This window comes from Xyrauchen texanus, chromosome 25 (assembly GCF_025860055.1).
Source record: "Xyrauchen texanus isolate HMW12.3.18 chromosome 25, RBS_HiC_50CHRs, whole genome shotgun sequence".
NCBI lineage: Eukaryota > Metazoa > Chordata > Actinopteri > Cypriniformes > Catostomidae > Xyrauchen > Xyrauchen texanus.
In genome coordinates, this window is record NC_068300.1 from 26427434 (window position 1) to 26547406 (window position 119973).

Here is a 119973-nt window from a genome sequence, read left to right on the forward strand (position 1 = left end):
AATGATGAGAGAATTTTTATTTTAGGGTGAACTATTCCTTTAACATAAAGTGCTCAAATTCGTTGGACAACTGGTCTCTACTGTAAAGTGATGTCACTGATATATGCTCCGCCCTGCCTTCTGCACACATCTAACTAATCAATAATGAAATTAGTTGTCGATTATGTTCATTATTGTCGATCAGTTGTTGCAGCCCTAGAGACAAGGAAGTTGGACTCTTTTAACAGCCACCTAGAGCACCCTAGCAACCATCTAACAATAGTAATTCCCTGTCAACCTCCAACAACACATCCAGCCACACACACACACGCACGCACGCACACACACACAAACACACACCACATGTTGGTGCAGCTATCATTATGAGGACTCTCCACAGACATAATGATTTTACGATCTGTAGATTCTATCCCCGACCCCTAAACCTAACCCTCACAGAAACCTTTCTGCATGTTTACATTTTCAATAAAACATAGTTTAGTATGTTTTTTAAGCAATTTGAATTATGGGGACACTAGATATGTCCTCATAAACCACATTTATAGCATAATACCCTTGTAATTAGTTTGTAACTTTTAAAAAAGTCCCCGTAAACCACATATACACCCCCCACACACACACAAACACACATTTGGTGTGACAAATTATCGAACTCAAGCTGTGTGTTATTACAATGATTCTAGAGGATCAATGAGCCAATGATCAAAAAAAGCATAAACATTCCTTCACTTCAATTTTAAGAAACATGATTCCGTATAAGATTCTCAGAATAGTTCACCAAAGGAATTTAATTTTCCCACCAATCTCATCAAACCTCTTAGAGATGGAGCTGAAATAAGACAAAAGATCTCCAGTATTGACAGTAGCCTGTCATTGTTAGAGTTTGAGGGTATTTCACTAATTCTCATGTTAATGTCATCCTTGAATAGAGGTGAAGGTAAACAGATTTGGCTTGCTGTCCATAATGGAGTTTAGTTTAGCAATAAAATAAACATTCACAATTACACTCCTCCTGAAATTTGTTTAGAAACTCTGTTTGTTTTCTCAAAACAATTCAGACACTATAGAAAGTGGCATACAGTTTTAAAAGCAAAATCCTCTTTACAGAAATTTCTCTGGTTTTGTGTCATGATTCATATTTTTACATTGAGGTTATATCCATTTGCACAAAGGACATCAAACAGTCAGACTGAAAAGCATGCTGACATGTCACACATTTGGTTGAAGAAGAAAGAATGCACTGTGATACAGTCCTAAGTTTGATGGTTCAAGAGGCATGAAATAAATTGGGTCTGAGGAGTAGAGGTGTCAAAGAGAAGTCCCCAAATCTGTTTATGCCTGCGAGCTTAGCTTAAAGCCACAGAACAGTATTGGAGGATTGAAAATTACTGGAGTGTAAAATGGATTTATAGGAGGAAAGTTTGATATATTGGCCAAAGAAAGATAAAAGAGAAGATACATGGATATTGAAATGGTGCATGCATCATAGGCTACTTCTGTTTACATGCGTTAATGTCACTTGGTTTACATTTTAGGTAATATTTATAAGAATTAAAGTTCTGATGGAAATAGGGAAGAATGAACTTGTCACCATTTATTTTACATTTTTCATCAATTTAAATTCATCAATCGTCATAAAAGATGCATGGATAATAATTTTAAAAGAATTAGCTAAATGCTATTTGAAATAGATATTGTTCTGAATTTTTTAGAATGTCAACAACTCAGATACCTGTTTTCAGAAGCCGCCACATCATGTGAGCAGAAATGCAGTGACTGATCTTTAGTGGGAGGAATGTCAGGTTTGCAGCTGGCCAGGAAGGGAATCAGTAGGCATTCTGAGTGGGAGCTGTCCATAATAGTGCAGGTTTCCAGCATTGTGACATCTGTAAGATTAAACATTTCGAATTGCAGCAATTTCATTACACAAAACCATGACTTAAAGATCTGATTAACAAACTCAGAAAAAAGTATTCAACCCCATTACAGGCTACCCTAAGTGGATAAGCTGTACTGTAAGAGAAATTCTACTGTGAAAAAGACTAAGAAGAACCTAATATCTCTCACACATTCCTTTTCTTAGGCACTATTTATTGCCAACACAACAACACCTTAATATAAGAGAAAGATAATTTTTTTTAAATGTGTTACACTCATTAAAGCTTAACCTTGCTGAATTTACTAAGACAATATCCTTAGAAGACCGGAGTTATTTTGTTTGCACCTTAGTTGATCATTTACAAGCCTATAATCTAAATGCAGAGTTTCACATTAAGATTTTTCCATAACTGTTATAAAAAAAAACATTATCATGGCTTAAGATAGGCCTACTGAGACAGTGGTTATGAAAGACCAAAATTGATTTACACTTTACAGTTTAAAGGTGCACTCAGTAATTTTCTTTAAGTATGTCAAAGTGGCTTACACTGACACTTAGTGGCCTGGATGCTGCATCATTCAAACGCAGTGGTTTTCAGTTACAAATGCCATTGTAGATATTCACTATTCACAGTAAACCAGGATTAATTTAATCCATGAATGAATGTGTCCAATAACAGGGCAGTTACTGAGATTAAGCGGGTAATATTCAGCTGTAATGCTAGAAACTTGGCATTCGTTTTTGGTAGCCTGACTGCGGAAATCTCCCTGTATTTACTAGAGGGATACACTTGGCTAATGTGGCAAGAAATACCTACTGTAGCAGAGTCTACATAGTCAAGTGTACAGGTTACCTTGTAAATCATTCTAAAGGTGTCCAACAGAGGATGCTGCACACGTTAAACTATGTGTTTGTCTTCCTCGAATTACCCACACATGTTTTGCCATTGAAAACAGGAATCTTAAATTCCTATAATCAGATTGAAGTTACTGACTTTATTTTAATTACATAACTTGGTTTACACATACGTTTCTCGAGGAATAACATTCTACTATGATAAATTAATTAAAACATTTGGTGCATCTGTTTGCATTTCTACTAAAGTTTGAAGGGCAAGGTTTCGATGGAGAACATAATACCTTTTCACAGCTCTAAGGTCTACTGGCAATTTATCAAGAGATACATTAGGTACAGTACACTCAAACCCACACATAATTTCTGTTCCTGTGTTTTATATTGTGTTCAGTCCGTTTTTGGGATCCTTTTTAATTCAAAGATAATAACAATGGAAATTTAAATTATATATTTACCACTGAACTAGCAATATCCCCCCAGTTATCATTTCAGAAATCAGTACATTTTGTAAATGTTGCGCTGGGTGGAATAGCAGTCATCTTGAACTTATACTGACACCTAGTGGCGTGGATGCAGCACCACATAAAAGGAAAAGTCATTTGTTGATTTTTTTGCTTACCAATTATATGTGTACACTCACTTAGCACTTTATTAGAAACACTATGGTCCTTATAATGTTACCTGACATGGTCTTCTGCTGTTGTAGTCTATCCTCAAGTTTCGACATGTTATGCATTCTGAGATGTATTCTGCTCATTACACTTGTACAGAGTGGTAATCTGAGTTACCATAGCCTTTCTGTCAGCTCGAACCAGACTGGCCATTCTCTGTTGACCTCTCTCATCAAAAAGGCATTTTCGTTTGCAGAACTGCTGCTCGCTGGATGTTTTTTGTTTTAGGCACTGTCCGAGTAAATTGTAGAGACGGTTGTGTGTGTGAAAATCCCAGCAAATCAACAGTTACAAGAATACTCAAACCAGCTCGTCTGACACCAACAATCATGTCACGTTTGAAATAAAACATTTTCCCCATTCTGATTGTTCATGTGAACATTAACTGCAGCTCCTGATCCATATCTGAATGATTTTATTTGTTGCACTGCTGCCACATGATTGGCTGATTAGATAATCACATGAATAAGTAGCTGCAAAGGTGTTCCTAATAAAGTGCTCAGTGAGTGTGTGTGTATATACAGTATATATATATACACACACACACACACACTCACTGAGCACTTTATTAGGAACATCTTTATTAGGAACACCTTCATATATATACTGTGCAAAAGTATTAGGCACTTGTTAAAAAGGTTGCATAGTGAGGATGTCTTCATAAATAATGCCATGAATAGTTTTAATTTCTCACTTAGTGTCATACAAAGTCCAGTAAACATAAAAAAGCTAAATCAATATTTGGTGTGACCTCCTTTGCCTTGAAAACAGCACCAATTCTCCTAGGTACACCTGGACACTGGAGAATTCAGCACAGTTCTTCTATCTATTTAGGATGTCTCAATTGCTTCTGTCTCTTCATGTAATCTCAGACTGACACGATGTTCAGTGGGGGTGTTGTGGGGGCCATGCCATCTGTTGCAGGGCTCCCTGTTCTTCTATTCTAATCTTCAAAAGTAATGCTTGGGAGTCTAACATTTATATTTCTTATTGACACATTAAAGCTGAAGATGTAAATAACCATTTTAAGACAAATGCTTTTGTGAAACATCTTATGTGCCTGAGACATTTGCACATTAATATATATGCAGGAATCTTTCAATACAGAAACTCAAGACCACAGACATTAGACTTATTGTGTGATAAAATCTTATCTTAACATATATATATATATATATATATATATATATATATATATATATATATATATATATATATATATATATATATATATATATATATATATATATATGTTTTTTCTTTTCCTGATTTTATCACACAATAAGTCTAATGTCTGTGGTCTTGAGTTTCTGTCTTAAACAGTTCCTAAACAATTTGTACTTGACAACCAAGTGACTACGGGTTTGCCAAGGTCTGGGGCTGATTTACAAACTGAGCAGTGATAGAGGAATATAAAAATTGTATTTACTGAGATCACAAACACAATCTACAATCATCGTGTGCTGAGTGAATATATTGAATGCTAGTTTGCTCTAGGGGGGATTTGTGATGCTCTGGATTAAAAAAAAGTTTCTGATAAATGCCAGCTCGCCACCAACCATCTGAATGTTATATTCAGATACAAATGCCCAGCATAGTTTCCAGCGACTGCTAAATCAAGGCAGGTTTTAGATGAGCGATCACATATAGCTTAAAGCTAGGAGCTCTCTCATATTGCAAGAAATCTTACGTGCGAGTAGAGAGATAGAATGAGGGACTAAGAGAGAGAGACAGCGAGAAAGAGAGAGGTGGAGAGAGTTGAAATGGCAGAGTGGAGAGCGAGAGAGAGAGAGAGAGAGATAGAGAGAATGAGGGAAGGGGGGGAGAGAGAGAGAGGACCGCCCTTCATTTGTGTTTAAATGTGAAGCGGAAAATTATCTCCGTGGCTCAAGGGAGCGAAGAGGCGATTCTACTGATAGATGAGCGGGTTTGCTGTGCTTTAAATAATAGTTTGAGCTTTCTTTCTCTTTCTTTCGGTCTATCTTTGTCCTATAGTGTCTCTGACTACAGCTTCAGGCTTCAAACTGGGAGGACAAAAGAAAAAGCTTTGACAGTTTCTTCAAGAGAACAATACAAGGACACAGGGATATCTGGAAACCTCACTATGGATAGCTTGTGGACAAAGTGTTGAGTTCTCCCACAGTTGTCCCTGAAAGATACAGGTACAGTAGAAGAACCTTTGTTTCAATTATGAATGTCTTTTGTCATCTTTGTCAAGTATCAGAACGTCAAGTATAAATGTAGTGGAAGCAAAAGTAACTTGGAAACTAAATGCCTGACTCTTTTCACAAGTTCTTTTTGAACATTTTCATAGTCTTCAAGTTCATTCACTTTCAGCACACACTGTGTGGATTTTTGAAGAAAGTGCATAGTCATAACTCTAATTTATGAATATGAATAGGCTGTTGGGGACACAAGGTTGGAGGCAGACTGTCAGCAAGCTGATTGGGGAAGAACTGAGAAAAAATAACTGATTTGCATGTTTATCTCTAAATGTGGCCTAATTGACAGACTAAGAGTTTTAAAGCAAGTCAGTCTAAATTAGCATTTGGAGCTGTGAGATAATTCCTCTGGCAAATTCTCTCTCACTTACTTTCTCTCACATAAACTGTAATATTTCACTTATTTTCAGATTTAATTAGAAATCACAGGTCTGAATGCATCTCACACCATGCACAGCACTCAAAAAGCTCTGAACTTATACTGATGTGGTAAGTGGATGCTAAAGGAAGTTATAGAAAGACTGATATGCTGTTTAGATATGTTTGACTGAGGATGAGCTAGAAGAGATGAAAGTGAAAAAGAGTTAAATAAATGAACAAAACTGTTACTGATAGCTCTCTCTCACTATCTTTAGAGGAGCATTGGGATGTCGTGGCTGGTGTGGGTGTGGGCCAGTGTGACAGTCCTGCTAATGTGCGAGGCCACATTTTATGACACCATACAGCAGCACCTGGCCCCGCCCGGAACAAACATACAGATCCTCGGTGAGTAACGTTCCGTTTGTCCATCTTCAGCCTCATCTTCCACTCTGACACCAACTTGCTTTCTTTCAGTTTGATCGCTTTAGGCTTATCTTCACCAGAAGGTACAGTATGTATCTATTAGGGTGGGTTTGCAACAATAAAGATTAAGTTTTATAAAATCAAGGTTTATCTACTAATTATTAAACTTATATTTGAAAAAGGTACTTTTATGCCATTATTTTACTCCAAAATGTAAGTTAATCCTTTATTTTTAGTTTGACATTAAACCTATTGTAAATATAGTTGCTCTATCACTATAAACTCAATTCAGTTTTACTTAAAATTTTAGTTAGGGATCACCTTTAATCTTGCAGGTGTAAGTTTCCAAAATAGATGGACTGAGAACAGAACAGTTTGGTCATTTACGAATAAGGTTGTACGAGGTGATAAGACAACTTTAAAACACATGTGGTAAGTTTGTAGAAATGTAATCTTTGTATCCATGCTGGTTTCATAATTATTTTGAAAAAGCATTTATTGCATTTTCTACCAAAAACATTTTATGACTTTAAAAATGTCAAGTGGTGTAAACCATCAATTAAAAGGTATTAAAATACTTTCCTTTCACCTTGAATACATGTGAGTGTGCTCAACTGAATAACTGATTTTAAAAAGTTTTCAGACATTTTTCAAGGTAATTATTATTATAATTATTTTTTTTATATCATTCTGAATATCAAAACCTTTTCTTAGGGTTACTTCATTTGACCTGAACAAAATGTGTCTTTATATAACATGATCGAAATATCAGATGTTTTTAAAACTTCACACACAGTCAATAGAGTTTAAATGGGTCCCCACTGTTTTATGTTTTTAATTTTTTTAATTGTATTGTTTTATACAACAGAATGGATACCTGCATGTTGGTTGCACCACATCACTTTGAATTTGGTGACAAATGTTTTCCCAATATTAATAATATTTTAATACTCTGAAAAAAAAAACAAAATATTCAGTGCTTATTTGATTTTAGAAAAAAATAATAGAAAAGATTATTCCAAACTACTTTAATATTTTAATTAAAAAAATATTTGAATTAGCTGTTACTTTTATTTCATGTTTTTCATATTATTTTATTTTTTTTTTCACCAGATGTTTGCACCACTTTTTTTTTACATTAACCCCAAGAAATAAATATCAAAGTGACTTTAATAGCATTTTTAATGTTTTTATTTTTTGAAGATCCAGACATCCAAAAAATAGTGCTTCTTGTCATTGTTATTTGAGCAAAACATAATTGTCAAGGAAATTAAGAGACTTAGTGATAGTGATTCAACAGAGAATATGCAATGAGATTAGATAAAAATAGATAAATATGAATAATATATATGTTCAGATAATTAAAATGCATTACATTCTTGTGGCAGAAGAGTTAATCATTGATAAGACAATACTAAAAGTGGCTTTAAAATACAATGTATTGTTTACTACCATATTATTGATCATAAGTCAATCATTGGCATACGGTTCACAGCCATCCATTTCACAAGTGAATTTGTCAATCAGTTGGAGATTTATGAGGGCTTGTTTAAGGACCCGTCAATTTCAACAAACGTCAGACATGCTTGTGTAGCGTCTCGGGTATGTTGTGTCATAAACACACATTTTTTAGGTCACTGTGTCAAGTTAAATATAGTTTAATACTTAGAACACATCTTGAGATTCCTTAGTTCGAATTTGCGCTTCATCAAGTGTTTGAACGCAAGAACGTAACGCATGTTTGTGTTCTTCTGTCTGCTAATGTGTTGTTTTGTTCACTGTTGCCAAACAGCTGAAATTTCATTACTGCCCTCTGGAGTAAACAGGTGGTACTACAAGCTTGCATTTCTCAGTATCTTCCATATTACAATCCAGGGGCATTGCGATTAATTGCGTTACATTTTTTAACGCATTATTTTTAATACAATTAATCGCACTGAATTCACTGAAATCTACAGCCCTAATATATATATATATATATATATATATATATATATATATATATATATATATATATATATACACACACTCACCTAAAGGATTATTAGGAACACCTGTTCAATTTCTCATTAATGCAATTATCTAATCAACCAATCACATGGCAGTTGCTTCAATGCATTTAGGGGTGTGGTCCTGGTCAAGACAATCTCCTGAACTCCAAACTGAATGTCAGAATGGGAAAGAAAGGTGATTTAAGCAATTTTGAGCGTGGCATGATTGTTGGTGCCAGACGGGCCGGTTTGAGTATTTCACAATCTGCTCAGTTACTGGGATTTTCACGCACAACCATTTCTACAGTTTACAAAGAATGGTGTGAAAAGGGAAAAACATCCAGTATGCGGCAGTCCTGCAGGCAAAAATGCCTTGTTGATGCTAGAGGTCAGAGGAGAATGGGCTGACTGATTCAAGATGATAGAAGAGCAACTTTGCCTGAAATAACCACTCATTACAACCGAGGTATGCAGCAAAGCATTTGTGAAGCCACAACACGCACAACCTTGAGGCGGATGGGCTACAACAGCAGAAGACCCCACCGGGTACCACTCATCTCCACTACAAATAGGAAAAAGAGGCTACAATTTGCAAGAGCTCACCAAAATTGGACAGTTGAAGACTGGAAAAATGTTGCCTGGTCTGATGAGTCTCGATTTCTGTTGAGACATTCAGATGGTAGAGTCAGAATTTGGCGTAAACAGAATGAGAACATGGATCCATCATGCCTTGTTACCACTGTGCAGGCTGGTGGTGGTGGTGTAATGGTGTGGGGGATGTTTTCTTGGCACACTTTCGGCCCATTAGTGCCAATTGGGCATCATTTAAATGCCATGGCCTACCTGAGCATTGTTTCTGACCATGTCCATCCCTTTATGGCCACCATGTACCCATCCTCTGATGGCTACTTCCAGCAGGATAATGCACCATGTCACAAAGCTCGAATCATTTCAAATTGGTTTCTTGAACATGACAATGAGTTCACTGTACTAAAATGGCCCCCACAGTCACCAGATCTCAACCCATTAGAGCATCTTTGGGATGTGGTGGAACGGGAGCTTCGTGCCCTGGATGTGCATCCCACAAATCTCCATCAACTGCAAGATGCTATCCTATCAATATGGGCCAACATTTCTAAAGAATGCTTTCAGCACCTTGTTGAATCAATGCCACGTAGAATTAAGGCAGTTCTGAAGGCGAAAGGGGTCAAACACAGTATTAGTATGGTGTTCCTAATAATCCTTTAGGTGAGTGTGTATATATATATATATATATATATATATATATATATATATATATATATATATATATATATTAGGGCTGTAGTGAGTGACTGGCCTATTATGCCCATGATGTAGCCAGTATTACATTTTTTTTAATCCTTCTTTACCTGTCCTTTTGGTAAATCCTTCACAACAAGCAATTAACATTATGTTTAGGTGAATTATTTAATCACTTATTTGCTAAGAAGTTTATTTTTAAGTGGTACAACACAACAGATTTACACAACTAATTTAATTCTTAATAATGCAACCCAGTTTTAGGGGTTGTTTTTTGGGTAGCCTGCTATAGACAAATGCAGGTTGAATTGCCTGAGAGTTTGGCTGTTTGGTCTGACCAACATCAGGCTGGTACAAATGTGGGGGTGTGAGAGAAGTTTTGTAAATTAGCAAATAGTGGCAAATATACAGTACCTGCACTGTTTACCCAATAATAGATTATTCAGCTTGCCAAGCAGTTAACCAATTTAGAGTGATAAGTACAAATTAAGTTTGTACTTAATAAAACATTTTTGTTAGTGTTCATAGAGAACAGTAAGAAGAAATGATAGAGTGGGAGAAGTTGTGTCACATGACCGAAACTCTGCCCATCAAAATCACAAAGTGACTCTTGCAATGGGAACATTTTGGAATCACAAAATTGAAAGGGTCCACTTCCCTTAAGCAGATCGAGTAAAGAAGAGGTCAGACACATTATCAGGATATAGATTTGTTATGAGAGATGCCATCCTGTTTATCTCATTTCTGTAAGATCTGGGATAGTTTTAAGGATTGCCTCATTTGTAGCATAGCACAAATGCTTGTAACATCACACCTTCAAATGAGAGAGCTAAAAGCAATTGGAGACCGTACCACTTACCTTAACTAATCTTGCTAGAGGCACTTTACCGGGATTGGATCCTGAATTGGAATTGATTTTATTTGACAGACTAGAGAACAATTATAGAGGTACATGCAATTACTGATACAAAGCAGAATGTCTTTCATTTCTCCAAGGTCTATGGAATTTCGGCTCCATACTAATTGATAACAAGTGCTTTTTACAGTAGGTCTATCTGATATGATTTCAAAGTCATCTAAAAAGAGCAATGCTGGTAATGCTAGAAATTATTAAACAATTGAGCTCTAACTGAAAGTCATACCAGAGCACAAGGGTATTTCTTAACAATCACATGTTCTTCTTAAATGGAGGGCTATAATGTATTATGACTAGCGTACTGAGTGCTCGGTGGATTCCACTATCCCTAAATCTGAATATTAAAGCAGATAAACAAACTGCACAGACTAAGCTGTAATGTGCTTTGTGATGTTGTATACATTTTCTCATTTGGGTGCTGGAGATAATGAATGGACTGGATAATATTCTCTGTCATACAGAGGAAGGAACTTAAAATATGCTTAAAAATTATATCTTCACAAGCCGTTGTGAAGCAACCAACAGCAATAGCTATCTCCTCCAGGATGCATTTGCATGTTGGGAAAACCTTGAGCTCAGCAACTGTTTTTTTCAACTGTCAATCATGTAAGAAAAAAACTCAAGTGTTCATTTAAAGGTCAGCCACACCGACAACATCTGATCTAGTATCAAACAATGTGTGATTATGTGGAAATCTTTCAGTGTTATGACAATATTGTTTGTATCCTTAATGCTTTTAAAGTCCTTAGTCAGGGTGAGATTGTAGCTTTAGAGAGGGTAGGAGTGTGTTTATGTACGTGTTAAGTTACAATTTGTTTAAGTGTCGAGTGCTTTGAGGCTGGTGGATTTTTCCTGAGTATGAGGTTTGACAGGTCATGAATTGTGGGGAACCAGTGCTTTCAATGAAATCATCAATGTGACTTGTGAACAAGATCACTACAGGAAACAGAGATTACAAAATGTAGAAAACAGTATTGTTCTGAAACTACTGAAATGAATTACATCTAATAAAGAAACATGCCCAGTTTTTCCTCCCTTTTGAAAGTTTACAGTTTGTATTTGAATTTAAAGCGAGCTCATGGTTTTATAAGAACATATGTTTACTTTTCACTGTATTGACTTCAAATGCGTTGTTGACATTTAACATGCCCATGAACTAATCTTGTTTCAAGATTTTAGGTTAAAGGGCAAAAGTGTATTTTTAGTGCTGTGACTGGTCACCATTTCTTGTAAGTTTTTGATATTTAAAAAAAATATTTTTGTTGTCACTAGTAACTTTTTTTAATGGACCTGCATGTAACATGTTTTTTTTAATAACAAATTTTCAAATATGTAATAAATAATTTATTTTTTGTGTATGTAATATGTAATAAATATTTTTTATATATGAATATATGTTAAAAGTAGTTTTGAACATTTGGAAGTTTGATGGTTATACAGACATTACAGTCATATAGCTAGCAAGATAGATAGTCAGACAGACAGGCTGTCACATAGATATTCAGATAAACCATCAGATAGACAGACAAACAGACAGACAGATAGATAGATACAGTTTAAGTTAGAAGTTTACATACTTAGTTTAAAACTCATTTTTTAACCACTCCAAAGATTTCATATTAGCAATCTATAGTTTTGGCAAGTCTTTTAGGACATCTACTTTGTGCATGACACGAGAAAAAACAATTGTTTACAAACTGATTGTTTCACATTTAACTGACTCTATCACAATTCCAGTGGGTCAGAAGTTTATATACACGTTAACTGTTCCTTTAAGCAGCTTGGAAAATTCTAGAAAATGATGTCAAGGCTTTAACCAGTTAACCAATTAGTTTCTGATAGGCTAATTGAAGACAATTGGAGGTATACCTGTGGTTGTATTTTAAGGCCTACCTTCAAACACAGTGCCTCTTTGCTTGATATCATGGGAAAATCAAAAGACCTCATAAAACAAATTGTGGACCTCCACAAGTCATCCTTGGGAGCAATTTCCAAACTCCTGAAGGTACCACGTTCATCTGTACAAACAATAGCACGCAAGTCTAAACACCATGGGACCATACAGCCATCATACTGCTCAGGAAGGAGACGCATTCTGTCTCCTAGTGATGAACGTAGTTTAGTGCGAAAAGTGCAAATCAATCCCAGAACAACAGCGTAGGACCTTGTGAAGATGCTGGAGGAAACAGGTTGACAAATATCTACAGTATATCCACAGTAAAACGAGTACTATATTGACATAACCTGAAAGGTTGCTCAGCAAGGAAGAAGCCACTGCTCCAAAACCACCATAAAAGTGCACATATGGACAAAAATCTTACTTTTCTGAGAAATGTCCTCTGGTGTGATGAAACAAATATTTGACTGTTTGGCCATAATGACCATTGTTATGTTTGGAGGAAAAAGGGAGAGGCTTGCAAGCCGAAGAACACCGTCCCAAACGTGAAGCATGGGGGTGGCAGCATCATGTTGTGGGGGTGCTTTGCTGCAGGAGGGACTGGTACATTTCACAAAATAGATGCCATCAAGAGGAAGGATAATTATGTGGATATACCAAAGCAAAAGCTTTGAGACATCAGCCAGGAAGTTAAAGCTTGGTCACAAATGGGTCTTCCAAATGGAAAATGACCCCAAGCATACCTCCAAAGATGTGGAAAATGGCTTAAGTCAACAAAGTCAAGGTATTGAGCCATCTCAAAGCCCTGACCTCAATCCGATAGAAAATTTGTGGGCAGATCTGAAAAAGGAATGGGCCAAAATTCCAGCAACTTATTGTGAGAAGCTTGTGGAAGGCTAATTAAAACGTTTGACCCATGTTAAACAATTTAAAGGCAATACTACCAAATACTAACAAAGTGTATGTGAACTTCTGACCCACTGGGAATGTGATGAAAGAAATAAAAGCTGGAATAAATCATTCTCTCTACTATTATTGTAAAATTTTACATTCTTAAAATAAAGTTGTGATCCCAAATGACCTAAAACAGGGAATGTTTTCTATAATTAAATGTCAGGAATTGTGAAAAAACATATTTGGCTCAGGTGTATATAAACTTCTGACTTCAATTGTAGAGAGAGAAAGAGAGAGAGAGGGAAAAGTAAAGCAGAGGTCTTTTGTGGGTTTGTTTACGTTTGAATTTCTGACAGTTGAAGTTTGAATTAACAAGCATTCCAATGGCCCATTTGAACATTCCATCAATGTGAGTCTATGGAATTCCTATTTTTTAACATCTGCTGTGCTAAATCTGTAAGGCCATGTTCACACAGCAGCAGAATATGGTTGTCAGTCCTGTTTTGAGTGTTTAAAGTTGCTGTAAACAATTTATTCATGGAAATAAATACAATTCTACTCCCTGAAAGATATCACTGAAATAAGTGTAATGAGATATCTCACCAGTCTCTGTGACAGCTCTAGACTTTGTAAACAGCAAACAAAAATGTGTCCGGTGGCCACGGTCTCTGATGCTTTCTGCCTGTCAAACATTTTGCACGTACTCATAGTGTTGTTAGTGTTGTCGTTGCAGCAAATTATTTTGGCTTATTGCTTATTTCATTACTGTTGTGTTTCACAACCTTGTGTCGGTCTCAACAGTGTTGCTGTGGTGTTTTGGAAAGAGGGGGTGTGGCTAAATCAACGGCTCAGTCTCATGGAAGTGAGAATAGCTAAAATAGATTACAGTATCTTTAATACGGTTACGATTACAAACAAGTTGGTTATAACTTGTGTGACGAGTGACAACCACATTTTATAACTGAACTGTCACCCACACATTTTCAGGAATCACAACTGCACTCTCGGCAAATCTGTGCTGTGTGAATGGAACCATACTGCACAACTAGTTGTCTGTCATGCCATATAATGTGTGAACCAGGTTTTATGGGGTTTTGTTAACTCACCAGAGATGGAAATATGAGCTGAGTGGCATCCGAAGATCCAGCCGCTCTTTCACCGAAGCTGCACGCCATTCCAAGCCACACAACAAATGTTGCTCTCTGCACACGGTTAAAAACATTCAAAGCCAATGTTGGTTAATTATGATCTGATGAATGAACTCGCACCTCATTTGGACTTGTTTATTTAATAACGCAGCATCAGTTGTGATAAAACATGCTGGTGTTATGGATGTTGCCATCTTTAATATTTCTAATTAGAAAAGATATAGCACACTATTCCAGAACAGGCTGAAGGTCTGTGCCAAGTTTGGTAGATATAGTTTATATGCACTAGGAGGAGCTACAGTCAGAAATTTCAAAGAAATGTAAGACAAATCCTAAACAATGTTTACCCTAAACAGTATGTTGGCTTTGTCGAACCAACAGAATTACAGAAGAACTGATTTTTTATAAATGTTTTCTCCCCTTTTCTCCCCAATTTGGAATGCCCAATTCCCAATGTGCTCCAAGTCCTTGTGGTGGTGTAGTGACTCGCCTCAATCCGGGTGGCGAAGGATGAATCTCAGTTGCTTCCGCGTCTGAGACCGTCAACCCGTGCATCTTATCACATGGCTTGTTGAGCACATTACCGCAGAGACATAATGCGTATGGAGGCTTCACGCTATTCTCCGTGGCATCCATGCACAACTCACCATGCGCCCCACCGAGAACTAAGCACATAATAGCGACAATGAGGTGGTTAACCCATGTGACTCTACCCTCCCTAGCAACCGGGCCAATTTGGTTGCTTTGGAGAACAGGCTGGAGTCACTCAGCACGCCCTGAATTTGAACTCATGACTCCAGGGGTGGTAGTCAGTGCAGAAGGGGTGGTAGTCAGTATACTCCATCATATTTTGATGGAGTATACTGTAACATGTCATGACGCATGACATGCCAACATATGCAAAAAGTTTTTAATGTCAACTACACATGTTTTTGTAGTATGGACTTAAAAGGCACATGGAATGGAATGCTGTCTTTTAAAAGTTGAATAGAGATGTGTAAACGGCTGTCTAAAAAAAATTACATTCAATGTTTTTCTAAAATACACAGGAATCTGGATTTATAATAATGTAGCTACATGTATGGAAACTCATAACTTGTCCAAATTCTCACCATCTCCCAGTAACAACAAGAAATGCATAATTCTCTATAGCGAATGAGATTGCATCTGTTTTGGTTTTACTATGTGATGTGATGTGTGTATATTGTACACTGTGGGCTCAGGGTCCTGGTTTTGCTGGCTAAGACCAGATTTGATGATTATCCATCCATCCATCCATCGTCAACCGCTTATCCTGTGTACAGGGTCGCGGGGGGCTGGAGCCTATCCCAGCTAACATTGGGCGAAAGGCGGGGGACACCCTGGACAGGTCGCCAGTCCATCGCAGGGCCACACATAGACAGACATACACTCACACTCACCTCCACATCCACACCTATGGCGATTTGATGATTATATGTATTTTAAAAGTAGAAGTGGGTGAGAGGTGAGAAATAGAGAGTAAAATACAGAAACAGACAAAGAGACAGACAGACAGTGAGACAGACTGATAGAGGAATATGTACCTCTTCTCTCACAGATGTGCTGCAGGCTGTTCTTGCTTTCTGGCTCAGACAGACAGATGAGGGTGGGTGATTCATGAGACCAGGTCTTTATTCAGAGCTGACAGCTGCAACAGCACTGAGCAAATTGTGTTTGTCATGCATGCATAGCTGCCATGTTGTACTGTTATAAGACTGAACTCTCCAGATGTAGAAAATAACCCACATTTACCAAACCATGACCTGAACAAACCCATAACAAACTTGTTCTTAAGGTGTTCACAGCCAAGTCGAAGTGATTGTTCTCCCCAAAATAGAAATTATGTCATCTTTTACTCACCCTACTTCCAAACCCATATGCCTGTCTTTTAAAGGAGATGTCAGGCAGAATGATAGAATCAGTAGGCTTCACTTTCATTGCATCATTTTTCCATTCAATAAAAGTGAATTGTGACCAAGGTTAACATTCTACATAACATTTCATTTTGGGTTCCATGAAAGATATTGAAAGATTATTTCTTCTGTGGAATATGAGAGGTTAATTTTTTAAACTTAAACACACACACACACACACACACACACACACACACACACACACACACACACACACACACACACACACACACACACACGTTGTGTTTCCATGTTTTATGGGGACTTTCCATAGACATAATGGTTTTTATACTGTACAAACTTTATATTCTATCCCCTAAACCTAACCCTACCCCTAAACCTAACCCTCACAGAAAACTTTCTGCATTTTTATCTTTTCAAAAAACATAATTTAGTATGATTTATAAGCTGTTTTCCTCATGGGGACCGACAAAATGTCCCCACAAGGTCAAAAATTTGGGGTTTTACTATCCTTATGGGGACATTTGGTCCCCACAAAGTGATAAATACACGCTCACACACACACACACACACACACACAAAATCAACAACCATAAAACCATAGTAAAAGTAATTGATACGACTCATGCACTATACATTGTGTGATGAACCGAACCAAATTTTACTTTCACTTTCAATTCAAATCAGTAATAAAGTGCTTAAATCAGATGTGGCAGCTACGTCATCTCATGACCAAAATATATATTTTTTGTGTCTTCTTTCCATGTTGACAGTCTGAAGTCACTATTCTTGGCTTATTAACAATGTGAAGACCTAAAAATACAACTTTTGCATTCCACAAAAGAACATATGGGTTTGGAGCGATGGTTAGGGTGAGAAAATAATTGGGTGACATTTTTTTTTAAAGGGAAAGTAGAAATTAAACTTCTCTCATAATTTACTCACCCTCATGCCATCCCAGATGCGATGGACTTTCTTTCTTCTGCAGAACACAAACGAAGATTTAGAAGACTTTAGAAGACTATTTCAGGTCTGTAGGTCCATACAATGTAAATGAATGGTAACCAAACATTTCAAGCTCCAAAAAGTACATAAAGGCAGCATAAAAGTAATCCATATGACTCCAGTGGTTAAATCTATGACTACCCAAGCAATGTAATAGGTATGGTTGAAAATAAAAGATCAATATTGAAGTCCTTTTTACCTTAAACCTCCACTTTCACATTCTTTCATATTCTTAAAATGAAAAAGGAGATTTATAGCAAAACAATTTTATCTGTTTCTCAGAGTGATTGCATCACTTCAGAAAACATATATTAAATCACTGGATTCGTATGGACTACATTTATGCTGCCTTTTTGTGCTTTTTGGAGCTTCAAAATGTTGATCACCATTCCCTAGCATTGTATGGACCTACAGAGCTGAGATATACTTCTAAAAACCTTCATTTACATTCAGCCGAACACAGAAAATCTGCCAGTTTCTGCCAGTCATATAAGTGCATCTTTTGTAGTATATACACTACAGTAACCATGCAAACAAACACACATGCAGTCTCTTGGGCCCCTGGGAAACTTTCATGTAGTCTCAGAACAAGTAGGCTATTATAAAACCAACCACATAGGAATCGACCTGGGTTGGATCAAAGATTTAAAGTGCAAGCATTTAAAGTGTTAATAGTAGACTGGCAGCTAACTGTATTATGTTGAAAATAACAGTGGGCTAATCCAATAACTGTGGTCCTGCTGCCTCTTTACTCTAGCAGCAACATGACCATGACTTATGATTCTCTCGCTGTGGTTTTAGAGGGCAGATATCATATCAATCAGTTCGGGTTTCTGGGAAATATGGATTGTCTGTCAGGTTCACTTTTACTTGTTAGCTCCTTGATCAATGCGGCTCTTCCTGGACATGGATCTGTGAACAAGTATGGCATTCACCTGTATGTATCAAGATACACCAAGACATGGTCTTATAAGGTGTCAGTACCTCACGACACATCTCCATTCATCAGTGTTAGCGGAGGCTTGAAGCAGCAGTGAGATAATGTTTTTTTTTATTTCTGCAGAGTCCTTTATCAGGTTGGTGTCCTTGAGGAGACTGCAGTTCTCGTTTACAAGCCTTACTTTCACACAGTAATGGTTGGATGACTTTTCTCATACAAGTCTAGCTGTCTATGTAATTCATCCAGTCTGTGAATGTAACCTCTTGCATTCTTCAAGATTCTAGAATATGTTTATTCCCCAGACTTTATTGTGAAAAGCGTCTCCTGTCAGTACTGATTAAATAGCAATTATAAACTCTTTTTATATTAATATTAAATAGCTTTTTAGTGCAGCTAGTTAGTGCTGGTTGAATGAGCAAATGATGTTCAGCATTACTGACTATTGAGGCAGCACCCGATCATAGGAATGCATGACATTCAGCTTAGTTCATACAACTGCTTTTATCAGGTTAATTTTGCTGGTAAAATGTATGCAAATAGCTTGGAAGGAAGAAAGAAGAGAGAAAATTAACGTTATTTATCTTTGCTTATATTGAAACTTTTGGATCACGCAGTTTTTAAAATTTATTGTAAATTAAATACTGCAAAACAGATTTCTCGGTAAAAAAAAAGGTTGTAGTGCTTTGATGTCACGAAGGAAGACTCATCAGCACATATTAAAACACTTTTATGATTGTAGCTGTTTTGTTAACAGCTTAATTCACTCATTGTGGGAGCCTGAGTTTAATTTCCTTGCAAGATCTGGCAACACTTGCCAATATTTCCCAGCATCTGCAGGCTCTCACACGGACATGCTCGGATCTCTTTGAATTAAAGGACCATCTTGTTTCTACGCTCCCATTAGAGTTCATTTAGAGCAGGGGTGGGCAACTATTTTGGTAAAGGGGCCACATCGGGCTTTAAGTAGTGCATGGGGGGCCACATTGTATTTCTTTTGAGATACAATGTTCTGCATTGATTTGGTTTTTGTATCTTTTAAGCCCAGAAATAGTAATTTTCTGAAGTGTATCTGTGACTAAAGGGACTATCCTGCAATTGCCTAAAGTATAGTATTGGTCTACAAAGGTAGATGCTTTTCTGTCAGGCATTAAAAACTAAATTAAGTCTGAGCTTATAAATGTATTTTACCATCTCTTCTTCCCTGTTAATTTATTATTCAATTTAACAATCTCTACATCAGGAGTCTGTTTTAATAAAAAAAAAAAATACATTTATAGAACTTTTAATGTTTGGGCAAAGCGGGCGAGTTTACTTATTTTTCTCTAAAACATTACCCATGCTAAAAGTGGCATGATGCGGGTCTCCTCAATGGTTTGAATTTCAGCACACAACAGAATAACACCGGCTGCATGACTATGATAAATGATTACTGCAAGAGTTAGATTAACATACAGGTGCGAAGCGACTTCAACATTTCTCAATTGCTTCTTCTAAATATTCGTCTCTGGCTTGCTTTCGCTTGCATGTCAATGACGCTGAGATCTACTTTTATATTTAATTTAATCACTGAGAAGATTTACCTGCAAAGTAGCAAATAAACCTCCCAAGCAGCCTCAAGAATGGACACAGTGTAGCCGTATAACACTTTTCCTTGAGCAGAATATTGCACTACAGATCGCTAAGTTTGGTCAAAGGGGAAAGCGAGAAAAATAAAAATGCTTTTACGATAAATGAGCCGCGGGCCACATTAATCCACGCGGAGGAACTTATCTGGCCCGCGGGCCGTATGTTGCCCATGTCTGCTCTAGAGAAAACCTCTAGGAGGGCTCAATAAAGCTCAATAACAGGGACGACACTGGATGCTGGTTCTCCATCTGCAGCTCCAGGCTGCAGAACAGCCCAAAGACTTCCTTACAAAGTACATGTGACATAATCAGGGCTTGACTGCTGAATGGCATCCTGCTTGTCCTTCTTTGAATTAAATATAAACAGTGGCATAGGAGAGAAGAGAGTTGTCTAAGTATGTATCTACATTAAAACAAACATGGAATGCATTTTTCATTTGCTGCAAAACAAAGGTTATCTTCCTGCATGTCCTCCAACACACACTGACAGTTTAATAACCTTATATAATGCAGCTCCTGAAGGCACATTATTTTAGCAGAGACGTTCTGTCCATCTCTCCCGCTCCCATCCAATCTTCCTGACAGTGCCAGCTCGCCTGTAGGAACAATGGGAGAGTCGTACAGACTTAGCCCCTGGGCTTTCCTCCATCTGCTCTCTGTCACACTTTCTTTCATACCCACTCTCTCTCTCTCGCTCACTCTCTCTCTCTCTCTCTCTCTCTCTCTCTCTCTCTCTCACTTTCTCTCTTTCTGTGCTTCAGACAGTATAACCCTATTAAAATCATGGTACGGTTTAGGTTATGGCTAAGGGGTTACACTTTATGGGTAGGTTTGAGTTGGGGTTATCTTAAAAAATCATAATAACATTTGTTGGTTCATTTATTTTCTCCACATGATCACATGGAAGGTCGAAATGTTGTTTCTAAATGTTCCAATACTCTGCCATCAGCACTATTGATGCGACCCTTACAAAAATTGAGGGTTCATGGCAAATTGCCACAAACTTGCCCCTATTTGCCTCTCATTATTTTCACATCCAATTGAGCATGTGATTGGTTGCAAATATTTTCCAGAAGTTTGCAGCTCTTCACTGGTAGTGGTGAACCTGCAGCAAACCTTTGGCAACAATGGACAATTTGCCGCAAGTTTGGCATGAACTCTCAATTTTTGTAAGGGCAGATACAGACAAGTGGCTTCTGCCATCAGACATTTTTGCATCAGTTAAAACATGTTTACCTTCTCCTCTCCTGAGATCTCGTCCAGCATTAAAACCTGGAAGTGACTGTGTTCGCACAAACCATGATGAGCATGATTTGGAGGTTCCATTGTCCTTCTAAAATAAAATTTTTACTCCACTGATGGTTAGGTTAAGGGTTGGGGTTTGGGGGTAGAATTAATATAATATGCATTCCTCTTCACTGTATTACATTCTTTACAGATAAAATATAAAAAAATTTACAACTCATTTTTGGCGACCCTCTACAGGCATTTCACCTGGAATCAGGAGCTCAGACGTGCCCTTGTATTCAAAATCACTTCCCGCTTTGGCTACTGGGGGCAGTACCTCGAATTTCAGTAAACACAGACTGATTTTTATGTTAAAGGGGTCATGAAATGGAGAACCAAATTTTCCTTGATTTATAAGACATATAAGTGGTAATGGGGCGTAAAGTCAAGAGAGCAGGCTGACTGTGTGGCTAACTATTCCTGAACTCCAAAGGGGACCCATCTAGACTATTTTGAATATTTTTTTATATAAACATGAACTACACAGATTCTTTGACCGCTTCCATGCGTCTCACTGCTTTTAAAAGACGCAGTGTTGAGGAGAAGTAATTCTCTTTCATTCAGCTGCTCTGCTCCTTCATGGATGCATTTTTTCATCCATAGGCACTATTTTTAATTGTTTTTGTATGTAAACATAAACTAGATGGACGTCTTTTGATCGCTTCGATGTGTTTTTAGCAATGTGTACCTCAGTGTGCCTATAGTTTTTGTGTGCGTCATTTCAACGTGCTTTGGACTACATGTCTGCGTTGTTTTCGGCTCATATCAGCATGGATTACTTGTGAACAGACATAATATGATTCAAGCTTTGCAAAGGAACTGATATTGAAGGACGGGGCAGTTAAAAACACTTGTACCCAATCAAAAACGTAAGTAAACTGTTTCATTCATGAATATTTTAAATTTCATGACTGTTTGATAGTATATGGTGCTGAGTGTTAACAGTTATGCTTGAAATGAACAGTTTTATTCAGATGCAATGTGTTGGATGTGTGATACATGTAAACCCTGCTGTTTTGCTTTATAATGTTGAGGGGCTTGTTCATTCTCTTCCAATTGATTTTTAAATATGTCTGAATCTGAGGGGCTGCATGATGTTAGCCAATCATAAAAGTGGGCGTTTACGCTCAAGTTTTAAGGAGGCGCTTAGGCCAAAACTGAGTGTTTCAGACAGAGGGCCAATGAGGTTGGAAAATGATAATTTATTACTAAATGGTGACTGTTTTGGTGCAAAAAAACTTTTAGAACATTATCAGTGGACCTCAGGGAAGATAATAAAATTATATTTAAAAAAAATAGCACTTCATGACCCCTTTAAGAAAAGTAAACCTACTGTTTCTTAATTTAGAGTGTCAGTTTGGTAAAAGGTGCTCGAGCCAAGTTCTTACGATTTTGCTGTCTAATACTATTATAACAACTCGTTATCTGTGCTAATTACACATTTCACTTACATTTTTTTTATTATTAAACCATCAAATATATAAATGACACTTCAAACAATTCTTCCCTATACCTATAGCATTTCTACTTTACATGTGTATGTTTTCTCTTACCTGACTTTATCAAGCATCTCTTTAGCATTTAATTCTGGTTGACTGTGTCTAATGCTCTCCAGCTATCGCATGATGCAATAAGCGTGGAACTTAAGGTGACGTATCGCTGATGTTGCCGTGGCTACAGTATACTGATGATATGGTGTTGCGTTCTGTGTTTGATGATTTGTGGTTTCATGGGGGATTTGTTGTGGTAATCAAAGCTTTCAGAGCAAGAATAAAACACTTATCTTGCCTGTCCATTAATCTCCTCTAATTGATTTCATTTCTCGCAAAAGGCAGAAGTTTAATAGGCTTGTTTGTGCCATCAGTTTTGAAACAAACAATTTTCAGTGTGCAAGTGAGAATATTGCAGATGAGTTCAGGCAGATGCTTGGAAATTCAGCAGGGAGGAAGAGAAACTGAGCTGATGATGTATAGCCAAAAAGCACCCTTATTGTTTTTTATTTTAGTTGTATATGTATTCTTTCTTTGAAACAAATGTTGACAGTTCCAGAATTAGAACAAATGTAGACAGAGCAGCAGCGTGAGTGTGGAGGACAGTGTTGTACTCTCTTACTTATACTTAACTCTCACAATGGAAATTCACTGCATAATTTGTGTGTAAGGAAAAACCCATCTGTGAATAATATTTTACGAATAGCTAATGAGTCCATAGTGGTCAGAATATGTGGAGAAAATATTGGTGTTACTGCTTTGTGTAACTGGAAAGATTTGTAAAATAGTGTTGTCGCATGAACTAGAAACATATATAAACAAAAAAGAATAGAAAAAAAATCTCGTAAAGGTATTGGGTGTTGCTGCTCTGCATATGTTTGCTAGGGAGGTGCTGTTGGCCAGTGCCCATGAGGATGCCACACTTCTTGTCGAGTGTGCTCAAACCTGCAAGGGGAGCGGGCACGGCCTGGGTGTGATAGGCCAATGCGATGGCATCAACAACCCAGTGGGAAAGCCTCTGTTTGGAGACAGCGTTCCCTTCCCGCTGTCCACCAAACCAGACAAAGAGCTGCTCAGAACATCTAAAGCTCTGCGTGCGGCCCACATAGATCCGCAAATCACGTACCAGACACAGCAACGACAAGGCTGGGTCTGCCTCCTCCCTGTAGTGCTTGTAGGTTCACTACTTGGTCCCTGAAGGGGGTCGTAGGAACCTTGGGCACATAGTATGTTTCGGTCTTAGGATGACATGGGTGTCTGCCGGTCAGAACTCCAGGCAGGTGTCGCTGACAGAGAACGCTTTCAGGTCCCCAAACCTCTTAATGGAAGCGAGCGAGATCAGGAGGGCCGTCTTCAAGGAAAAGGCTTTGAGCTCGACTGATTCTAGCAGCTCGAAAGTGTTCTCTGAAGGCCTGCAAGGACCACAGAAAGATCCCATGAGGGGAACAGGCATGGCCTGGGAGGTTTCAACCTCCGGGCGCCTCATAGGAAACTGATAATCAGATTGTGCATCTTTAGGGACTTACCGTCCACTGCGTTGTGGTGAGCCGATATGGCGGCTACATAAACCTTCAAGGTGGAGGGGGACAGCCTCTCCTGCAGAAATGAGAGCACTGACCCGACTGCGCACTTCTGCGGTCTTCAGATCGGGAAGAACACCAATTCACGAACCAGCTCCATTTTAGGCTTGGTTGATCATATATATGACAGCAGGTGGGTCACTTAGATCTTCCGCATCCCATCCAGGGGCCAGACGTGGAGGTTCCAGAGGTCTGGGCGCGGATGCCAGAGGGTGCCCTGTCCCTGAGAAAGGAGGTCCTTCCTCAGGGGAATTCGCCAGGGAGGGGCAATACGTGAGGAGCATGAGATCCGAGAACCAAGTCCGTGTAGGACAGTAGGGGGCCACCAGAGTGACTTGTTCCTCGTCCTCCCTGACCTTGCACAGCACCCGTGCAAGTAGGCTCACTGGGGGAAATGCGTACTTTCACAGCCCCCAGGGCCAGCTGTGATCCAGCGCATCTGTCATGAGGGGAGCCTCGATATGCAAGGGGACAGGGACATGCCGAAGGGGAGGACCTTGTACTGATATGCCTGGCCATCGAGTACGAACCGTAGGAAGGGTCGTGTCGAAGTAAAATAGAGACGTGGAAGTACGCATCCTTCAGGTCTACCGCTGCGAACTAATCTTGATGCCGGATACAAGTTAGAATGTGTCTTTGTGTGAGCATTTTGAACAGGAGTTTGTGCAAGGCCCGTTTGAAATCTCACAAGTCCAAGATCGGTCATAATCCGCCGGCTTTCATGGGTACGATGAAGTAATGGCTGTAGAAACCCTTCTTCGTCTTGGCTGGAGGGACAGGCTCTATCGCGTCTTTGAGTAAAAGGGTCGCGATCTCTGTTGGCGTCTTTGGCGTGTACAGAGGTAAAGCGGACACCACCGAAAGGGGGTGGGGGCCTGGCGAACTGAATCATGTAGCCGAGTCGGATGGTCCTGGCCAACCAGCGCGATGGGTTGGGAAGTGAGAGCCACGCGTCCAAGCTCCGTGCGAGGGGCATTAAGGGGACAATCATTTTTGACATACCTGGCAAGGTTTTGCAGCGGGACGGGGAAGGTAGTGTGGCATCGGGAGGCGTCCCGAGACTCTGGTGCTGAGAGAAGACTCGAAGAACGTACCTTGCTCCACACACCTGGTAGGGGGCGGGTTAGTGACTGAGGAGGAGGTCCCTTGTAGGCATCCTCTGGACTCTTCAGAACCGGGCGGCTGGGGGGCAGTAGTCATGGGTCCGGAGGCAAGAGGTCCACGTCCGGGGTGCCGGGAGTGCTGAAGCGTGGCACCGGGTTGCCGTGAAAATGGCATTTGCAGGCCAGGTGACCCAGGGAAAGAGGAAATTGCTCTATTATTGAAAATGTGGGTACCGAAAGGGGGTGCGGCAAAGACAATACCTTGAAATAAAGATTCTCCTCCCGGCCTTCCACCAGACTGGTCTGTCTACCAGCTCCAGAGCAAACGTATCGATCCCTGGGTCGTCCGTCTCAGGAATGCTTGGGAGCATTTCGGATCCTCGAGGACGTTCGGGAGACGGGGGGCGTGCGCTTCCTGCAGGGCGCTTGACGCTTGTTCTGAGAGCTGGGCCCAAGATGGGGCGGAGCTTCCTGTCATCTGAAAGCCTCGGGAAGAAGCCCTAGGTGAGCAGACGGAGCACGGCCTGCCTGATGATGTGGGAAATGGCCTCCATCTGCTTCTTTACCGCTGAGAACTGCTGGGCGAAGTCTTCCGCTTTGTCGCCGAATAGGCCAAACTGACTGGGGCTTGAGGAAGCGTACTTTGTCCACATTCTGCATCTCTACCTGGTTCAGCCAGAGATGATCCTGGACCACGAGGGTGGCCATCGCCTGCCTGAGTGTCCGTGCTGTGACCTTTGTGGCCCTGAGGGCGAGGTTGGTCCCTGGTCCCTGAGGTCCCTGCTTAGTAGGTCCTTGCGGTGGCGCGTCCTCCCCTCCCTTGCAACCGGGCAAGTTTGGTTGCTTAGGAGACCTGGCTCACTCGGCACACCCTGGATTAAAACTCATGACTCCACGTGTGGTAGTCAGCATCTTTACTCGCTGAGCTACCCAGATCCCCTGGTTAATGTACATTTTTAAATACACAATTGTTTATATAAGTTCATATTAGTTCAACTAGTGTTAATGTACTGTATGATCTACTTTTAGTATTAAGCTTTAATATAAAAAATATATTTGTTTATGTAGAAAATAACATTAACCAGGATATAAATGAGAATAAAGGCAGTAAAAGTAAGTTTATGTTAATTATTGCATTACATATATTAACATATATATTTTGTAAAGTGTTACCAATTCTCCTGACAGTTACCAATACTCACCTTCTCATAATTTACTAAAAGAAACTAGTAGGTTACTCATCTTCTGACACTCTTTAATTACTAAAGTTTTACAATTTGAAAGAACTTCAAGAATAGGTAAGCTTTTCCACATCCTCCATAGCCTACCCAGTACTTACCAGTTAAGAATTTAGGTTTGTGGCCCTGAGTCAAAATTCTCTTTTGGTGTTGATGAATAATTCAGAAGGTGTATCATGAATGTGTTTGTGTGTAATTGTTTAAACAGCAGGAGTAATTGAAAGCGTACAGGCGGTGGTTGTGAAAAATGGATTTTGGTCACCTACAGCTTAATTGATTACACTACACTTTGTCCTCTCATGTTGCTTACAGCCACAAAGACACAACAAGAGGATCCCGATGCAGTAATAAACATGCCATCTCTCTTTATCTCTCTTTCACTCTCTTTCAGTCCCCCATCCCTCTTTCTACCTGAAGCAGTAAAGGTGGGTAGGCAAGTTAATTGTTTTGCATGTGAAAGTTGCAGTCATCAGCCATGCAGAGAAGTAATCATTCAAAAGCGTGTCGTGCAGCCAGGAAATGAAAATCACATTCAGAGAAAGAAAAATCTCTCACAATGAATTTTAAGCTGTTCTAACAAAGCTTGTAGCTCAACGTAGCTCAACATTTCTAGTAGTGTGGTTGTATCAGCAGGGTGGTAGCTAATGGGGTAAAAGGTGGAAAAGATTGCACCTTTTGTGAAGGCGATGCAGTAGGATTGATATAAACTATTTTTTTATAATTATATATCAAGCATAGCATCAGTTCAGGCAGATCACGTTACTCAAGCTGCAGTCAGATGATCAAGATGTCTACCAATACAATTCAGATGCTTATCAGAGCAGTCCCATTTAAGTCCTCTATTTATTCATTGTATTAAGCGCCTTTCCAAAACAGCCTAGTCCACCCCCAGCTCCACATCTTATATGGAAGCTTTGCCTTTTAGTTTGTCCTCTAAATCTGTCTTGTTATTCTGTGCTCTAAGACTACAATGGTTCGCCAGTTGTAATTCCTATATTCAATGTGCTATTGTGCCTTGTTCTTGATTTACCAACAATTAAGTGTTCATTAAATCTATTATGCAGTGAAGGATTGTACAGTACAATTTTTCACTGTCAGAATGTTTAAAAATTTTTGAGAGTTGCCCAGAAGACAATTATACCCCCAACACCAATGTGATGAGGAGGAGGGCCGTAATTGAGCACGGCCGGCGCTGAATCAGCTGATCAGTGGGAGATATGTTGGCTTTAAGTTTACCATTAAAGTTTATGTTTACTGTTAAGCCAGTTCCTGCCTCCTCCTTGCCCATCCTTGAACATTTACATGCAGTGAAAATGCAAGTGCTTGCTGTTGCCATCCACCAGGGGAGCAGCTACGGCTGTCTGCCTGGGGATGGAGGGGTCGCTGCCGGCCTCGAGAGCCAGAGGAACCGCGGCCATCTACCGAGAAGGGGAGGAGTGGTTCCGTCCGCCAGGGGCCAGAGGACTCGCTTAGGAGTTAGTCAGACCGGTAGCGTGCCGAGAAGTGTGACGAGGCCAAGATGGAGCATGGCCGGCGCTGAATCAGCTGATCAGTGAGAGAGCGAGATAAAGGTGTGGCCAGAGATGCTGGTTCAGGAGAGAGAGAGATATGCATGTGGCCACGCTCTACGTTTGTTTATGTTGGTTTTAAGTTTACCATTAAAGTTTATGTTTACTGTTCAACCGGTTCCCGCCTCCTCCCTGCCCGTCCTTTATACTATTACAACCAACAATTGCTTCAATTGTCTATAAGTGAATAAATTATTCATTCAAGTATTCAAGTGAAGTATTCATTTGACAGAAGTGGTCCTGACTGAATTATAATTATTATATTGTAATATTGGTGGGGTCGAGTGTAATTAAAATTCTGATCGCCCACACAAAAGCACTACCACATATCATGTCAGAACTTCCACCAGTCCAAGTTCCTGTCCAAAATATATTTTAGAAAAAAGTGGCCCATAGCTACAACCATGTATTTTCAGTTAAAATATGTATATTCTTCAAATATTTTCCAAATGTTACATTGTGGTTGTAGAATCTGTTCAGTTTTCTTAACCTGATTAGTTGTTAGAACATCACCTGTTATGTGGGATTATTCCATATTTATGTGTAAGTTATTGCATGAGTATGATTCGCATGTTTGGATGAATAAATGGGAAAAATGCCAGTTAAAATCCCACATAGACACTTTGCAGAGAGTGCTAGCTTCATGCTACTGAGCTGGCCACTTACTCTTTGTCTGTGGTGCTTTAGCATATCTACAACTGTCTTTGTGTCAGACATAATAAGGCCTATAAACAAGATGTAAATCCAAGGTACTTTTATAGTTCAAGTAAAACTGGCTAAGACAAATCCTAAACAATTCAAATGTGCCATGCTGGTTTGTCCCTGGGATACTGGTGTGCTGGTGTTCCAACAAGACTTTATTGATTATCCGGAATTGGTCCAGCAGCTAAATTAGCACAAAACCAGCATAAACCAGCCTAGACCAGCATGAAAAGATTTAGTTTTTCAGCTGGAACTTCTCTACGCTCATTTATGTACATTCTTACAGTGAGCAAAAAAAAGCAGTTACAGAGGTGTTTAAAGCTGCAGGGCTGTTCCACTGTCCTTCTTCAGAGCTGTAGCATGGAGGACATCACTCTTAAGCGGACATCTGAACACACTAAGGGCACTTCAGCTGAGCATAGAGTGCCTGAGAGAGTGCCTCAGTAGTTGCAGGTTTTGGGTCAATTCTCCTGACGTTGAGCCATTCTAAACTCATTTACATGTGGAATGACTCACTTCACCAAGGACAGGACTTTTCTGTTGTCTGGATGGCAGTCTCAAGAATTCAATGTGAGGTAATTAATTTTAAAATATACAGTGGGAGTGGGCAGAACATTAGCGTGCTATTTGCTTGTGACAGCTGTGGAATGACAAAACAGTTTGCAGAGGGTGCAGTTTACATTTTTAGGGGTGAATTCACAAACAGTTCTGCCAGCTTTAAAGTGCTTAATGTGCTGAAATATGTATTTCAACTAAGTCTTGTTCTTTCAGCTCAAACACACCTCCTTTCTAAGTAAATTAGGGTCATTATACAGTAGATTACGCTTTTTTAACAAAACTTAGCTATATTTGGCTAGCTTTATGCCACACTATTATTTACTATTATATAACTTTGAAGCTCCAATAAGTACATAGAGGCGGCATAAAATTAATTTATACAATTTTCATAAGCAATATGTTAGCTGTGGGTGAGAAAGAGATCAATATCTCTAACTTAATAATATAAAGTCCTTTTTTACAATTAATTCTCTTCCCTGCCCGGTAGGTGGTGATATGCACAAATAATTTAATCACCAGAAACACAAGAAGAAGAATGTGAAAGTGAAAGTGGAGATTTATTAGTAAAAAAGGATTTAAGTATGGATCTGTGTCTCATCCACACTTTTCAGATCCCTTCAGAAGACATAGACTCAACCAGTGTCATTTGAATTCCTTTAATGCTGCCTTTCTGTGCTTTCTGAGCTTCAATGTTTTGTTCACCATTCACTTGCATTCTGTGAATCAACAGAGCTGAGATATTCTTTTAAAAATCTTTGTGTTCAGCAGAAGAAGAATTTCAATTTTCAATTTTGGGAAGATTATTCTTTAAGGAGATGTTAGATATAATGCAAGCCTTAATCATAATTTACTTTAACTGCAAGTTTTTTCCCCTTCCATATTTTGAACAGGAACGGTGACTGAGACTGACAGTTCCTAACATTCTGTCTGACATCTTTTGAGTTCCACAGAATACAGAAAGTTTCAAAGTGTTGGATGAACATGAAGGCAGGGAAAGTATTATATAATATTAAAGGCTGAAATATCACTTTAAGGATGCTTCTTAGATTTGGAAGAAGCTGTCAATTAGAAAAGAAGTTTGGAATCTAGAAATAATTATGGTGAAAAACGTGAACAATGTCACACAGTCCCAAATTATATATAATGTTTAATTATACACTGAAGCAAAATCATTTGTTATTCATGCCTTCTGTCCTTATTTCACAGCTTTTTACATCCTGCGTAAAATTTGTTCAGTGTAGCTCCAGCTCTGTCAGAGTCAAAGAATCTAGATAAGTAGTTCTGTACACTAAGTGTAAATTGCACCTTTTCTCTGTGTTTGGAAGCTTGTTTTCCATAAGACAAAGGTGCCCGCATCTGTCAAACGCTGTTCACGCGCCAACCTTGCACAAGCAGAAATGCTCACGATCGCGATAGGCAGGGCAAAACATTTGCACATCCCATAAATGTTTACAATGATTTATACAGTAGGCACTGATATGTAGCAGTGCTGAAAAAAAAAATTAACTTAGAAACTGAGGTCATAAGAGCACTCAATTACAAATTCACGTTGATAATAAACGATTATCACCATGACACAGACAAACCCACATTATTACAATCTCTAAAACATTATGTTGCAATTCTAATATATTTTTAATATTTTTAAATATATCCTTATCTCTGTGTGAAATTAAGTCATTGTGTGGAGCTAAAACATGTTTGTTTTGCACGCTTGCTGCTGTAGTGTTGAATGCAACTTGAGTGACAGCTGATAAGTTACGTGGTCCTAAAAGTCCCATTCAAAAATCTCAATACATTAATTTAATAATTGTTAATAAATGCTTAAAGTCAGTAATGTAATGACAGGAATGCTACCCATTGTAATGAAGTATAATCTGAAATTTTATTGAGAAAGAGTGAAAAGTACCGGCCATAAAATATTTTTATTTTAATTTTTTTTATACAAAAAAGTTACTTAAGTAAATGTAATGGAGTAAATGTAGCATGTTACACCTCTACTCACTCCTATTACAAGACTTGCCAAATAAACAAATAAATTGACATGAAACATTGATTTGCATTGAAATTATGCAATTATGTGAAAATAATTAAATCACTAGACAGCTTAAAATCACTAAACATAAGAGTTCTTTTGATGTTTATTTTGTGATTAATGAATGTCTGACTGCTCACTGTGCATCTTAAAACAAGACTATTGCCTAATAAATAAATAAATAAATGCACATGAAACATTGATTTGGGTTGAAATAAATAATTTTATTTGCTTACTTGTAGAGATCTCACAGTGATCCAAAAAGCAGGAAAGATGGCTCACAATACCCAGATGAGTGGTATGATACCTGGATATGTGGTTGTTATTGAGAAATAAGACTGCTAAATGGTGCCATTCACAAATCAAAATGAAGTATTCCAGAGAACCGTGTAATAACTAGTGATAATGGCAGCAATTATTCATCATAAAAAGAGCATTATAATCGGACAAACAACCTGACGCACACATACTTTTGGCTAATAAATGTTCCAGCAAGATACTGTATGTTCCAGCAAAGTAATTCAATTCAGCACTAATAATTTTGGAGCTGTTTGCATCGTTACCTGATTTGCAAAATTCCTTTAATGAATCGGGTGCTAAACCAATGTGTGCAAATACTGTAAGTGCCGCTATAAGCAGGGGTAATTAATTATTAATGAATTCCCTCCATGTTAAAAAAAATTGCCAAAGTGATGGAAGAAACCAGAAGAAATCATAAGAAATCACCAGAAAAAGCATGTCAGTTCCACGACAAATGTCCATTATGCTAAGGAAAAGATATAATGGGAATTAAGCAGAGTCATGAAATAGCTGCATTTGAATTAAGATGTCAATTCAATTGTCTTCCCCCCAGGCAATGTGAATATTTGTAATGAGATTTTAACAGACCCATTGTGATTCAGTTAGGTTTTGCATGCCATGCAAGGGAAATGTACCTACTATTTTCTCAGTGTTTCTCAGATGCAAGATTATTAGCTTGTTAATAGCCTAATACATGTTGATGGTTTATGGCCAAAATCTCCTGCCCACAGGCACATTACATTTTTGTATAAGAAAATAGTTTTCATCTGTTTTTTTCCTCCTTTTTCCTTATTCATGCCAAAAGTTGATGTATGACTCTGTAAAGCATCTCTTCAGAATCAGAATCAGCTTTATTGCAAAGTTTGCTTACACATACAAGGAATTTGTCTCTGTGACAGGTTCTTCCAGTGCACAGCAATACGAAAATAATACAAAAACAGCAGCAAGACATAGAAAATAATAACAAATTATACAAAATAATTATACAAATATGTACATACAGGTACACACACAGACATACACATACATAGATACACACATACACATATACATGCAAATATGTGTATAAATACATATTATATAAATACAAATATGCTATCTGTTATGTACAGTGTACAGTGCAAATTATAATTGTTTTCCTGAGGAATGAAATGGCAGAAATGGCAGAAGTGGTAGATGTGTTGGATAAATATAAAAAATGTGTATTGCACATAATTGTTGCTCAATGGGGAAATTTTATCTGTTCATGAGATGGATAACCTGAGGGAAAAAACTGTTCCTGTACCTGACGGTTCTGGTGCTCAGAGCTCTGAAGCGTCGGCCAGAAGGCAACAGTTCAAAAAGGTAGTCGGCTGGGTGAGTGGGGTCTAGACTGACTTTTCCTGCCTTTTTCCTCGCTCTGGAAGTCTACAGTTCTTGAATGTTCTCTCTGGAACGACAGTTGCCAAAGTCACAGGGACCGCCTCAGTGCATCATTTCAGGAGGTTTAGATAGTATACCTCTATCTGTACACCTTCCCTCATAATTGAAATCTCCTACACATTGCATGACCTCAAAAGACACTTGCCAAGTCATTTAGAGCTCAACGCTGGGAGTAATACAATAATATGAGTGCCCCAGTCATACAGTCGGCTTTGACGTCCCAAGCTTCCCGCAGGATGTTGAGCACACCATGCGGTCAATGGCCATGCTGCAGCTCGAATGGGGAAAACCCTGTAGAGGCTTGCAGGACCTTTCGAACTTCAAATAACAGTGGATCAAGCCACTTGTCCCAATTCCTACGAATTTACAAATCATATTTTGAAGGGTTTTATTAAATTGTTCCACCAACCTGTCTGTCTGTGGGTGGTAAACATTGGTGCAAATCGATTTAATATCCAGCAATTCTTGTAGTTCATGTAGGGTCCATGAACGTAGTGCCCTGATCAGCAAGGATTTCTTTCGGAATCCCCACTATTCTGAAGAGTGCCTCCGCAACACTATTTACAGAGATGTTGTGCAGAGGCACTTCTTCTGGATAACGCATAGTCCACTCGACTATGCCCCTGCCACCACAGACTCATTAAAGCTGAATGTCAAGGGATTTTAAGACAAAATATGTGCTAAACTATGCCATTTTCATAAAAAATAATTTCAGTTTTTTGGTTCTTATTTTATGTTCGGTTATTTCCAAATCAAGTCCACTGGGAAACTCCAGTTGAAATCCAAAACCACATGAAAGCCACAACAAAAAAAAAGAAAGAAAGAAAAAATAAATTATTATTATATGCATTTTGACTGAGTCTGCAGTCTTTCTGTGATATATCTTCTGGGATACATTGCAAAATTAATTACCATTGTTTCATATATATTTAATTATCCTATTATTTCCAAAAATGCAACTTGAGCCTGAAATAAATTCCAAAGGGAGGGTAACTTCATAAATTAGCAAGATAATGAGGAACCCAATCTGGAGTTTCATACATGATTAGCGGCACAATTCTCTGTGTGTGTATTAGCACCCACACCCCTCATACACAACTTAGCTTACCTTCATCAAGTTCTGAGTCCATTATTGCATCCCGAGTTCATTTTTCTCATTATGATTGGATATAGGGATTAGACAGAGGTTGTTTGAGGTGTGAATGGCATAAGGATGAAATGGATAGACAGTGTGTTAGATGTCGATAACCTTGGACAATTCAAACCTGTCGCATTTAAATAGCTCGAGTGGGATGCTTTGATCAATGTGGCAGTATAGCAAAAAGATTGCTGTGTCCATAAAGACAGGTATTCAACAGAGATCAGTGGCTGTGTATTTTTAGAAGAAGAGCTGATAATATTGTGTGCTTGAATTCACCTAGTACAACAAACCAAGAGAGACTTAATTTGGTTCTACCGGTTCAGCTCTCATCTCTTGGTTATTCATGCATGTGGGCAGACAATCTCGTTTTGTAATTGTGTTGATCTGAAACACTTCTTCACAACTTTAACAGGAAAATTACCCAGGCCACAGAGCTCTCTCTTTAAGTCTACAGTATTATGCTGATGCTCAGGCATTGGTGATTACAGCTGAGCACCTAAAGGCCATATATGAACACGAGACAGGGCTGAATTCTCCAGCATATGCCTCTTCTGAAGATGAAATTAGCTCTGTTCATACTCTGCATGGAGACTGGAGGACCATAGAGAGGAACAGATTAGGAAGAGGAGAGGGAATCACTCACATACACATTTCTGAATGCTATACTTCACATGGCTAAACAAATGTGGACCACCTTTAAATACAAGTTTAGTTATTCCAGCTAAAGGTGCACAAAATCAAGCATACCGTCAAGTAAACATAATGGTCTTGTCGCTCAACTGTTAGAGCATGGTGTGACGAACAAGGTAACAGGTTTGATTCCCTGTGAACACACATACTGATAAAATATGGACTTTAAATGCACTGCAAGCTGCTTTAGATAAAGGGTCATGTAGACATTTACTGTAGAATGGGGTGTGCAACAGAGTTCATTGACCTACAACTTACAAAGAGTGGTCCAGAAATGGTTTACTGTGTCTGGTCAGCCCTAGTCTCAGCCTCAGACGGCACGCCAACAGTCCGTACAATAACCGTCTGATGCACATAACTGGAAAACGCTTTCTTGATCAAGTCAGCACAAATCATATTGGCTGGTTTGATGGAACCTCCACGTCTAGAAGCACACAGGATTTTTTTCAGTCTGCCTGAGAACACTAGACAATGAGTACTTTTGAGGACAAAGTAATCACCAGATTTGTCCAAGTTTGCCAGGTTAGTGACATTAAATCTTTTAAATATATTCAGAGTTTGTTTGAGGCACGTAGCAGAAAGTGAAGCGGATATCCTCGAGCATATTCTACTTTGTTTACTTAGTTATGTCTGTGTAATACACTAGCTGCAAATTTGCCACTCATTACTTAAACATGCACTTGAACTTGCCGCAAATGTTTGCAGTGCTTCATTGATAGTGGTGACCCTGCAGCAAACATTTGGCAACAATAGACAATTTGCCACAAATTTCCCGAAAAGCATATTGGCATGTGAAAATGAACAGTGGAGAAATTGCAGCAAATTTGAGGCCAATTTGCCATGAACTCACGTTTTTCTAAGGGTTTACCAATTTCAGCCTTTTATTATGCTATGATATATCTCAGAAAACCCCACCCCTAAAAGGCAAGTAATTAAAGATTGAATAAAGATTAAAGATTGATCGGTTTACATGTCAGTTAAAGGACTTTTCCTGTCTAAGTGGGTGGTTCTTATCCAATTGAAGTTGCTATAGCCCCCAGACCTTTGCTGTTTTAGACAAAGGTCTGGCTACGCAAGACTAGGTCAGCCCAGACATAAACTTCACAGAATGCCTTGAGGTAAATTGGAATGCCAACTTCGAGTCAGGCTCCATCACGCAACATCAGTGCCTGACCTCACGTATACTCTTGTGTCTGAATGGGAGAAAATCCCTACATCCAAATTAATCTAGTGGAAAGCCTTCCAAGAAGATAGGAAGCTATTGAAGCAGCATAGGGACTATAATTCCCAAGGTTCCCAAATTTTTTTGGTCCAATTAATTTCCATGACTTTTCCAGTTGAAAGTTTAGATACATAAGACATGGATACATGTCTTTAATAAGGGAATGTACTACAATTGCATGAAGCATATTGAATGATGTAATCAAATAAAAATTATGAAAAAATATAAACTGTTTATTTAAAGTTGTTGATTATAACCATTGAAACAATATATAAAAAAATTTTTGAAAAATATTCAGAGATGCAAATAAAGTAGTTTGAGAGTATAGGGGGACCAAATAGATTGAGTCATAGAAGTTTTGCAACAATTTGTTTGCCGCAATTCTATGATTGGTGAATTGTTTCTCATCAATATCATGGTATGGCAGGGTGGAGGGCGGGGCCGGGTCATGATTCTTCCTCCTCCTCCATTCCAGGTTGCGGCGCCAGTGTAAAGGGATTGTGGGAAATGAGGAGGCGAGAACCGGATTGATAATATAAATGATAATTTAATAATAAACTGAACCAAAAAGACACAAACACACAAAGGTGTTGGACAGCTGTCCGTAACTCTCTCCCTGACACACTGCCGTCTCCGGTCGGCCTTATCTCTCTCAGGCTTAATCAGCCTTATTAGGGGCCTGGTGTCATGACCCAGCCCCACCCTTTTTCCTGGCACACATAGGTTCTTCACCAGGAATGTCACTATGAAACTATTATTTTTAAAAAGTTTTTCTCTATTAATGCCTATGGTTTGGAGTTTCATCAAGCTCATATGGGTTTGTTGTTGCGTTGCACAGCCCAAGCACTTTTTGCCAAGTAGAGTACTTTAGTGTAACTTTCTTACTCTTCGATTGTAGTTAAAATCTCTTCCAAAAACTGTATGTGTTTCAGACTGGATTGATGTGAAAACACTAGTGTTGGTGGAGGGGAGTTGCATGTGCTGGTATTCTGGTGTATTTAGTGCACAAATAGAGCACCCACATTATATTTTGGAGGCTGGCTTCTCTTAAGGTCCTTTAGTAGAGTCAGAATATGATTTCATGCCCCAGATCAAATCCACTGTCTGAAGCCACAGCGTCCTCTGAATGTGACAGCTCTCTGACGGCCTTTGAGGAAACGTATACTGATATGGATAGATTCTCTCCCCCACCCCCATCCTTTCTTCTCCTCTCCTTCTCCTCACTCTCTCTTCTTCAATCCGCTCACTCTTTACTCCCCTTTCATGCCATTCTTATTCATCTAAAAACAACATCAGCGCTCCCCTTTTGTAGTTGCTCGGTATTTTAATAAAACATCTGCGGTTTTATACAGGCTTCCCTTGGCAGGCTGTTTTTCACTCTGTGCTTGGATAGTGGTGCTCGGAGGCATGTGTAGTTTTATAAACCACCAGCTTTCATTTGTCTTCTGTGACTCGTGCTCTCAGTCCCGCTACTGATATTTGCGTCACCCATGTGTAAAATACACTTGTTGTAAAAATGGTAATACGCTATTTGAAAGGGCATCGTTTCGGAAAAATGAATCTATGACAGAGATAATAAATGGAATACAACCATTTCATTGCCCAATCAAAAGTTGCATAATTTTACCAGTGATATATAACCATGTCCGGTGGCTACTGGGATGAGTGAAAAAATAAACAGTATATCAAATATTCATGCATGAGTTACTTACAGAGACTCTATGCAGCTCAGGTGAGAAAATGCATTAGATACTATTCAGTCAAGATAAGTGGTCAAATGTTTTATTCTGAAGTAGTAGGGGTCAGAGAACATTCTTGCTCTGCCTCAGCGCTGCACTACATTCAGGGCAAAGGTGAAGGGAGGACAGCAGATGCCTGAGCAGAATACATCTCACATTTGTTTTTTGAAGAACAAATATTAGATCAAAGTACAAACTTTCAGTATGTTTTCTTTACTATTTTTATTTAGTTTGAGACACACAAGTTCTCACACTGCATTACTTCTTAAAGAGTATTTTTATCTTGTTTCAAGGATGTATAACATACAAGACAAGACAAAAACGACTTATTTCTTCACGTGTTCTAATCATTCTAAAAATTATATGCAAAATACACTTGTTCCCTTTCAAGTTGGCCACTTCGGTGCTGCATCATAGCTGACACTACAGTCAAAAACAGATTTTTGCAGGTTGTTCAATTTACATCATTAAACTGAATTAAAGTTTAATGATGTAAAAAACTTTAATTCTAGAACATTTAGTCACACCTTGATTTCATTACATTTTATTCAATTAAATTATTCAAATTTAAGATTATTTAATCCATTTGAGTTGGGACTATAGATACATAAATTATTTTGTAGCATTGATGAAACTGGGCAGGGGATTTCCAATTCCCAGTATGCGTTGCATAGGACTGGATGAGTGAATAAATGTTGAAATGAAGTGTTATTTTATGCCTTTTTGAGAAAAATGAGAATAGTAAATTTGTTCATGTTTAATGTTCAATTATATTTGTATTTAAAAAGAGTGTATGTTAGGCTGGGGTTTTGTGGGTTACCTTTGTGGTGAAGGAGATTGGTGCTTGTGCTTATGTTGAGGATGGACTTTCATTTTTAAGTGGTTTGATTTGAGTGCTGCTTAGCTCTACAAGCAGTTGCAATTAAATTGAAAGTGCAACAGTTTCAATGTCCTTACACTTGCTTGCAATCCATAAGACTCCAGTGGTTAAATTAATGTCTTCTAAAGTGATACGATCATTTTGGGTGTGAAAAAGGTCAATAATTTAGTCCTTTTCACTATAATTGTCACTCTCCGATGCCTATTCACAATGGCACTCGGTTCCATCCACCTCTCGTGTGACGTAAGCGTACTGGCATGTTCAATTGAAAGCAAAACCAATGAAGCTTGTGAACAGCATTTTACTTGTAAATAAACCGAGCTAAATTAACCACTGGAGTCATATGGATTGCTTTTACTATGATTGTCGGTGCTTTTTGGAGCTTTAAATTTCTAATCACCATCCACTTGTATCATATGGACCTACTGAACTGAAATATTCTTCTAAAAATCTTCATTTGTGTTCAGCAGAAGAAAGAATACACATCTGGGATGACATGAGGTTGAGTAAATGATGAGAACATTTTCATTTTACTATTTTCACTCCTCCCAGGAGTGACGATCTCTGAAGCCCTTTAAAATCATGCCAATTTATTAGCAGATGTTGCTGTACATTCCGCTCCCAATGCGAAGGAAGCAAAGAGCCATTTCATCAGAATTTTTCTCTTCAGGGTCATGATTGAATCTCTTGTGCTCTGGATGCCTGAATCTTCACTACACTGTTGAAACTGCACACCTGAACAGCAGGTGGATTTTTTTCCACCTCCTTGTTTGTGCTCCGATGAACATCGCATCCTTTATCACGTCTGTGTTTGAAATGCTATAGCACTGTGATCGTGTTGACTGTAAAGCACATAAAAGTTTTTTTTTGCTTAACATTTACTTTTTCAAAATTACATTTTGCTTATATTGTCCATCTTGTGAGTGTTATATCCCTCTGTCTGATGGACACTAATGCTGCTTTATATGCCCGGCCAAGCTCTGAGACTGATTGTGTTCACTTGTGAATAAAAATATCTTACTGAGGTAATGTGGCTCTGTGGTGCAGCCAACACTCTCACGCACTTCCTTGGGACAGCACCCTGCGAAGCTCAGTGTCCTTGCAGAATGCACCGGTGTTATGCTCAGAGGTACAATGTCACCCTGCAAAGGATGCAATAGAGAGAATGCCAGCATGCAAAGCACAAGATGGGTTCTTCAGCCATTATGTTCTGATTGCCAAGATGGACAGTGGTCTGTGGCCCATACTGGACTTGAGATGCTTGAACCTGAAACCTGTGAAGTCTCTGTTCAAGATGGTTACTGTTGATCGATTTGAAAGATGCATATTTTCATGTGCACAAGCCATTCTTGAGATTCGCCTTTGAGGGGACTAAATACCAGTTAAAATTTCTGCCTGTCGGCTTGGATCTAGCTTCCTGCCATTTCATGAAATGTGGCGCATGCTCCGCTGAGGCTGACCGTGGTGACTACCTCGACAACTGGTTTCTTTTGGCACAGTCAGAAGATGCAAGCGTATGAGCACAGGGATGTGTTGCTTGCACATTTGTTATGTTTGGGTGTGTTGAGGAGTTTCAAACAGGGTCAGCTACTGATGGAGCGTTTCATTCCCTCCCTTCAGGGAACCAACAGTACAGTCCTAACCAGATCGTTTTCAACATACATTCTCCAACAATTTATTAAGCATTAATATCTTATACTGCTTTGCTAATTGAGTGAATTTGTCATGTTTTGAGGATGTTTAGATTTTTATTTTTTTCAGGAAAACAAGACAAAAAAAAAACAACTTTCTTTAAGCATAAACAAGAGGAAAAATGCCACAAAACAAAATACCCTTCAAGTTTTGATTAATATTTAACATACACTCTGAAAACAAGCCTTAAAACAAGCCTTTTTCAAAATGGCATTTTGCAAATGTATAAAACAAATTAAAACAATAAGTTTGTCCATACAATGCAAGGAAATGAGTGCCATCGGTCTCCTGGCTGTTTGATTGTCCAAAAGGCATATTTAGGCAGCTAAAAGTAATCCACAGGACTCCAGTCAATAAATGAATGTCTTCTGAAGCAAATTACTAAGATTGTTTGTAAAATAAATCGATAATTAAAACTTTATTCACTTTAAAAAATTTATTACTGCCAGCAGTCGAATTACGAAGCTTTCGCATAACATATGCGCGATGGTGTGTTCACAAGAGAAGTCGGAAGCGTGCACTTTGAATCCACAGTGTTCCTGAGCAACCACTGGGTGGTGCAATTATGATTCTAATGGCCTGTTTTGTATTTCTGGTCTTGAGACGCTAAGTAAAAACTGCCAAAATGAGCGCCACAACCAGTTAAGTGTTGCTTAGTGTAAAATGTATTTCAGGCTCAACTTATGCAGTTGTTGGCAGTCACAACTCAGAATAATTAATGATATCAACGTAACTAACCTCGGACTATCTCTTCATGTCATCTACACACTCAGGTGAGGCACTGTCTATTAAAAAAACGGTCATCTGTACTTTGTGAAATATCGGCATTTTCTTTGACCATTTTTTACATATGTAATTCTTTAAACATTAGATTACCCACCAATAATATACGCTGATTCGAATGAGAACATAGGGGACCGGAAATTAAAAACAGTCGAATTGTCCAACACTTACGTGTTCAGGAAAAATGTGGATACAACAGAGGAACGAGCTGCACACGTGAGGTAGGTAATTTCAAACAGCAATACAGCGCTGGGCAGAAGCGACAATTATTATCTATTTGTTTCTTATACCAAACTATCGGTTTGCTTCAGAAGAAATTAATTGATCGACTGGAGTCATGTTGATTACTTTTATTCTGCCTAAATATTTCCTTGCATTGCATGGACAAACTGAGCTGAAAGCTGTTTATAAAAATGTTCACTTCGGTTCTGCTGAAGAAGGAAAGTCACACATCTGGGTTGGCTTAAAGGTAAGTAAATCATTAGAGGATTTTAATTTTAGGGTGAACTAATCCTTTAATATTGTCACGGTTTCGTGTCACCCGCACCATGTTTCGTGTCACTTGCACTGTGTTTCGCGTCATCTGCACCATGTTTCGCATCGTCTGCACCATGTTTCGTGTTCTCCGCCCCGTGTTTTCTGTTTCACCCGTCACTAGTCACTTTCCATGTCACGCTCCCTTGTTGTCCGCCCGTGTTTTCTGTTTTACCGTTCACGCTCCCTGTCATGTCTTCCGTGTTGTCCGCCCGTGTTTCACTGTCTCTGTGAAAACTACACTTCCCCTCTTCCCGTCGTTTCCGGCCCTGTCTGCGTGTTATTGTCCGCACCTGTCTGTCATTTTGTCATTACCGTGTCTCTTTATTTAAACCCCGCTGTTTTCCCTTCCTGTTGTCGTGCGTTGACGTTCCATGTTTTCGCTTATGTCTGTTGTGACTCGCTCTCTCCGTTCGTGTTCCCTGCCAGTCTGTCTGTTCCTTCGTGGTTACCCTCCTGTCGTTTCGGGTTTACCCTACCCTCCGTGGATGTGCGCTGCCCAGTCACTCCTGCACCCCTCCTGTGTTTAATCCGGTATTTTAGTTGGTGTTTTTTCCCATCGTGGACCTTTTACTTTGTTCCTGTGTTTTGTTTCCTTTATTCTAATTCAATAAAACCGCACTTGGATCCCAACCACTCGTCTGCCTCCTCCTGTTCCACAAGTCATTACAAATATCTTAAACACTTTTGCACATGGTGTGAATTTATTTTTATTTAAAGATGTTTAGACATAAAAAAAATTGCCCTAGGTGTGGATGTGGATGTGAGTGTGAGTGTATGTCTGTCTATGTGTGGCCCTGTGATGGACTGGCGACCTGTCCAGGGTGCCCCCCGCCTTTCGCCCAATGTTAGCTGGGATAGGCTCCAGCCCCCCGCGACCCTGTACACAGGATAAGCGGTTGACGATGGATGGATGGATGTTTAGACATTTTTAACTGGGAAACAAGTCAATAATACTTGTTAAAGATATGATTGTTTGCATGTGCATTTAAGGCTACCTGGTTTTGCTTTTAAAGGAGCGTGATAAGTGCTAAGGTGTCTCTGTTAGCCCTTCAAATGAAATGCCTCAATGTGAATCAGACACATCTCAAAGCTCTGAACAGGATGACTACATGTTCAGACTGGCATCATGCCAGTAGCAGCAGCAGAAAGACAGAGAGAGTCTGAAAGAAAGAGAAATAGAAAATTGTAAAAGTTTTTCCAAAATAATTCTCTAATATTCTATGTGCAGTGTATGTTTTGCAGTGTATGAGAGTCTATAATTTTTTTTTATTTTGGATTTTCACATTTACATCATGGAAACATAGCATATTAAGAATAAAACATAAATACATTTTACATTAATTATTTCTATTTTAATTAAACAAAAAAAATATATATATAAATAAATTATTAATACACAAATTGTATAATAAATAAATACATTTATATCCGCATTATAATCCAGGGTTCCCCTTCTGTCACTCACTTGACTTTGTGTCGAATGAAGTGGAGAGTAGAGGCTCCACCCCAGGTGGTCCAGCTGATATGGGACCAATTCGGCAAGGCACAGATAGATCACTTTGCCTCCCAAGACAACTCCCACTGCCTGCTCTGGTACTCCCTGACAGGAGCTCCTCTCGGGACAAATGCGCTAGCACACAGCTGGCCCCGGAGGCTGCGCAAGTACGCATTTCCCCCTGTGAGCCTTCTTGCACCGGTGCTGTGCAAGATAAGGGAGGACGAGGAACAGGTCATCCTGGTGGCCCCTTACTGGCCTGGTTCTCGGATCTTACGCTCCTCGCGACAGCAGCTCCCTGGAAAATTCCCCTGATGAAGGACCTTCTTTCTCAGGGACGGGGTTCTTTCTCCAACTGACCGGGTGTTCCGCTTGCACGCAGCGCCCTTCACCATGTTGATCCACTGCGCCTTCTATCCCAGGTTAGCCACTAAGCGTCGCTCCCTGGATGTTCTCCTCCCTAGCCTTCTGGCCTGCGAATTCAGCAGAGCAATTCGGGTCCAGACCCACTACGAGTCACAGGTGCTCTGTACTGGGGTCGGGCTCCACGGGCTTAGTTCCCTTTACAGGCAAACTCCCCGTGATGTAGTCCCCGCGGTACGGTCCCCCTGTCGGTGGACCCTTGTTTCCCTCGGGTTGCCCCGCCGTGCTTGTAGAGCCCCCCCTCATTAGGCTGGACCTACCACCGTGCCAATTCCCACATATGGCTTCACAACCCTCGTGGTGTATTTACCACATGTTACCTCCCCCTAGACTGGGCAGGATGTGGCCTCCACAGGGTCTTTTCCCCCTGAAAGAATAGGACTGGGAAAGACCGCCTTCCCCGACGCATTTCATAGCGTTAAGATAGCCACGCTTCACGTCCTATGTGAGAGACATAGTGAGAGAGAAGGCCACAGCTGCCGGGATTGCGCCCATGCTAGTCATGTAGCACCTGTTCCCCCCCTCAGGGGTGCGGGGTACCTAAGATCTGTATGTGACATCTCTTTGGGGGCGTTGGGGAGGGCTACGTGCAGCCGACACAGGTGCCTCTAGCACGCAGTAGCCTGCTTGGACCTGTCTCGACAGTTCATGTAACACGGTCAGTGCGTGGTGTTTTTATATGGGACCCCTTGTGTCAATTAATTCGACACATCGTGGAGTGAGTGACAGAAGGGGAATGTCATAGTTTCTGTTGTAACCTCTGTTCCCTGAGGGAAGGAACGAGACGTTGTGTCCCTCCTGCCACAGCACTAGACCAACCACTAAACAGCCGTACCTTATTTTCGGCTCCTCAGTGCAAAATCCTGACTGGCACTCGCTGCCCCGCTTCCCTTTATACCCGTATGTCCGGGGCGGGTATGATCGGGGCATGCAAATTCTGTCTGCCAACTTGACATTGGCCTTTTCACAGGTTCAGAGGTACGTTTGGCATCCCAGGAAGACCCCTTGTGTCACTTCCTTCCCTCGGGGAACTGAGGTTACATCAGTAACCATGACGTTTTCAGTCAGGGCTCGCTAAAGAGTACTCCAGAGGGTCCATGGAGAAGATTTATACAATCTATAGAACTTACATGTTCATGACATTTCTAACTATTAACTAATTATGTTAATCATTATACAATCTATAATCTATTTTATGAAAGCTAATATAAAATGTTAGCAAGAAAATCTAGATTGTTAATACTGGGGGAACTTGGGTCTGTAAATGTTGAAAACAATCTACTAAAATATAGCATTTCTCAGGAAAAAATTCAAGGAACATTGGACAATATTCTTGAAAACTGCCAATCAAGGGAAGGCAATCCAAGGAGCAGAATACCTCAGAGCAGAGGGATAGCCATCATTAAAAAGATTTGGACATGTGGAAGAACTAAGAATCTACCCAGAACTGGCTGCACTTCAAAACTATGTCTGAGCAAGAAACAGAGGCCATCAAGGGGCCTACGGCAACACTAACGGAGTTACAGTCCTCTGTGACCGAGATGAAAGAAACTGTGTGAGACAACAATAGCAAGCACAGTTTATAAATCTGGCTGGTATGGATAGGTGGTAACCAAAAAGCCTTTCTTGAAAAAGCATCATATCAATATTGATATAAGTGCAATATTGGGACAAACTTAACACAGCACATCACAACAGGAACTGCACCCCTACTGTGAAGCAGCATCATGCTTTAGGTGTGAGGCGTGTAAGTACAAAAAGAAAGATGAAGAGCACTAAGTATAAAATAGAAAGAAAAGTAGAAAATCAGGTAGGAGCTCTGGGACTTGGAAGATGATTTATCTTCCTACAGGAAGACACAAAACATTTAACAAAAGCCACACTATAGTTTGTTTAATGTCTTGGGGTGGCCCAGTCAATTGCCACATCTGTAGAGTGACTTTAAAATGATTGTAGAATGCTGACCCGCATATAACTCGACATGCATTCAAAAAAGACCCAATTTACTTTCTTAATGCTGCATGATCACACAGAAGTCGACATGTTACTTCCGAATGTTCCAGTACCCTGACATCAACCTCATTCTGCCGAGTTACTGACAAGCGCCATCTGTCATCAGACATTTTTGCATCGGTTCAAGTGTGTTTACAGTACCATCTCCTGTGTGTGACTGCTAAATGGACATTGCTAGACTTGTTGTAAACAAGTCATTGGTGCATGTTATTCCAAATAAAATAAAAAATGTTTGGCTTCCTCAATCCTTAATAAAAATGCAGTAACTTGCACTTCCTCTGAAACGACTTCAGCTGACATCTTGAATCGTTCTTCTTTTATTAACCCCTCCCCTCCGACCACCTTGCTCCATTCTAGTTTGTACCATCTTCTGTTTGCAATCCAGTCAATTCCAGGTGGCTGAAATTAAGTCCCGCTCTACATTTTCTTTATTTGCTGAATATCCAATTTCACTAAAACTTTTGTTTACAAAAATTACGGAAGTAAATAAAAAAAGTAATATGTAATCATAAATTTTTTCGACCAATATAACAATGAAAAGTACAAATACTTTTTCTCTGATGGTAGAGGTATTTCTTTTGCAGCAAACTAGCCTTTATTCCACTGAGTAAAAAATACACTGGGAGGGAAGCATTTAATATGTATTGGAATAGATAACCTCTTCTTAATGCCTCAGAGTTCATTCTTTGCCCTGGTGGAAGTAGGTTTGGTTGTAAGTTTTTTCTTTTGGTAACAAATTGGCTTTGATTGTTGCAAAGGATAAAGCAATTCATCAATGAATGCTACCCACCAATTTCAGCTTTTCTCAAAAGAGTGACAGCATTCTGTGAAGTAACACACCAAAGGAGTAAACAACACTGGCCAGTGTGTAATAGCACTGCAGTTTGTGATCAGTCTGCACTCTCATCAACTACTATTGACTGCACTTTTAGAGTCCATGGCTAGAACTTGTATTCTATCAACGAAATATAAAAAAAAAATCTAAACATTTTAGAGTTCTGGTTTTGGGCTTTGAAACATTCTCATTGGCAGGTTTGATTTAGACATGCCTTGTTTAGGGTGACACATTGATTAATATAAAAGTAGTAGTGACAGACAATATCTATAAGTAAGCAGTAAAGGGAAAGGAATGAAGCCTTTATAAAAACCCTCTAAAACTATTAAAACAGACTAGCCTAAATACTGTAGCTTGGCCAGGCTTGGAGACCAACTCACCAACTCACTTAAACTGATTTAAGATTTTTCAGCAGGGTTTTGTTCAGCATATTGTATGGTTGCACTAGTGTGCAGTATTTCTTTGTCCTCATTTGATCTGGGTCTCCTCTGCCTATCATGCCTTTTCTCCTCCAGCACTTTTTCCAGTGGATGTAACTGAAATATTCCTTGTTCATGCTCATATGCTCATATGTTCATAGGCAGAACCGCATTGTGCCTGCTCATTTGTCGCTGTTTGTGTGTCCTCTGAGAGCATGTTTGTTTTCTGTTGATTGCTTGTGATAGACCTGCCTGTCAGACAAAAAAAAAAAAACGTACACGCAGATGGCTGTGGATGAATGGAACAATTGAGACTGAATGTATACAACATGCTTTCTCCACACACACACACACACACACACACACACACACACACACACACACACACACACACACACACACACACACAAAAATCCAGCTGCCTAATTAGACAGCAAAAGAGTCAAAGTTATAGCCTGTGTGTATAATGTCTATTTTTCTCCCTCCACACCATGGCTGCTACAGGAAAATGAGCCTTTAGTCCCCGATTGCCTGGTCTCATATCCATTAAACTGAATAAGTGCCAAAATAGCCCTTGTTGTATGCAGCATAATGCAGGATTCCCTACCACAGCAGCTATCAGTGCATCCATTGGGTGCATCCCCCTCAGGGAGACCTTATGTTAAGTCTTTTGAAATATGAAATTCAGATCCATTCAATGATTATCTGAAGGCTTTCTTAAAAATGTAAGGCACAAAGATTGCTTTGTCATTCATATTTGGTGGAATAAAATGCAAGATTGTTCAGGATTTTTAGCTTAAAATGATTGCAACAAGGTCCTAGACTGGATCTGGCTTCTTGGGTTCAGATAAATACTGGATATAATTTAAGATATACATTTTATTAAATGAAACATGCCAGAATGGTAACAAATTATTGTTCCCCTGCTAAAGTAACAGATTGGTCTTTCATGGTTTAAGCTGGTTCAGCTGGTATCCCAGACTACTAAAACTATGTATTTTCACGTCTGGAGAGGAGATGCATAATAGAATATGAAGATACAGATTAGTTCTGTTTTTCTCTCCATGTTTTACAACTGTACACCTTAACCCTTCCTTAGTCTTGTGGGCCATTTTGACCTGTTTTTAAAAACTGTTCTAAATGGGTCCAAAAGTTCTGCAAGACCAAGGAAGGTTTAAATAAGCCTACATTATAATTGTTCTGTGAAAGGGAGCTCTTGGCAATAATGTGAAGATCATAAGGCCCATTATACCTATATGTTATACTTATTCCCCATATTAAAAATATATTGAAATACAGCCTTAAAAATTGCAAAGACGAATCAGAGTACACACAAATTCAAGGATAGATTGGAGAGAAATAATATCAAGCATGAATACAAGGAGTGGAATGAAATATATTAGTTTGCAAGATCAATAACATATAAGATTAAGAACCTAAAATGTTAACACAGATGGGAACTGCTTAAAGAAATAATTATATATTATTAAATGATGATGATTCTTTTACTTTGTCTTTTCTGATTGATTTTGTTAACTTCAATTTAGAAATTATTCTGCCCTACAAAGGCAAAATGCAAAATTGAGTTATGTCTGAAATCAGGTCTGTTAGACTATTATCTGTCCTGTGACAGACAAGTTCGGCTCATTTGCTGAGATTCTGAGAAATCATGGTGTGAAAATGCTGTAACTACAAAATCCACATAAAAATAATTCTACACTGTTGTAGTTATTGAGTTTGGCCTTTGTTGTGTAGTAAAGGATATTGTTATTTTTACTTGTGAAACTAAACATGTATAAAATCATTTAGGTAAATATACAGCAATTATGGATGGACGGACGGATGGACTGACTGACTGATTGATTTTGAATGCCATGTCAGCACCACATGTTATTTTCATGGCATAAACAGAGTAGTTAAAGTGCAATGACAAACAAAAAAACAACAAACTATCACAGTATTGTAAAAAGATGTAAATGAAACTGATATAAGACAAGAGTTTGAGCCAGCATCATTCAGCGACATAGAACTTACAACAGGGGAAATAGAAGTGCACGTTCAGCAAAATACTCTATCCAGCCATGGTCGTGAACGAAATCATCCAGGGTCAAATGATCGGCATATGCATGTTTAGGGTAGCTAGCTAATACTGGCTGGGATGGTGCATTAGAATTCAGGTCCAGTATTTCACTAGCACTCACAGCATGATTTTAAGCAGCAAAGGTGGTGGGAGATATTTGATGAGAATGAGCTGGGGAAGAGGGAGCCTGTGGTAAGTTAACAGCAGCCACATGCTAGAAGCACCACCGGGCTTACCAAAAACCTATGTCTTGCACAAAAATACCTCTTATTACGTTCTCGCTGGCGTAACTGTCTCTGACTCTCTGGTTTGCAACAGAGTGAAGCCGCCTCTTGAGTGTAGAATGGGTCGTTGCTTTCGCCAATGACAAATATAGAAAAATCCTACAAATGTCTGGTGCTGTTTTGTGATTGGTTGGGGCAGTCTACAGCACACCCTCAAAGTTTGCAACACACAGCCCACCCTCAAACTGCTTTTAACCAGTTCACAATTCGAAAAAATTGCATAATGTTTGAATGTGTGGGCAAAACTTACATTTGGATGGGCTCAGCCCACCCCAGCCCATGCCTACATCCGGCTGTGCCATGGTATATTTACACACTCACATAAGGTCCAGTTAATGCAAGTTGCTCAACAGTGCATTACCACAGCTTTAAAAGTGCTCTCACCCTCTGTTTAATATATTGAGTAGGCAGGAGCCACACAGAGACCTCTATGAGATAACGTTGAGCCCCTGAGGTTCAGCAATCCATTTCTAGCGATGCGCACAAAATGACAGAATACAAAAAGCAATCACTTCTCTGCATGGATGCTTGCTGTCCACTGTCACCTGCTTAAATATTCAGAACTGCTCTAAAACATTCTGATATGCTTTTAAAACAGTTGACAGGCAGTACTCTGTTCCTGTCTCTCTTTCACTCTCTCCCCTTCTGTTATGACTAACTTCAATCTAGTGGTAATGAGAGCCCAAATAAGCTGGAGATGGAGAAGCTATTTACATTTTTATTGATTTTTGAAAGTGCGTTTAACATTTTTTTATCTTTTCTTTCCCCCTCTTTTCAAATCCCCAAATGAGAGGCCAATTGCTCTGTTTACACTCATTGAGGAGGGGAGATATTTTAGTCAGGAGTTCGTGCATTTTTTCACTCTCTTGATAGATCAAGGCTAAAACTGGGTCTGTCTTATGTAATTAAAACTACACATTAAAGAAAAACCAACCCCTGTGCCTTCTGACTGAAGCCCCTTGGGACACAGAGTATTTTTCACAATTAAAGAAGCACAAATAAGGCCTACTTAACAATCCACACAGTTCTGGAAGATTAAAGTTATCTGCTTTCCACAATGCTGTTTGTATGTTTGAGTCCTCTTAACCAAACTTTACTCTAGATTGAAACCAAAGCACTGCAACTCCTGCTTTTTCTTTTTTTTAAAGTGAAGAGAATGGTGCTGACCTTCTTAAAGGTGCATTTAGTAAAATTTGTGTTTATGTTGCAGTTATTGTCATTGTAAAAAAATGTCATTGTAAAAATTTGCAATTCGCAGTAAACAAATATTTCCTACTGCGAGTGAAAGTGTTCAGTTAAAAGGAATTGTATATAACAAGTAGTTAGAATGTTCTCTCAAGATGGCTCATGTAGTTTTGTTAGAAAAGTCATTTGATTTACCTTGTATCTGACACATAATCTACATATTTGCTGTGACTCAGCTATGAGTCGTATTGCTACTGCAGTGAACAGTCTGCATATCTTTGTTAAATAAAACAAAATCTATTCAGGTTACCATTATCTCAAGTCTGATCTGCTAATGAACTGAAGATTTCCTTCCTCTACTCTAACCTCTGTGCGTTTGGATCTTAAGGCTAAATAAGCAGATCATTTGTTAACTCACTTTCCATGTAGGAACCTACAGGCTCTCGCACTTCCGCTCACTATTAATGTGCATATTACAGGAGTCACCCAAACCTCTCACCTTTCCCTTTATCCTTTATGAGCCTTATCTCTTTCTCTCCTCTCTTTCATCGGCTGCTCCTTATGTACAACCTTATCCTCCCTAAGGAGTGTCTGGAGTGTCTTCTTTGAAATATAAGATGAATTATGTTGCAATATAAGTGGACCATGAAAGATAACATGCACAAGATAATGATTGTAAATGTAGACTTGCGTGGTGAGCCAGGAGTTTTTGTTTTGTTTACTGATGACTTTATCTTTCGACAGAAGGCGGGACATGTCAAGTCATCGCTGCACACAGGTGCTGTAACAAGAACAAGATTGAAGAGAGATCTCAGACAGTGAAGTGCTCCTGTTTACCAGGGAAAGTAGCAGGAACCACCAGGAATAAACCCTCCTGTGTTGACGGTAGGTGAAGAAAGATTACACATGTGGTCTAAAAACAACCATGGAAAAGATCTTATAATAAGTATGCCTGTTGTGTCTTAAAGATCCCATGAAATCAAACTGAAAGTTTTACTGCTTTTAGTCCATATCTATTAGCTTATGAATACATCTAAACATTGTTAAAATTAGTTTTTAGAAGAAATAAGCATTACAAATCTGCAGTCTCTCTCTTCAAGCAAAAAAGTAACAGGAACATCCATGAACATCACATATAGGTTGAGAAACATTGTCCAATCAAATTCTTTCTAGAGAGATAACGCACCCTCCCCACACAACTGTTCAGCTCATCTGGCTGTGTTCTAACTGGCACTGATCATGCTATAGCAGGGCACTTTGACGGGAGCACAATCCATGTTGTAGGGTCGTTTCAGACTTTGCAATAAGAATTGCTTAAAAAGTGAGGTCTGACAGACCCTTATCACACCATCGGAAGCTCTCACAGTGAAGGATGTTTGTTTTCAAAGGGAATAGGGCATCGGGACGATCACTTCTGAATGGGACGCACCAACGGGAAGCATTTGTTGGCTGGTTATGGATTAATGTTGTCAGTTAGATCATCATTCGGTTCTCAAGTCTTTGTAAAAGCTGTCGGTACTGAGATCGCTTCTCAAGTTTCCCTGGTAAGAGACTCTGACATGAGCAGCAAGGTGGAAAGGAGTATGTGTGTGTGTGGCTGTAAATTAAAAGCCTTAAAATTGGGATGAGTCATTCAACATGTACCGCTCCCATTTCCTGTTTTAGAAGGAAATTTGTCCAAACAACAAATTGAACTGCGCTCGTCAAGGCATTCACATGGACTGGTGGAATAGAAAAAATTTAAGAAAAATAAAATGCCATTATTTACTCACCCTCATGCCATTCCAAACCCTTATGCTGTTTAAACCATGCTTTCTGTGACACACAAAAGGAGCGTTTTTAAGCTCTTTTCTATTCAGCAACAGTTCATAGTGTCTACAGCTGTCAAGGTCCAAAAAGGATAAATTATGAAAATAGTGAAATTGTGCTATATTCCAAGTCTTCTGAAGCCATACAATAGTTTTGTGTGAGGAATAGACTAAAATGTTTGTTTTTATTCATTGATTATCTTCTCCACCAAAGTTCTGAAATTTCAATCGCAATCAAGTTTAGATAAAAGATAGTGTGGCAGATTTGAGAGCTACAGTAGAGGCGAAGATTTTCAGTGAATAATGATTTCAGTTTCAGGCAGTTACTCACACGAAATTATCAAATGGCTTGGAACTGGCTTCATGGAATAGAGCTGCATAAAGATAGCATTTTGTGTTTAACAGAAAAAAGAACAGCATAGGTGTTTGGAATTAAATGAGAGTGAATAATGACAGAATTGCAATTTTTGGGTGAATTATTCCTTTTAGTGTGTAGCCGACTATGTTGCATGATATGTAAACAGGCTCTTGGCAGATGCTTGACTGTTTTAAACCAGCTTAATGCAGCTGTGCAATGTTCGAACAAGCTTGCACAGTGCAGCTGGTGCTTAAAAACACTGAGCAGCTTTATTAAGGTGTGGTGTTTTTGAACAAGCTGTGTTCAGGTTCGCTCTTGCAGTGTCCCTGCCCTAGAAATGCTCAGATCCTCAGGGCTTTTCATTATTAATGCTCTCTTCTTATGACAAATGAGCTGCTGTAAACCAACACTTCTGGGAGAATCTCTCACACGCAACACAGCCCAAGATAATCAAAGAACATTAACTTTGACTGTATCACACAGAGGAGCATCCAACCTTCTCCCCATCTCAGGTTCGTTAGCATTCCGTTCATAATGAAATTGTCATATGGCAAAAACATTTTGGCTCAACATATGTGATAATTCTATCAGGAAGACTCGCAGACTTGTGTGAAATTGAAGATGACATTTATTTGATGAATATAAAACAGAAAAGTAATGTCCCTCTTTGGCGTAGGTCTGGCGGTCCAAAGTTGTAGTACTCGGAACCGCCATATCCTGCCGGAGATAGGAAGCAGGGGCGAGGAGCCTACCCCCGTGGAGGGCGGGACTCAACTGGTGGTGGTGGGGTGGTGGAGGTTGCCACGTTAGCACACTGAAACAGCAATGTGATAGATTGTGACCAGACTTATAAAACAATGGCTTACATGTGATTGGCTGGGAATTACCCAGCTAATGGTGTGATGATGTACAGCTGCTAGTCTTCCCACTAGAACTACGCTGCACTTACATTTCTATCAGGATGACTCACAGACTTGAGTGAAATTGAAGATGACATTTATTTGATGAATATAAAACAGAAAAGTAATGTCTCTCTTTGGCGTAGGCGGTCCGAAGTTGTAGTATTCGGAGGCAGGGGTGAGGAGCCTACCCCCAAAAGAGAGAGAATGTAGAATACTACCCCCAAAAGAGATGGTCCGATCGGGTACGAGCCAGGTCTTGTGTTCATTCTGGAGAAGATGGGAGAGAAAAGAGATGTGAACACCTCGATTTGACATGAAATGGGCAATATCTCTGGCATGGTTGTGCAATACCTTTGCAACAGAAAAAGCCGTGCAATAGGGAAAGCCGCGTTTTATTTTATTTTTTTCCCTTCTCCTTGAGTTTGATTTTGTCCTTGTGCGTCGAGGGCCCCTGGTTGTGTAGAATCTTTGCCAAAGACAAACAACGTGGTATGCGGCCCTACGTTTGGCCAACGTTGCTGTGCAGTGTCTTTGTTGAAAGATAAACAACATTTGAATATGAAAACCCTTTGACGAGGGAAAAGTTGTTTGAGGTATCTTTGCCGAAAGGTGAACAACATGCATAAAGCCATACGATTAAGTTGACGTTGCGTGCAATCCCTTCATTGAAAGAAAACAACATGTGATTATGAAAACCCTCCGAAGAGGGAAAAGTTGTTTGAGGTATCTTTGCCGAAAGGTGAACAACATGCGTAAAGCCATACGATTATGGTGACGTTGCATGCAATACCCTTCGTAGAAAGATATTCCATGTGGCTCAAGCCCTCGAGCGAGGGCGGCCGTTGTTTAATGGTCATCTTTGCCAAGGTGAACAGCATACATAAAGCCATACGATAATGGTGATGTTGTCGTGCAATACCTTGTTGAAAGATATCCCGTTATAGTGAAAGCTTTCCAGCGAGGCGGCTGGCTTGTGCAATACCTATGCAAAGGTACCATGCTTGAGATTATGGAAGCCCTGGCAAGGGGGGTAGACATAGTTATGCGCTATCCTTGCGAACAATGGGAGTCTTGAATTGAATCGGATGTGCTGGGAGAAAACTACCAACCCCCAACAAATATGCATGAGAACTTATGGCTGATGGAGGGTTGAGCTTGTTTGATGATTTGGGTTAGGTTAACCATTTCAGGTACGATTGGGGAGACCAGCGGCCGAGCATCTTCATTGTAGATTCCAGTATACCTCGAAGGGTGCCAGTAGCAGCTGGTCTGTGGAACTCCTGCTAAACAGGAGGGAGTCAGAGATTACATTGAAAAACCAACGAATGTGTCTGGCTGGGATAATGAATTTGCAAGAAATGCTCTGGCATGTCAGATGTCTCATAAGGGACATGATGGTTCGAGGAGGACCAGCCTTTATCGATTATAGTGACAACTGCGGAATTGTCGCATAACTACAATGCGTTTGCGTGTCTGAAGGGAACCCATATGACGCTGGCCGTGACGGTGGGTGTGGAAAAATAAAGGCCTCTTTTAAACTTCTCTTGTTGATGTAGCTTGCTGTGTCATCACAAAACGCAGCTGCTGCTGTTCTGGGAATGTATTTCCTATTTCTGTACTCAAACATATATGTTACCCCATATAGGGTAAAGAACTATTTCATTGGAGGGTATAGTGGAATGTTGTTTTGCTGGACCATATAATGAAGTGCTGTACGAATAAACGAGTGGAAGGATTTGATAGCTTGGGTCTCCATGTCATTTCTTTCTTCCCTCAGCTGAGCCGCATCTAGATGGGAATTGCAGATCGAGAAAAATTTATTAAATGCATTAAATGACAAATTAATTTCAAAGAGAGTGGATGGAAACTATATTTTAAAAAAGTATAATTCTGGCCATTTCCCTGTGAACCATGATCCTAGAAAGTATCCCCTGAACCCTGAAGAGCTAGTGTGAGGATGCTGATAGGGACTGGAGATTGCATTATGAGACCTGATCCTGTCGTGTTTCTTTAGGCAGGGAAGCTTGTGTGTTTAGAGAATAGAGCGTGATGCCTAGAAATTTGAGAGGCGTTGCCTGTTGTGTTTTGTTTTTTTCTCCTTCCTCGAGCTGGAGCAAATACGGTGAGAAGAATAATGTCTCGGCTTCATAAGAGATTTGTTGTCGGCTGTAAAAGTACTCCAGTCATCAGAGTCACTGAAGACGCAGTGGACAGTTTTGTTTTTGAAGGAAATGTGCCCCAAAACATACAAAAATGTGTGTATGTTTGTGCAAATCATTTTACACCAGACTGCTTTGTGAATGTGTGTCAATATAAATCGGGATCTTCAAAAATCTGATTCTCAAGCATGGATCAGTACCAACTGTTCGTGTCCCAGCTTTACGTCATGAAGATGCAAGTATCACACTTTATATTTTGTGAATATTTGCAAATCTCCTTTCCGAATGTGTTTGATAGCTGATTCCACGGCTAATGCGCTAAAGTTACCATTGTCTCTGACTGCATTCACGTAGACCGGATATACATTAATATATGGCTGAAATCTGGTATTTACGCTGTCAGTCATAATGGTGCTGATTTGTTGTTGCTGTAGCGTCTGAAGCAGGAGCTGAAAAGGCACAGCCTTCTTCCGGAAAGGGGGCAGGGAGCGGCAGCTCATTTGCATTGTTTTTGATTCCACCCTAAAGAGACATTTATAACATGGTATAATAAATGATCCGTGGGGTATTTTGAGCGAAACTTCACAGACGCATTCTGGAGACACATCTTGTAAAAATGGGCAGAATAGGTCTCCTTTAACATTAACAAGATTATATTAATGAGCTTGACTTGGCACAGGTTTTATCCAGTGATTGACAGACCTACTTACCTGCTACTAAAATGTAACATCCCTGACCATGCGCATTAAAAGGGAAGGCTCATATCGAAATGCTTTGATATTTAAAAGTAATGTAGTAGGGCTGATATGACTGTTAGACTCTGAGCTTTGAAATTTGGAACATGGATAAAGCCCCAAGTGCTTGAAGATCCCCATAGATTGAAACGTGGTCTGAACAACGATGAGTGAATGATTTATGAAGAATTTCTGCACTTTAATGATGCCTGAATTATAATAAAAAAATGTATCTGCCATGAGATAGGAATTACTCGCTGTAGCATAATGATCTGACCGAATCATTATGCTATATGCCTTACGCTGGCAATTAAATCATCTGATGAATAAGGGGATGCGGTGCGGAGCCTACAACTAGGTGTCAGAGGCCGCCACAACAGTCGTGCTTGCGATGAGAATGTGGAAGTACGTATAGAGTAAGAAAACGCTGCGTTTTATGGATCGGCATTAATGCGCCCTTGGAGGTGCTCGGGGAACACCACTCGAAATGTTGTACTGAATGAAATAAGTTATTTATTTCACCAAGGACTTTTTCACAAGGCTTTGGTGAAGGCTAGATTAAGGCCCCGTCCCAATACCTCCCCTTACCCTAGATTTCTGCCCTAACCCTTGTTTTTGCGCGTTCTCGTGTAGGGGTAGGGTGTCCCAATACTCTAAAGAGCAAGGTTGGAGTGATATTCTCCCCTTAAAATCAACCCTCAAAACATAGTGCGGTCCGATGCAGGCTTAAAACGAAGTGGAAGATGAAATTACCCAGGATACCTTGCGAACTCAGCGAGCCGGCCAAATTTTTCAACTAAGATGGCGGACACCGCTGGAAAGGAGCAACTGAATTGTAAGTATATTTTCGCAAAATAAGCATGTTAAAAATTCGAAATATGTTGGAATATGTTAGTTTGATGAACATCCAATGGACTGTTGAGTTTTGAACACTAATGTTAGAAAATATTTTACGAAGCTATCTGACGATGTTCATGTGAAATCTGCCGAGTGCTTCAAAAGAGTCTGCCAATCAAATATGCATCTGCTCTGGGTAGTTAATCTAATTTTATTTTCAATTTTGGCTTCTAAGGATTATAAAAAGAAGATATGTGAGGTAAAATTATTAAAAACTAGCCGCGCATCATCTGTCCCTTCACAGCGCGCTGTCATTTCTCTCTAAACCCAAACTTGACGTCTGAATCAGCACTGAGCACAATCGGTGATTGTTGTAAAGTGCAGTGTCTGCTGTTTCTAAATTGCGGGACGTTGTTGGTGGTAAAAACAGCTACTAAAAGCACAATGATCCGCGCAAGAGACGTTGCCCGGTTCCCATGGAGGCAGCTCGGAAACGGATTGCAACTAGACAAGCAAACTATACTTTGGGTTTTGTGTGCGCTACTAAACGATCAAATACACACAAATATATGGCAAAATAACCGGTTTAGAGATTCACTTAAACACAGTTGATGTCTTAAATGGGAGTTAACATTTGGGAGAAAATATGTGTATTATTAGATCTGCATTCGGTCTTAAAGTGGCAGCATCTAATAAACCTGCTAATGATTACACCATTAATGTGAATAAAACAACTAAAGGCAAAGAGAAAATAAGATGTTTAAGAATGAATAACTTTAGCTTTAATAAGCATTAATCTATCTATAATAAACTATGCTGTGTTATTTTACATTTGATTACTTTATTAGATTTCTAGCATATTATTGAAAATAGTAGTAGTAGACACGTCGACGTTGCGCGTGACGTAGTGAGGTTTGCCGCGCTAATTTGCATATAGTGGTGTCCCATTTCATAGGGAAAGATCTTCAACTCCACTTCCCTCGTTGAGGGGACTTTACTTTCGAGGGCACTCAAAACCAAGTGGAAGTTTTAAGGGGGGAGAAATGGGACAGGGCCTAACTTGTTGATATGCATTTGTTCGCACTAGGGAGTGACGTCACTCTGCTTACATTTAATATATAATTTACCGTCTATATATGCAATTAATGTTAACAAATTATACATCTTTTCAAAGGTCTAAGGGTTCAACATTGATATCCGATCTCTGTTGCATGATAGCAATGCTCCAGAAACAGCAATTTAGTTATTTGTGCCAGGAGTACGAATGAAAACATGCAAGATCAAAATGGGACTTCATACCTTTATTATGAAATTGTTATTGCCAGATGAATACAATTCGCTGCGCTTAGGTCAATTGTCCATGACAAGGGTTCATTCTATAACATCCAATAGCACTTTTGTCCATAAAAATTATAAATCTGAGAGATATTGTAAGGCGGGGTGCCAATGTGTTTGCATTCAAAGGCAAATAGCAAATGCTTCCTGAGGCACCACACCCCACTGAGCGAAGACTGAAAAATCACACCTCATTGTCGCCCTTCCACATCTGTCCCATTCTCTCCCCTCTCCTCCTCCTCATCCATTCCCTTTAAGCCCAGAATCACCCCAAACTCACCTAAGATCTGTATGTACCATATCTGATGTATACAAATAATGTAACTTTTGTAACATGTTTGGTATCATTTAAAATGTCTCGAGTGCGTCTGGTATAGTGTTTTGTCCCCAGCTTTATAAAACTTAATGACAACAAAGTTATAAGGTCTATGCCAAATACTGAATAATTCTGGAGGCCTATCCCCTCCTTGAAGGTTTAACACCAGGAAGCCAAGAACCCTTTCACCCCCAAATTCTCATTGAACAAAGGATAATACCATTTGGTACACAATGTGTATTCTGTCTGGATATTTAAGGAAGGCTGGCCCAGAGCTCAAGGTTCTCTGTAGTCAGATGATCCCACACCTCAATGTGTGTAACTGTAATAATAGGAATCTGCATTCAGATTTCCCATGCTTTGCAATTACATGTACTTTTCTCAACTGCCAGGTATGTTCTTTGACTTGTTTCTTTAACTTGTGTTTTAAATCCTACCTGGCAAATAAATTGTTACTTTTTGATTTATTCTGTATTCCTCTGAAATCATTTATATCAATACTGGGTCTTTAAAATAGGAGAAACCGCTCTGGAGGAACCGAGCAGGAGAATCCCATTTTAAGAATCATTTCTATCATAACTGAAGCTTTAATGTAGGAGGAAGCCACTTAAAGACTATCAGTTTGAATCTCATTAGAAACTGATCAAAAGGTAAATGAATAGAAGAGGATTCAGGGTAATCAATAACTTAAATGATTAAAATAAAAGAATAATCAGAAAGAATTAAGAGCTTTAATCTAAATCAGAGGTCAACTTAAAATTGGAGTCAGATTAATATAAAATTGGAGTCAGATAAAATTAATAACGGGATGAATTTGTAAAGTGCAAATTATTAACAATAATTGCTTTACTTCAGTGCTCAGAAAAGACAGAACAACGCAGAGATCTTCAAGGGGCAAATCTATGTATTTTTAGCAGTTTTGCCTGCCTTTTTACAATATTGATATGTTCTCCATTGTTTAAATGAGATCTCAACTGAAAGAATTACCCTTCGTCATCGTTCTTCAACAAACTATGCAATCTGAGCAGCATTCATGTTGTAAAACTATTATCTTATATGTTAGAGTCTTATAAACAAAACAAACCTGTCTCCAAAGTATGTTTTTAAAAATGGGGCGTAGTTTTATTCATAATAGCCAAGCAGTGCGGACAGATTTTGTTTCGTCTTGAAAGGCAGAGCCTTAATTTTACTCTGTACGCTTCCAGCGATTTTACACAGAAAAAGCTCACAGGAGCCTAATTTTTTGTTAGATCATCTTCAAATTTGAAACATAACTTCTTTAGACTTGTGGCTTTGAGAATATTGTATTTCTGGGTTGTCTTGGCACTTTTTCTTTTTTTATATATAAAAACATGTTCAGCATAAAATATTTCCATTACTATAAACTTCATAGTTCTTAATGAAACTTAATGAAACCCAAAGAGTCTTCTTTCAAAAGATACAACAACTGTGTCCATACTCCAAAGGGTCCATTAAATAAAACCATTTAAGTTCAGGTATGTCATTTTCATGGTTTGTGCTCAAAAAGGAGCGCACATCAACGAGTTAAATTGTGATGCCATGCTCCCTTGGAATGCCCACATCATGGGCTCGGTCTTTCCTAGTGAGTAGGGCATAGGGATGATGAATTGTATTGGAAAGCACCCATTACGTGATTTGGGCGAAGGCGACCAGCAAAACAGGGATATCTTACTGAATGGAGTAATGGGACCCCGTACAATAAGCACTGACTGTACGTGATGATATGCCTGAATAATTAATTATCTTAATTGCTCGATGGGGAACGCTCGGGCATGCAGCACGTGGAATGACATGTGAATGAACCTTGACCGAGTTGCCCTCATGAGATCGCACGATTGCCTGCCATTACTATGAGAGTGAATGCGCTGTTGACATGAAATACTGGTTTTGATATTGATGTGGATGCGTTATGATGAACAGACAGCATTGCAACTTTATGATGAACAGACAGCATTGCAACTTTATGATGAACAGGCAGCACGGCAACGGAAGGCCTAGATCCATGACTAAATCTGAATGCATTTGATGGATATGATAATATCTTCGCTTATTTCTGATGGAAACCAGCTGCTGCCTGAGCCGATGATTTTGACGGACTTGGCGTGGAGCGCGACCTTCCGCGCCGGGTCGTGCAATCCGATTGAGGATGCGTGGCTCGATGAGAGAGATCTCCTAAATGAACGAGATATGGATGAAGATCCGGGTTTGCTGATTGTTTACTCCCCATGGGTTTGATGTGGGCAGAAGTTAAGATGAAGTGACGACGTCATTGGAAAGGGAAGGCAGGCTTCCAGAGGTGTTCTGTGCACTGGTTCTCCTGTGGCCTGGAGAGGTTGAAACATGTCTATATGCTGCATTAGCACACTGAAACAGCAATGTGATAGATTGTGAGCAGACATAAAAAGCAATGGCTTACATGTGATTGGCTGGGAATTATCCAGCTAATGGTGCGATGATGTACAGCTGCTAGTCTTCCCGCTAGAACTACGCTGCACTTACATGGGTAGAAACATAATAGAAAAAACAAATGAAAGATGTAGTAATCCTTTTATGCTCACAGTCAAAAATCTGACTTAAATTTTGTCAAATATACTCCTCTTAAAAAGTTTTTTTTTTTAAAGTTAACATTACTTAAAACAATCAACAAAGTAAACTTTCATGCCATTTAAGGAAGAGCAACTTAAAATTTTAAACAATGTGCACATACAATGCCATGTTTGGTGGTGAATGTAGAATTACAGGCCTAAGGAGGTCATTTGGGGCATCCTCCCATCGCTGCTCATCATTACAACTAGAGTGTTAGACAATTAATTTTTTTTATTTAATGTATAATGTATTTAAGATAGGATATAATAATATTGATAAGCAATTTTTTCATCAGGATGTTGGATCGTTTATTCTTATAAATTGACCTTACCTATATTGACATTACTAGTTGACATCATGTATTTTTTTTGCTAAATAACTGCTTAGGATTGTCCATTTAGTAGATTTTCTGTGGAAATATTGTGAACTTCTGTGAAATGGAAACTTCAGTATTAAATGTAATAATTTAATAATCAACCATGGAAAAAACCCATTTCAGCAGACCACTATTATGAATATTGGGGGGACATGTCACCCTCAGTGTCTATGGTGCTTATGGCCCTGCATGTAAATAATGATTAAATAATCTGAATTAAATGTGAAGTTTCTTCAGTCATTAAGTTGACTTCATTTCTAAAAGTTTAAAGTAATTGTTACCTATACAACTTAATAAGTCAGCCCAACTTCTATATTAAGAATATTGTTAAAATAGTTTATGGTCAGCTGTATTTCAAAATGCAGTTTTATTGAACTTTGCTTTACTTGTAAATATCAAAGATCATAAACATTTTGAATTTGCTGAACTTATTGTAATGAGGTCATGGAAGTTACAAACTAACTTGAATTGTTAAGTTGGTACAACTAATTTGCCTGAAGTTGAGTAAACTTACAAATGCTTTGCAGCTGGTTGCTTTATTTTTTAACATTTATTCGACTTTTTATAATTACAGTGGCTGTGTGTGAACACTCTCTCCATGTATATATCAAAAGGTGAACAAATATGAATGTTTCTAGATTTTGCTCACATGTACTACAGTAGTCAAAGCTCTTGTTCAGACAAATCTAATGCTACTCTTCCATTTTTTGCCTGTTCAACATGGCCAAGGCCCCAAAAATCCATGGCAACCTCAGGCAAGAGTGTCTTGTTTTGATAAAAAAAAAATCACTTTACTGAGATCTCTTATCCTCCAAAAAGTATTTTTCAGATATTAAAATAGATGAAGAAATTACTCACTTCAGCTTTAAATGTGATCAGGTAGGTCAGCATGGTTTAACAAATTATTGATTTCATTTATTTTATTATATAAACTTGTTTAATTTTTGTTTGTGAATTTTTTTGTGCCTCCCAATAACGTCATCAGCATCGCAAATAGAAGAATGCAAATTTGCATGCTCATTTAATCAAAAATGTATATTTGATCTTATCTTTAAAAAACAGCACCCTTTGAATGATATTTGTTTATAACTAAATAGCTTTTGTGAATATGATTCTATGTTAAATATTTTATAATAAACTGTGTTTGGGGTCCATGATACAATGGACTTTGCAAAGCACATACAATTTATAAAAACAAAATCATTCTGCATCACATCAGCATCATCAAAAACAAAAACTATACCCTACTTCAAAAATGTATTTAAAAATAACATTTACCAGCCTAAGCTGGTTTGCTGGTCTTAGATGGTTTATGATTGTTGTAACGCTGAAGACACAAAACAGGCTGAGACAATGATGATGATGTAAAGATGAACCCAAGTGCAGTTTATTATGAGAACGTGAAACCAATATCCCTAACTATAAGTGTGAAAGAAAACAAAACAAGAAACCGAGGACCTAACTAATAATGACAAAACTAGACACGACAAGAAATGACTAAGACTAGACTGGAACAAAACTACAAGGTTACACAAAACAGAGGCTAGGCTAATCTAAGGCTGAACAACAGGGTTACACAAACAATACCTGACAAGTTACAAAGGCAAACATGAGGGTTTAAATACAAAAGACATGGGTGACAAAGGCCAATAAACAAACAGAACTCTAAAACAAGATAACAAGACAATTAACTAAAACCAATGACAAACTAGAACTGAATCAAAGTAATCAAACAATAAACCAATGAAAACCGGACACATGAACAAGGGAAAACAGGAAATGACAAGACTAGGAAACAGGAACTAAACAGGAAATGTCAAAATAAAAGTACACAAACTAAAAGTCAACTGAGAATGTCACAATTGTCTAGCTGACAAGTGCATAAAACACCTCTAAACCCATCAAACAGACCAGCCTAAGAAACCAGCTAAGACCAGCAAATCAGATTAGGCTGTTAGGAGGATTTAAACAAATTTAGATTTTAGCTTTAGAAAGATTCTTAAAGCTTCTTACACATTTTTAAGGAGAAACCACATTGATTTATTATGGTTTTGTTGCAGTAAATCTATTTATAGTAAACAATTATAATTTATTGGAAAATATGTTTGAAATGGGAAATTTTGTGATCTAATTCTGTTGTATTTTATGATCTCTGGAGATTTCACTGGTGCCCATTAAAACTGCTCCATGTTCTCCTTCTTACAGACAGAAAAACGCTATTCAAGAGTATCAGACTGAAGGCATCTCTACATGAAATTAAGGGCTGCATGTTATATATAAGATTCTTTTTTTTTTAACTTTTTGAGGATAAGAGACCTCAGTAATTTTTTTATATCAAAACAAGACACTCTTACCTGAGGTTATGTTGCCATGGATTTTTGTATTGCTGTGGCCTTGGCCATATTGAAATGGCAAAAAAAAAAAAAAAAAGAAATGGAAGAGTAGCAATAGATTTGTCTGAACAAGATCTTTGACTACTATAGTACATGTGAGCAAAGTCTATAAACATTCATATTTGTTCACCTTTTGATATGTATGGAGAAAGCATTCACACACAGCCAAATTAATGTTTAAAGGAAAATAATGTCATTTTTCAGGATATTCACAAGGAGACTGTTGAGTGCTGGCTGAGTGCTGTTAGGATTTTCAATATTAAAGAATCCGAGCTGTATTTTTTAATTTGTTTATATTAGTGCCGTTATCACAGAATTGGATAAAGTCACTGACATCTAAAGAGCTTTCAAACAGAAACAACTAAATACCTGGAAAAAGCTCACCGTCTCCTATTTAAATGCTTCCAACTTTTAGAATATTGATAACTTATAAGTGGTAGACATGCTTCCTCTCCTTAAACATTTGGTGTATGATGATCGACAGCATTACAAAGGCTGTACTGGATATTTCATATTTTAGTGATGCGTTAATGCATCCGTATTATATTCTTACATTATCATAGTGTTGAAAAGATAAGATCCTCTTAAACTTCTGAACACCACTTTTAACAGTACATTCTCTCTTGCATTTGCACTTAATCACCTCCACTCTCTCTCCATTTAGAAATGATCATACTTTAAACAAAGTGGGAAAAAGATATAGCTTTTAAAAGGCTCACAATGTCTGTCTTTTCCCCAAGCAGCTGAACTGAAGCCAGTATGTAACATTTTCCATTGTAATGGCAGTAAATTGACCTTCAATAGATGCATAGAATACAGACCATATAGGCTATATAATATTTAAGGGTAAGCAGCATGAAATTGATTTATGTGAATGAATCGGCATGAGATTTCATTTCAGAATAATGCTCTTTATGAAGTGCCACTTTGTGGAAGGGTTCTACTGACCTTAGACATTTGCTCAACCAGAGTAGACGTGTAATAATATTTTTTATTGAAATTCTTGTGAAAACCCTCATCTCCCAAATTAGTGACAAGCGCCATCCCCCATCAGACATTTTTAGATGAATTCTACTAAGCTACTGAGTTAGAGACACAGGTTCTGGTCCCATGAAAACCAGGAATCAGATTTGGAGGTAACATTTTCGCTCAAATATGAATATTTTACTCCACTGATGGTTCGGTTTAAGGTAAGGTTTTTGTTTAGGGGGTAAAATTAATAAAATATACATTACCGTTGACAGCATTACGTCATTTGCAACTAAAAATACAACTCGCTTATGGCGCCACTCTGGAAATTTCATCCAGAAGCTGGTCAACACTTGCAGCTTTGGCCACTGGGTCAGAGGTTTCAATTTTGTTAAGACCAGCAGCAGAACTTTCGACCACCTGTTGCCGAATTCACAGTGAGATCAGTCTGAACAAGTTTCACTTATGCATTCATGAACGTGCAACAGATATAAAAATGTTCACTGAAAAATGACTTATATTTTGTTTAACCTGTTTAAATCAGATGCAGTATTGCCCAGAAAGAATCAAACACAATTATGCTCTTCTTGCAGCCTCCATAGTGATTGGGAAGTGGTGGTGTGAGATGGAGCCCTGTCTCGAGGGAGAGGAATGCAAGACCCTGCCAGACAACTCTGGCTGGATGTGCTACTCCGGGAACAAGATCAAAACCACCAGGGTAAGATGAAGAGCATCTGAAAGCATTACTTGCATTCAGTGTTGGGTGTAATGCATTAATAAGTAATTAATTATTTATTGTAATTAAATTTTTCAGTGAAAAAAGTAAAGTACGGTATTACTGTAAATTTTTCAGTAATTTAGTTACTTCTGATGTAATTGTGTTAAATACTGTATAGACTACCGAACAATTAAATCAAAATGTAACATCTAATGTTAAAATGTATGTTTTGTAATTTAATGCATCCCCCTTAAATTCTTTGGCCAGTTGATGAATAATTTATTTGATTTTATATTATTTATTTCAAAGAATTAAAAGAACATTTATATTTTAATCTGGTCGAGGTTGATAAGGTTTTAGAAAGTAATTAGTAATAAGTAATGCAATTACTTTTCAGACAGAGTAATTAGTACAGAAATCTAATTACACTGTATAAGATGTAATTAGTAGTTAGTAAATAATAACATTTTTAGAGTAACTTACCCAACACTGCTTGCATTACTCTTACTTTACATGCATTACACAAGTTATTCAACAAAACACGACTCTCTGTGGTGCAGAGTGTGATTGCATTAGTGTGCTTGATTTGTATTTGCTCCATGTTTGTTTATTTATTAAACTGAAATGCCTATTAAATGTTCTTCACAGAAATATTTTATTAATACGGAACAGAAAAAGATATGAATATGAATTTTCTTCCTTTTTTCCCAGAATACCCACCCATACACATCCTTGTAGCAAAGCTCATGATGGTGAAACTTTACAAAGGTTTGCTATTGTATTCCCTCATTTTGACTGCTTTGACATGGTGATTTTGTGAAGACACAAAGTAAATGATTCTCCCCTTTTTCTCCCCAATTTGGAATGCCCAATTTCCAATGCATTCTAAGTCCTTGTGGTGGTGTAGTAACTCCCCACAATCCGGGTGGCTGGGGACAAATCTCAGTTTTCTCCACGTTTGAGACTGTCAATCCGCAGATCTTATCACGTGGCTTGTTGAGCACTTTACCGCAGAGACATAGCGTGTGTGGAGGCTTCACGCCTTCCACTGCGGCATCTATGCACAACTCGCCACGCACCCCAACAAGAGCGAACCACATTATAGTGACCACGAGGAGGTTACCCCATGTGACTCTTCCCTCCCTAGCAACTGGGCCAATTTGGTTGCTTAGGAGACCTGGCTGGATTCACTCAGCAAGCCCTGGGATTCGAACTCGAGAACTCCAGGGGTGGTAGTCAGCGTCTTTACTCACTGAGTTACCCAGGCCCCCGTTTAAATGTTAACATTTTATTAGCAGGCTGGGAAAAGTGTCTGTATGTCTGTCTATCTATCCATCCATCCATCCATCCATCCATCCATAAATCATGAACGACTGGAAAAGTCATGGAATTTTTTTGGTCACAAGGGGTTGGAACCATTTAAAAATCCTACTTAGACTGTTTTCTAGTTACTCATTCATTATTTTCTTTTCTTGTTTTTCAGGAAACATCCAAGGAGAGAAGCTGAATCAAGGTTATTCCAACTCTAAAAGATCAGCCATCTCTTGTGTAAGACTTGAAATAGATCAATGAGTCCTCTGATTATAAGTCCATCTGACGCTGAGAATCATGGACACCAGACTCTCAAAGAACATCTTTGTGGGCAACAAACACTTCTGGTTCCCTTATTATTTTTTTGACAGATGTCAAATATTCGTTTTTGCCCTGTGAGTCCTGGATAATTAAACATCATTACTTTGTGTGGAGGGTACTCATACCAGCTTTACTTCGCCTGAAATAATCTTCATCTGTATTGTTCTTGGATGTTCCTCTGTCTTCAGAAGTGAATGAACAAGTTGTTTCTCCTCCTGTATGTGGTGAAACTAGCTTCCTATTTATTTGGATGGTACACACACAACATTTGTCCGAGGGAGACTTTCATGAAGTAACATTAATGAAGATACTTTGTACAGAACAGAATGCTGAAGAGGACATGTCTCATGCATGGAATGACTGATCCTGTCCAATCCTTCCACAGATGGCTCTCTGTTTCCCAGAAATGTATCTCTAGTGAAAGACATTTGAATGAATTGTTATGATCTAATTCTAAAATCAAATGTCCTTGGCATGATTTCAGAATGTGGAAAGTTATCAAATTAGGTGGAGGAAATGTTTTACAAAAATAAAATGAATTCAGAACATTCTGTTACAATTGTATTCAAGTGTATGTGCTTGCAAACAATAGTTTAAATATGTGAAAAGAAAAAGAAAATGGATGAGGAAGTGCATTACAGGAACAGGCATGTTTATGTATTCTTGTCCACTGTTCTTAATGCAATTTGTCAATTGGTTAAAGATGCTATTTTTTATTATTTGTTGGGCTTCAGTAATATTTTAACAAATTTAGCAATCAATGCTTAACTGAAGTGTTATGAAAATGAACATGTTTAATGAAAAACTAATAGACCGTCACTTTGGCTATATAGCAATATACATAAGTTGTGGTTTTATTACTGAAGTTAATGAAGCCTGATTGAAATATGCTGGTGTGTGCACATAAAATACCATGACATTTAAATACTCTGAATCAAATTAATTTCCCCTTGTTCAAAAATAACTTCATTAAACAGTCGGAGACCAGTCTGTATTTTGGGTGTTCTGATCTTCAGAATGGACTGGTATAAAATCAAGACACCAGTGGACTTGCTGAAGATTTTTAGGGATGCAGACTGCTCCGAAGGACACTGAGAAAATCCTGACACCCGCTGGGACATTTACCTGTCATTTACATTCAGAAATAGTCCTCTCCACTCAGAGCATCTGAGGGCCGAGGCACACACTCGCTCTGAATATGTAGCTGCAGCATTTTAAGCAGCAAGCCTGGAACAGTGTTGCTGTCAGCATGCAGAGAGGAGGCTCTAACTACAGGCTGAATGAATACAGATAACTAAATTTACAGTCATCCACATGGGACAGCAGGGGATGAACTTTAGCTCTCACCTTCAGCAACACTTTAGTGGAATTTCAAACAGTCGACGCTAGAGTGTCAGAGTGGAAAAATGGATATGTGTGGCAAGCAGGGGCTAGAATGCTGTGGTAGTTAGGTTCAAAGAAGAGATATTAAAATGTAGCCAACTACGCCACCTTGGGACTCACCCAAGGAGTTAAAGCTTACTTGAAACAAGAAAAACAACCTTGATTGAGGACACAGGTTCATTGTACCCAGTGAATGTTGAGACCATGCTTGCAACACACACACACACCAATCGGTACTGGACAGGTAGGCAGACACACTTCCTGCATTGCATGCCACATGTTTACTATAGCTTCTTCCATCAGCAGTGAGGGATTTACATGTGATAAATGTAAGGAATTAGTCAGGTTGATGGAGACAGTTAATGAGTAAGAGACACGCATCTGAATGCTAGTGGAGGTCAGTGAGAAAGAGAAGCCGGTAGATACTGTTTAAGATTCGGGCAAGCGACGTGACTAGCATGGGAGCAGGCCGTGCCAGCCGCTGTTTTCCTCTGTTTTCTCTCCATAGTGTGTTAGATGCAGCTATAACATGCATAGGGGAAGGTGTTCTTTTCAATCCAATTCTTTCAGGGGTAAATGACCCCGTGGAAACCACATCCTGCCCAGGCTGGGGAGGTCAACATGTGGCAAATACGTAACATGGGCTTACAAGCCACGCATGGAAGTGGCGTGGTGGTAGGTCCTGCCTAGTGAGGGAGGAGCTCTACAAACACAGCGACCGGGGGCAGAGGGGACTGCCAAAGGGAGACACGGGTCCGCCAATATGGGGACCATACCGTGATAACCGACACCTGTGGAGCACCTATTCCAGTAGAGTAATTAGTACCCATAGTGGGTCTGGTCGGGAATTCCTCTGCTGGATTCATGAGCCAGAGGGCTAGGGAGGAAGGACATCCAGGGAGCATGAGTTTTGTGGGCTCACCTGGGAGTAAAAGCCCACATGTTCTCCTCAAGAGGGGAAAGGTGCTATGCGCAAGCAGTACACCTGGTCAGCTGTTCCGTATTACCAAGTTCTATGTGCTCGGACCTGACAAAACACGGGACGAGACCGACTCAACCCGGATATTATAGAATCTCGCAAAGGTATTGGGTGTTGCCCAGCCCGCTGCTCTACAGATGTCTACTAGAAAGGTGCCAGTGCCCACGAGGATACCACATTCCTTGTAGAGTGTGCTCGAACGGGTTGGAAAGTGTATGCGATGCGTCCAAGCTCCGAGCGGGGGGCACTGCATGTCGCTCCCTGGACATATGGGTATAAAAGGAGGGAATCATGCATCTGTCCATTCAGATCAGTTTATTGTGATTTCATGTTGCACTGAGGAGCCTGAGTAAGGATCGACCATTGCAGTGGCTTGGTTAAGCATCGTGGAAGGCATTCTTTTACAACTCCTATTCTTTCAGGGGGAAAAGACCCCGCAGAGACCATCACCTGCCCAGGCTGGGGGAGGTAAAGAGTAGCGAAATATGTCACATGGGTTTTCAGGCAACATTTGGGAATGGCGCGGTGGTTGATCCTACCTGCTGCGAGGGAGGATTTGCTACAAACACGGAGACCGGGGGCAGCGGGGACTGCCCAAAGGAGACGCGAGTCCGCCCTTAGGGGGACCGTACCATGGAAAATACACACAGGGGGATTAATCCACAAGGGCCCATCCTGTGGAGCACCTATTCAAGTACACAGTAATTTTAATACATGTATTGGGTGTGGTCGGGGAATTCCTCAGCTGAATTTGCGGACCACAGGGCTAGGGAGGATGAACATCCAGGGAGCACGAATCTAGTGGACTCTCCTGGGAAAAAGAGGGCACGAGTTCTACATGATACATCAGCGTTCTCTTTCCGCTGTCCACCAAAGCAGACAAAGAGCTGTTCAGAACATCTAAAGCTCTGCGTGCAGTCCATATAGATACACAACGCATGCACCGGGCACAGCAACGACATGGCTGGGTCTGCCTCCTCCCGAGACAGCGCTTGCAGATTCACTACCTGGTCACTGAAGGGAGTCATAGGAACCTTGGGCACATAGCCCATGTCCCAAATATTTTATTATTTAATACATAACAGCTCTGAGTCTTCTCTTATAATGCCTAATGATGTTGGAGAACACCTGGTAAGGGATCTGAGACATGCCCAATTCCTAATGCGTTCTAGGTCCTCTGGCGTAGAGGACGAGTCTCAGTTGCCTCTGCGTCTGAGATAGTCAATCCGCACATCTTATCATGTGACTTGTTGAGCGCACTACCGCAGAGACCTAGTATGTGTGGAGGCTCACGCTGTTCTCCGCCGCGCCCCACCGAGATCGAGAACCATATTATAGCAACCATGAGGAGGTTAACCCAACATGACTCTACCCACTAGTGTTGTCAAAAATACCGGTAATCCGGTACAAAGTCGGTACTCAAAAAAAATTATTTACGATACCAGAATTTCTGGAGGTACCCCGTTACCCAGGCAGAGTCGGGAACATTCAAACGCTCACAAGCAAAAGATGACGACAAGCAAAGCTGCTGTGGAGTCTCAACTTAATCTTGTCGAAAAGAAAAGTGGAAAAAGCCAGGTTTGGAAATTCATAGGTTAGGGAAACATCATAGATCAGCAAAAACCTATATTGTAAACGCTGCTTTCGCAATTTTCTGACGAAAGGAGGAAACACATCAAACTTAATAAAGCACATGAAAGACAGACACCCGGATTTATTCAAGCAACTAAAGCAGGTGAGTTTAAAAGCATATTATCATTTGCATTAGGGCTGAAACATTTAGTCGACATTATCGACATCGTCGAAAATACAAAATTTACGAGAAAAACGTTTGTTGATGAATAGTCGTTTGATCTCATTTACATGAAATCAAAATAAACTGTAACGATGACGTGTGAGAGCAGCAGTTCACACCTGATGGAGGAAGAATTACACAGATCAGTCCAGATGCACTCTAAACTTTCACAGTTTATTTTATGTAGATCCCAAAGTATTAGGGAATAAAAGTACAATCAGAAGCATGTACCGTTGTGGAATAAGCGGAGGCAGAGCTCTTTAAAGGAAACATCCCGGCGTTACATCTTAAATGCAGTTATATTTAATGCGTTATAGCTTTATTAAAGTTCAAATAATACAGAAGCAGCTCATGTTAATAACTATAAACTCAGAAACTGGCATTTCTCTGTGTGGTCGGTGCCTCTTCTATAAGTTGCGCGAATGTCCCAATCTAAGGGGGAGAGATTGAAACTGCACCCGGCTGAGAGAGACTCTGCCTTGGGGACGCTCATCCCTAGAGCGCGGACGCTTAATGCAGCTCGATTAGAACTTATTTCATCATTATATCTATAAATATGTCCATATGCATTTCTTATCATGAAAAAAAATGGCAAAATGCAGCTTTATTAATAAGAGAGCACTTTGCACATTAGTTTGGAAATTGTTTTTTATTCAATCTATTGTATGCTTGTTTATTTAGGTTTTGTTTTTTAGTACTTGGTAAAAATTTTTATTAAAAGTTGCAAAAGTTGAAGCAAATCTTATATAAGTGTTCAAAAATACTTAAAGCATACATTGTTCAGTTTCGTTATAATTAAAAAATAATATATTTAAATTAAAGTGTTGCTTAATTGCATATTTTTGTTCTTAGTTATGCTGCTAATGTTTTGTAGACTTTGTTATTAAAAGAGTGTTGTTTAGTAACCTGTTTTTGTGTTTTGCTTTGGTACCGAAAATGGTATCAAATACCGTGAAATTTCACTGGTCTTGGTACCGACTACTGAAATGTTGGTACCGTGACAACACTCCTACCCACCCTAGCAACTGGGCCAACTGGTTGCTTAGGAAGCCTGACTGGAGTCACTCAGCATGCCCTGGATTCAAACTTGCGACTCTGGGTGTGGTATTCAGCGTCTTTACTTGCTGAGCTACCCAGGCCCCCTATCAAACCGCTTATTAAGAAACCAAAGCTTGATCCTGGAGAATTGACTAATTAAAGGCCGATTTCGAATCTCCCGTTTATGTTGACAATACAAGAAAATTTTGTGTCCTCCCAACTATGTTAATTTCTACAGAGAAATTGTATATATGAACAATTTCAGTCAGGATTTAGGCCCCATCACTGTACAGAAACTGCACTTATCGGAGTTACAAATGGCTTGCTCTTATCATCTGATTGCGGCTGCATTTCTCTTCTAGTGCTCTTAGATCTTAGTGCTACTTTCGACACCATAGATCACAACATTCTCTTGAATAGGCTTGAGAATGATGTTTGCATTTGTGGACTTGCAATAGTATGGTTTAGGTCCTATTTAACAGACCGCTAAAACTTTGTCTATGTAAACGAGGAACTGTCAAATCAAACAAAGGTTAAGTATGGTGTGCACAGGGATTTTAGGGCCTCTACAGTTCTGCTTATATATTCTTCCCCTGGACGATATTATCAGGAATCGTGGAATAAGTTTCCACTGTTATGCCGACGATACCCAATTTTAAATTTCTTCTAAACCTGAAGAAATTTCAGAATTTTCCAAATTGTGTCAATGAAATCAAAGATTGGATGGCCAAAAATGTCCTTCTACTCAATTCCGACAAAACAGAGGTATTAATTATTGGACCAAAAACCTCTAAAAATAAGCAGCAAAAATATAATTTGGTAATGTAATAGTAATGTACTGTTACATCGTCTTCTACAGCGAAGAAGGTGTTATATTTGATACCAATCTGTCCTTTGAAAATCTAATTTCCAGTGTTTGTAGAAAAGCATACTTGCACCTCAGTAACATTGCTAAGTTATGTCTCATGCTCTATGCCGAAAAACTAATTAATGCGTTCATGACCTCAAGACTAGATTATTGTAATGCATTACTGTGAGGATGTCCAGCAAGTTCAATAAATAAACTTCAATGGTTCAAAATGCAGCAGCCAGAGTACCAAGAGATATGTTCATATTAGCCTAATTTTATCATTGTTACATTGGCTACCTGTTAAATTTCATATTAATTTTTTAATGTTGATAACTACGTACAAAGCTTTGAATGGTCTAGTTCTGCAGTACTTAAGTGACCTTCTACCACGCTATATTCCATTACATTCATTATGATCGGAAAAACTCAGGCCTGTTAATAGTTTCTAGAATATCAAAATCCACAAAAGGAGGTAGATCCTTTTCCTATTTGGCTCCTAATCTATGCAATAGTCTCCCTAACACTGTTCAAATGCAGACACACTCACTCAGTTTAAGTCTAGATTAAAGACTCATCTATTTAGCCAGGCATGCACCTAATTTATCCATCAACCCATAATTAGGCTGCCTTAGTTAGGGTCTGCCGGAATCCGAAACATTCATCATTGTCTATAACTCAGCAAAAAAATTTAATTCTGTTTGTTTCCCTGTCTCATATGGATCTGAGGTTCCCAGAGCTGGCCATATCCAGCTCTATTTCTGCTTGGTGTCAGACTCCACAGCTACATGTCTCTGAGTGATGATGACTAAATGCAGCTGGTGCCAGCCAGACATTACTTCAGTCTATTACGACAACTTCAGAGGATGAACTGTTGCCAATTCCAACCACAAGACATGGGATACCATGGTAAATGGTCTGCACTTATATAGCGCTTTTTTTGCAATATGCAGAAAAGGACAGCGACACTCAACTCAACTTTTGGGCCAGTTTCTATGTAAAATCCCAGGCCGAATTCTCTTCCCAGTCCACCCATGCCTGCATCACCTTGGTCTAATGATGGACTAAACTCTTAAAGTGGAATACATAGACTATCAATTAATTGCCAACAAAAAAATTCATCAGCCAACTAACAAAGGAGGAACTTCAAAGAGTTTTGTGTTCCTTGTCACAGTCACCTTGCTCACTGGGGTTCTAAATACAACCCCAATTCCAAAAATGTTGGGACAATATGAAAAATGCTAATAAAAACAAAAAGGAGTCATTTGTAAATTATATTCATTTTGTAAATTATATTGCTATTGAAACGGGTAAGTGTGTGCGGCCATGTGTGTGTGTGTGTGTCTCTATCTCTCTCGAACTGGTGACTCTGGCTCGTCTTTATCCCCCTCCCAGCTGATTAGAACAATTCAGGGCTGGCCACGCACTCCTCCTATTCACAGCTATATTGAAAGCACTACAACTACACATTATATGAAGATTTACCTTGTGAATTTCATAGTTTTTGGAAAATGTACAGTGATTTCAAATCAGATGATTGCAACAAACTCCGAGTTGAGACAGGGGCAATTTAAGACTAATAACAATTTGATGAGTTGAAATAACAATGTGATGTGAAACAGGAGATTTTAAAATGGTAAGGCAATTGTGACATAGTATATAAGGATCTCCAAAAACAGCCTAGTCTTTCAAGAGCAAGGATCGTTCAAGACATGTCAATTTGCCAACAGATGCTTCAGTAAATAATCTTCCCCAAAGACAAATTGGAAGGATTTTGGGCAATTTAGTGTGCAATATAGGTAAAAGATTCAAGGATCAAATCTTGGTGCATAAAGGGCAAGCCAAATACCACTTCTGAATATACGTGATCTCCGGCCATCTCTAAATAGCCAGATATCAGCATTAATCCTGCCTCTAATTTGAATAAACATATCGAGGTAAATTTCATATTTCTGCGTCTATAATTTAGCCTGTAATTTAACCACCTAATCACTGAGATTATAGGGCTGCTGTGAGAGATTATTGCATATTATCAATGGGGCTGGGCCATAAAACAATCTTGATGTTTATATGAAAAATTAAAAAAAAGAGATCGATACCGATGATAAACTTTTTAGTTATTTAGCCTATATTCTACATCTAGAACATGGGTGTTCATTACATCAATCGTGATAGCAAGAACATCGTTTGGTTGATCTAGATGAAATATACAAGATTTACTTTTTATTTCCTGACGTCTGTAGCTGTGCACTGTTTGATTGACAGGTGGCTAATGTTTGAGTGCTTTTGGGGTTCCCTAAATGATCAAATACACTTTATAATTCCGCCAATGCCCGTCTTAATGAGGATTTAATGTAAACGCAGTTGTTTATGTCTAAAGTGAATTTAAACAGCGTGACAAAAAGTGTATTTGCATCAAAATGTTGGACTTGAAGTGTACATGTCACCGAACTGAGAACTGTCTAGTAGGCTATGTATAAAGGATCTTAATCAAACAACAATAACAAGAAAATGAGAAAATCACTCACTACTTTTGGCTGAATAACTTGAGTAGCTTTAGAAGTATTAATGTAATAGAATAAAACAGAGATATTTTTTCATAATATTGTTAGTTTTTTAACAATAGTGACCCCTGATGTAGAGAGTGTGTTAATTGGTATAATAAATTACCAGGAAAGTAGAGATGATAAAATTATTTATAATTATGCTTAGCCTTTATAAAGATTGAAAAGTATCAATATTTGCAGAGCAATATTTCAGCAGAAAATTCCACCAGTCACAAACTTCAGAAAATTGTACATTAGAATGAGAACACAACTATTTCTTGGCTTAAAAATACAATAACTAAATCAATGTTGAAAGGAGGACAATGTGGACCCCCATGTGCTACTTAAAGAAATAAATAAAAAATAAAAAATTATCTTGTAATTTACTCATGCCCTCATGCCATCTGCCTATGAATTTCTTTCTTCAGAACACAAATTAAGATTTTTAGAAGAATATTTCAGCTCTGTAGGGCCATTCAATGTAAGTGAAGTTGACCAAAAGAGCTGAGAAATTCTTCTAATTATTTGTGTTCTGCAGAAGAAAGAAAGTCATACACATCCAGGATGGCATGAGGGTGAGTAAATGATGAGAATTTTCATTTATGGGTGAATTATTCCTTTTTAAGCGTGATGTAGCCCCTGTACCAAACAACATTTCCCATGCCTGCTCTATGACGTGCCAAGTGATCCTGCATATTTAGCATGTTTTTGCTTTCCTTGCATTGTTTGAACATGTTCCCTTTACAAAAAGCTTCACTACGATGCTGCGCTGCTAAGCACTACGGGGAACAACTCTAACTGTGAACCGAGCTGAAATAGTGTGTGTAACACGTCAATGAACATTGACCGGAATTTATAGCCTCGGCTGATGTAATCATTAGATGCACCTGCGGCCAGGCTATAAATGGATATGTCACCAGGTGTCGTCTGAAACTCTTTTTTCAGAGCGATTCTGTTTCTGTGTGTTTCACAAACCCTGTCAAAACTTTCTTTCCTCTGTTAGGAGTTAGAATCAGTTAGGCAGTGTGCAGTGAACGTTGTTCTCTAAAGAGAGAATGACTGAAATCCGCAAACGGTGCGTGTTCCCCTCTTCTCGCTCTATAGCTGAAGATGACACACATCAGTTTTTGCTCTGTTTGTTTGGGGGTAAGAGCACGCTGCTCTCGCGTTGCAGCAGGGTGGGTGCGAGCACTGCGATTTGCTTTAACAGGCAGAGTGCGTCGTGCTCGCCTCGCTTCGTCAGCACTCACGAAAAAAAAAATATATCGTTCGTGGGGATCTTGCATGGATTTGGCTGAGGAGCAAGAGACGGGTTGATCCCTTTCGCTCACTCTCTCCCCAAACCCAGCTAGTCCTTCACATGATCTCGAAGCGCGTTCCGACGCTTCTTCGGATCATGAGGTGGATCGCGATTCTCTTCCCGCCTCCGAGCTTTCCGTCCGCGATAAAAAATCTACGGAGGAATTGCTCGATGTTGTTACTCGTGCGGTTGCCAGATTGGACTGGCCACACGAAAAAGAGACCCCCAAACGCTCCAAATTAGGGGATAGATTTTATCTTCCAGTCTAAGAAAGGGAACGCCTCATGGGTCCCTTCCCTTCTTTGATAACCTCCATGAAGAGCTTTTTCGCTCATGGAGAACCCCTAAAAAAAAAAATAATAATAAAAAATATATATATTTTCTTCCCGTGTTCACATACCCTCGACGTCATTATATTCGACTATCGTGGGTGCTGAGGCACGGGGGTATTCAGTATGTCGCCGGTCGAAGAGACGCTTGCGGGCTATCTCTCGCCGGGCTCGGCATCGTCAATTAAGAAGCCCTCTCTCCCCTCAAAGCCTTGTAGGACAACCTCCACTTTAGTGGGAAGGGCTTATCAAGCAGCAGGTCAGGCTGGTGCTGCTCTGCACACTATGCTGTTTTACAGGCGTACCAGGCTGACCTCCTGGACGACCTGAGTGTGGGTTCTGCGCTTGACGAGCAAGCCTCAGACCCACCTCGTTCCTGACTGAAGGGAGGGAGGCCCTCGCCAGCCCCCGAAGCAAGACCTCAGGACTATAAATTCTAGTAAGAGAAAACCCTGACGGTCTTGCGCCTAGATTAGGGGGTAGCTCCCCTCGGGATGGGGCGCATGCTTCACTTCACCCCTCCCGGTACCCCCTCGAAGCCCCTCCATTCCCGCCACCTCTTGGTGTTTCGGGTTGCAGAGGCTTCCGTCAAAATTGGGTGTTTTCGCTGTTCCTGCATTTTATTCAGGACACGAAACACTCGACAACCCCTCAACAGGAAGTGTTAAAATATAATACCCATCTCAGAGATCCTGGCAGCGTGGAAACTTCTGCCAGATATATTCTTTTCTGTGGGTCTTATAAGGGCGTCAGGATTTAATTCACTCGCCGCTTTTCCGTGTTTCAACGGCATGTTCTCACTACCGTGACCCGGATTTCTTTTTATGTAAAAAAAAAAACTCAATCTCCTGGTTAAAGGGGCCATGGTATGTGTTCCCCTTCCAGAGAGAGAGTTAGGTTATTACACTAAATGCTTCCCGTTTCCCATGGAGGGTGAGGGGTATTAAAGCTTGAACTACCCGTGGGTGTTCATGTCCAAGATGATGCCAGTCAAGACGGTTGTGTCTCAAGCCCTACAACTCGTTTGGCTGGTCACCATCGATCTTATGACGCACTTCTATACTTCATTTAGAAGTTCTGCCACAACATGGAAAGTTCCTGAGGTTCACTTCCGGGGGCGAAGTCTTCCAAGGTCAGGTACTTTCACTCAGCTTAGCCCTTTTTACCCGCACATTCACAATGCATGATGTAGCGCTGGCTCCTTGCGACTCCGGGGCATCTGCATTCTGAATTATGTAGACGACTGGCTGATCCTAGCACAGTTCCAGGAACTGGCAGTTCAGCACAGGGACATCGTCTTAGCTCATCTGTTTCTCTGGGGTTGAGGCTCAACGCCAAGAAAAGCATACTCTCTCCCACTCAGAACACTGTCTATCGGGCATCCGTATGGAGTTCAATCACAATGCGGGCACAACTGTCTCCCGCTAGGATTGAGTCCATTCAGATCACCCTGAGCAAAGTCAGGCTAGGTCAAGGTTGCACTGTTATCAGTATCAACGATTTACAGGTCTCAGGGCGACCGCGTCCACGGTGATACCTCTGGAACTTCTGCTCATGAGACCGTTTTTGTTGTGGCCAAAAGCCAGGGGATTTCTTCCAAGGGCCAAAACACCTAGGCTAAAAAGGGTTACGTGCCTCAGGCTTCATTCCCTTTCTATGTGGTTCAGACCCCGGTTTTCTGCCTTGGGTCCCACTCTAGGTGCGTCTTGTCGCAGACTGCTAACGACAGACGCCTCCCTGATGGGCGGGGTAGCGGCCTTAAGTGGTCGTCCAACTTAAGGGGATAGGAGGGTCGTCAGCTCGGTTGTCACAGTCACTGTCTTGGGTTGATGGCTGTATTTCTGGCCCTGAAATACCTCCTCCTGAGGCTGCCATGTCTTGGTGCAGGTGGACAATACAGCGGTAGCCTCTTACATAAATCATCAAGGAGACCCACATTCTTTTCAGCTGTATTTCTGACACGTCGGATTCTCCTTAGGGCCCAGGGTAAGCTCCTGTCACTCAGGTCAGTTATATCCCTGGATGCCCATATACGGGAGCAGATTTATGGTCCAGACAGAAAATACCAACAGGGGAGTTAAGAACTCCACCCTAAGGTAGTAGTTGCCCAGAGTTCGCCAGCAAGGGTTTTTGCCTCTTACTGATAGCACCGTGCTGGCCGAACAGAGCTTGGTTCTCGGAGCTAATCTCTTCCGTCGACGGCTCGCCTTGGGCGATTCCAAACAGGAAGGATCTTCTATCTCAGGCACAGGGCAATATTTCATCCCTGCCCCGAATTGTGGAATCTTTCATGTTTGGCCCCTAAGGGTACCAACTGAGGGACACAGGACTTTCTCCTGAGGTTATCGAGACCTTTTTAAATGCCAGGCTTTTTCCACTTGGAACAAGTTTGGGTGAGATCTTAGGGCAGAAGAGGACCTCTTCACCTCTATGAATAGCGCAATGTCTCCTCTACTTCTCCCTGAAATCACCCAGCCCCCTTGGGTCTGGAAGTTAAGACACATACATGACCAGAATGCGTCTGTATGAATTTCTTTCCCCGGTTTCTCTGCTCCCGGGAGTCTTGGCGATGTTCACCAGCAAGGGTCTTGCCTCCTATTAATGGCTAAGCTGGCCGAACAGGATATGTTTCTCGGAGCTAATTCCTCTCCTCGACGGCTCACCTTGGGCGATTCCGAACAGGGAGGACCTTCTCATCCTTGCCCCGAATTGTGAAACCTTTCATGTCTGGCCCCTAAGGGTACCAAATGAGGTTCACAGGGTTTTCTCTTGAGATTATCGAGACCATTTCAAGTGCTAGGGCTCCCTCCACTTGGAACTGATCTGGGTAGATTTTACAGGGCAGAAGAGGACCTCTTCGCCTCTGTTGATAGCGCAATGTCTCCTCTACTTCTCCCTGAGTCACCCAGTCCCCCCCCCCTCGGGAGGGCTGATCGTAGTAACGCATACATAGCACAAATGCGCCTGCATGCGTTTCCTTCTACTAAAGTTCTTATTACAGAACCAGCTTACTGCCAGTTTTCTTCAGTTCTGGATTTTCTGTTGAAAGAACTGTCAGCGGGCACTTGCCTCGCCACTGCCAGGTTCTATGTGGCCACTGCGGTTTGCCACGGCTTGGTGGGCGGGGTGCCCTCAAAGAGGCATCCTCATTATTGCCCGGGCCTACGAGGCGTGCGGTCAAGCTTCGCCAGTAGGTTTTAGGGCGCACTCTACCAGAGGGCTCTCCTCCTCTAAAACCTTGGCTAGAGGTCTCCCTCTGCAGCAAGTTTGTGATGCGGCAGGTTGTCCTCTCCGCACATATTCATTAGATTTTTATAGTTTGGATGTTTTGCCACTCCGGGCTCTTATGCCCTTGAGTCGACATCTCAGCCCATGCCTAAACAAGTTTGTGATGCGGCAGGTTGTCCTCTCCGCACACATTCATTGGACTTTTTTAGTTTGGATGTTCTGCACTCTGGCACATTCATCAAACTTTATGGGTTAGATGCTTTGCTACTCCGGACTCTTATGTCCTTGAGTCGACATCTCAGCCCATGCCTAAACAAGTTTGTGATGCGGCAGGCTGGTCCTCTCCGCTCACATTCATCAGTTTTTATGACAAGTTTGTGTTGCGATAGGGTTCTCTTCGCACACATTCATCTAACTTAATGGGTTAGATGCTTTGCTACTCCGGGCTCTTATGCCCTTGAGTCGACATCTCAGCTCATGCCTGAACAAGTTTGTGATGCGGCAGGCTGGTCCTCTCCGCTCACATTCATCAGTTTTTATGACAAGTTTGTGTTGCGATAGGGTTCTCTTCGCACACATTCATCGAACTTTATGGGTTAGATGCTTTGCTACTATGCCCTTGAGTCGACATCTCAGCCCATGCCTAAACAAGTTTGTGATGCGTCAGGCTGGTCCTCTCCGCAAACATTCATCAAAATTGAATGGTTTAAATGTTTATGCTACTCCGGGCTCTTATGCCCTTGAGTCGACATCTCAAGCTCATGTCTGAGACCTCTCGCGTTTTTGTGAGTACACTGCACAACCGTAGAGGTCCGGACAGCCCCAAGTGCGGCGGCATGGGTATTGCGTTCCCCGTAGCGCTTAGCAGCACCTGAAAAAGTGGAACGAAATGCTGCGCTGCTTTGCTGCACTGGGACGTCCCAGGACTGCTCTTCAAAAAGAAGTATCTGACGACACCTGGTGACGTATCCATTTATAGCCTGGCCGCAGGTGCATCTAATGATTACATCAGCCGAGGCTATAAATTCCGGTCAATGTTCATTGAACAAGGGTTACACATGTAACCCGAGACGTTTTATGCACAACAATAACACTCTGTCGGCATTAAGGGATATTTAGACCCTACACATAATCTGATTTTAATGTAATTGCTTCATACATTACTATTTAAAATGGTGATCAGTGTATTGAAAATAACTTTTTAATCTTTTGATTTCTTTTATCATGTCTACCTTTTATTTTTTGGAATCAGATTAATGTAGTGTTTATCATAGATAAGTGATGTATTTTAAAAGTGTTCATACAGTGTCCATTATAATGGGGCGTAGGTTTTAGGACAGCTACTTTTACTCTGCTCACACTACCTTTTTGGGAAGTAACAGTACTTCTACTTGAGTATGATTTTTCTGTACTCTTTCCTCCCCTGGTCCCCAGCTTATTTTCAAGGACAATCAATACATCCAGTGGGTTGAAAGGCAACTTTTGCTCTTCCTGCTCCAAAGCATTGAAGGCATCTGCTCCTTTCTGTGCTTGTTTGTAATAATCTTTGTCAAAATGCATATTAACAGTTTCCATTGTATTTATTTGCACAATTAATTATCCCCAAAATAAATAATTACAGAGTAAAAAGAAAAGTGATGGGATAGTTCACCCAAAAATAAAAATTATCTCATTTACTCACCAACATGCCATCCCAGATGTGCAGGATTTTCTTCTGATGAACACAAACAAAGCTTTTTAGAAGAATATCTCAGCTCTGTTGGTATATTCAATGCAAGTGAATGGTGGTCAAATGCACATTAAGGTGGCATAAAGTAATCCATATGACTCCAGTGGTTGAATCCATGTCTTCAGGAGTGATATGATAAGTGTGGTTGAGAGACAGATCAATATTTAAGTACTTTTATACTATCAATATCCACTTTCACTTTCATATTTTTGGGGATTCACATTCTTTGTGCATTTCACCACCTACTGGGCAGGGAGGAAAATTAATGTTAAAAATGACATAAATATTGATCTGTTTCTCACCCACACCAACAATTTCACTTCTGAAGACATGGATTAAACCACTGGAGTCGTATTCATATCTTTAATGCTACCTTTATGTGGTTTTTGTACTTTCAAAGTTCTGGTCACTATTCACTTGCATTGTGAGGGCCTACAGAGCTGAAATATACTTCTAAAAATCTTTGTTTGTGTTCAGCAGAAGAAAGAAAGTCATACACATCTGGGATGGCATGAGGGTGAGTAAACGATGAGAGAATTTTCATTTGAAGCACACAGCTATTCAACCACTGTACCAAATGCATACACTTATGTGAATGTCAGTGGATATGTTAAAATGGTGCTTTATACATATGAATAATGTCATCTCAATGTGTTTCCTACCTTTATTTTTTGCCTTGAAAACCTCTGATGACCCTTCTTTCAGTTATAGTTGTAGACTTGCCAGGACTATCATTTAAATGACCCTATCCTGTAAGACAAAAAAAAAAAAAAAAAAAAAAAGTACAATTGTAACTGACAAGATAAGCAACACGTATGGCTAGTTTACATTTAAGATTCACGACGAGACCATTTTCAACTGCTGCAAACCCTGCTACATATTGCAACAGTATTATACTTATAACGTGACTCTTTTTTTACAAACCAACTTAAACATGTTAATATCTGGATGTCGCCTGAGCAGCAGTAATTTAAAAGCATATCCTGAATACTCAGATGGTTCATCAAGCAGCTTTAACAAGGGGGAAGAGATAACATTTAGCATTAAAACTGTAAACGCAATTGATGAAGCTGAATATAAACCAACACTCAAAAAATGTAAGCTGGATTCAAGATGTACAATTTGAAGTTTGCATTAAACATTTTAAATTGATGTAGAAATGCTATTAACTTACTGGAATTACCTGTTGTTTGCTGAGTTTGAGGAGTTGTAGGTGAAGGCCCTGAGCAGCGGTTGAAGATGAAGAGATCTGCCTGGTGAAAAAATGCGCGGGCTCCTTTGTGTTTGACTGTGAAAATGTACACATCTAATTAGCCTCATGCAGACAAACATTTAATATACTGTAGATTTGCAAACGAAACATCATGTAAGTTAATATAAATTATTTAAGAAAACAGAAATTTTAATACGCAGAAAATTGATAGTGTGAAATCAGTAGAGGTTTGTATTTTTTGCTATGTTTGAAGTAATTTACCTTTGAACTTTTTGGCAAAAACTTTGTGTTGTCAACCACGAGCTCTCTCAGAATGTTATTCTGCTAATAAAGTTTTGTAACAGCTGGAATTATCCATCCGAAAGCAAAGATTAACACAAAGTTAAATAAAAACAGAAAATTGTACTGTGGGGTGGGAGGCAGTGCTGCAAATCTCATGAATATTATGTTATGCACAGTAAAAGATTATTTTAAATTACCTGTTTTGATCAAGTCATACTCAACGACCGATTCAAGCACCCAAATAAATATTTTACATAATATGGTAATTTCATTTCTACATCTGCCAACATCAGTCTTGGGATTTTGTTAATCAGTAGAGAAGATGAATCAGCACTTTGATTCAGAGCATGACTGACTGAACTTGTGGTAACTTTTTGTCTTTAGAGGTTTAGATTCCAATTCACCCAAATATAGCTTTTTATTTGAATAAAACAAGATTGCACCTGTACGTCAGTGGAAGGGTGTTACATTTTATAAAATGCAAGATGTGGGAAAACGAAGAGTAGCGGAAACAGGGACATGTTTATTAACAATTCTGCATATTAATGAACAGCAAACACCAAAATTCTGACAGCGGCAAACACAAACTCTCCACTCTAGCAGCGGGAACCTGTGGCGTCATTAGGCCTGGGCTTCCGGGGCTTAAGCCCCGGGTCTTTTTGTACGAGCCCCGGGACTTTTGATCCAATTCCAAAAATATATTTGTACTCGTGAACATTATATAAAGACGTCACTTACGTGTCTTGCAATCATACGAATGCACCGCTTCCTTCACACGACTCCTCCCCTCGCGCCCATGCACGCATGCACACACAGCTAATTGAGCCAATGCACCTGCCAATCCAGATAAAGTTGTGAATGCCCCGTTATTGCTCAGCATAACGTTTGTCAAAGGTAGCATAAGACCAAGTGGGAAAAAATGGACATTCGTAACTTCTTTAGAAAGAAACAAGCAGTGGATGAGTTTGAGAGGATGCCAGAAACTCAAAGTGTAGCAGCAGAGACAGAGTTAGCGGCTACAGGTTTGTGTCAGAGAAGGACCTTATAAGGGAGGAGATAATGCTCAGCATATACATACTCCAGTCCATTCTACAGTCAGGCTGATAAAATGTTGGAATGCAATGAGGGGATCTGTAGGTTATAAAACCTGATAAATGTCGAAGGCGAGGCCCAGCCCGCCGCCGCACAAATATCTTCAATGGGTATCCCACTCGATACCCATTGTAGAAATGCTATTGTAGAAATGAGGAGGCCATGCTCCTCGTAGAGTGAGCTCTGACGCCTAAGGGGCATTGAAGGCCCTTGGCTTCATAAGCTAGCGCTATAGCATCCACTATCCAGCGCGATATTCTTTGCTTTGAGACTGCGAGACCTTTAGTGCGGCCGCCAAAGCATACAAATAATTGTTCCGTCTGTCTGAACAGGGCAGAACGTTCCAAATATACTCTGAGCGCCCTGACCGGGCAGAGTAAATTAGCGTCGCTTTTGTCTGCTGGGGACGATAGCGCTGCCAGAGATATCACCTGTGCTCTGAAGGGTGTGGAGAGCACTTTAGGAATATACCCGTGCTTTGGCCTAAGGACAACTCTGCAGTCGTTAGGTCCAAATTCCAGGCAAGCAGCACTTGATGACAGTGCGTGCAGGTCGCCCACTCTCTTGACTGAGGCGAGCGCCAGCAAGAGCGCAGTTTTGAGCGAGAGCTGTTTAAGGTGCACAATTCAGAGAGGTTCGAACGGGGCACTCTTGAGTGCGTCCAGGACCGTGGCCAGGTCCCAGATTGGCACCGAGGGGGGGGGGCGAGGAGGGTTCACCCTCCTAGCGCCTCTTAGGAAACGAATGATTAGGTCGTTTTTCCCTAATGAACGTCCTTAACAGGATTGTGTGACGCCGCTATGGCAGCCACATAGACTTTGAGCGTGGAGGGTGTGCGGCCTGCCTCCAGCAGCTCTTGCAAAAAGGCGAATACACTTGGTATCTCGCACGATTTGGGGTTCAAGCTCTTGGTATCACACCAGTCACTGAACACTTTCCACTTTTGGGCATATAAGCGCCTCGTAGAGGGTGCTCACGCCTCAGTGATGGTTCTCAAAACTCCACTGGGGAGGTTCTCGGGAACCCGTTGAGGGGCCATGCATGGAGGGCCCACAGATTGGGGCGGGGATGAAGAATCATCCCGTTGGCCTGCCTGAGGAGGTCTAGCCTCAACGGAATCGGCCATGGGGCAGATTGCATCATCTGCATCAGTTCTGGAAACCACGTTTGGTTGTTCCAGAGTGGGGCTACCAGGAGCACTGCACATCTCACTTCCCTGATCCGACTGATGACCTGAGGTAGCATCGTGATCGGGGGAAAAGCATACAAGGGGCGGCTCGGCCAGACTTGGGCGAGCGCGTCCGTGCTCTTAGAAAAGGGGGCATTGCGCGTTTTCCCTGGAGGCAAAGAGGTCGACCTCTGCCTCGCCAAAGTTTTGCCATAACCACTGAACCGTCAGGGGGTGGAGAGACCATTCTCCTGGGAGAACCTTGTCTCTGGACAGCATGTCTGCTCCCTGGTTCAGGGCGCCTGGCACATGCGCTGCTCTCAGCGAGCGCAGGTGGTGTTGTGGCCATAAGATGAGCTCCCTGGCCATAGAGTGCAGGGAGCTCGACCTGAGTCCACCCTGGCAATTTATATATGAAACTACCGTCATGTTGTCCGTTCGGACCAGGACGTGTTCATTTTTCAGGTACGGAAGCAGGGCTCTGAGAGCCAAGGCGACCGCTTTCATTTCCAGACAGTTTATATGTAGGCGCTTTTCCGGGTTTGACCAAAAGCCGGATACAGTATTGGTATGTGGGAATGCGCACTTTAGTGTGGACATGTGAACCCTTAGTGACACAGGCAGAAAATGACTCTTTTCGTGATTGCTGTGTGTCGCCGTTAAAATGGCGTTTGATTGCAGGTGAGCGAGTTCTGTGACTGGCCCATTGACTGCTGTACAGACATTTCCAACCGCCTGTAAGGGGACTGGGTAATGTTTTACATGTTTTAGAGAGAGTGGTCCGGCCTTTGCGAGACACGTACTCTCTCTTTTTCTTCCTATTGCTAGGAAGACTTACGAGGCTCCGGGTTCAGCACGATCTTGGGCCGAGGACCTCGTTGCTCAGCCGGCTTTCTTCGGCCAGCGGAACGCGAGCAGCGTCGAGCGTCCGTTTCAGGTCTGCTCTTCGGCTTTTGGGAGACGGGAGGGGCCGCCCTGGCTCGCTGCTGCTGCTGAGGCGGTCTCTGGTGAGACGAGCTTGAGCGCTTGTGCAGGAAGTGACGCATAGCTTGCGAATCCTTCCGGGCCTCAGTGAAGCGTTCAGCGAATTCTTTTACCGCTGATCCGAACAGGCCGCTTGGAGTGTCAAGGAATGGCGCCTTATCCGCGTCCTTCATCTCCGTTAGCGTCAGCCACAGATGGCGCTCAAGGACAGTCAAATTAGCCATGGCCCGGCCGATGGATTGGGCGGTGGCCTTCGTGGCTCGCAGGGCTATGTCAGTGGCGCTGCGCAGGTCCTTGAAAGCTTCAGGTTCAGGTCCAGACTCGTCCATGGTGCGGAGAAGTTTGGCCTGGTAAACTTGTAAAACCGCCATTGAATGAAGCGCTGACGCAGCTTGGCCGGCGGCGGCGTATGCGCGACCGGCGAGAGCTGAGGTGGATCTGCAGGGCTTCGAGGGATGAGAAGCTTTGGCTTTCCATCCGGCGGTGGAGGGTGGGCACTGATGGTTGGCCACAGCCTCCTCGAGGGGCGGAGTTCCCTCGTAGCCTCTTTCTCTTGCGCCGTCCACTGAGGAGAGCGAGGAAGAAAAAGAAGGCTTCAGGCGAGCAGTGTGCGGGGCTTTCCATGACTTTGTGAGTTCGTCGTGCACTTCGGGGAAGAAAGGAGAGGGTCTCTGTCGAGGGGCCTGCCGGCGCCCCTGCAGGAACCACTCGTCCAAGCACGCGGGGACTGGGCCGGCGTGACGTCACCGAAGTCTACGTGCTCTGGCAGCCTCTGTGAGCAGCGCTTTTTCTTGCGTGGCTCGAACGGAGGGGGCGGCAGCACGGTGGAAGCAGGCTCGATTGCGGCGAAAGCGGCAAAGCAAGCGCGCAGCTCGGCGAGGCCCAATGAGTCACATTCGGGGCATCCGCCCTGAATGAGAGCAGCTTCTGCGTGGTCCGGTCCCAGGCAGCGAGTGCAAATGATGTGACGATCCCCATCAGGAAGAAGGCCTCTGCACGAGGCGCAGGCTGAAGGCATTTGCAACAACGCCTTGAAAAAATTGCTCTTTTACTAATCAAAAGCGTCGCAGGGGCGAGTGCTTGCAGTAAAGGATATAGCGTTGCGCGCCGGATGGCGTAGCAGAAGGCTTCGAAGGCGGCTGAAGATGCCGCCGTCCTCTTAGCGGTCCTGCTGTAGGCTTTTCGACGGCTGGCAAAAGACTCCAACAATCCGGAGAATCCAGCGAAGAGAAGGTCTTTGCTGAAGGAGATTAAATCAAAGAACTCTCATGAAGGGGCGCCTAATATATAGCCCTAATCCACGCCTATCTTGGCGGGCTCTGAGTGCGCGAGCGCGAAGCGCGCACCCATTGGTCGCTCGTTCAGAGTTGCCCCGTCATTGGTTCGAGCAAGTTGCTGCAGCACAGCCAATGACCGAGCTGCCTCGCTCATTGCTGTCTGCTGTGCAGCTGCAATGCGTTTTACATAAAGACTTCAATATTTCTCGAGAAACCGCGTTTTCCCATAGCGTAAGCTACTTACGCAATAGGAGAGACCTCTCGATAGGGAACCATTACTTTTTAATATGCGTGTTAAGTTGAAGTTCTATTTTGAAGATGCTGCATTGTGTTCCATTTAACTGCGCTCTGTCTAGCTGTTTGAAACACTCACCTGCTATACACTGCCACACGCGTCTGGTGTGTGTGTGTGCACGCGCGTTTCCAAATGTTCGCTATTGTGAGGAAAGCCACAATGATCTGTGTTGTTGCTGTGATTCATGAAGCGGATATCTAACTTGGAAACTCGAGCGGAAATCTTCATTCATTTCGTCGAGATGCAGGTGTGTGTTAGGTCACGCTGGGCAGGGAGGTTTAGTCAGTGACAATCATTCACTTTTATTAAATAATATCCATTAACGAGTCAAAGTTCTTATATTTACATGATAATAAAGCATGTTTAGCAAATGTTTTACAGAGACAGCTTTTCAAAACACTGACAAAGTCTCTGATAATCAATGTACCCCACAAAGTCTCCATGTTATCAATCTCAAAATTTAAATTAAGCTCCCTCTTTGACACATTTGTGTTTAGTTGTCAGGTAATTGTCACTGGATTTCAAATGAAGTGAAAAGACACATCATACGTGATCACTATCGATCATCGTTTTCATGATCGATCGTTGCTGCCACATCAGAGTACCTGAGTCCTCGAGTACTCCTACCCATCCCTACTCCCTCATGTGGTACCTTCCTGCAGGCTCATCCTGACATGACCCTCCAGCATGACAGTGCCACCAGCCATACTGCTCGTTCTGTGAGTGATTTCCTGCAAGACAGGAATGTCAGTATTCTGCCATGTCCAGCGAAGAGCCCAGATCTCAGTCCCATTGAGCAACAAGGACCTGTTGGATTGGAGGGTGAGGGCTAGGGCCATTTCCCCCAGAAATGACCAGAAACTTGCATGTGCCTTTGTGGAAGAGTGGGGTAACATCTCACAGCAAGAACTGGCAAATCTGGTGCTGTTCACGAGGATGAGATGCACTGCAGTACTTAATGCAGCTGGTGGACACACCAGATACTGACTGTTACTTTTGATTTTGACCCCCCCTTTAAATCAGGGACACATTATTCCATTTCTGTTAGTCACATATCTGTGAAACTTGTTCAGTTTATGTCATAGTTGTTGAATCTTTTTATGTTAATATAAATATTTACACATGTTAAGCTGAAAATAAAAGCAGTTGAAAGTGAGAGGACGTTTCTTTTTGCTGAGTTTAATATCGGTATATCGATAAAATCGAAATCGTATTGCGGCAGACTTTGCAGTATCAGCAAATATCAGATCGCAGGCAGGATAATCGTTATAAGATCGTATCATGATGAAATGTCCAATTTACACCCCTAGATAATACACATACCTGACGAAAGCTATTTCAAAAAGTGGTGAGGACACATCTCATCCGTCTCAACCCATAACTGACAGCAATGTATCTAATAATTATTCAGTGAATACTTGGAAACAACTGAGAAATGAATCGTTTAACTAATTTTTTCCACGTATTAGTCCATGTTGTCATTGTTGTTGAGGAAATAAGCTCATCAACCCACGAGAGCCCAAACACTGTACATGCGCTGCAATAGTATGTAGGTGTGGCAGAGGGAACTATTGTGTGACGCTGTGAGAGCTGAAGTGTGGTCATTAAAATCCTTACCTGTGAGTGGAGCATCCTGCCTCCCGTGTCCTCCTTACCGACCAATCTCACACTGGTGCCGAAATTTAATTGCAAGGGTCACTACAGGGTATCTGTGAATATCTCCATGCACACACTTCACCCTCACCGTTTTAGCTGTACCCAAAGCCCTGTGTTGAACCAAGTGTTGGTGGATAGTGGTTTGATTACAATTGGTGTCTACCCAAGCTGGGTGAGTACCCCCTTGATTCTTACCATGTCCAGCGTCGGGGATCCAGACCACTGTCCCCAGTTCCAGCACGGGGCATTGATCCCGGAAGTGTCCCGGATCCCCGCAACTCCAGCAGGCTGGCCCAGACGCCACACCCGCAACTGTCGGCAGACACTTCCACCTGAGGGGGAGAGCAGCAGGGCACAGTAGAGGCAGGGGTGTGTGCCCACCACTTCGCACAGGGAACTGGCCGTGGAGGCGAGGACCAGGAATGGGCTCTGGGGGGAGAGAGGGAGAGAGAGAGAGAGAGAGAGAGAAGAGAGCTCTTCCGCCCTTGAGTATGCTGCCATATGGTCCTCCGCCAGTCGCCAGTGCCTCCTCCAGCGATGCCGGGCGGTGGCACTGGACCCACTCCGCCGTTCCCTTTGGCAGTCGACAGATCAGCTGTTCCAGCACCACTCAGTCGACCACTCCCTCGACGTCGCGAGTCCCTGCCAGGCTCTCTCCAAGTCTGCTGGTTGTGTGGCTGCTTTTATGCCGCTCTCCCCATGCTCACTGGAATTAGAAACAGGTGTTAGGGATAATTTATTTCAGGTGTAAGCACCCTTACCACTTTCTCTATGGATGGGCACTTGAAAACGCCCCCGCTGCCACAGTAGGCAATTGGTTGATGCTGTGATTGACTGTTTCTGTAAACAATCACGGGATTGGTCACTGCTGTAATCAATCAATGAGTCTGAAGTCATTTGTGCATTTGGTGGGAGTTTAGGCAGTTTGACATGAATAAAACCCTACACAATGTCAAAATCAACGATAATATACTCACATATATATTTAATACATTTGGATACTTGTGCTTTTACTTAGGGTGGCATTTGCCACCTCAGTAGATCCATTTCCTGCTGCCTATCCTGCTACAATCTTAAATCTTAAGCAAATATCAGCATTTTCAACTTCAGTTGGAGAGGTCTTTGATCCATCCTCTGTATTTGGCAAATGGAAAATCTGAGAATGTAAATGTATTAACAGTTTAACTTTAACTAGACATAAATGAAGGAAATTACCATATCAAACTTTACAGCCATATTAATATACATCTGAAACAAAAATGTGAAATTTCTATCCATTTGGACTCAACATTTTGTCAAAAATAATTTAATTTCAGTCATTACAACTCTTGGAATAAATTTAAGGTGTTATAATGGATATGACAAGTTGGTAGGTTTGGTCTTGTTGGACTTAACTGGTTGAGCATCTATGACATACTGCTGCTGCACAATAAGACATGCATTCAAGCCTGATTGAGATTCAAAAATTGCTGCAGGGGCTGCACAATGTTAGCCAATCATAACAGTGGGTGTTAAAGTTGACGTTTAAAGGAGGTGCTGAGGCCAAAACCGAGCGTTTCAGACAGAGGGTCAGAGACAGGGTGCAAAATTATCATATATTACTAAATTGTTACTGTTTTGGTGCAAACAAACCTTTACTAACATTATCAGTGGACATTAGGGAAGAAAATAACATTCTTAATATATAACTAATGTTTTATTTCAAATTGTAAAACATTTTTAATCACTTTTTTTTTTGCCTTCGCTAACTAATTGTTGAAATGGTCCTTCGATGAAAAATGCATTTTTGAAGTGCACACATTCAATATATTTTCTCAATTAATATGAGATCATAAAAAACTACTTGCATTATCAATATAAAATAATTAGCTAAATGCTGTTTAAAATAGTTTAATATGGAGTATTGTCTGTCAACTACACATACGGATATGTTACACTGTTGTTCCTCCTATACTTTTTCAAATATATTTTCCTATCATGTTTAAAAAGACTCTCTTCGACCATATTCTTACCAATTACAACCTCCAGTGTTATTTAGAAGGGCAAAGATACATTTATATGCAGTGTGAGTTCTCTATAGCAAATGTGTTGAGAGAAAAAAACATCACAGATTCTGATGGTGGCTTGTTGAGCTCTTTGAGGTCCAGCAAATGAGGCTATTAAGAATTCAAAGCAGTTTCTGATACAATGAAGCCGCTGGAGCTTTAAAGGATAAAAGCGGTTATGTCCTCCTCCCTGCCACAGAGTTCACTGCACTGAGAATTGCTCTGTGAGAGGATTCTAGGTCTGGAAAGTCTGAAAGGCTCCTATGAGGCTCTCTGTCTGCTGTGCAAGTCTCAATGTCATAACAAAAAAGCATTGATATAACACTTTAAAAGGGAAGGCAAATGAGATTGCAAATTGGATCCATTTAAAAACAACTGATTGGTACATTTTCCTGACAGGTTTAAATGAAATATTAAAGACATAAAATGATATTCTGATAAATGAAACTACAGCTTTGATTTTACAATTTAAAGGTGCAGTAAGTAACTTTTTTCACTGTAAAAATTATTGCAACTAAAGAAATAGAAGCCTAAGCGAAAGTTCTATGAGGAAGACTCGTAGTGAGCACTACTTGATTCATTAAATTAAGGCATCTCAAGCGGTGGCCGGTCAGAGGAGGCAAAGGAGGCTGAGCCTCAAAAATATATTCAAAATGAAAGTTGTTTTAATCAGTTTAAAATCACATTTTTCAATGTATTTATTTTCATGTGCTGCAGACAGGTGTTTAAATTACTCTTATGAATCTATATGAATGCCAGTGGTGGCTGACGGCATAAAGCCTCCTCTCATTAGTAAACTAAATGTATTGCCTCCTCTGAAAATTCCATCATGGGTTGCCACTAGGCATCTCATCCAATCATAATCCAGCCTATGATTTATAAGCTCTGCACAGCTGTCCTGCATCGCTTCTTTATGGCACCATTTGAGAAAAACGCAATCATGTATAAATTCTTTATAAATTCGTATAAATTCTAATGAATTGGAACCCTCCGTCCTCCCCTCAGCCCTCATGGCTAGATTATTACGCGGAGGTAAGTGCTTCGAGCCTCTCTTCAGAACAACCACCTCAGGACGAAGCACGTATGTCACACGTGATCTTCCCCTTAGTGCCCCTTGCCCAGAGTTTGGATGTGTGGCTTATGCTTTGCAACCTGTCACGGTGGCTGGCCAGGACCATCCGACTCGGCTACGCGATTCAGTTCGTCAGGTGCATGGCGAAAATGCCTCCACCCTTTATGCGGATATAGCAACTCTTCTGCACAAGGATGCGATGGAGCCTGTCCTTCCAGACAATATGGAGAAGGGGTTCTACAGCCCCTACTTCATCGTACCCAAGAAAGGACGTGGGTTGTGGCCAATCTTGGACCTGCGAGTTCTGAACCGGTCCTTACACAGACTCTCGTTCAAGATGCTGATGCAGAAACATATTCTGACATGCGTCCAGCATCAAGACTGGTTCGCATATTTTCACGTCTTAATATAACCCCATCACAGACCCTATCTATGGTTCGCTTTCGACGGCTAGGCATATCAGTACAAGGTCCTCCCCTTCGGTCTGTCCCTGTCCCCTCGCATCTTCACGAAAGTTGCAGAGGCAGCTCTTGCCCCGTTAAGGGAAGTGGGCATTCGCATACTCTACCTCGACGATTGGCTAATCCTAGCACACTCTCGACAGTTGCTCTGTGCACACAGGGACCTGGTGCTCAGGCACCTCAGCCGTTTAGGGCTTCGGGTGAACTCCCCGGTTCAGAGCATCTCTTTTCTCGGCATGGAATTAGACTCAGTCTCAATGACAGCGTGCCTCACAAGCGAGCACGTGCAGTCAGTGCTGAACTGTCTGAGTACGTTCAGACTGGGCACAGCAGTTCCCCTGAAACTATTTCAGAGGCTCCTGGGGCATATGGCATCCTTAGCGATGGTCACGCCGCTCGGGTTGATGCATATGAGACGGCTTCAGACTCGAGTCCCGAGATGGGTATAGCGCCACGACATATACCGTGTGACCCTCACCCCTTCCTGCCATCACTTATTCAGTCCTTGGACAGACTGTTTTCTACCTGCAGGAGTCCCCCTACAGCTGGTGTTCAGACACGTCGTAGTTACTACAGATGTGACGTGTTGAGGTGCCATGTTCAAAGGGGCACCCAGCCTCCTGGATAGGGCCGCAGCTGGGTTGGCACATCAACTGCCTAGAGTTGCTGGCTGTATATCTTGCCCTGCGCAGATTCCTGCCACTGATTCGTGGCAAGCACGTGTTGATCCACTCTCTCTGATGGAAGCCCCCCTCGGCACAGACGCGCTGGCAAACAGCTGGCCCCGGGGGCTGCACAAGTACACATTTCCCCCAGTGAGCCTACTTGCTCAAGTCCTGTGCAAGGTCAGGGAGGACGAGGAACAAGTCACTCTCGTGGCCCCTTACTGGCCCACTCGGACTTGGTTCTCGGATCTAATGCTCCTCGCGACAGCCCCTCCCTGGGAATTCCCCTAAGGAAGGACCTTCTTTCTCAGGGACGGGACACCATCTGACTTCCAAGCCCAGACCTCTGGAGTCTCCACGTTTGGCCCTTGGACAGGACGTGGATGATCAAAGCAGTCTACCACCAGCCTTCATAGACATGATCCCTCAAGACAGAACTCCCTCTACCAGGCAGCTTTATGCCCTAAAGTGGAGCTTGTTCACAAATTGGTGCTCTTCCCGATCTTGAGACCTACAGAGGTGCGCAGTCAGGTCAGTGCTCTCATTCCTGCAGGAGAGGCTGGAGGGGAGGCTGTCCCCCTCAACCTTGAAGGTCAAGTGCACAAGTCATGGACCCTGGATGTCCTTACTCCCTAGCCCTCTGGCTCCGGATACAGTGGAGGAGTTTGCAGCCAGGCCCACCACAGGCACCGACTTATGTTAGGTTCTGATTATTCCAATAATCTCCTGTGATGTATTTTCCGTGGTACTGTCCCCCTGTCTGCGGACCCGCATCTCCCTTGGGCATAGTTCCTTCTGCACCCTCAGTCGCTGTGTTTGTAGAGCTCCTCCTTGTCGAGGCAGGACCTACCACCACACCACCTCCATATGTGGCTGGTAAGCCAATGTGACATATTTTGCCACATGTTAACCCCCCCTGCTGGGCAGTATGTGGTCTACACGGGGTCTTTTCCCCCTGAAAGAATAGGATTTGAAAAGAATGACTTCCCTGATGCGTGCTATGACGTTAGATGGCCCCAGCCGCATCTAACACTCTATGAGAGAAAACATAGATAGAGAAAAGGCAGCGGCTGGCGCAGCCTCATCCCATGCTAGTTACATTGCTTCCCCCCCCTCAGGGATGTGGGGAACTACATGATGTCTTTTGGGGCGTTGGGGAAGATTACTTGCAGTCTGATGCACCTGCTATTTTTGCATGCAGCAGATTGCTTGCACCTGCATTAGCAGTCCACGTAACACGGTTCAGTATTGTGCCATTTTTTAGATAGGGACCCTTAGTGTCACTACATCGACACAACGTCGGGTGAGTGACAGAAGGGGAATGTCTCAGTTACTGTTGTAACCTCTGTTCCCTGATGGAGGGAACAAGACGTGGTGTCCCTCTTGCCACAACACTGTACTAGCTGCTGAAATGGCCAGGACTTTACTCTCAGCTCCTCTGCTCAAAACCTGTCTAAACAGACACACGCTTCCCTCCTTTTATACCCATATGTCCGGGGGAGGGGCATGCAAATTCTGTTCGGCAATTCTCATTGGCCTTTTCTCAAAGATAAGAGGTAACCGAGGCTCTCAATAGAGACCTCTTGTGTCACTACATCGACACAATGTCTCGAGGTTATGACAGTATCTGAGACGATTTTCAACATTACCTTATAAACCTTTAAAGACAGACCTACCATGAGCTCCATGTTGGCCTTGTTGAAGCCATCATTGTTTCAACTTAATTGTTTTAAAATCATGTTTAATAGCAGAATTCCTGGTGCACAGCTACACAATGTCCAGGGGAGAGAAAGATCCACCAATCAGCGAACCGTGGCAAACAAAGCCAGCCAAACAAGTCCAGCAGCAACTGCCCACTTCCATGATGCAATCATGTCAGTCTCCCTTAATCCTAAAACTACATACTGTATACATTTGTAAATATCTGAATATTTTGCAATAAATTTAAAAACATATTGTTACTTATAATTAACAACCTAAAATCAATAGTTTTATATACTTCCATAATTTTTTATTTGATTATGTAATTTGCAATGCTTCATGGGTTTGTAGTTTGTAGACTAGTAAGTACTCAGTCTTGTCCCTTTGTCTTTTTGTCTAATTGTTAAATGCTTTTTTGCTTTGTATGTAATGTTGTGATTCACCTCGGAGCTGGTTGGTTTGCTTCATGGCTTAGAACTCTTTTATGAAGGATTATTTGGGGGGGGGGGGGGGACTTTGTATTAATGAAGGCCTATATTGATCCACGTAATTTTATTTAAAATACATGTTACCACAATCATGAAATTTTCATGAGCTCAGGCTGGGTTTACCACTATTAAGGTTGACCTTGCTATAATTTACATCCGCATTCAAAACCCAGAAATGCTGAAGGGTCCATGAAAGCTTAATTTACACAAGTTTGTTCCCCCCATGGTGACTAACATGTTGAGATCATATCACCAGCCAAATACTACTCACTTTTTCACAGTAACCCCCTTATCATCGGGCACTTGTGTAGACTAAATTAATTATGGCTGAGAAATATGCTTCAGAATAGTGCATTTCTACAAATTGGAAAATAAAAAGTTTTGCTTTTGCATAATGCTGCATCCACACAGATCAGTGTCAGTATAAAGTCCAAGACCAATGTCGTATTGGCCGATTTAAAACTTGGGTGCACTAAGTAAAATATTTACAAACTCAAATGGCAAATAAACAGAGTATAACAATTTGCAATAGCAAAATGGCTGCTCTTAAGTACTGTAACATATGTAGATGTAACTGTAATGACTGATATTATTTTCAGAAGTGGATCTAATGCTGATCACAACAGAGAACCCCCAAACTGCTGTTTTCTTGGTTAAGCCGATCTCTCTGACTTTAATTTAAGCTGACATCAGGAGCTATTCTGACAACCCTGCTCTCCATCAAAATTATTAATGACCAGGCTCAGAGTCAGGGAGCTGTCAGCATATGTATTGTATGGCAAAGTTCATACAATAAAGTATTACAATAACTTCCGGAAACACATTTTGCATTGCAAAATTTGCAACAGGAAAGAAAATAGGAAAAGCAGTCAAAGGAATCGCTCACCAAAACTGTTGTTCCAAATCATGTTGTTTCAAACCTGTTTGACTTTTTTTCCCTTTGTGGTAAAAAAAAAAGGCATAATGTTACTAATGATACTTTAACTAACATTCTACCCAACATCACCTTTTGTGTTCCATGGAACAAAGAGTGTCATATGGGTTGGAACAACAGGAGGATGAGAAAATGAAGTTTTGGGTAAACTGTCCCTTCAAGCTAGACATGATGACCAACCCATTCAAAGCTCTAAGAATAACATTTTAATATCAGCCACAGATATTCTGCTTCAAACAAGGGTAACTGAAGATTGGAACAGCACAGGCTGTGCTGATAGACTCTGTTAAACCAAGACTTGCTCTCACCTTTCATTTTCACCTTCTCACATCATTTCTCAATTCTCAGCTTCCTCTCACACCCTGTTACACAAACAAGACAGAGATCTCAAACAAACATGTGATAAGGTGAAGAAGTAGCACACAATAAGGTGAAGAAGCTGACAAAAACATCGCAAAAGAGAAAAGTCAAAAAGTCACCCAAAAGCAATCTTTATGGCTTAATATAGACTTTTAGAAGTTCTTCAAATTCTTAACTAACTTCAAACAGCAGAAGACTAGTAAACCCTTTAAGCTCTCATGGTGTTTTTAAAGATTTCTTATTTTAGTGGCATAGCCACAAAGTGTTTGGTTTAATTACAAAAAACTTACATTATAGCCTATAGATCAGGGGTGCCCAATACGTCGATCGCAAAGGCAATGCTGGTAGATCGCACTAAATTTAAATGTGCTTTCGTTAAATGTTAATAAAAAAAATTATTAAAAAAATATATATATATACAGGTCCTTCTCAAAAAATTTGCATATTGTGATAAAGTTCATTATTTTCCATAATGTAATGATAAAAATTAAACTTTCATATATTTTAGATTCATTGCACACCAACTGAAATATTTCAGGTCTTTTATTGTTTTAATACTGATGATTTTGGCATACAGCTCATGAAAACCCAAAATTCCTATCTCAAAAAATTAGCATATTTCATCCGACCAATAAAAGAAGTGTTTTTAATACAAAAAAGTCAACCTTCAAATAATTATGTTCAGTTATGCACTCAATACTTGGTCGGGAATCCTTTTGCAGAAATGACTGCTTCAATGCGGCGTGGCATGGAGGCAATCAGCCTGTGGCGCTGCTGAGGTGTTATGGAGGCCCAGGATGCTTCGATAGCGGCCTTAAGCTCATCCAGAGTGTTGGGTCTTGCGTCTCTCAACTTTCTCTTCACAATATCCCACAGATTCTCTGTGGGGTTCAGGTCAGGAGAGTTGGCAGGCCAATTGAGCACAGTAATACCATGGTCAGTAAACCATTTACCAGTGGTTGGCATGTGAGCAGTGCATGGCTAAAAATGAAATCTTCATCTCCATAAAGCTTTTCAGCAGATGGAAGCATGAAGTGCTCCAAAATCTCCTGATAGCTAGCTGCATTGACCCTGCCCTTGATAAAACACAGTGGACCAACACCAGCAGCTGACATGGCACCCCAGACCATCATTCCTTCTCCCCAGTCTTCCTCCAGACTCTGGCACCTTGATTTCGAATGACATGCAAAATTTGCTTTCATCCGAAAAAAGTACTTTGGACCACTGAGCAACAGTCCAGTGCTGCTTCTCTGTAGCCCAGGTCAGGCGCTTCTGCCGCTGTTTCTGGTTCAAAAGTGGCTTGACCTGGGGAATGCGGCACCTGTAGCCCATTTCCTGCACACGCCTGTGCACGGTGGCTCTGGATGTTTCTACTCCAGACTCAGTCCACTGCTTCCGCAGGTCCCCAAGGTCTGGAATCGGTCCTTCTCCACAATCTTCCTCAGGGTCCGGTCACCTCTTCTCGTTGTGCAGCGTTTTTTGCCACACTTTTTCCTTCCCACAGACTTCCCACTGAGGTGCCTTGATACAGCACTCTGGGAACAGCCTATTTGTTCAGAAATTTCTTTCTGTGTCTTACCCTCTTGCTTGAGGGTGTCAATGATGGCCTTCTGGACAGCAGTCAGGTCGGCAGTCTTACCCATGATTGCGGTTTTGAGTAATGAAACAGGCTGGGAGTTTTTAAAAGCCTCAGGAATCTTTTGCAGGTGTTTAGAGTTAATTAGTTGATTCAGATGATTAGGTTAATAGCTCGTTTAGAGACCCTTTTCATGATATGCTAATTTTTTGAGATAGGAATTTTGGGTTTTCATGAGCTGTATGCCAAAATCATCAGTATTAAAACAATAAAAGACCTGAAATATTTCAGTTGGTGTGCAATGAATCTAAAATATATGAAAGTTTAATTTTTATCATTACATTATGGAATATAATGAACTTTATCACAATATGCAAATTGTTTGAGAAGGACCTGTATAATGTCTTTCCTTCTTTTAGTTTCTGTCTGACTTGCACTTGATAAGTAAATTTTGACCAGGCGAGATTTTTGTTTATTCAGTTGCCATGACAACTAGGTTCAGGCCTTCCAAGGGCTTCTGAGAACAGAGTGCGAAGCTAGCAGTGTTTGAGACTAGCTACCAGCAGCTATGCCCGGATTATGCAAAACTGTCTGATTCCATTCAATGCAAATCATCAGAATAAGGTAAATGCCCTGGCTATTGTAATATATTGTGCTGTAGGTGTTTTGGGTTTAGTGTTAAAACTGAATGATATCAACATTGAACGTTATTAATTTTTTTTAAATTTATTATTAATTACAAGATTAATTCCATGTAGGGATACATGCAGTAGTCCCAACAAGCATTTAAAAAAAATGAAACTTTTTTTAGTTGGTAGATCTTATTGAGTTGGCCATTTAAAAGCAGATCATCATGCAAAAAGGTGTGGGCACCCCTGATTATGATACATTCTGATACTGTAATCTTAAGAAACTGCTGAACAATCACAACAAAAAATTTTTTTTAAATTGTTTTATTATTATTATTCTGATTTGACATTATATATCTCTGGGTGTAAATAAGGTGACTCCGGAAAACTGCTTTTGTTTTGTTCCCAATCATGTCAACTGTAACATTGTACACAGTAAAATATTCTTTTATAATATAAGTTGAATCAAAATTAAAAGTTAAAGCATTACAAAAAAATTATCCTAGTGTCCAAAATTGTCTCCAAGAGTCAAAAGCCTCTCCAAACATATAAAACATAATAATTGTACATAAGAACGTATTAAACATGCAAATACAACAATGATTAAAGGTTTGCATAGAATGCTGATGTGAATTTAGTAATGAGGTTTCTCAGAATGAAAGTGCCATTTGAGTTGTCATTGACCTGTTTGCACCTGGTATTAAGATGTATCTTGGGTGATCCGATCACATGTGGCCAACGTCTTCTGTGACCACTTGTATTCAGATTTGGAGGGGAGGGTCTCCGTTTCATGACAACATACATCAATCACTATGTCAATGTGTTACTACTCTGCAAAACAATTTTTTGAAGACAAGTATTTTTGTCTTGTTTTTCAGTAAAAATATCTAAACATTCTTAAAACGTGATTTTATTGACAAACAAACTGGCATAAGATTTTAAGTCTTGTTTTGAGAGAAATCGAATCAAATTTAGTAAGATTTATGTTTAAAACAAGAAAAAACTGTTTGCCTGTTGAGTAAGAAAAATAAACTGAATTCAAAGAGAAAACAAGTTTATTTTTGCTTACCCCATTGGTAGCTTTGTTTTCTTGTATTGAGTCTTAAATTCACAAAAGTTTGTCAGCTTAATCTTAAAACAAGACTTAATATCTTATCCCATTTTGCTTGACAAGTAAATAAATCAAGTTTTAAGAATGTTTAGATAATTTTACATGAATTATTATTTTTTTTTTGTATTGTGCATGATATTTTAGCACAACAAAGTCAGAAAAGACAAAGAAAAAATATTGAAATTTAATCTAAGCACGTCAAGCAGAATTATCTGTTATTTTAGTGGATTACAAGGAACTTCAGGTGTTTGTGCTTGTCATCTGTATTGATATCAGACACACTGAAGAAGATCCGTGAAGCCCTCATGATTGTGTTTGTATCTACTTTTTAAATTTTCCAATCGGACGGTTATTTTAAAAGCTTTAAAAGCCGCTCATAACTGTAAAGTTTTTTAAAAAAAATTGCGCAGCAGGTGATTGACAGGAGGGAGCAGTGCTTCACTGCTGCCGGGATGCATACAGGACGGATTAGCATTTACACCTCAAATGTGATCTGGTCGCATGCTTTTTTGAACACATTCCTATGTGGTTTTTGTGATTCGATCACAAAGCGTTTCAGACCCCATTTAGACCTGTATTTAAGGCTGATCACATGTGATTGGATCACCCGAAAAACATCTTACAGGGTCATTGAGCCTGTCATGTACTTGGCATCATCTCCTGGTGGCCATATGTAGCAGTCACCAATCATGTGTCTCTCTGCCCAAATATGGATGATTTTTTTAACCGTTCTGAACCAAATCCAATTGGTTTAACGTTCCATGATGCTACAACATCCCAATGATGTCATCTGATCCAGGAGAGCTAAAATGTTTTCAGTCAGATGCTGTGTGCACTGTGCACATTGTGCTTTGTGTGGATTATCTAATTATCTATGCATCCGATTACCTTGTGTGTGGGCTAACTTGAAAGCCTCCTCTAAGTAATGGTATGACATTTTATATTCTTTAAATTTGTATTCAAAGACATAGCTATTACTCGCTATATTTTATGTCTGCGAGTAAAACAAATATGCTGATAATTTTATACTCTTTGAGAGCTTCCCAACAAAATATGACACATGGCTATTTGATTTGTTTGAGGTTTTTACTGATTACAATAAAATTTCCAGTGCAAAATTTTTCATAAACGGAACACTTCTGATTTGTCTGCACATTTTAAAGCACTTGTTAATGCTTGCATGCATTGACCGAAGCTTGAAGTACAGTTGTGCGCATTCAAAACAGCACTGAGACAAAAACAGCATTCTTTCACTTATTTGAATGGTGTGACAGGAAAGGCACAGAGCCCAATTTTCTGATTCAGAAACATTTGAGTAGTCATTTGAATGAATATACTCCAAACCAAAGCCCTAAACCTAACATAACAGTACTGAGAGCTAAACATTCTTTCACTTACTTCTATGCAAATGTAGCATCTCACTAGCTGGATTTGAGGGGATTTTACATAAAAGCCAAAGCACGGGTAATTTCCGTGGCATTAACATTCACCACCTATCGCCGCTTGTCTGGAATTCAGCACTTTGGGTCCGAATTTGGTTGGAAAAATATATGGATTTTCCTTGTGATGAAGCAGGTTGAATCAACTAAAAACAACTGGGTGATGAGACACTAAATTCACTTGTGGTCGGAACTGCCAATTTAGTACAATAGGTTACTAAAATACCAAGTAAAGCCAATATAAATCTACTTAAATTACATCAGCGTACAGTGACATCTCGCTTTACAAATTATGTTTCATGATTTATAGGTCTATTCTAAAATAAACTTAATATAAGAAGCACTCTCAAATCCTATGTAAATTAAGCCTACTCATTTGTTCAAGCCACATCAGAACACAACAACTTAATCTTCCCATATTATAAAGCTTATAAAGTTTATTCAATGTGCTTTACATAAAAATGATAAAGAAAATACGAGATAAATAAAAATCTATTTTAAAACCAATCAAGTTAAAGAAATTAGATAAAACACAATGTGCAAAAAATATCCACCACCAGCCAATTATTGCCCATTGCATGCATTCTGGACTCTGGATTTACTTCTATGAGAATATCTTATATACAGTTGAGTTATTTCTAAATGGGGACATACTATTGTTTTGTTTTTTATATATATGAAGCTAATCATAATAAATATAGACTCACTGTAACCAGGGTTGTGAGGGTTACTTTTGAAATGTATTCCACTACAGATTACAGAGTACATGCTGTAAAATGTAATTTGTAACATATTTAGTTAGATTACTCAAGGTCAGTAACGTATTCTAAATACTTTGGATTACTTCTTCAGCACTGGTAGATTTTTTCACTTGCTTTGACTATAAAAAGTCTGCCAGTACAGAAAGACAAAATACATGTTAAAAATACATTCTCTGAAAAACCTAAATATCTTATGCAGTGTTGTTTCTAAAACAAGATTAATCTAATGTATCTTGTTTTAAGGATTTTAAGATATTTTTATAGGAAAACAAAACTATTCATCAAGAATATGATTTTTCCCTAATATGAAAGATCTTAGAAACAAGAAATTATTATCCAATAAAAAAATATGATCGTGCGCCTGGTAACTTGTGCATGTTTTCTATCTGAAAGGACTAAATATTAAATGAAACAAATGACAATAATATGCAACGTAATCTCTTCAGTAATCAAAATATTTTTTTTAATGTAACTGTATTCTAATTACCAATAATTAAATTGTAAATGTAGTGGAATACATTAACTTCTATTTTGTATTTTAAATACGTAATCCCATTATATGTATTCCGTTACTCCTCAACCATGACTGTAAACCACACTTTAACCCTACTTCTAAAAAAATTATTTAGCATTTTTACACATTTAAACTGTTTTTGAATCCTAAAATATATCCAAATGGTTGGTTTGGGCACAATTTCATCCTCACATACAAACCCCAGATGGGAAACAAATGGGATAAATCACTGGTCACCTACTTCTGCCAAATATCTTTACAAGTAAAGATTCATTAATTGCACAATTCTCAAAAAAACAAAAAAAAACAGCACATTGACATCTTGTAATGCGTTCTCTTCTCCTTTCTCTATACCCAACTACTGTATATTGAGTATTATTTAAGTAAGGGTTTGGACTATTAACTGACCATGACCACATTTTGGAGAAGAAATAGAATTTGAGGGGGCTGCGCACAGACTAATTTTTGCTCATTTGCTCCCACAAAAAGAATGAACTGCCTGGTAATGCTAGATTGCCAGTGTAACATAGTTCATACTTGTAATTTCTTATTTCCTACTGAGCTAAACAATTTCCTCTGCCCCACGCTTCTCACTGTTATATGTATCGTATTGGCCTAGCAAGCTGGCGTGGCAAAGGCAAGAGTTTCTTATTTTCCTGTCCATATTGTTAATAATAAAATGCAAACTTGAACAATGAGAATGTAGATGATATCAACATCATTTAAATTTAAGCAGGAATACTCAAAGCCACTGTCCTCAGCACTTTTGAAAACTCTACAGGAGTGTGCTGGCCTTCCCCTGGGGACTGATACCACGCACGGCATGCATAAGTAATAAACTGTTGTCTGAATCTCCACACAGAACAATTACTCTTTCCAAGAGAGTTCAATGTCATAAAAATTGAAATGTGTTTATTTCAAAAATATTCAAATTCATCTTCGCTTGCCACTTAAACTGTCAGGTATCATTTTGTGGGTATCACAGAGTGAAATGATGATTTTTTTTTTTATTTAAGACAATGTTCCTCATGGTTAAAAGATGATGGAGGCATCTTAGAAATGAATGTTTATGCATTAACAGTGAAAAAAGTTTCTTTTTTTCAGTGTGTTGGATTAAGTGTTACATTTGGAACCACTGAATTAATTCAGGAAAGTGTTTTAAGATTAATACTCATGATAAATCATTCAAAACAGTCAGTGATTACTCTGGTGTGAATTAATAACAAAACAATGGGAACTGGGCTGAAACACAATGAGCCTTAATCCACATGCATGTTTTTAGGGAACTAACATATGATTTTAGTTATGTCTGGGACCTGCGACCTACAACAAGGGTTTCAGTCGGGTTTTTTCATCTATCTTTCTTTCTCACGTGTACAGATAAACAAACACACACTCATGCTCCTCTGTTCTATTTCCATATCAAACAGGTCTTGTTTTGCGCCAAATTTCCATGTTTACTTGCCTCCACTTGCAGGTACTGTCAAGTCAGTCAGATGTAAATGAAGAGACGAGGAGTGTGTTCGTTTGTGTGTGAGAGAATGTCAGTGTGTTGGCAGAGCCATAGAGGCATTATTTAAATATTTGTCTAAATCAGACAGGCAACACAAGCTGTGCAAAACCACAACCTCTAGAATCAGAGTTAACTTGTTCACAATCCAGGGAACAACAGAGGTGCTTCACAGAGTCAGACGGAATTTCAGTCTTTTACAACATATTTTAATCAAGAGGATGAGAGCGAGCAAAAAAAAAACAAAACATTCATTTGATTTGATATGTAAAGGTGATATGTGTAACTTCTGTGCCACTAGTGGAACCAAACAGAATTGCAAATATAATGACTCCACAGGCTTCCACTGGTCATTCAAACTAATTGTCCCACACCAATCTTACGCCATTTGTTGAGTTGGTTGCTGTATTGGCCTGGTTGGCCAATACAGCAACACAGTGTTTCTAACTAAACACAGTGTTTCTAACTAAATCTACAAATGGCTTACTTACAATTTACTCTGCATAATAAACTGGGATAGGAGAAATTTTTACACGCCTCACCTTTAAATAAATGTATCTGAAATAAAGTTCATTCAGAACCAGACGTAACTGACTCTCGGATACCAAACTAACTAGGTTTATTTATTACATTTTTTTGTGAATCCAATGCCTTGCATCATTTGGACTCTTCTCACATTGTTAGTTCACAGCTTGCATGTTTCTGCTTGTGTGTGACTTTTTGTTGACTGTTGCAGGGCTGATTTTAACATATATGCTCCTTTAAAATTGTAAGCTATCATCACATGTCCACAGCCTCTGCAGTGTGAAGTGTTTTTCTACCTTGTAACCTAAGCAGAGAAAAAGAGCCAATGCATCTTATATGAAATTGCATGTGACAGATATAATTAGCATTTATTAAACAGTAAAAAACAAAAACAGATGCATAAACAGTACGGACAGCCAAACAACCATTACTGCTGTGGGAAATTCAGCCCAGAACATCTGGCAGTGAGTCTGTTGCACCAACTCTGACATGTGTACTCTACAGCAACAGTCAAAATGCTAACTAGATTATAGGTTAACAGTGGAATCCCTCCATAGACTGGATCTTAAAACTAACTTTGGTGGTTTTGATTTTATTCCCAGAACTGCAGCACCAGCCAGTGAGGTCAGGCAACATCTTACACTCTTCACCATTCAGGCATGGCTCCTTTTGACACTACCATTTCATTTGTACAATAAAAGCTGAGAGGGGATGAAATGAAAAAGGGGAGTGAGAGAAAGAGAGAGAGAGAGCGAGCGACTGAGGAACAGAGCACATTTTTATTTCCACATTAGTACAATCAAGAAATAAATGAATCCTGTTTTTTTCTATGGCTCAGTAGAGATAGGATTGAACAGACAGAAAATTGTCACATCATTTACTCACCCTCAACGCTGACTGGTACAAGCTGATATTCCTATCTGATATTACCTCCAACAGTAGGCCAATATCTGTATACCTACCCGAGCAATCAAACAGATGAGGATGCCAAAGCGCAACAGATACTCGCCCCCCTCGGGGCCTGCACTGTCAATCGCCTCAATTAATATTGAAGGTTTTTCCAGACGCAAGGCAGACATACTAGCAACAGTGGTCAGACGCTTCGACATAGTGTGCATGCAGGAAACCCACATCTGCCCTGCACAACACCGACCAGCCATCCCTGGAATGAAGCTGGTGGCCGAGATCCGACACAGACAGTATGGGTCAGCTGTATTCAGCAGACCAAACCTTGCGATCGAAGAGGTCTGCACCCACATCACCGAAGGGCAAATGGAAACCATCACAGTTGCCCTCCCGAACGTCTCTATCACATCAGTGTATAAACCCCCCCAAAGTCCGTTCCTCCACTCTGAACTGCCAGACAGATGCAAGAGGAAATACCATATCAGGATCGGAGACTTCAATGCCCATAGCACATGGTGGGGTTATGAAGCGAACAATCAAGACGGAGACAAAGTCAAAACCTGGCTCGAGTCGAAACACCTGACTCTGATCCACGACGCGAAACTGGCAAAATCTTTTCACAGCACCAGATGGAAACGAGGATATAACCCAGATCTCGTGTGTGTAAGCAGTGAACGAACACCGAGAGTTTTGAAAGAGGTCCTGGACCCTATCCCCCACACGCAACACCGGCCAATCACCATAACCATCCGATCCGTTCTCCAAGCAACAACTTCCCCTTCCGCAGAAGGTTCAATCTGTGTAAGGCAGACTGGCTGCCGTTCCAACAGGAGATTGAACACTCCATCCCCTGCATTCCATCACACCCCAACAACTACAGCATGTTTATAGACTTGCTGAAAAGGTCAGCCAGGTGACATATACCAAGAGGATGCCAGACCGAGTACATCTCCAGGCTGTCGGAAACATCTAGTGACCTATTGAAAGCCTACCACGGGGCATACCATGAGGACCCCTTCTCCCCCACCACCATGGAACTCGGAGAGATACTGCTGAACAAAGTCGGGGAAGACCGAAGGAAAGCCTGGAAGGAGCTGGTAGAAAACACCAATATGACCTACAACAGCAGGAAGGCATGGGCCACAATCCGCCGTCTTGGCGGAGACCATACCACACCGCCTACACTCACAACAGTCACAGCAAACGCAGTTGCAGCACAGCTGGTGGCAAACAGTTGCAGCCAAAACCGGCGCAGACACACAGGAGAATACCGCCGGACAGCGGTACCGGACCACCCACAACCAGCCAGAGCACTCACCAAGCCTTTCAATCCACAAGAACTTGAAGTTGCAATGAGCATGCTGAAACCTGGGAAAGCAGCAGGAATCAATGATGTACTGGCGGAAATGATACAGCACCTGGGACCTAAAGCCAAGACTTGGCTCCTAGAAATGCTGAACTCATGCATGGCAGAGAAAATAATCCCTCCGGTATGGAGAAAGGCCAAGACTGTCGCAATTCTCAAACCTGGAAAGGATCCATCATCCCCAAAGAGCTACAAACAATTTCCCTCCTCTGCATCACCTACAAGCTCTACGAGAGGCTATTACTCCAACGCCTTATGCCACTTATAGACTCTAAGCTTACTAAAGATCAAGCTGGTTTCTGTCCTGGCCGCTCCTGTACTGGACAGCTACTGAACCTTACCCAACACATTGAGAACGGTTTTGAGTGCAAACTCATCACCGGAGCAGCTTTCATTGACCTCACTGCTGCCTACGATACCGTCCAGCACCGCACCATGATTAGGAAACTTTTTGACATGACTGGTGACCTCGACCTATGTCAAATCATCAAAAGCCTCCTCGCTTCTTTGTACAACTAAATGACAAGAAGAGCAAATGGAAAGCCCAAAAGAATGGCCTACCACAAGGCAGCGTACTGGCCCTCCTTCTCTTCAACATATACACCAATGACCAATCACTTCACTCACAATGCCGCCGAATTATCTATGCAGATGATATCTGCATCACTACCAAACAGGAGAACTTCCAGAAGATTGAGCCTATCTTGGAAAGTGCCCTACAAGAGATGACAACCTACTACAATAACAACCACCTGAAACCCAACCCATCAAAAACCCAACTATGCAGCTTCCATCTTAAAAATCGAGATGCGAAAAAAGAACTGAGCATCTCATGGGATGGATACAAACTCTCCAACCACCCTCACCCTGTGTACCTGGGAGTCACACTCGACAGGACACTCTCTTTTAAAACTCACCCTCAGAACACCAAAGCCAAGATCAACACTCGTAATAACATCCTGCGCAAACTGGTAAACTCAAAATGGGGCGCTGATCCACCAACCATCCAGGCAACTGCCCTAGCCCTGTGCTTCTCCACAGCTGAATACGCATGCTCAAGCTGGAGCCGCTCCCACCATACCAAACTGATTGACACAGCCCTCAACGACACCTGCCGCATTATCACGGGGTGTATAAAGACAACGCCAGTCCCGTGCCTCTACGCCCTAGCTGGCATTGCCCCCCCCACCAGACGATCCATCGTCGCTCAAGATGAGCGGAGAGCACAGGAGTTTGACACCAGACACCCCCTGCACAGACATATAGCACCCCCACCCCTTCTGAAATCGAGAGCCAGTTTCCTACTGACAGTCCCACCTCTCCAGACAACCAAAGAAATAGCAAGGACCAACATTTGGAAAGATGAATGGAACCAGCTAAACACACGAGTCCTGGACTGGATGGAGAGAGGAATCACCCCGACTGAATGTCTCGCCAGCGGGCACGACCTCCCATGGCTAACCTGGAAGACCCTCAACAGATTACGAGTGGAACAGGGCAGGTGCAAAGCACTTATGAAAACATGGAACCATCAGACAGATGACACACGTAGCTACGGAGCAGTACAGACAATGCCCCATCTACTGGAGTGTGAAAACGCCCCTCAGTGCAGCGCCCAGGACCTGGCTGAACTGACTACATCAGCTGTGATCTGCGCCAGATATTGGCAGAACAACATCTGAGATTGCAACGGACTCGAAGAAGAAGAACTCACCCTCATGCCATCCCAGATTTTTACAAAACTCTCAACTCTGTTGATCCTCACAATGCAAGTAAATGGGTATCAAAATTTTTAAGCTCCAAAAGCACATATAGGCAGCATAAAAGTAATCCATATGATTCAAGTGGTTAAATCCATGTCTTCAAATGCTATTTGAAAGGTGTGGATAAGAAATAGATCAATATTTAAGTTAAGTACTTTTATACAATAAATCTCATTTTCACATTCTTCTTCTGTTGCTTTTTGTTCACATTCTTTTTGCATATCGCCACCTACTGGGCAGGGATGAGAAATTATAGTAAAACAAAATCATCCACACCTATCGATGGAGTCATATGTGTTACTTTTATGCTGCCTTTATGTGCTTTTTGGAGCTTCAAAATTTACTTGCAAATGAGAGGACCAACAGAGTTGAGAAATTCTTCTAAAAACAATTATTTGTGTTCCGCAGAAGAAAGAAAATCATACACATCTGGGATGGCATTGGGGTCAGTAAATAGTGAGCAAATTATCATTTTTAAGGTCTTCTTAAAGGGATGGTTCACCCAAAATGTTTAATTCTATTTCACTTTAATTGCATCTTTTTTTTCCACACAACTGAACTAAATGGTTACTGAGGGTGTCGACAGTCCCAAACTTTATGCCTTTTGTATTCTACGGAAGACTTTTTTTTTTACAGGTTTACAATGACATGAGGGTAAGTAATCAATGTCAAAATTTTACTTTTTGGGTGAAATAACCCTTTAAGATTCTAACCCAGGACCTTTGTAAAAAAAACTTTCTAACAACCACATTGACTACATTCTCACAGTGTTTGGGATTGACAAGCATATTTAGTTTCAGTTGCGACAGCAAAATTGTCTTGTACAACAGCAGACAGGAGTGGATAATGTCTGTATGAACAGGTAACCAGTCAGTCTCGTCTCTAATTAGCAATGGTCTTTGAGTAATCCCTAACTATATTAATAGCTAACAATAATAAATATAATGATTTGTATTAAATCTTTAAGGATTTTATACGTTCTAAGCTATTTTGGGCAGCTGCTGCTGCTTTCATCCTCTAATGCTGCTAAAACTCTATGCTTCTGTCCAGTTAACTTATTTCTTTCTCTTCTATCCAAACACTTAAAACGGTAGTTCTCCCAAAAAATTTAAATGGTGTCATACCTCAACCATTTCAAACCCATCTGACTTTCTCTCTTCTGGGCAATACAAAAGGAGCTCTTTGGCAGAATATTATGGAACAACGGTTTTTAGTCGCCGTTCACTTTCATTGTATGAAAAAAGATGCAATGAAAGAGAATGGTGACTGAGGCTAACATTCTACCCAACCTCTCCTTTTGTGTTCCACGGAAGAAAGTCATATGGGTTTGAAACGACATGAGGGTGAGTAAATGATAACAGAATTTTCATTTTTTCCATACTTTCTATCAGTTTCCATATTTTCTATCAGATGTTGATAGGTCTAACATTAGTGATTGACAGCAAATCATAACCCAAAAAGCACACGCCTGTATGCATGCACAGTATGTCAATGACATGACAGACAACTAGTTGTCAACTGTTTCATTTCACACCTATGAACCAAACACACTCACAAAATTGGGCTGTGAGTCCAGAAAATTTAAGGGATACATTTTGGTTATAGAATGCCATTGTCAATCTCTTTTATAAACGAAACTGTATGAACAGAACTATATTTTACATACCCAAAAAGACTGTCAACTGTTCTCTGCTGCCTTGTGAATGCATACACTTACCTGCTCCCTGCTTTGATTAGATGTACATAAAGCCATACTCAAAAACAGACAGAGGAAGTTGAAAGCCATAACTACATTCAGTAAAAGACATGAGCTACGGCTGATTGCTCTTTTTTTATTTGGACTGAAAAGCTCCTGACAAAACTAACCTATTGAAAAACAGCATGGCTGGACAATGTATGGGGACCAGCAATGGATGCTGGTCCCCAATTTTTTTTCCAATGTCAAAATACTTTTATCCCAGCTAAATATGAGATAAATAAATAGTATGTGATCCTTTTTATAGGTTCATTCCCTCAGGAAAGTGTACACAGTGTGGCTCTGGGGCACAATCAAAAACTGTTCTGTTAGTTTGCGCATTCTGACCAGCCCAACTAAGCAACATAGGCTCAACCAATGGCGTGATTATGGGGTGGGAACATCTGTTTGTCCCGACCAATGAAAGACAAACATAGTTGTCAGGAAACCAAAAAAAGCCATTATATTTAACATTACATTTGGTGAAGTTATGGTACAGAAATTACACACTTCACTTCCTCACTCAATCAGCTTTACCAGAAAACTATGTTTGGCCCTAAGCTAGACCAGCAGCAAACCAGCCTAAGCAATCATGGATGGTATGCTGCTCTATGCAAATCTTTTTGACTAGGTATCGTTTTGTTTTTTAAACTGATGTAACATTCATTCTTCTTTTGAAAAGATAATATCCTGCATAGCACAATAGATTAGATTAGTATTAGAGGCAAAATGTAATAATGCAATTGAATAAATTAGATAAATGTGTGAAAATGTATTATTGCATATGAATATTCTATTCAAAACAAATTTCTTTCCATTTTATCTCTAAAAATGTATTTTGACTGAAAAACTTGCATGGTTTCTTATCATTTAGAGGATTTTTTCTGAATCATAATCCAAGTACTTAAGAATAATCACCGACCATTTTCTCAGTTCAAAAGCTCCCTTAGGTGCATTGAGTATTTCCTTTATTGACTTGTTTGTTTGGCTGGCCAATATGACATTGTAGACCTTGTACTTACACTTGCACATTTCAGACAAAAGTTTCAGATGACAATGATTCATGTGTGCCACAATGAAATGTAGAGGGTTACCAAAATAAAGTGAGAAAGGACAACTGGCCTTAACAAGGACAGAAAGAGATGTGGAAGGCCAGATGTACAACTAAACAAGAGGAAAAGTACATCAGAGTCTCTAGTTTGAGAAATTGATGCCTCACATGTCCTCAGCTGACAGCTTCATTGAATTCTACCCACTAAACACCAGTTTCATGTACAACAGTAAAGAGAAGACTCAGGGGTGCAGCCTTATGGGCTGCAAAGAAACACTTTTGAAACAGAAAAACAAAAATAAAAGTCTAGAGTGGGAAAAGAAACACAGACATTGGACAACAGATAATTGGAAAAGAGTGTTATGGATCTTAACCCCATTGAGCTTTTGTGGGATCAGCTAGACTGTAAGGTACGTGAGAAGTGCCCGACAAGACAGCCACATCTATGGCAAGTGCAACAGGAAGTGTGGGGTGAAATGTCACCTGAGTATCTGGACAAACTGTTAGCTCGAATGGCAAAGATCTGCAAAGCTGTCATTGCTGCACGTGCACGTTTTCACATTTTAATAGTACGTTTTCACATTATTAATGTCCTGCTAACATTGTGATCAGTTGAATGCCACTTTGGTGAATAAAAGTACCAATTTCTTTCCATAAGAGCAAAATCTGTACATTATTCCAAACTTTTGGCCGCCAGTGTGTGTATGTTTATCATTTTCATATTTACTATTATTCTAAAATGTGAAGAAGAAAAAAAATTATAACAAAAATGAGTAAGTGTTTAAAAACTTTTGACCAGTAGTGTGTATATACAGTATGTATATATAAATCAGTAGTGGCCAAAAATATTGGCACATCTGTAAATAAGCGCAATGAAGGCTGTGAAAAAAAATCTACATCATGTATCCTTTTGATCTTTCATTAAAAAAATAAAAAATAAAATCACAAAAATCGAACCTGTAATTGAAGTAAAACAATTGAAATGGGAAATATCTCATTATTAAATACATATTTTTCTACAAAATGCATTGGCCATAATTATTTGCACCCATATTCAATACTTTTTGCAACCAATCTTTGCAAAGATAACAGCTCTGAGTCTTCTCTTATAATTCCTAATGAGTTTGGAGAACACCTGGCAAAGAATCTGAGACATTCCTCCATACAGAATCTCTCCAGATCTTTAAAATTCAGAATTTCTTCTGCTCCAAACTTCAAACTTACTTCTGTCTGCTTGTATGAATGTAACGCATCATAAGAAAGTGTTTCACCGCTGTTCAAATGCACTTTGGATCACATCATTTATATGGAGACATTTTTCCATCTGAAAGGACTAAATATTAAATTAAACAAATGGCAATAAAATGCAAAGTAATCTCTTCAGGAATCAAAATACTTTTTTAATGTAACTGTATTCTAATTACCAGTGATTTAAATTGTAACTGTAGAGGAATACAGTTACTTATATTTTGTATTTTAAATACGTAATCCCGTTATATGTACTTTGTTACTCCCCAACCCTGTATACTATTGCACCTTTAAATCCACTGACTCTTGCTGTAACAGTCTAAAATAAATCTCAAATAAACCTAATTTTTTGGTTAATATGTAATCAGACATACCATCCACACAGGAGGGTTGGGTGGGTTGTCCCAGCAATCTGTCCAGGCAGACAGGAGCACTTGACTGTCTGAGATCTCTCCTCTATTTTATTCTTATTACAGCAACGATGAGCTGCCACCACTTCACATGTACCCGGATGAACTTCAAATCTACCTAAGATTGACAGTGAGAGAAGTGAGGGCTTTGTGTGTACAGAGGAACAGACACCATAAATGTTTGTAATGTTCTGGCGCCATCGCATGGATGTACACAACACTACAATTAATTTGAGATTTTAAGCTTTGAACGATCAAATTACTTTGCAAATAGAAGCAAGTCAAGAACAAATTATAGAATACAAATAAAAACATTAGATTATAATGTCCATTTTCTGTGAACCCAGATGATGAAAATAAAAAATCTTCCATAAATGTGCAAAAACCCACAATGCGTGAGATTATTCAAAACACTATTTAAAAAAAAAAACCATTAATCTAGTGTCCTTGAACCTTTTTATATGGAGCATATGACAATGAATTACACTCTATATACAGTAGAAGCATTACACATCTGTGTGCATTATTGGTTGCAATGACAGTAGGCAAAGAATGTACCCTTTTCCCCCCTAACCATTCATTGGCAAACTGCTATGCACATTTAAAATTTACAATATGTAAATAATATAATTATGCATAATAACTTTTAATTCAAGTGTACATATTTAAAGCTGTATCATTATTATTATAAACAGTCAAAGTGCAGCTGAATGAGTACCACTGAAATACACAGTGAACAAATATTCCCTTTAATGCATGGAGTCCATTACATTTGACATAAGTATTTTTAATTATGGAAAGTAAATGAAAAATGCTGCAACCCTTAACTGTAATACACGATAGCAAGACAAACAAACCCAAATTCAGAGGAACAGTTCAAAGGATTTATTTACAATAAATGTGAACAGTCACTGTGAATGTCAAGGATCCCAGCACCGGCTGCAACAGTGGGGAGTGATGGCATAAAAGCATTGTGGAAGTCAGGAATAGATTAGTGGAATCTTCCATTGAAGCTAAGTGAAGTGCAGAACAACACCCAGCAGGGTAGGGCAATCTAGCTCCCGACATGCGGGCAAAGATGAAGTATCATCCATGGAAACCCAGCTGACACGCAGCGAACTGGAAGGCAACCACACAACCGACACATGGGCAACAAACAGATATATGCGACATGAGCAACTTGGCAGAGAGAGTGAGGTTAGTTACTTCACACCAAACAACAATCTAGCAAAGATACTGAGAACACAAAGGGCTTAAGAAGGGAGTGAATTAGAGGAGAATAGGTGTTGCTCAGCATGCTTATCAGTGGCATGATCAATGTTCCCTCTGGAAAAATCCATGAAACTGATCTATGAGGGCGTAGTCCAGGATGTCCCAAGCCGGGACCCAACATCTCTCCTCAGGTCCATAACCCACAGAGTCAACCAAGTACTAGAATCCTCTGCCCCTCTGCCTGATATCGTTCAGTCTCCTGACCATGTAGCCCTCAACAACATGCAGAGGATGTGGGATGGGTGTGGCGGGGTATAACTCAGAAAGTAAAACAGGTTTGATTTTGGAGACGTGGAAAATGGGGTGAATATGTTGAGAAGTGAGAAGGTAGTTTGAGATGGACCGCCACTGGACTAATGATCTTGGCAATGGGAAATGGCCCGATAAACTTGGGACCCAGCTTACGTGAGGGGAGTTGGAGCAGGATGTCTTTAGAGGACAGCAAACCTTCTGCCCGCAAATGTAAGCTGGGGCCTTAGACCGGTGCCGGTCCGCTAGCCTCTTAACGCAAGCACCAGTCTATATGAGGTCTTCTCTGGTGGCTTTCCAGGTGCATCAGCACCTCGGGATAAAGGCATGGCCGGATGGAAGCTGCACTTCAGGTTCTTGTGTGGGGAACAGAGGGGGCTGATAAACTAGGCTGCACTGGAAGGATGATAAACCCATAGACGGCGACTGCAAGGAGTTGTGGGCGTACTCAACCCAGACTAAATTATTGCTCCAAGAAGACGCAAAGTCACAGCGAAGGGCCTTTTCCAGCTTATGATTCACCCCATTTGTCTGGGGATGAAAACCAGAGGACAAGCTCCTCGTAGCCCCCAGTTGTTGACATGTCAAAAACATGTCAAAAACTGGGGGACTCTGTCAGAAACCTGACATATACAGGGAGGCAATGAATGCGGAAGATGTGGTTATTGATGACTGCGGAAGATGTGGTTATAGATGACTGCTATTGCTGTCTCCCTTGCTGAAGGTAATTTGAGGAGGGGAATGAAATGAGCCTTTGAGAACAAGTCCGCTACATTCAAAATGACTGTGTTACCTTTGGGGGGGGGGGGTGGCAGTTACGAAATCCTTGGCTATGTGCAACCAGGGTCTCGAAGGGACAAGCAGTGGTTGGAGGAGCCTTATTCACAGGATGTCTTATTAGTCGCACAAACATGGCAAGTGGCTATGAATCGACATCCTGCACTAGTGATGGCCACCAGAATTGCTGTCTAATGAGAGTCTGGGTGCAAGTTGCCCCTGGATGGCAAGCGATATTGGATGAGTGACCCCACTGTACGACGCATGTCTGAATAATTTGCGGAACAAATAACCGGCCTGCTAGACACATCACAGGTAATGTGGTGTTTCTTAGTGAATGACCAACTTTAGCATCCACCTCCCAGGACACCATGCCCACCTCGCGAGTGGCAGGTAGATTGATATCTGGTGGGGCAATGGAGGTCTCGGCATCGGGCTTGACATTTTTAGAGCCCGGGCGATAAGACAGGATATCACATAAAAAATCATGCCCAGCAAGCCTGTCTAGAGTTGATGCATATGGCACTAGAAATATACTCTAGTTCTAATGATCTGTCCAGACCACAAAAAATTCCTCAGAACCCCTTAACCAATGATGCCACTTGCCCAAGGTTGCAGATATCGTAATTTTGTCCAGCTGGTGTCAAGCGGTGCAAAAAAAGGCACACGGATGCATCTTTCTGTCCAAGAAGAGCACTGCAATAGGACCGCTCTAACACCAAACTTAGACGCATTCACCTCCTTAAATTTAGCTCCTTAAATTTAGAAAACCGGGGGACCTTGGTAGCACAGTGAGTATTGATGCTGACTACCACCCCTGGAGTCACAAGTTCGAATCCAGGGTGTGCTAAGTGACTCCAGCCAGGTCTCCTAAGAAACCATTTTGGCCCGGTTGCTAGGGAGGGTAGATTCACATGGGGTAACCTCATCGTGGATGAGATTAGTTGTTCTCACTCTCAATGGGGCACGTAGTAAGTTGTGCATGGATCGTGGAGGGTAGCGTGAGCCTCCACATGCTGGGAGTCTCAGCGGTGTCATGCACAACCGACCCCCATGATGGAGGCGATCGCGATCAGCAGGGCAGTCTTTAGAGAGAGGGCCCTGAGTCCAACTAATTCTAGCGGCTTGAAGGGGGGTCTCTGATGGTCCGTGAGGACCCGGGAAGGATTTAACCTCCGGGTGCCTCTTAGGAACCTGATGATTAAGTCGTGCTTACCCAAAGACTTGCCATCTACTGTGTCGTGGTGGGCTGCGATAGCAGCAACATACACCTTCAAGGTGGAAGGGGACAGCCTCCCCCCCAACCTCTACTTCAGGAATAGGAGCACTGACCTAACTGCGCACCTCTGTGGGTCTTCAGCCCGGGAAGAACACCAATTTGCGAACAAGCTCCATTTCAGGGCCTGGTAGAGGGGGCTCTGGATTGGCTGATCGTGTCTATGATGGCAGGTGGTAGACCAGCTAGATCTTCCACGTCCCGTCCAGGGGCCAGATGTGGAGGTTCCAGAGGTCTGGGTGCGGATGCCAGAGCGTGCCCCGTCTCTGAGAAAGAAGGTCCTTCCTCAGGGGAATTCGCCATGGAGGGGCTGTCGCAAGGAGTACGAGGTCCGAGAACCAGGCCCGGGTGGGCCAGTAAAGAGCCACTAGGGTGACTTGTTCCTCGTCCTCCCTGACCTTGTACAGCACCTGTGCAAGAAGGCTCACTGGGGGAAATGCGTACTGAAGGGTGAGGGTCAAAATCCCTTGGCTCTTCAGATATATCAATATATATATATATATATCCTTTTATATCAATATCTATCTGTATTCTGTTGCTTAACTTCTTTAATAGTGATGAATTAACTATATGCATGATCACATAATCAATTCTATTTTCTTATGCATAATTGAAATATACTTTGAATCATATGTGTGTTGAATGTTAATTAGTCTCTTTTAGGAACATTCCAGAGTCTCTCTGTCCTGCACGTCGGCTGAAGGTCTTTTGGGGGATAAGCTTATTTGTGACGCTCTCCAGCCTCTCAGGGGAGGGGGTCAGGGGGAATGCGTTAAACATGTGTTCCAGATGTATTCTGTGTTTGATTGTTACCTTTCCATGACTAATTATATGGTTTAAAGTCCTATGTAATAATACCTGAATAGTAGAAGTGTGATTTTCTATTATTATTTCTTTAGGGAAGAAATGTATGTTATTTCAACCCTCTCCTCTGCCCGAGGAGTGAATATTTTATCTCTCTGTTTTGGTTCAAATGGCCTGATAATGTGTGCTCTAGCTGTCTTGTGCCCAGAGAAGGACTGTCGTTCGTCAGTGTTTTGTGTGTGCGTTTGACCTTCTACCTAGGTTTTGAACCAGGGATGCACACCAGGCCGACTCGAAGATGCCCCGCGACCATCTGCGAGGTCACTTCAGATGTAAA

The 119973-nt window shown here is 40.5% G+C and overlaps 1 protein-coding gene across 5 annotated transcripts; it reads left to right on the forward strand.

The window, feature by feature from the left end:
* The first annotated feature begins 5313 nt into the window (after positions 1-5313).
* tafa1a (TAFA chemokine like family member 1a) lies at positions 5314-68659 on the forward strand. 5 transcript variants are annotated; one of them, XM_052090850.1, is made up of 6 exons: positions 5314-5567; positions 6263-6392; positions 51448-51588; positions 66091-66215; positions 66927-66983; positions 67699-68659. In XM_052090850.1, the coding sequence occupies exons 2-5, from the start codon at positions 6275-6277 to the stop codon at positions 66951-66953; spliced, it is 411 nt and encodes a 136-aa protein (XP_051946810.1). In that variant the 5' UTR covers positions 5314-5567; positions 6263-6274; the 3' UTR covers positions 66954-66983; positions 67699-68659. The 5 variants fall into 5 exon arrangements, with proteins under 5 accessions (XP_051946810.1, XP_051946813.1, XP_051946814.1 ...); XM_052090853.1 differs by having other exon boundaries at positions 51451-51588; XM_052090851.1 differs by lacking the exon at positions 5314-5567 and adding an exon at positions 6045-6116.
* Positions 68660-119973: the final 51314 nt, after the last annotated feature.

What these genes read in the sequence shown, in the direction of transcription:
- tafa1a (XM_052090850.1), top strand. Translation starts at nt 6,275, where the DNA reads ATGTCGTGGCTGGTGTGGGTGTGGGCCAGTGTGACAGTCCTGCTAATG. An exon ending in AACAAACATACAGATCCTCG is followed by an intron (nt 6,393 to 51,447) that starts GTGAGTAACGTT and finishes ATCTTTCGACAG; the next exon opens with AAGGCGGGACATGTCAAGTC. An exon ending in TAAACCCTCCTGTGTTGACG is followed by an intron (nt 51,589 to 66,090) that starts GTAGGTGAAGAA and finishes CTCTTCTTGCAG; the next exon opens with CCTCCATAGTGATTGGGAAG.